This window comes from Colius striatus, chromosome 16 (genome assembly GCF_028858725.1).
Source record: "Colius striatus isolate bColStr4 chromosome 16, bColStr4.1.hap1, whole genome shotgun sequence".
NCBI classification, from domain to species: domain Eukaryota; kingdom Metazoa; phylum Chordata; class Aves; order Coliiformes; family Coliidae; genus Colius; species Colius striatus.
The window spans coordinates 13,725,696-13,867,600 of NC_084774.1; the positions used below are offsets into that span (position 1 = coordinate 13,725,696).

At 42.5% G+C, this 141,905-nt stretch overlaps 7 protein-coding genes across 13 annotated transcripts; 2 read left to right on the plus strand and 5 right to left on the minus strand.

Annotated features, from left to right (window-relative positions):
- Positions 1–3,398: 3,398 nt before the first annotated feature.
- On the minus strand, positions 3,399–15,157 carry TFAP2C (transcription factor AP-2 gamma). Of its 2 annotated transcripts, none has more exons than XM_062009098.1 (7): positions 15,128–15,157; positions 9,823–10,299; positions 9,498–9,549; positions 7,777–7,999; positions 7,025–7,143; positions 5,499–5,640; positions 3,399–3,684 (listed from the first exon to the last, which is right to left on the minus strand). In XM_062009098.1, the coding sequence occupies exons 1-7, from the start codon at positions 15,155–15,157 to the stop codon at positions 3,399–3,401; spliced, it is 1,329 nt and encodes a 442-aa protein (XP_061865082.1). The 2 variants fall into 2 exon arrangements, with proteins under 2 accessions (XP_061865082.1, XP_061865081.1); XM_062009097.1 differs by lacking the exon at positions 15,128–15,157 and adding an exon at positions 11,647–11,694.
- A 23,327-nt stretch (positions 15,158–38,484) lies between these two features.
- RTF2 (replication termination factor 2) lies at positions 38,485–65,120 on the minus strand. Its single transcript, XM_062009175.1, has 9 exons — positions 64,958–65,120; positions 63,531–63,625; positions 63,335–63,428; positions 63,030–63,169; positions 61,652–61,730; positions 44,884–44,997; positions 42,038–42,092; positions 41,866–41,958; positions 38,485–39,348 (listed from the first exon to the last, which is right to left on the minus strand). Exons 1-9 carry the CDS (start codon positions 65,024–65,026, stop codon positions 39,164–39,166), a joined length of 924 nt encoding a protein of 307 aa, XP_061865159.1. The 5' UTR covers positions 65,027–65,120; the 3' UTR covers positions 38,485–39,163.
- Positions 49,082–55,476, plus strand: LOC104550359 (beta-1,3-galactosyl-O-glycosyl-glycoprotein beta-1,6-N-acetylglucosaminyltransferase 7). Of its 2 annotated transcripts, XM_010200080.2 has the most exons (4): positions 49,082–49,417; positions 52,970–54,007; positions 54,454–54,549; positions 55,250–55,476. In XM_010200080.2, exons 2-4 carry the CDS (start codon positions 53,032–53,034, stop codon positions 55,474–55,476), a joined length of 1,299 nt encoding a protein of 432 aa, XP_010198382.1. In that variant the 5' UTR covers positions 49,082–49,417; positions 52,970–53,031. The 2 variants fall into 2 exon arrangements, with proteins under 2 accessions (XP_010198382.1, XP_061865073.1); XM_062009089.1 differs by lacking the exon at positions 55,250–55,476 and having other exon boundaries at positions 54,436–54,626.
- Positions 65,121–66,051: 931 nt separating the features above from the next.
- On the minus strand, positions 66,052–87,802 carry CASS4 (Cas scaffold protein family member 4). 3 transcript variants are annotated; one of them, XM_062009371.1, is made up of 7 exons: positions 87,396–87,802; positions 76,158–76,586; positions 73,343–73,447; positions 72,311–72,457; positions 69,273–70,607; positions 68,407–68,466; positions 66,052–67,708 (listed from the first exon to the last, which is right to left on the minus strand). In XM_062009371.1, the coding sequence occupies exons 1-7, from the start codon at positions 87,438–87,440 to the stop codon at positions 67,295–67,297; spliced, it is 2,535 nt and encodes an 844-aa protein (XP_061865355.1). In that variant the 5' UTR covers positions 87,441–87,802; the 3' UTR covers positions 66,052–67,294. The 3 variants fall into 3 exon arrangements, with proteins under 3 accessions (XP_061865355.1, XP_061865356.1, XP_061865354.1); XM_062009372.1 differs by lacking the exon at positions 87,396–87,802 and adding an exon at positions 83,120–83,180; XM_062009370.1 differs by lacking the exon at positions 87,396–87,802 and having other exon boundaries at positions 76,158–76,670.
- Positions 87,803–89,706: 1,904 nt separating this feature from the next.
- CSTF1 (cleavage stimulation factor subunit 1) lies at positions 89,707–99,125 on the minus strand. 3 transcript variants are annotated; one of them, XM_062009257.1, is made up of 8 exons: positions 98,851–99,125; positions 97,994–98,612; positions 97,279–97,449; positions 96,434–96,629; positions 94,730–95,007; positions 93,794–93,991; positions 92,829–93,219; positions 89,707–91,320 (listed from the first exon to the last, which is right to left on the minus strand). In XM_062009257.1, exons 2-8 carry the CDS (start codon positions 98,111–98,113, stop codon positions 91,061–91,063), a joined length of 1,614 nt encoding a protein of 537 aa, XP_061865241.1. In that variant the 5' UTR covers positions 98,114–98,612; positions 98,851–99,125; the 3' UTR covers positions 89,707–91,060. The 3 variants fall into 3 exon arrangements, with proteins under 3 accessions (XP_061865241.1, XP_061865240.1, XP_061865242.1); XM_062009256.1 differs by having other exon boundaries at positions 98,701–99,125; XM_062009258.1 differs by lacking the exons at positions 97,279–97,449; positions 97,994–98,612; positions 98,851–99,125 and adding an exon at positions 96,831–97,052.
- Positions 99,126–99,387: 262 nt separating this feature from the next.
- On the plus strand, positions 99,388–105,501 carry AURKA (aurora kinase A). The gene is made up of 9 exons (XM_062009259.1): positions 99,388–99,471; positions 99,678–99,760; positions 100,845–101,121; positions 101,696–101,774; positions 102,336–102,527; positions 103,140–103,278; positions 103,660–103,808; positions 104,024–104,198; positions 104,797–105,501. Exons 2-9 carry the CDS (start codon positions 99,707–99,709, stop codon positions 104,980–104,982), a joined length of 1,251 nt encoding a protein of 416 aa, XP_061865243.1. The 5' UTR covers positions 99,388–99,471; positions 99,678–99,706; the 3' UTR covers positions 104,983–105,501.
- A 500-nt stretch (positions 105,502–106,001) lies between these two features.
- FAM210B (family with sequence similarity 210 member B) lies at positions 106,002–113,562 on the minus strand. Its single transcript, XM_062009260.1, has 3 exons — positions 113,351–113,562; positions 110,161–110,333; positions 106,002–108,739 (listed from the first exon to the last, which is right to left on the minus strand). Exons 1-3 carry the CDS (start codon positions 113,510–113,512, stop codon positions 108,523–108,525), a joined length of 552 nt encoding a protein of 183 aa, XP_061865244.1. The 5' UTR covers positions 113,513–113,562; the 3' UTR covers positions 106,002–108,522.
- Positions 113,563–141,905: the final 28,343 nt, after the last annotated feature.

Consider the following 141,905-nt stretch of genomic DNA (forward strand, 5'->3'; position numbering starts at 1 on the left):
AATATTTTGTCTCCCCCTCCACAAGTGATTTTTATACTGAGTGACATGAATTTGACTATTTTGTGGGTATATAATCAAATAACAGTTTTGCAGAGGGGAAATATTTAAAATGGTCCCTTTCAACATCACAATTTTTACTTTTATAGACCAAACCTATTTTTTTTTCTGGGAGAAGGGCAAGAGACAAGATTGAGAAAAGTTATTTGAATATTCCATTTTCAAAGGAAATGTAAAGTGTCTCTTCAGAGAAGTCCTACATTAGAAGTCATTTTAGCCAGCCCAGGAACAGCCTATGTAAATGCAGTAAAAAGCATGACATTTTGAGGATCAGAAAAAAAAGCAAGTATCTTCCTGAGTGTCCACATCACACTGTGCTTTTTAGATTCCCAAAGAAGTTACCAACCTATTACATTTTCCTTAATAATTTTGGATAAAATAGTTCAGGTCAGAGTTCAACTGTTGTCTTCAGTGAATGGAGCAGAAGACTTCATTCTCATTTTGAATTACTGGCACAGTTTATAAGGTAATTGACCCCCAAAATAATGTACCATCTAAGACATACAGTAGAGGAAAAACACTAAGGTAATGGAAACTCAACATTTCTAGTGTTCCAAACATATAAATAGAAACCGAGTCAGTACATTAGACAATTGACTGGCTTTACTTGAGTGCATGCAGGAATAAATGGAAACATCCTTATTTCCTACCCCAAGGGGCAATTAATTCAGAGCCTCGTTTTGTGCATTAATAAAAAGCAAGATTCCATTGCCTAGTAGCTAAAATATCTCCTATATATGCTGAATAGGCAATCCTGCAGCAGAAAAAGAAAAACCCAGAACTCTAGCACTACTTTCTGTAAATGAGCTCTTGCCATACCCAGCATATTTATGTGTGCATATATAATCAATGTTCAGAATGGTGTATTTTGGAAGTTCTATTAGTCATCACATGTCCTGGCTATGCTTGTGTCTACAGCTGGTCCAAGGCATTCATTTCTTAAATGCTACAGTGAGTCTAACAAATGCAAAGACTGGAATTTCACACCTCTTCAGGAGAGAAGGGGACTGGACTGCAACTCAAAAACCACCTTTGTCCCAGCTCACCACTGATTCATCCATTCATTTCCTTGAGCTTCCCTTTCCTTTCTTCTCCCTGCCCTGCACACCTTGAGTAGTTTGGCTTTATCCTTTATAAGAAAAATAAGAACATAAAAAGAACTTACAGTAAAGTATTTAGAAGTTGTACATGTTGCCTCTTCTCCACTTGTGGTAAAACCACACTACTATTATATGAACCAAATTCTCATCCATGAAGTTTGCCCTAGCCACACACCTGACAGATTGTTCAGGTGTTGTAATGCCAAGCACAGGCTAAATCTCAGGTTGGTGTTGCTCATTTTTCAGACAGCACTGGGTGGGAAGGGGGGGAAGTTCCTCTTCAGGAAGGTTTGCTTGTCTATTTTGCATGTGAGGCACTGAAAGCTTCAGATCCTGCCTCACCACTACCTCAGAGTACTTTGGGGAGTTTCTGCAAAATGCTGTAAACTTCCTCAAATCAGTAAAATTGTGCTGAAACCAGATGGGTGACCTATCAAATTTCACAGACCAGGATTTTGCAAATATTTGTCTTCAGTGACAGATTATTCTAGTAAAGTCAGGTTCACTAGAAGACAAAGCTGGTAGGATTGATTTGTTTAGAGGAAGCCTTGCAGTTTATGTTTAAGCTGCCTATTTAAAAAAGCAGCTAGCATGATAATGACATCTTAGGAAGAAAAAAGAGATTCTTGGAGATACGTAACATGTTTAATTCAAACCATTAGTTTTACTGGCAAACAGCTTCATCTTTCTGTTCTGTTAATCCGAACAAAGTGCTGCAATTATGACTCAATACATAATGTCCTCTAGTGCTACTCGCCCCGCGTTCCCCAAGTATAGAAAGAAAACAGAACTGTTTTCAGTTAAGGAAATATGCCATGCTTCTATCCAGAATACTTTTTATTATATGGTTATCATATACATCAGAATTATATTGGGAACATTTACAAATATGTAAAGATAGTTCAGAACCTCCATTATTCACATACACACTCACACACTCATTTTGCATGTCTAGTCAGTTATCGGGTGAATGATGCACAAAATTATTGCTTTGTGAACATACACCTCAGATTAGATTTAATCTTCAGTGGCAAGAATTGAGATATTTAAAAAAAAACAAAACAAAGTCTTAAATACCCTGTATAACATACCTGTGCATAAACCTAAAGATATGTTTAGCTTACCCATTACCTTTGAAATACTTACCAAAATTAAAATTTGAAACCCATTTATAAAAAAAAAAGTATTAAAAAGTTCACCATTATTTACAAATCCGATTAAATTACACATAAATAAATATTTACATTCAACACACTGCTTCCCTTAATACACATAAAGCCTCCCTGGAAATTTTTTTTGGCCTTAATAGGCAAAAAAAAAAAAAAGTTATGTGCCTATTCTTTCAAGTTCCCTCCCCAATTTAAAAACAACACAATATAAATATGTGAAAATAAAGCTGCAATATCCTTGGACACAGAAAGTAAGCTTTCTAAAAGCATTTTCATTTTGAACTACCTCTTGTTAAAAAAAATATCAAGATAATACCCCCTGCAGCCAACATTACTGCACCTTTTAAAAGCCTGAATATTTCCATAAAAATAAGCATGTCACATGCCATCAGATAACTTTTCAGTCTAGCAGGATTTTAGTACTCTCCTATGGTAATCTGAAAGAAAACGAAACAAAACTCCACAGAACAATCCATTTTCAGGTTTATAAAAAAAAATTAGTGTACATAAATCTATATACCATTGTTTAATACTGCTTTATTGTTACTGTTGCATTTAGAGAGAATAAAACCCTGAAATTGAATCAGATAACAAACAGGCTTCCATCTAACATCTGTATCATAAAAACTATACATGAAGCTGGTCACCACTAGATACTTAAGAGATGTGGAAAAGAAATCTAAATATAACTCTTTATCTATTTCCATCCAAACCCCTTTATAGCACCACTTTTACAGCAAAGGATTTCATACACTTGTACCAAGTACTTATCTTCTGGTAACTGCTTCCTCAGATAAGGGATACTGCAGCTTTTAGAATGACTTGTCTCATGGATCCAGAGGGAGTGAAGATCCTGGATGATTTTTTTTTTCCTTTTTTTCCCCTCCTTTCTTTAAAAAAACAAAAACACCAAAAAAAAAAAAAAAAAAAAAGAGCAAAAAAAAAGCCCAAAACACAGAACAAACAAAAAAAACCCCAAAACAGGAACAACCCAAATCTCTACATTTCCCCCCGGCAAGAAGATCCCAGTCTGTGTTTAGGACGAAGAGTTTAAAGTCTGGTTTCTCTCCTTTTACTTCCTGTGCTTATCCATTTTGTCAATGGCTTTGTTGGTTTCTGCAGGGCTCTGGTCCCCAGCGTTCATGTACGTTTTGTCTGCTATTTTTAATGCTTCATTTAGGTAGTTCTGGACGGATGTCATGGCAGCGCAGATGGCAGCACTCCCAAAGCCGTGTGTGATCAGGCTAAAGTGAGTCAAACAGCCCTGGATGCCAGGGTCCAAGATGGGACTAGGTCTCGTGTTTCCAAGAGGAGTTCTGTCCTGAGTGAGGAGGTCTGTGAATTCCTTACAAATCTGTCTGCAAGACACAAAGTGATCACACTTTACACCATACTGGGAATCTATGCAAAAGCAAGTAAATAAATAACAGAGTTTGTCTCAGATATTTGGCAGTTATGTGGGAATTGGGGAGTTTTCAGAAATTCATTACTCTATCAGCAGCAAAGCCTATTTATTAGCACCAGTTTCTACTGAACCTTCTGTTATATTTATGCCACAAACACACACACACACTGCAATACAATCTCTCCACCTCTGGTGCCTGGCTAGCATCATTTGCTCTAGATTTTATGGGGGGAGTGGGAATTCAGGGCTGGTTTCTATGAGAACTTCCACAGCTGCAGTAAAGTAATTTAGAAAGACTAAAGGAGATGAATAGGAGATACAACTTAGTCGTGCATCTTCTATGTATATGCCCTTTTAAGGGAGACCTAGGCCCTTATGCTGCAAACACTAACACATATGCCTGGCAAAACATCAATGGTTAATAGCGCTCAAGCATATGTTGTTTGCTGCTTGTAAACCTGTCCCCTTGACAGGATTTCACGAGGCTGAGCAATCTTAACAGAATCATCACTTTACCAGAACTTCTCAATCACAAAGATCTTTCAAATGATCATTGTTACTGGTGCCAACAACAATACCAATAATGACAATCCGGAAGGGTGGAAGGAGTAGTGCTGAGTAACAAGCAGAGGAGTCAAGCTATAGGAAAGAGGCTATTTCTAAACTTAATAGATTCTTGTAAAAGAAGGTCTCTTTTTTTCAGAGAGGTGGATTAATTCAGCAACAGGAGTGTTTTATATGCCTGATCCCAAACTCAGGGCAACTCTTCTCAGCAGTTTAATCAGGCTTTTTGCAGGTCCTCTGCAGAGCGAGGGTGCTTTCAAAAGCAAGCAATTACATTGACCCCAAACCAGAAAACATCTCAGACCAGACTAGATCGTGAAGATCAGGACTTAAGGCCTTGTTAAGACTTAGCCTGTGAAGGCTAGGACAGGGGAAAGGGGACAGTGAGCACTCCAGCCACTGGTTATAAGCTAACACAGGTATTTCCGACCAGAAAGCTGTTCCATATGTGGTTTATTTACAGGTACAAGTGGCTGCAGAATAGCTTTAACAAAGCTGACTCCTTTGCTATTCCTCCTCTGATTATCAAGGTTTGTAACAGGAATTTAGTTAAGTACAGAGACTTGTCACATCTACCAGAGGCTGGCTTTCACTGAACTACAAAATCTTCCACCATAGTAGTGAAAAGGGACTACACACAGTTCGTGACTCCCAGTAGCCCACACGAGGGAAACTTGTGTGCTGCTGCAGTCAAAAGCAGATACAAGGGCACAGCAGCCAAGCTTCCCTTCCCTTGCATCCAGCACAGACAACAGTAAAGTAACTCTCATTGCACATGCCCCTCTGGGCTGTGGATATGCAGAGGTGAGTGAGCCACCTCCTGCTCCCAGTCCTGACATCAGTTCATAGTGCCAGGCCACACCTGCCCTCCAGGTCCTCAACCCTATCAGACCTAGGGACGCTTTTTTAGAGATACTGCTGTCCTGGTATAGAATTTTTCAGAAGTGAATACTAAAAAAAGAGAACAGAATAGTCCAAACTGCTATAGAGTTAACATACAGAGCTGTTCTTATTGGTTCAGACTAAAATAACTGCTGCCATAGCTGAATTAAAACAAAAACTAAAGAAAAATAACTGCTTCATCTCCCCAATTAAAAGTACACAACAAAACATACCAAACTGTCCCCAGTCACAGATACTCATGGTCAGACAAAAGTATCTTTTAAAAAGAAGGGGGAAAAAAAATCCAAGCCCAAAACTTACTTTGCAGCAAGAAGCATATTCTTCCTGTTTGCCATTTCATTGCGGCCCATGTGTGGTCTAGTTAAATATTCGGCCACTGCTTTGGAAGGAAACTCTGTCTCACACACATAACCAAAGTCACGAGCAAGATGTACAGCTTCACCTGGCAGGGGTAAAAGGGAATACTTATTAGATGTAGCAACGTCTATTTTTTTATAAAATGAGGGAAAGGTATGTAAAGTGCTGTGAATTTTTAAGTCTATTCCTGTTTTGGCAAGCGACACTGCGACACTAGCACTACACCACTCATTCCCACTTTCTAATTAATAGATCAGTGTTTCTTTGTAAGTTTGCATGAAGTCCTGCCTGGCAACGGCTGAAAAAACCCCAGCATTCTCTAGCCTTTACACTGGAAAACCTTCTGTCTCTATCCAGATGAACAGTGCAGCAAAGACTACAGTTCAGTCTAGATTAAATTGACCATTGTCATCTCATAAAAACCTGGCAAATAAGTTCCACTTATATAATAAAGGGTTTATCAGTTTAGTGTATTTTCTATATACTTTCCAATAAACTTTTCCATATAGAAAATAAAATTGTAAGCTGTATAACAAGGCCACAGGTTTTTCATCAAGGCAATTGGATTAGGCTTTAAAATTGAGCTGGCAGATCAGTGCATTACCTGCAATGCACATGTGTGCATGTGCACATACATAAGCTCTCTTAAACCCAACTTCCAAAGAAAGGATTTAAATGCAAGTTGTTTTATTATTTAAGCTGATGTGGAAGTGAAATAGCAGTAAAATACTGTTAGATCAATTACTGCTTCTGTTCTTATTAAACTGTACCATTACCAGGAGCTGCTTTAAACAGAAACAAAATATAACCACACACATACATACACGTACACCCTTCAAGTCAGCTTAACTGATTGAGGGTCCACGTTAACATGTTACAGATTAAAGGGGCTCCAGTTTCCTATCAGGAAGTCAAAAGCTATAAATCTCACTTTATATGCTTGTTTATTAGAAAAGCTTCTGAAGATACCACTGAGGTAGGGCCAGGCATTGGAGTCAGTGGCCCCAGACTTGTAAAGCTTCCCAATAAGGATGCAAACCCATTGAAGTGATGACTTTCACCCCTTTTGCCTGTCCCTGCACACACCCTTAAAAAAATCCAAAACAACCCACCTCCCCTCAAGAGAGGCAGACTGGCCAAACATCTTGGCATGTGGGAGTTACTGCATCCCTGCCACCATCCCTGCGATGCAGTGAAAAGCAGTATTAGCAGCTTTTGGGCAGGTAGGGCTCTGAAGCCAAGGGGCTTAGCAGCTATATTTGAAGGGAGAAGGAAAGAAGAGTCCCTCAAAGGCAACACAGATGTTAGTTGCTGCAATGTCCCCATCATGCTCACTTTAAAATGAACAAAAACCCCTCTCCTACATTCATTGACTTTCTATCCTTTCCATGCTTTGCCTAGAGGATAAAAGCTGTATACGAGGGGGAGGGAGGGGAAAAAAGTTGTTTTTAAGACACATTAAGACTGACCTTCTACCAAAGATGTCAAGAGTGTCACATTTGCAGCTTTCCTTCTACCAGCAGGAAGATTCAAGCCAATTTTATCCAATTTTTCCCTTAATGATCTGCCACCGTTTTTAGATTTTGCTCTGTAATTAAAGAGGAAAAAAAAATGGCCTTATTTATCTTCAGGGAGCACTTTTTAAAGATGAGAAAATCCAGTTACTGACATTCAATAGGGTTCTACTGCAGAGGAGGGAGGGGACAGATAAAAAACAGGCTCTTTTCAAGTGACCTACTTTTAAATGCTCTACTAAAAGCCAGCCAGGACCAAACACAGCAGAGGTCAAAATCAAAATGTTTCAGACTGCATTATCAAAACCAATGCTGTAGAACAATCACTGGCTGAATTAAGCATATGCAAAAGAAGACAGATAAAACGTCTTTGTAATGGTTTATCAAGACCAGGAGATTGAATACAAAAATCATTCTGTGGGCATACTGTTTGTTACAGGAATAAGAAAGCTCCAGGAGCCTTTTGAGACAAAAATCCAACTTTAAACAGAGAACTGCTGTCAGAACTGTTAATTGCACTTCGAGAAGCAGAAGTGCAAAGAAGTTTTATTTCTGAGCTCTATTAGGATTCAGTGTTATTGAGTTCCTTAAACATCAGAAATTTGCTAAAAGACTTTCTTAGCTCATTGTTCTGCTAATCCAGCTGCTCACACATAAGCACAAGAAAAATCACAAAGGGGATGGTTATAAGGGGAGTTGAAGCCTACCTTCTGAGCACTCCTCCTAGCAAAGAGGCATTGAGACACTCCGGGGGCGAGAGCCTTCTCTGCACCTCTGCTACCGTCACTTTGTATTTTGATGTGGAGCTCAGGAGGGAAAGTCTCCCCGGGACCGAACAAAATACTTCATTGGGGTTTATCACCACTCCAATTAATCCATCCTTTTGGCAAGGGAGACTCAGAGCACTATTTTTCGTTAAGGAAATGGGACCTGCGGGAGGAAGAAGGAAAGCAGGTATGTTATTAAAGGGAAAAATAGATAGGAAGGGGCAAGTTAGTTTCCTTTCTACAAAAAAAGGACCAGGAGGCAGGATTTCGTTATGCCTTAAGCCATACTCAGATGCTCAGATCACTGACCCTGTCCACTGCAGCCAAAAACTACTAAGTCCCCAAAACTGCTCCTGACCAGCTGCATTTCGCTACGCTGAATTTCAAGGAGCTGCCACACACAGCTAAGAACACTTTTAAAAGCCACACAAAAACGCATCTCTGAAGCAGCATGCTGCAAGATGGCAAATCAATGCTTCTAAACTACAGACCCCAAATCAGCATCCTTCAGCTACTGCCAAAAACTCTTTCCTAGCCCGTGCAGGGAGAAACGTCCCAGCTCCTGCTGCCGTTCATCTGCCACCTCGAACTGCACATTTAAGGAAGAGCCTTTGGAATTTAATCCCAACAAATTTGTGGCAGACAGTACAATAGAAAGGAGTGCAGCCCAGAGAACTGAAAGTAAAATGCTGCTCAATAATGGCTTCAGCCTTGAGGTGCACAAGGACAACAAAGGCTTTGCGAGGAGCAAGCCACAGATCCAGCTTTTCCATCCCCTCGCTGAATCCACCCAGTTAACCCCCAATGGTGTGCTGCTGGCTCATAGCACCGACCCGAAAGGGTTAAAGAGCCGAGGTCTGCCCCACACCCCGGAGCAAAAAAGGTTTTTCCAGTGGTGCATCTGACAGAGAAATTATTCTCCCATGAGCTAAAGGCAGCAATCAGCCCTCTGACAAACACTTCTGCTTTTCCTCAGTTTGGTATTTGTTTGAAGTCTTCAGAGGAAACTTCCACGGATTTTTTTTAACACACAAATTTGTTTAGAAACAAAATCAGGGTAAAAAACCCTAAATTACTGTAAATTGAGCCAATACTTCTTTCTCCTTCCTTAAAAACTCAGCTACAAAACCACGTCGCTTAAGATAAAGCTAAGCAGGCTTATGCCAGCAAACTCACTCTTCCCGAGTCTTGTAAAGAAGCTGAAAGGAAAAAAAACCCACCAAACCCCAAGAGAAGTGTCTTTGGGTGCTAGCAACGGCACCAAAAAAACCTGAGACCAAGCAAACAAAATAAGCCTACGACATAAAGCAGCCCTGTGTCACTTTGCACACGTGTATTCCGAGGCAGCATGACATTGGGTCCCGGGTCCTGGTTTCGATTAAAGCCCCGCACCAGAGCAGGAACCAGTTCTGTGCCGGGACAGCCAGCAGCTCTGGAGGGGTCTCACAGCCCGGGCAGCTCCCGGGGGGTTGTCCCCACCGCCACCTTCCTTCAGATGGCATCAGAAAAATCCAGCGTTGGAGAGAGTATAATCAAAACTCCTCCGTCCTCCTGATCCAAAACGATCCGTCTTTGAACACATAACGCAGCGTCAGTTCACCGGCGTCATTAAACTTCAGCTACTGACAAGGGAGAGTGAACTGCAGGACCACGGTACTGACCTTTTCTAATGACTGTCTGGTCATGCATTAATAAGTGTTGATCTTCCACATTCTGCAAAGAGAAAGGGGAGAAAAGTTTGCACCTTGGGAAGCTGAGAAGAAACGAGTCGGGGTCTTTTGCGACCTCTCCCCCCCCACCTTCCCGCACATCCCCACTTTGTGGGCTGAAAGGGGAGAGAAAAGGCGCGTTTTGCCTCAAGGATGAGGCTGGGATGGGCGAAAGAGGACAGTGCCCGGTTCTGCATCGCCGAGCTTCCAAGCGTCTCCACCAGCCAGGGAGCGCCAGGGCGGCCCGGGGGGGCTCTTGGGGGTGGGTGTCCCTTACCTGCACCTCCTCCATCTGGTGAGCCATGTCGTGCAGGCCCAGGTTATCGGCCAGCGTGGAGGCATCCAGGCCGTGCCCGTGGGGCAGAAGGAGCTCGGAGCGCCGGTACGTTTCCCTGCGGCCGCCGGCGGAGCCGCTCTCCAGCGCCGAGAGGTGCGGGACGAGGCCGGGGCGGCCGTGCGGGGCGAGGCCGGCCGGGTCCTGGCTCTGCCGGGTGGGCCAAGCGCTCTGCTGCTGGCTGGGGGGCGGCGGCGGCGGCTGATGCAGCGGGTTGATGGAGAAGGGGTCTCCGAGGTGGGAGTAAGGGTCGCTGGACTGGGAGTAAGGCAGCGGCTGGTACGGGGGAGGGAAATAGGGAGGCTGGAAGTCGGAGGCGCCCGAGTGGGAGAGCGGTGGGGCCGGGCTGTACAGGTGCTGGCTGACGGCGGAGAGGTGAGGGAGCCGCGGGTTCCCGTTGCTGCTCCCATCGTGCCGGTCCTGGAAAGCACAGAGGGGTGGGGGAGAGGAGGGCGGCCGTCAGCTGGGGGCTGTCGGGCAGCGCCTGCAGCGCACACCCGGGGGGACGCGCCAGGGGGGCTGCACTTGCTCACAGGGGGAAGAGGAGAGGAGAAAGCCGCCCTGCTCCTGCCAGGGGAGTCTTTCTCTTTTCAGTGCAATTCGCGTAAGAACTCAGCCCCACTTCAGGGAAGACATTACAAACCAGTTCCCACTGCTTGTGGAAGTATCGTTAAAATACGAAAAATCCAACTGAGCGGCGCGGCCCGATTTCTGCCGCGGTGCCAGGGCTGCGAGCAGGCTCCGAGGCTGGCGCCTGCGGACCCGCTGCCCTTGGAAAGCCGCGCCCTGGGCAGAAGAGGCCGGAGGTCCCGGCAGCCCGTCCCTCCCGCGGCCCCGGGAGCCGCCCGACACGGAGCTCTCGCCCGACGGCTGCTGGCGCGACGGGGAAGGACAGCGCGTGTCCCCTCCCGCCGTCCCATCTCCGCTTCTGCCTCGATTTTAGCTCTCAGCAGTCAAATCTTAAAACGTCTACATTGAGCTGATCCGGGGATTTAGCAGCTTCTGTTGCTTCACGGTCATTAAAATAACAGGGCTAGTTAATAAGAGGTGAATAGGGTCTCAATGGAGCGTGAAGCTGGGACTGCAGCTAATCTGTAGGAGCCAAGCAGGCGGACCGCGACCAACGGAGCCGGCGAGGGAACGAGGGGGGACACAGCCGCTTTCAGAGAGAGCGAAACTCGGGTGCAGCTCCCGGAGCGTGCGCCACGCTCCCACCGAGGAGAGGGTCGTGGGGAGGAAGGGCCGCCCGAGCGCTTCCCGGCTCATTCTGGCTGCAGCTCCTACCTGCCGGCCGGCTCCCCGCTCCTCCCGGCCCTCTCCCCCGGAGCGGGGCCGGCGCCCGGCCGGCGGGCAGGGGCTGCGGTACCGCCGGCGGGCTCAGGGCTGTCCGCTCTTGCCCCCGGCCCCGGCGGCCGCTTCTCTCACTCCGCTCCCGTCCGGCGCCGCTCGGCCGGGCGGGTGAGGGACGCGGGGTACGGGATCGGTAATCCCCGCCGGAGCCTTCCCACGTGTTTAAAGTGTTCAAAAAGACTTGGATAATTTAAAAAGTAAAAGAATAAAAAAATCGCGCTGCAAAGTAAAGAAAATAAAAAGAAGGAAAAAAAAGCAACCCGGGGTCTTCGGGAAGGGACAAATCCCGGCCGGCGGGGAGGGAGGAGAGCCAGGCGCCGGCTAGAGGCGAGCGGGGCTCGGGGGGGCGGCGGAGCTCCGCGCTGCCCCACGCCGGAGCCCCCATCCCCACTCCCGACCCCTCCCCGCGCTTCTCACCTCGCAGTCCTCTTCATACTTGACATTATCTGCTAGTTTCCACAACATGGCGTCCAGCGTCCAAACCAGGTGTGTGGTGCCGAAAACAAGACGAGAGCTCAGCCCCCCGCCACGGGCGGTAAATCCACGTCGGCGCTGGGGAAAAGGAGCTGCCCCCCGGACGGAGCTCAGTTGGCGGGCATGAAGGCAGATGACGGACTAAACCTCCGCGCTTATGGTCACTCAGTTTTTTTTCGCCTGCCCAGACGCCCTTAATGGCAATAGGATTACCATAACTCCTCCCCAGGGATGGAGAGGAGCCGCGGCCGCCAGCCACTCAGGAGGGAGCGCGCAGCCTCAAGCCACTCCTTCCGCACTCCGCTCCGCGCCCGCGGAGGGGTGAGGAGGCAGCGCGGAGCAGGACCCCCCCAGCACCCACGGAGCATCAGGGGGCAGGCCTGGCCCGCGGGGAAGGGGTCACGCGTGGACATCCTCCCTGCACCCACACTGCAACGAGGCTGCTCCGTAAAGCGTCCTCTCCACGTGTTGGATCGGGGGAGGGGGGCAGCACTGTTGGGTGTTTCCCCCCACACGCATGGAAGGACTTCGCGCCTCCTCACGTGGATTTTAGCCTCATCGGTGTCCCCACACTCTGCGGGTCCGGCTGCTTCTAGACGAAATAAAATTAGGGGGAAAAAAAAAGACCTCTGTAAAAGCGAGAAACCCCGAGCGCCAGCCTGAGCTCAATTTGCATAATTGTCAAGAGTTTGAATTACTGATAACAACTTGTAAGCTACCAATGTTTAAGGTATAATTTACTTAATTAACCGTCGAGATTATTGAAGCTGTGCTGAATCCCTGGTAGGGAAAGCAGCACTGATTCAGCGTCCCGCGTTCGGGGCTGTGTGAGTTGTGCCACTGGTTCCTCGCATCATTATGATTTATAAATTTTATTTTAACGAAAATCCCGCCTGTCTAATCTTTTCGCAGAAACTTGAGGCTGGAGAAGCAGGTGGGAGGTGAGACAGTCATTTTCGGACGCCGTGAGCACACTTTCATCTCAGCTTAGAAAATACTTCCCTGCCAAATTGCCACCTTTCCGCAGCCATTTGATCTATGCAGTTATGTGTGTCAGACAAAATGAACATCGTTTTCAAAAGCAACGACTTCTCCCAGTGGTTTAAGGTGCATCCGGATCGCTGCTCATTTACATGAGAGGGGCGAGTGTTTGTTTATGGTGGCAGGGACAAAAGCTGACCCGGGATGGTGCTGGCTGCGAAGGTCGCGGGTACCGGTGCCCGGGGACGAGCTGCCCCAGAGCAGCTGGAAAGGCCCAAGACAGACCCGCGGCTCCAGATTTAAACCAGTTGACGATTCCCTCACCTTTTGTTTTTTTCCCCCGAAGGATTAGAGAAGAAAAATAACAAGAATAATATTTCTTTTGAAAATCCAAACCACACACAAAAAAACCTCCGTCCAACTAAATAAACGATCCAAAAATAAACCCGAGGAGGACGGGGGTGCTGGAGGAGCGATGTGCCCGAGCCAGGACGCAGGTGCTGATTTGCAGCAGTTGCATTAAGCCCAGCAGCAGCCGGGACTCCGCATTATCATTTTTGGTGGAGTCTCTATTTATGTTTTTTTAAACGACGGTGTTTTTCTTCCAGGGATGTTTCTTTGAAATGCAGTTGGCGACGATTATTAGCCAGTGTGCTTGCGCTGCTCCTGGCGTCATTAAGACTAGGAATCTAAATAATAAAAGACAGGGGGAGCTTAAAGTTCATTTGTATTAAAGGGACAAGATGGATTGAGAAAGAAACTGGGAAGGGAACCGCCGAGCTTCCCAGGTTTGGGATCAGCTCTTTTTCCTTCCAAAGAGCCCCTATATTGTGGCAATGTTAATAATTTTTACCATTATCTCAAGCCAGATTTTCTTCCTACTCAAAAATGTCACACTGAGAGACGACCATGTTTTCCTCATTCTCGAGAACTATGAAAGGTCTGAACATCTTCCTTTTGTTTCTTTTGCGGCCAAAATCCTGAAGATTAATTCAGTTTCTTATTATCTGCTGTGTATATATAAATAATATTTATAAACAGAAGCGTGGAAGAGAATGAAGGCATACGAAATTATCTAAACAAGGCGACCAAAACAAATACTTTACTTCCTAGAAGACAAGCCCAGAAAGCAGAGAAGAGGCAAAATATGAGGAAGTTTGGGACGGACTTTCTCAGGCACCCACTTGCTCCCGAGTCTGTGCTCGCGGAGGGACGCGCACACGCGTCTGGGCTCGGCGGGGAGCAGAGGGCCAGGCAGCATGAGCAGAGCCGGCTCCCGCGGTCCGGCCCTCGAGCGCTGCCCTGCGCGCCCCGTCCAGCCGCCGCGCAGGTGCCGCCGCCCGCGGGGCCGAGCGAGGCTCCTGCTCCCTGTGCTTCTCCCGAGGGATGCTTTTATGAAATAAACCCTTCGCTATCTGAGCAGCTCAGTGGCTCGGCATTTTTTTTTGGGGGGGGGTGGGGGGGCGGGGAGCCGAAAGGGTATCGAGGGTAACGCCTTTTGGGCCGCTTCCTCTCCGAAACGTGACTTTCTGCAGCCGTCTGCATTCATATGCGCTGCAGAGAAACGGGCCGGGGAGAGAAGGTCGGGGCCACCTGCAGAGGCCACCAGCGACTGCGCCCTCCCACGCCCGGCGACGCTCTCTCTTTCCAGGGATCTCCCGGGCACAGGACGGGCAGAGGCAGCCAGGGCTGCTGCAGGGACACGGTGCCTCCCGCGACACTCCCTTTGAGACACGGGTCAGAGCCGTGCCGGAACGGAGGAGCAGCCAGGGAGGTTCTGACAGGTGGCAGCTTTATTTACTTAAAAAATAAAAAAGAAGTAATAATATAAATTGGTGCTCTTATTTCGGGGACCTCCCCTGTTTCCAAGAAGAAGTGATTTCTTGCTTCCCGGGCGCTTACTTCCTCCGCACACCTCTCTTTTTACGAGGATGCAGTTTCCCATGGGGGACCATAAAGCACCCCCAGGTGTGAATACGCTCTCGGGATGAGAGCCAGAGCCCACTGCTGAGCCTCTGTCACAGGCAGTAGTTTTCCTATTTGGCAGCAATTAAAAGAGAGCGTGGGGATGGTAATTAGTTACATCCTTCTTCCTCTAAAAAAGTATTTAAGCACACACATCTCTGTATCATTAACAAGACTCCAACAACCTGTCCGGGTTGTCGCCTCGGCTCCTGTAGAGCTTTACAAAGGGAGCTGATGCCCCGAGAGACTTTCCGCGTAACTTCCACAGTGGGTCCGCGGGGAGGGGCGGAAAGCGAGGTGTTCCTGCCCTCCTCCCGCAACGGAGCCCACCCGGGGTACTGCAGCCCCGAGGGGCAGGATCCTCCCTGCCCAAAGCCGGGGGAGCAGAGTGGCCCCCCCCGGCCGAGCTGCGAGGGGAGGGACACGGCTTTCGGGGGGGTCCCCCGGGCGGAGCGGGTACGAGTGCAGGGGTACGTACTTGCCAGTCGATCCTCCCCAGCACAGCCATGGGGCGAGCGGCGTCTGCAGCTGCCTCTGTGCCGGGGCCGCGGACACCTGGGCGCGGAGCTGCGCACCTGCGCACCTCGTCCGCATCCCCCACCTCCCTCGCGGCCTGGCCTCCCCCCTCTTCCCAAACTCCGTCCCGGGCTCCCTCCACCCACTCTTCATTCTCTGTGGCTGCCTCGCACGGTCGTTCCCCGCTGCTGGACGGGGCCGCGGCAGAGCCGGGACGTTTTAAGGAGGTTTTTGCCGCCGATCTGCCGTTTCTCCTTTTTCGGCGCCCCGGGGAAGGGGGTTGCGTATGTGTGTGTTTCCCCGTGGCTGCTCGTATTGGGAGCATCCCTGACTCACGGGAGCCTTTTCTTGGCCCTCAGTCCCCGTGGGGAGGGCAGCGGCCGCTCAATGGCCCTGCGCCGTTGGCGCTCCGCGCTGCCTCCGCCTCCCCCGAGCCTCCTGCACCCCCGCGGTTGGCGAGGTCGGACTCAAGCAGGGCTCTGGGGACCCGCGCTGGTGTTACACCGGTATTTGAGGTGCGGCGGGGGACCTGTGAGAGCCGGCTCCAGTCCACGCCCCCTCGCAGGGAAAGCGGAGATGATGGGGAGGGGAGGGGGGATGCGCTGTCCTCACCTGCCCAGTTCCCTGCCTTGGCTTCCAAACCTTGCTTCTGCAGGAGGCGAGAAGAAAGCGTGCCCACACCACGACTAGTTTTTCCCCAACCAATTAATTTGCTTAATAAACACGATTCCAGCTATGTTTTCTTCCTGATCCATCCCGATGGAGCTGGAGGAACAGAGTGCCCTGGCCATAGCGTGTCATGAGCTTGCACAAGAGAGGATGTGTTTAGCAATTCACAAGCAGAAGTGACAGACTTTGACACCAGGCACTTTCGGGCCCTGGGTTAGATGCTGTATGGCATGTGGCAGAGGTTCAGCGGTGATGCAAAGCTGCCTCGGGCTCCTGCAAGGGGTTTCTCTGGCTTTTGTACACGAGTTCTGTTGAGCTGGATGGTTCGCGGCAGGAGATGGATACCTGGGAGGCAGCTCCATCACTCACACGAGCCTGCCTGCAGCCAAATTCCCAGCCTGTCCCCGCTCCTGAGGCAGGGGATGACCACAAATGTGACTGTAGCTGCATGTACAGTCTCCTCATTCATAAAATGAAGGTAATACTCCTGGTGCTGGTGAGAGCTGGATTATCAGGTGGAACCAAGGGAGAAGTGGGAGTTATGGTCCCCAAGACCCTTGCACCTCTGCCCAATAATCCTGAGGTACCTCCTCAGGGCTCTGACATTTTGCCTGCAGTGGTGTGATCACTCCATTCCAGAGAGGTGCTCTGATTTCATTTTTTAATTCCCTCCATTTTATGTCTATTAGGAGCAGCAGTTCCATGAACTGCTGGTAGCCAAAGCGTTGTTACAAAGGGTGTCACTGCTGGACTGTGTGTAACTGAAGTCAGTTTGTTAGTGCGAGAAGCAGACTCCACATAAAATAACAAACAAACAAAAAAACACCCCAAAACAAGTCAAAACACCACAATGCTAAATGTGAAATCAGGATTCATATATTTTAGGCTCTTTATGAAAGCAGAAAGATAAACAGGCTCTTGGCACAGTACATATAATTCAGGCTTTAAAAAATAAAGCCTTGGTGCATGATCCATTCCTGCAGCTAATTGCTTATACTACAATAAGAAAAAAAAAGAAGACCTAGCATCATAGAAAGAAAGAATCCCATAAGCTAAAACAGCAAAAAAGCAAATATTTCAAAGGCATTCAAAGAAGTGAGCTGAAAAAACCCCATTTCTCAGCTCAACTCAGGCTGTAGCTATTACATACCCTTCAATATCAGTCTCCCTTTCCTTTTGCCCTTCTAGAAAAATGAGAGGGCATAGTCACTGAGTTACATTTGCACTGTAAAAATATCTGCCAGGAGATGCTCTCTTTATCTTTTCCTCTGCTTTCAGGGTATATGCAGCCTATATGATGCCTTAAATGATGCACCGTGTTTTAATCAGCTGCTGGGGCACAATGAGGATGGGTTTGGGAAGGTTCCTCCAGAGAAAGAGATGGGTACCAGGTACTAAAGGTCTTTTGCAGCCTTGAGTTCTACAGCCTGTGCATCTTTGGAGGATTCTTCAGGTGTGTTAAGTTATTCATTTTTCCATGCACATACATACACAAGTTAAAAATCCTAATAGATAAATTATCCAAACACTCTCCCACATAAAGGAGTTGAAGAGGTGCAGGCAGGACCTGTACAGTAGGAAAGGAATTTACAGAACAGTCAGATACCTTATTTCTAGTCACCTTTCACTCTTTAGTCCTCTTGAAGGGGTGATGAAATCAGTAAACTGACCTGAATGTCAGGGAAATGGGTCATGTGAGTTAAAGCTGAAGATTTTCCCTGCAGGCAATTTAAATAAGTGAAGAAAACAAACGCAGTTAAGTCTTTTACTTCCATGGTCCAGTTTCTTGAAAACTCCTAATCCATCTAAGCAGACAGCCTGCCCTGGAGTCTTCCATCAAGGCTTGGTTGGGCAAAATCTGAAATATATCATGGGGGAAGCGCTTGGAGGGACAAAAAATGTAGAGACAAATGCAAAAACTCTCCAAATCTTTGGCTTTTCTGTCATTTAGCAGCAAAGAAGAGTACAAGGACAGCCTCTTCCCTTCCCTATCCCCATGAACAGATTACCACAGGTGTTTGCTTAACTCCCACATTGGAACAGAGGCTTTGCTGGCACCACGTTTCCTCCCTTGGGGTGTTTCTCCGTTGCTGATATGCTGGTGAGCTGTAACACTATTACATGGCAAGATGAAGCAGAGCTGGGGGGGAAGAAATTGAACTGCTGGCAAAAATTACATCAGTTAAAACTCTACACCCAGTGCTTTCTGTCATTTATAATCACACTAATAAGGCACATTGAAGGGCTGTCAGCATAATAAAATACCAGGTGCCAGCAAATACCTTCAAATTCTTCCAAACCTGCTCCAAGCTGTGTTCTCAAAGACTTGATTTTGCAGGTGTATCTGCAGAGACAAGACTCCAGGGTGCTGTTGCACAGTTACTGTACAAATACAGATGCAGGGTCAGACTTGGGGTTTTTAATACCTTTATTTTTTCCATGCAAAATGATTTGTGAAAACTTCATGCAGCACTATTGAGGGAAAGGCACAGAGGAGATACTCCAAGGTGTAAGAATTCACACTAGTTACAAACTGCTCATCTATGTTCAGCTAATCATGAAGGTTAGACTGCAGGAGGCAGGTTTGGGATATCCAGATGACTTTTCTTGCACTACAAACCTGCACTCTTCACTATTCAGCAATGAAATTGAGGCAATATGGTCCAGGATGCTTCAGTTAAATCTGAATTTCTCCATCCTTTCAGACATCTTAATTTTTGGGTTTCCAGCTTTTCCTCTGCTACCCCTTCTCCCCTCTACCTGTGCACATGCACCATGCTCCAACATTTCCCGTTGTTAACAGTTTTGCAGAGGAGCAAACACCACTGTGATCAGGCAGCCACGACTTTCCATGCCTGATCCCCAGCTCTCTCTTTGCCTGTGCTACCCTTCTACCTGCTGGAGTCGTGAAAAGTGCCCAGCACATGTCAGTCCAGAGAAGTTTAAGTGCTGTAATAAAGGTACTTGCTGGATTTCCAACCTCTGACATAGCTGTTTCAGGAAAGAGTCCAGAGTTCCTGTCCCATTGGATTTAGGAGCCACAGTTCAGGCAATTGGGCAATACAATTCAAACAGCTTCAAGTCTCCTACTGCTGCCATAACAATTTGTCACTGGTAAGCACTAAATTTCCTCTACTAACACACATATATTAAAAAAAGAGGCTGATGTTAACTTGGTACCTGTGGTTTTATACTGCATACGATGTCTTTTGCCCACACCATTGCAGCCAGACGTGGTACATCATCCTGTCACCAAACACATGTACAAAAACAGTGACCCTAAAGCTTACTACACACTTAAAGTAACTTGGTGGAAAGGTCTGATCCAGGTTAAATTTATGCTGTTGGATGCCTTAGTAGTCCAGAGAGCTGAGACTAATGACTCTGAGAGCACAGCCTTAGACAGCTTAGAGGGGATGTGAGACAAGATGCTCCCTCCCTCTGGGGCTTGGGGTAGTAAAGCTTTGGGGAGCTGTGGGGGAAGGGCCTGTTGGGAAATGAGGGGGAACTTGGATGGAAGGAAAGATGATTTCTATGACTGAGAGTCATATCAGTACAAGATGGGTGGTTGCCTTTGAAAGCCAGCCCTGATGCTGAGAGGAGAGGAATGAGGCCACCACTTCCTTGTGCTGGGCTGCATTAGGAAGCAGCAAAACAATCACAGCAGCAAAACAAAACCAGCTCAGCTGAACAGATGCAAATGCAGTGGCAGACATGGGCTCAATCCAGGTCAGGCTGCACCCATGCAAATGACGGGTTACCCCAGAGCACGCTGTCCACGCTGAGGGTGGGGGATGCTGCTGCAGTGTGTCCCCAGCTCTTGGGCAGTGCTTGCCCTGGGGGCAGCCTGGCAAACTGCCCGTGCAGGCACAGCTCTCTCCCAAGTCCCCTCACTAAAAGCCAAAGGCATCTCTCCTTGGAGACTTTGCCCATACAGCTACACAGCAAAGCTGCAGAGAGAAATCTAACTAGCCCGAGGGGAGATTTGCCAGTACAGCCAGACCGATAAAGCACTCCTCTTGTGTAAACACAGAACACAGCAGCTAAGGTGCTCTTCTGTCAGCATAGCTTATCCCAGCACGGTTTTGCCAAAGGAATCCTCACTTGTGTTTCAGCATGGCTGTAAATCTGTTGTAGCGTGGTGAGGAGCGGCTCAGAGCAACAGCACTGCAAACAGCACCGAGTTCTTCACCACTTCATGTTTGCTCCCAGATTTCCAAGTCCTAGTGGTGTTCTCTGGTAGGGCAGGTATCATCTGCTCTTTTCCCAGCCACCATGGCCAGGAGGCCAGCATCTTCCAGAATCCTCCCTGCCCTGGGAATGCCCCAGCTCCTTGTCCATGCTCAAGGCGCCCGTTGTTACTTACGCCTGTGGCTTATTCCAGCAAAGAAAGCCAAACCTCATTAAGCCTGTGGTGCCTTCTGGAGCCCAAACCTGGCTCAACTCAGTAAAGGTGGCATGTAAATAGTGCAGGTTGCAAGGAATGGGAGGGAGGGCTAGTTCACACTTCAGCTGCCACAGTTGTTGGCCAGGGGTGGCTTCTTGGGAGACTGAGCCCATTCTAGTGACGTGTCTATGTGAAACTTGTAGCACTGACTGGGGAGGAGAAGGGGCTGAGTACTTGCCTTTTTAAAACCTGAGCCCTCTTTTCCCAAAAGCCATGACCTCAGTTTCCCTGGAGAGCATGTTGTGCCCATGAGCCCTGTCAGCAGCAAGGGCTGTGGCTGCAGGCAAGCAGGGGAGCATTTCCATCCCCAGCAGCCTCAGAGCAGCTGAAGGCCCTGCTCCGGCAGCCTCGGCCAGCCCGGCACCGCCTGTGCACGTACACTGTGTGTCTTCCTCTCCCAAAACTTTGGGGACTCCGTACTTCCTTGTTTATAGTGGGGAAGCAGGAAACATGGAAATGTAATGCATATCTACAAGCTACAAACACCTCCAGTGCACCCTGCCCCTGCCCCAAGCTGGCCAGATGTCATCTGGAAGCTCCAGAAGCCCTTGCAGCACCAGAGACACCAATTCCCTACCAGAACAGGCACACTGGTTCTGGCAGAGCAAGGCTGGGCTGGCAGCCTCCCAACTTCCCTGACACATCGAGCCAGTTCAGAGCAGGCACAGAGAAAACTAGTCTCTGCAGACATGCCCAAAGGGTCTTGCTCAACACGGGAAGGCTGTGAAGGCAAAGAGGTTTATGTCAGCTCTGCATCAGGAGGCCACAAACCTAGCACATAGACATGGAAAGTCTCTGGGGAAGGTTGAGGGCTGTATCACCCTGTATGAGCTCTGCAAGGGAGTTGTGGCACATGGCCCCTCACGCACACACCTTGCTGGCAGGACCGGACCATGTCAGAGACCTTTAGGCTCCAGTCTCAGGACAGTCTACTTGAAGCATGCAATTGATGCTCCTTGTAATTTTACCAGAGCTGGTGCCATTGCAAATGCCATTCTTATCTACCTAAGTACAGATCCTCTCTTGAATCGTTAACAGTGTCGTAGTGTAGCAATTTGTTACATAAGCTCATTAACTTTTTGATGCATCCATGTTAATAGGAACATAAATATGGAAATCTTGATTTCAAACCTGTTTCTGAAAGCATTAGCTGGGAAACCAGTCTGAGAAAAAGCAAACATGACCCAGAAATACCCAGGGATATATTCAGGGTTTAGGTATCTCTGCAACATGAGCAGGAATGGGGCCATCAGGACGCCCAAGTTACTCTCCTTGTATCACCCAAGTACCCCCCAAAACCAAATTAAAAAGGCAACATGCATTAAAAATGGGTTGGGCTGTATTTCACTCACATTAATTTTGTGGATCATTTATAGTAATAAATGTTCTTTCAGTTGTATTCATGTTTGGCTTGACCTTATTAATTTGGTGGTGTAACATAGGAGAAGATTTACACACCTCATGGTCCTGCCCTGAAAGGAACAGACCAGTTACTGAGCTCTCTCAGACCAGGCTCATCTGCTCTGGTTCCTCCATGTCAGCTTCACCCAGAGTAGCCATATAGGCTCTCTTCATGACATAAGCACGTGAGGTACCCTTACACTGCTATTGATACATCACTGCTATTGATACATCACAGCACTCAGTGCCTGCAGATGGAACCTAATATTAAATCACAATGGTGTGAAGTTACCTGCTCCATATTAATTCTGTGTAAGGCTGTGCTGCCAGAAGATGCCAAATCCATGCTGAAGGCATCAGGTGAGAGCAATTCTGTGTCCACAGTGAAGCAAATTCCCTCTGTCTATTCAATGCTATTAGATTTTTAAAGGGATGAATAGGCTGAGGTAGTGGTAAGTGTAGGACAAAGCATTGTGGTTGTGGGTGCTACACCATCTGCTCCATCTCAGCAGACATAAACATGTCCTTGCACTCCTGATGTTCATCAGAAGGGTGATGCTGGGTGTTGCAGCAGTGGCTGGATTCACCTGTAGCAAATACAGCCTCGGGGTGCCCTTCTGCTGGCAGCTGCACCAATACAGCTCACCAGTGCCAAACTGGGGGAGAGTTTATCTTTTGGGGGCTTTCAGCAGCAAGATCCAGCTCCTGGCACTTGTTGGATCCATCCATGCATTGCTTCCCTGATGTGAATTTTCTGCTGAGTGATGCCCTTGGAGGACTCCCCTGGAGACCAGACACCCAGCAGTGAGTTCCAGCCTTAAAGCACTCTTTCTCCACAACAGTTTCTGCATTGCTTTTCCGTGTCAGCCACACAGAACCTTAAAATGGACATCCATCTTCCATTGCCTTCCTCATCAGGTAAAGGGGAAGGCTGTTTTTATACATTTAGTGTGCATCTGTCCTGACTACAGACGAGGGACAAAGATTGCTCCTGCTCCCTCTCAGCCCCTGCCAGGCCAAGCACACACCTCTGCTCAGCCCAGCCCAGTGTTGATTAAAGCCAAGGATCCATTGTCTCAGAACAGAATCAGTATAACAGGGAGAAAATGGACTGTTCCGAGCCCTTTTCACCATTCCCAGCTTTCATAAGCCCTTTCTGACACCGTGGCATCGGTTGGAAATACCTGACCTTAAACCCAGCCATTTCTAGCCATTGTAGAAACTTTCTTCTGGGTGTAAGGAGACTGGAGGCCCCAGTCGCTAGCTGGGAGCCGGGCCAGGCATGCACTGCTCTGCATCTCACTGCTCTGCATCTCACTGCTCGCCTTTCTCATGCTAATGCCCCAAGTGCTCTGCAGCCCCCACCCCTCAAATGGCCATCTCGTGTCGTTGGCAGCGATTGTGAAATATTTCGAGTTGTTAATTGGGCAATAATGATCAATGGGAAGGGCATTTCCTGGCTGTTAACCGGAGACTCCTGACCCCGAGGTCAGTATCAGTCACCCAGGAATTATTAAAACTTAGAGAAGAAAAGCACGGCGAGAAGAGTAAAACTCTCACCCTTGAAAGTGGTGAGTGCATCTCCATTGCCCAACGAGCTGGGACCAGTCTGTGCCTTACCTGCACTGGGCTGGGGCTGCAGCTCCCTGTGCTCTTCTGGCCTCTGCCCTTCTCTTCCAGTTGCTTTCATTTCCCAATTAATCTCTGTGGTCATGAAGAAATGGGACATTAAATATTCAAGGATTAGCCTTTTTTTTTCCCTCTTAATACAGCTGAAATGTGAAGACACCATCAGCAATGGAGACACCATCAGCAATAAACTGGGCTCCTGCTGGGCCTGTGTGTACTAATCCCTCCCTACTTCTAAAGGGAAGATTTACACCTACTTCTCTGGTTTAAAACTGGGACCTTTCTCCCATTCAACCCCAGTGCTTGCTCTTCTCTCTCTTACAGGTGGCTGCATTTCAGTACAATGGCTTCTCTGGGTTAATTAAACTAATGTGAATTACTGTATTTCCTAAGGGGTGACCATACGAAATACTCTGTGTGTGTTGCTACAGAGAGTGCAAACCACCTCTGGTTAGAGGGTTGCCAGCAACACATTAACCTCTTCAGCCTGGCTCTGGGCCAGAGCTTGCAAAGGACAAGTAGCAACAAAAATTAACATCCCCATGCCCTACTTACCCACACAGAATTTGGCAACTGAAACATCACTCCACATATACTTGAAGGAAGAGCCACAGGGGAGCAAAGAACCAAACAAGCTGGCATGGGGTGGGAGCTCCTCTCTTTCCTTGCAGATAGGATGCTGTTGCTGCCTGGATGGTGTCCTGGTCACTTGTCTTGGTACCTGTCGTCAGCCATAAGCCAGAGTCTGACACTGTGTCTGGGGGACTCACCTTCCTCCCTCCTAACCTTGCTCTTCTAGGCAAAACTCCTTGTGATTGTACCTTGGTAAACACAGACAATGAGCATGTGTGTAACTGTTAAAGGCAGAACTGCTGTGGCTCTGTGCTCCTGTATGGAGATTCCTCAGGACCCCATGGTTGACCACTCAGACCTTTTCAGACTAGTAGCAGTAGTAAGTGGTCATGCACAGACTATTAAGGACGAGATGGGATGTTTTAAACTCAAACACACAACCCAAAGTAGCTTTTATGGTCAAGATTAGCTTTTGGCTGAGGAAATGGTGGTAAGATAATGATATAGAGGAACTTGTCAGGTTCAGACCTTTGGACACTCAGATGTTGTGGAAAAAAATAAAATTACCTCAAAAGTCAGCCTGAAGTTTGCACTCCTTTGTTTGCTGCCCTATCTGTGGCAGGTCTGCAAATAGACAAGGGTTACTGCACTCTGCTAGAAGCAGGTGGAATAGGACAGCCCAGAAACTCCATCCTCAGTGGCCTTGGTGAGAGGATGACAACCCATGGATGCTGCAGCACTGTCAGCTTTAGCCTATGGCCTTGGCTACAGCATCCCTGAACTTTAGCTGTACTCCCAAACCGAGCTACAATCTTGGACAAAGAAAGATATGAATGCAGGGAACATCAGTGCCATTCCCAAAGCTGGGTAGTGCTGGGTACCACGGCTGCTCCCTGCCCGTTGCACACTCTCCCTGGCACGTTTCTCATCAACCAGGAGCCAAAAATACTACTGAAAAATGAAGCCACTGAAGAAAACTGGTTTGTTTTTTAAAAAAACCCATAGTATTTCCTATTCCTCTGTGCCTGAGGTGTGCTCTGAACAGCCCTGTTTAACGTGCACCGTATCCAAATGATCTGTCAGATCATCTCACCTGGATGCGGGCGCGAGTCAGGGTGTTCCTCTCCTTTCCTGTCCAGCTTTGTCTCCCATTCCCAGAAAAAGCAGGTAAGTCCTGTTATCCTGTCTGGTGAATCCTGATTATTTGCTGTGATTTTTCAAGCCAATCATGATATCTCAGTCCCAGAAGTACTAGAATATGAGTGGCTTTTCTGGAACACTTCTTGGGGATCAAAATTCAATCACCTTTTTTTTTTCCCCAGGTGATATTATTCCCTCGGGTGGGTGTGTTAAACCAGCAACACCAGCAGAGGAATGAAAGGACCTGTTTTACTTTGGCACAAGGATGTTTTCCCATTCTTCATGAGGAGCATAAAGCCCTTGAAATTTATTAGGAATCATACAAAGCAGGATTTATGTGCAGCCTAGATTGATGAGCTATGTTATGCTACCTTTTAAAAAAATCACAAAGCCATCCACACCCAGCACAGATCAGGGGAATAAAGGCTTTTAACAGACAGTTGTTGCTTGTGAATTCTATGAAAAAAATCTTCCATCCTGTGTCCACAAAAGGTTGGTGAGGAATTTACAAACCTCCTAATCCCCCTCTAATCCTTTAAAATGCCGAGCTGTGATTGCACTTGCTGGTTTGTGATTACCTGTCTTCAAGGGCTTGTTTAGATATTTATTAAGAGATACCAATTCACTTTTGTCACATAGCCAAAATTGCTTTGTGTGTTTTCATTATACTTCATGGTTTTCTGGAAAAAAACCCCATCAGGTCTGCTTGGGAAGGCCAACCATTCCCATCCCTTCAGGTCTGCTTGGGAAGGCCAACCGTCCCCATTCTGTCTCATGCCACAGTCACAGCTTTTGGGGGCAACCATGAGCTCCTCTTCATGGAGGAAGACATGTACTTCATGTCTGATGAAGATGCAAGCAGAGAAAAGCTCTCCTTGTTCTCTGCCACAGCTTTTTCTCCTCTGCAAGTGAGGACATCAATGGCTCATCTAATTCTTTAAAATATTTTAGAACCTATGTAGAAAAAGCTCTAGAGGAAGACACAGCATATTATTACTTTGTTTAGTGGTGCCTTTAGCAAGAACTTTATGAAGACTATGGTTGTTTTAAGTTGTGTGTGATATTTCTATGTGCACAGATAACCAGGGCAGAGACGTCTCTTAACTGCTCATATGTGTTTAATTAGAGCTGCATTTTTAATCCTTTTAATTTGTATCTCTTTCTTAATAACCTCAGCTTGGCAAAGGTTGAAAAGGAATAAGTTTCATTTGAATATTGAGTAAAACTTGGTAACAGCAGAGCAGATTGTTTAGCAAAAAAGTTACAGCATGTTCTTTAAGACTCTGGGTAACAGTTTGGCTCCATTAAGCTCCATCACTAGCTAAGCCAGGGTTTTCATCCTTTGAAAATCATTTCAGAGAAGCTTAATAAAAATATATTGGAGCTCAGTCTATCATCCAAGCTTGCTATGGGAAGTTTAACTATATCAATAGGGTGTTATTTGCCTGTAATCTCTAGGCAAGTAAGATCACAGCAACATTGATTAGTCTTTGCAGCACAGTTCTGAAATCTGTGCAATCACATTAGAAATCCATATTTAACTTTTGCCCAAAAGGAGAAAAAGAAATTATGGTAGACTGTAGTAATACCTGCTGATGAAAGGAAAAGTCCTGGGGTTAAAAAACCACAAACCTACAGGAATACTCCAAGGTGAATTAGTGAAGATAGTTTCAATAATCTCCAAATCTTGATCTCAGAGCTAATAGAGGAATGAGTCTATTTCTCAAGCACTTGCTGCTTTGTTCAGATAAATTTCATTTCAGAAAAGAGACCTGTCATTAAATACAGTGTAACTTTAAAAGACAAGCAGATAAAATCAGCAAGTTTTAGCTGTAAATACTACCACAAACCTTACCCAATACACAGGTGGACCTCAGCCTTAGTCAGTACCATGGGAAGACAGACCAGATTCCTCAGCCAGGGAGCTTCTGCTTTAGAGGAAACAAGGCAAAGAGATCATGTGAAAATGCAGCAACTTTCAAAGGGACATTTCTGAGGCACAATCTGTTTCTTAACAGTTTTACCATGCCATCAAAATGCAGCATTTCAGTGTAAAAATGACCACACTGGAGAATTGTCTGTGCCCTTTAGATGACAACTATTCAAACTCCATCTGAAATACACAGATAGGTATTTGCTGGAATCTGGCTGACTACTAAATGGAGGCTAGTTCTCAGCATGTTTCAGTTTGGTGATCTCCAGACACTTTCCAGCAGATGCTAGAGATCATCATATAGTGAATAAAAGTTTTTGTTGTGGGTTTTTTGTTGTTATTATCATGCACAGGTCACTTGGAAATAGCCCACAAACCCCAAAGGCTGCTGTAGCTGGCTGGAAAGCAGCAGTGTAGATTAAACAAAGGCCAAGTGTAAAACCAATAGCTTAATTTGTGCTCTAGCAAATTGCAGCATCCTTATCCTCAGGACAACTATCACACCAACAGCAACAAGGCAAGCTTACAATAACCTAATTTTTCATCTCTGCAGATGGAAGCAGATAGCCCAGTTCATAGACCATCCTCAACCCATGTCACTGCACTGAAGCTGCTCACCACTCCTTCACTTTTGCTATGATTCAATATCAATTCTTGTTCCAAATGCAGAAGGCTCACTATTACTTTCAAGCAGCATTCCTTCCCCTGTGAGTGCTGATGCCTATACTTAAGTGAAGTGTAAAGGCATGTCTCTGCATGAAACTTATTGCAGCTGTTGCATATCTGCATTAAGGGATCTTCAACAGTCCTCATGGAAGCAGTGTGTCTGCACCAATTTGATTCTCTCTGACTACTCCAATTTCGCCTCGGATTGTTGTGGCCACATAGCACTGGGATGTTTTGAAATCAATAATCAGTGCTCTGGTCAAACTTCTTGCTCAATATTGCTTCATGTCTGTGCTGCCTGTGTTTGATGGGATATTTCATGCTGGGTATTATATGATACTTCCCAGAAGGCACCAGAGTTCTCAGACAAAAATATAGTTTTCATCACTCCTTTTATTCATCCCATCACTCAGTTGTTTTCATATGGACCATTTTCTGACACTGTTGAAGAAGAAGGACAATGCTTGTGATCATGAAACGCCACCATCCTAGAAAAGCACACAACACCCGACCAGCAGAGGGTTGCAATGTCTGTGCAGAGGGATACAGGGTTACTGCAAACACCTTGCTTCCCTTTCTGCTAGGAAGAGCTTGCTAATTGAGAGTCTTGCTGTTAAGGAGAACCTTTTGTCAAAGAGATAAGTCCCAGTGAGACACTGTTGTGGTTTAAGCCTTCTTCTTGTCCAGCTTTATATACTGAGCATGAGTTAATTCTATCCCAGTCAAAACCAACACAGACATACTGCTACAATGTGGACAGGGGCTGGGCCAATTAATATACTTAGGAGGTAGCAGGTGATATGATGCCATCTGATGTCCTTGCATTGGGGTGCAAAATAGTATGTGACAGACACAGCACCTTCAAAATTGCACATTTGCATATGCAGGACAGAGTTGTATTTTGCCTTTCTAAGTACAGGTAGTGGTAGCTTATCTGATCCTTCTGGAGTGAAACAGCAAAGGATTTAATTATTCAGGTTGTTAACTCATCTCTGGCACAGTTGTGCTGACAAGTGCATCCCCAAGAGAAGTGTCCACTGACAGCAACAGTCCCTACATCACATGTGCTGTTGCTCCTAAGGACCTGCCTATATCCTCCCTGCTTTTCACCTTTTCCACTGTACTTCCAAAATCTGTATTGCAATTATCTGCCCTTGTTAGTGACACAGATTCTTTGATTACCTATCTGCCTTGAAGTCCTTTTCTAGCAATAATACTTAGACTAGCATTCAAGCCAACATGACCAGCTACACCCGAGTCAGAGCACAATGGCAGCTGCTAGGGAAGAAACACGAGAGGTGACATCCATCCCTCACCCAGCCAATGCTGCTAAACCACTGACTTTTCTTAGTTTTTATTTTTCTTTTTTTAAAAGTATCTCAGTGCTGAGTGCTGGAATCTCTCTCAGACACAAGCCAGCATCTCCTGGTAACAGAAATTCTCCACAAAGTTTGATCTGGAGCTGCCCTGACAGAGTGGTGGCACTGCTGGTGACCACTGCAGAGCACTGAAAGGGATCTGCAAATTCTCCTCACCTCCAAGAGGGACACACATTCCTACTTTACTGCCAAATCACCACAAAGAAGCCCATTTCCAAAGCAGACTGATGACATATACTCAAACACAACAGGGGTCACATCAAGCACTGCTTCCAGTGCAAAGGTCTTTAGTTTGAGTGAACACAAAGCAACCTATGAGGATGCGAATGAAAACTGATCACCACTGACTGCAAGAGGTGTGGGCAGTCTCACTAAAAAGCCATCTGCTTTCAGTGGCAATGGGACTTCCAGCAGGACGGCTGCCCAAGCACGCTGCCCTTCCAGGACTCAGCAGAAGGATGTTTGCTCAGACCTCTAATGCCAACAGAAAACAGAAGCAAATTTCGCCAGACTGAACCATGAGTGGTTGTATCACATGTGCTCAATACAACATAACGTGATAAAAGTGGAGCAAGTGCCTCCCTTCTGCCTAAAATGGTCTGAACTCATCTGCTGATGCCAACACCTGGCAAGAGAGATAGATCATTGTGCCATCTCCTCAAAAAGTCCTTCTCTGCCTTTGATATGTTAATCTTGTATAAGGCAAATTCTGCCATTAGAATCTAGTCCATTCTGGTCTCTCTGCAATCTGCATTATCCAGTTCAAAGTTAAATTAAAAATCCCAACCTGTGTGAATGTTGCAATCACATTATGAAATCTGTAAATCTATTTTTAATGTCTTAATGCTGCTCCAGTTGAATAAAGCAAATACACTGCTGCATTGCATTTGCTTTACACTTTTTTAGCTTCTCATGCACTAGTTAAATATTCACTCTGCAGTGTTTGCATTTCCAGTACTTCAAGACCCTAAAATAGAAGACAAGTTTTTCTTTCCCTCTTTTGTTTTTAAAATTCCAACTAGGAGCAACTTGGCTTGTGGATCAGTCTAAATCAAAAGGGGAGTACCAAACATTGCACAGAGAGCTGCTGAAAACATTTCAATGTAATACAGAGATCAGAAACTAGAATTGAAATCCCAAACAAATTTGCAGTGAGTTTTTTAGGAGGAGAGAGAACCAAATATCTAAACTCAAATGTAAGATGTATTAAATTCTGTGAGTAGCTTGTTTTTAAGAACAAAAATATTTCAACACAGCTGGAATAACTCATACAACGGGCCCAGCTCAACTATCCCAAATCAACATTTTACAGGGCACTACTTTGGGGAGTAGTTTGTGCTTTTCATTCTGATCTGGAACGAAACAAGCTCTGCAGCACTGGAATTTTCTGTGGAACAGACCCTCTATTTTCTGACGAGCTCTCTTTGAAAAATCAGTGTGTTAAACAGCCAAATAAATTCTGCTGTTTTCCCTTGAGGGTCATCCTGTTAAAGGCACTGTCTCTGCTCCTTCTAGAGATGTTTTCCCCCCCTTTTCCCGTCCATTTCTTTATTACTATCTGTGTTTCTCCACTCATAATTATGATGCATTCCCTCATATTAAGTGCATAGAGACCACATATGAAAACAACTCAAAAAGGAGAACAAGAGACACAATAGGTTTATGCTGCCATCGTAGATCCTTCAGGACTGAGTACAGTAAACTTCATTACTCGGATCAGATGCAGCAGCCTTTTCTGCTCCCTGTCCCCGTGTGTAATGCTGTACCATCATCTACTTACTGTTCCACCGAGTTACAGGGAATTCGTGCACGTTTCTGTAGAGGACAGAAGGGAAAGCTTCAGCAATGCTGTTATTATCTATAGCTATTTATTGAGCTTGAAAAATTGAGACGACTTACAGCACAGTTCGGGAGTTTCAGACACTTTGAGCAGCAGAGAAAGCGAACGGGAACGTTTAGAAGGTTAGAAGTGAGGCTTTGGGTTTGCAATGGGCCGGGTTGTGCTGCCGGGACTCTCCCGCAGCCGGGCTGGAGGAGCTGCTCCGTGCCGGGCTGTCCTGCCGGGACTCTGCCGCAGCCCTTGCACCGAGCGGAGCCGGGCTGGAGGAGCTGCTCCGTGCCGGGCTGTGCTTAGGGGCTCTGGTCCCGCAGCCCTTGCAGCGACCGGAGCCGGGCTGGAGGAGCTGCTCCGTGCCGGGCTGTGCTTAGGGGCTCTGGTCCCGCAGCCCTTGCAGCGACCGGAGCCGGGCTGGAGGAGCTGCTCCGTGCCGGGCTGTGCTTAGGGGCTCTGGTCCCGCAGCCCTTGCAGCGACCGGAGCCGGGCTGAAGGAGCTGCTCGGTGCCGGGCTGTGCTTAGGGGCTCTGGTCCCGCAGCCCGGCAGTGACCGGAGCCGGGCTGGAGGAGCTGCTCGGTGCCGGGCTGTGCTTCGGAGCTCTGGTCCCGCAGCCCGGCAGTGACCGGAGCCGGGCTGGAGGAGCTGCTCGGTGCCGGGCTGTGCTTCGGAGCTCTGGTCCCGCAGCCCGGCAGCGAGCGGAGCCGGGTCCCGCTCTGGGCTGTGCCGCTGGTGCCACCGCATGGAGCCGGGCACCAAGTGCAGCTCCCGCTCGGGCCCGGCCTGGCTGTGTCAGTCAAACGGGCAGAAAACCAACCCGAAACAACCTAAAGGCTGAAGGAACAGATACAGGGGAATCCGGCCTGCTGAGGTTTCAAGCTCGGCAACTCGAGCTCGGAGCAGCTGCATTTCACACTGCAGCTCTGCCAGCCGGGGATGCTGCAGAGGCTCCAATGCCTGCGTGCTGCTTTGGGAACTGCAGTCCCAGGAGCGCACCCTCATACACATTTTCAGGTAGCTGCTGTGTGTGACGCTAAATCACCCATTCGGTCAAATTCCACCTCTTTCCTGCGGTTTGTAACCGCGGGAGCTGGGATGGTTCTGCCCATGCCCTGGCGGCAGCTGCGGCAGCCAGTCCGACGGGTACGATTGAGAGTGTTTAATGATTCCTTAAAGAATGGAAACATGCAAACCAAATGAGCTATGAGTAGCTTAAATCTCAATGGGGAAGTAAATAGCTACAGCTTAAGAGATCCAACCAGCCCAGCATGCCCGCTGCTGACCACAATTCAAATGCAAGCAGATTCTGTTTCACTGAATTAAACACGGGGGCTTGTTCAAATATTAGGAAAGCCAAGAAAAAACGTTCTTGGAGAAACAAATCCTGCTGTGCTGGGTCAGCTCCATGGACTAAGTAATCCGGGATTCTGCCCCAGGAGTCACCAACACCAAACGTGTCTGAGAAGGGTACATGATACAGACACCTCAGCTTGCCTCTGAACTGTAGGGATGTTAAGGGAAGGATTAATAATAAATACAGAAGAACTGGGTTATCCTGAGTGGACACCACGAAAGATCAGAGTTCAACTTCATAAGCTTGAACAGAACACAGTCTTAACATCTGAGTTTTCATATTTCTTAATGTAGTTTATTGGTCTCAACCAGATCCCACCAAGGAAGAGGAGAGAGACAGCTTGGAAGGACAGTTGCAGGCTTATATATAATCACATTGGGAATATCGTCTTCTCCCAAGTCACTTGTAACACAAAGCTTGACTGGCAGCTGCTGCTCAAACTGACAAGGGGAAGGTTTGAGGGTGAGCAGAGCACAGGCAGGTATTTCAGCTGGCCTGACCAGTGCTAATAATCACTTCCATTCATAAGCATAAGAGTCAAGTATTCCTACCTCCCCATTGCCATTTAAAAAAGTATCTGACCTAATTATTACTACCCCTGTTGTGTAAATTCAGCACTTTGTCAGTTTGAATAAATGTACATTAGCCTTAACATGAGTTAAACAAGTTTAAACAATGAAGGAAGCTTTGTAAATCTCCCCTGCTTTTTAACTTATTTGACACCACACTAAAGAGCCCATTTAGACTAAAGAGTTCAGCACATTTTGGGACCCATTAAATACCCAGCCTAAGACTAGATATTCCCTTTTTCTTTTTTTAATTTGTCCTACCTAGTTGCTAAAGTCAGCATAATTGAGCAATAAGCTGCTTTGCATTTCTTTAGCTTTGCTGGCAAGTTGAGGAAAGCTACACCCATCCTTCTCAGTGTGGCCCTTGCCATGCTCAGGGGCAAACCCCACTTATCACTGCCAAGGGGATGCTAAGTGATTCCTCAAAATTACTTTTAATTAAAAAAAAGAGGAAACTCATGGCATAAAAATCTGACATTCATGACTGCCTGGAAAACTTACACTGTCAGACTGTTTCTATTTTAGGCAAACTGACACCATGTTTCATTCCAGAGTCAAGTCTGCCTTTGACAGCCCATGGGAAAGCATTCCTTGTCTTCTGTTTGCAAATGACACTGCACCGATATGAACATCTCCCATCCTCCCAACATAATAATTAAGTCTTAAGACATCCTCATACAGTGAGGAAATAACTTACATGGGAGAGAAGAGAGTGAAAGATGGGACATCCATCCGAGATCCCAGAAGGAAGAGGGAAACACTTTCTACCTAGTAACATGAGAAAAAAAGAGACTGAACATCTTGACATTCTCCACTGTGGATATAACTCTGCTCTTTAAAAACTGCCACACAGGGTGTAAAACGAGTAATTCATGCAGTGCCAAGGTACCAGCCTGTCCTGACTCAAATCACCATCAAAATCAGGCCATGGCTGGGTGAGGCAGCTTGTCTCAGCCCCAAAGGGTCATCAGGACTGCCAAACCAGAGCATCTTCACCCTGCTGGTGCCCCGCTCTCCTGATCATCAAACAAAGCACAGTCTGATTCCTGGAGGCAGGAGGAAGGAGGTGGCAAATGAGGAGGAAGAAGGGAAAAACTGTGGAAAAAATAGCAGTGCAGTCTGACAGATGGTTCTGCAAGGGAAAGGGGTTGTTTAACTCCCCTTAACTCCTGACAAAATCTCTTACAGGTGTTGCAAAGAATGCACAAAGGTTGAGTTCTGCTGGATGAGTTACAGAGAGCTGGTGAGGCAACATTTTATAAGAATTTCATTTTAATGTTTAAATGAAATCAGTTCTTCCCCAAAAAAGATCTGTGGTCAATCTGCAAATTGAAATCTGTCACTGACCTATAAGAGATTTTTCAATCCACACAAAGTAAAATGCTTGACAAAACCACAGCTATGAAATTGTTAGCAGTACCTCCACAGTTGGATGGATATTTACGTTAAAAACCTGGCTTATAGACAGAATTCCCATCAATTGCAGATGGATTAGGATTCCATCCTTCTTGCTCATTTTGAAGGCTGGTAAAGTTTAAAACATAGAGGAAAAGCCAGCTCAACTATACTTTCTCGCTGTCAGGAAGGAATTGTATTAGCTCAATCTTACAGAAGGAAATCTGCACTGTCTAGCAGTAATCAGTTCCATATTTGTGAAGCCTTTCAACAAAACACTTTTTGTCTATGATTTGTATTCATCTTAGGACATACTGATTTCAGACCCTCTGTGGATTGTAATGTATCAACAGCCCTTTTATTTTTAAATGCAACTCAGAAACTATTTGGCAGGGTCTCCACAGTTCTGAATCTGGAGAAAAAGATACCAACTGCAACTGGCGTCTGGGCTGCAAAGCAAGCAAGACGGGAAAGACAATTGTGTTCGTTCAGTTTAGCTAAGAATAGGACATTAGTAAGAAATATTTTAATCTAACAAACATCATGTTTTATAGGGAACTTTAAGTTGGGGTTTTTGGGGTGGGGGAGGTGTCAATTTGACAGGCACGTGATGATCTCATGGTGAGGAAGTTGGAGATTGAAGCAGAGAGGTTCCAAGATGCCAACAGAATCTCCCAACCGTCTTGGCAAACTGCACTCCTGTTCCCACTGTATGCCTCACACACTTCATTCCCATCAGAGAGAAGAGAGTTCTACGATTACTTCTAAAAAAACAGCCAAGGGAAAGAAAATGTAACATATCCTTACAGAATGAACTCTGTCCTTTGAAGCTTCCTATTCAGTAATTCCCTATTCACTCTATCAGCAGGATGTCACTAAATTCCGGTCTTTCCAGAAGAGGTGCATGTTCCTCCTCTTCAGCTCTGCCTTCCTGATGGCTCATGGGGTACTGCTGCTTTTTGTCTGAGGATTTTAGCCTAATTTTCTAGAGACTCAGGGCTCCTACACCCACACTTGTACCAGAAACATCATAAAATGTTTAATTTCAGCTGGGATTCACAGAGCTATAAAGTCCTTGAAGACATGCTGTTTATAGACAACCTGCACAAAACAATGTGGCTGGAGAGGCAAGACCCCCAACAGCAATGCCCTTACAGAGGGATCTGCAGAGCTTGGCTACTACCTGCCAGAAGGCTGCTCAGCACATACCTCCAGCCTGGCTGCCAGTGAAGACACACAGGAAGGGGCTGAGGGTCCCGGCAACACGAGGTCAGGACAAGTGCAAGGAATTGAGGTACAAGAAGTTGGGGAGAAAAGGAGGGAAGTCACCTTTTATTTCAGTGTGCAGGAGCCAGGAAACAGCAATCCACTCCAGAGCCACCTTTGTCAGCCCCAGGATGTTAGGTGTGCAAGATTTACGGCGTGCCAGCTTCATGGTCCTCCATGACAACAAAAAGCCCCAGTGCCAGCACTTCTGGTTCTCTTCGCAGGTCAGCACATGGCACAGGCAGCACAGGCTGGTTCCTCAGCTGCAACAGGGCATCATGTGGCATTGTGGGGCATCAGAGCTGCTCCTCAGCATCCAAAGCTACAGATGCTGTCACTGACCACTGGGGACAAAGGGAGAAGGTGGTTTTTGGGTGTCCCATGAAACCGCAGGAAATACCACATCTGATCTGGTGTGACTAGAGGACAAAGCCTCAGCACTGAATGCTGATAGCGGGCTGATCTCTGCCTGGACATGTGAACCCTCAGGATTTCAGTTTTAGAGGTACCAGTATGGAGTGGACTGAATGCTCTGTAAGTGTAAAGAAAGACAGATGGTTCACAGGACCATGAATCAGGTCACAGAGCTCTACAGTCCCTTCTCACTAGTGCGTATCTGGGCCATGTTTCACGACCAGCATCTGACTATTGGGTTATGTGAAGGAAGTTGTTGAATTTCAGTCCAGTTCTCAGTGGGTAGGTTCCACATCACCAGAAAAAAAATATCCCCCTATTATACAACTGACATTAATTGGATCCTTTTTAAGCTCTTTAGAAGAGAGGCCAAGGCTTGAACATCATGGAAACAGAACTAACTGTTCTGTGAACTCCCTAAAACAGACACATGGATGCAGTGCTGTGGGAGACGTAGTGTGGCATCTCCAAAAATATAGGTTTCGGATTCTAAGACTTCTGCAGTCTTCAACTTTCACCAACATTCAAATTCACCTACATTAAAAGAAAATTAAATTGCCCTCCCCCACAAAAAGCAAACCACAACAAAGCAAACATCCTCCAGCAAACTATTCGCTTGAATCCATTAAAACTTGCCAAGTCAACGTTCCAGTCCTGGCTGCCTAACCCAGCCTGCCAACAACAGAAGTGTCAGTTTTTTGCTCCTCTATTTTACATGAACAAAAGTCAATTGTGGTGATGAATTGCATCACATGCCAACAATATATCACATTCCTTTGCAGCTGTTTTTTGTAAAGGGAAGGGAAAGACTTCATCAGTCACTGACAACACTTCTATAAACCATAAACATTTTAAGAACCCCATCCAGCACATCAGAATGGTAAATTACCAAACAAAATCCTGATGAAGTGGCACAGCACAAACTCTCAGTTCCAGATAACAAACCCAAGTGTGTATGACAAATCTGTACATAAACCAAATCATGGTAGTCATGAACTTATTTTAATGGATGAGCAGGTCAGATTGAAAAAAATAAGTCACTATCAAGCCCCAATGAACAGGGAAGCCTGTTACCAAGCCTAGCAGGCTGCACTCTGCCTGACATATTAGCAAGGAAGCAAAACCATGTATTATATTTCCTCATATCCTTTAGCAAAGTAATAGCTAAATCAAAAGCGTTAAGTCAACTCCCTTTAGATTTATAACCGATTTAAACAGAAGAAAAATGCTCTCCTATAAAACACTAATAGGGCTTTAACGTGTATTGTCAAAAACAGAATTAGACTGCAAATAAAAGGCCTACTACAGTGTATCTTTCAGTGCAATAATTTCATTACCTGTAACTAACAAATAATAAAGGGTAATAATGAAGAGGAAAAGAACACAGAAGAGGGAGAACAAAGCTGATTACTAGACATGCATACCAAATGTGGCTGAGTGCTTCCTGGAAGCTCAAGCAAACCTCAAACTGTTTGATGTGATGTATATGTGCACTCATCTTTGGGAAACAAAGATGCTTACCACCATATACATTCTACAACAAGCCAATTTTTAATTATACCTATCAAAATAATAATAAAATCCTAGTCATTTCGTTCAACATGCTGGAGTCCTGGAGACCACCTACACAAATATAAACACAGCACTTCAGCCTCCACTTAACTATTGCCAGTTATAAACAGGGACACTTTTAGAAATAAATTACTAGTATAATTAATCATTTTCACATACAAAGGTAACAAAGTAACATCATAGAGTGGTTTTAAAAGCCTCTTACTTTCTGCATTTCTATTCTGGTTAGTTTGTGCCAAGATTATAAAAGCATATTTTACCTTTAAAAGAGGAGGAGAGGAAGATGAGAAGCTTCCATCTCTCCCTCTGGTCATTTCATGTAGATATGATTGGATTCAAATATTCAGCCATTAAATCATTGCTATGGAACATTAACATTTGAAAAGGATTCCTGTGTTTGGAAAAAAAAGCTGAGAAGAAAAGGGCCAAAGGAAAGCCTGTAACAAGTTATTGTGATCTAATCCTGACAAGACAAGCACTTGTGTATCTGTTCAATTGAACATGAAGTATATGATCATATGAGAAGAGCAAGTTTTATTTAAAACAATGTCACTGGGATAAAAAGCATCAATAAAAGCAAAACTGGGTGACATACTATGTTCAGCATCTATCTGTAACAAGTAATTAACAGTTAAATTTGCTGTTAGGAATTTCATGTCAGAAGACAAACCAATGTGTACTGCTGGTATTGTGAAAGCAGCACATCTCAGTGGCCTGCAAAGTGAAAGAATGGTTCTCCAAAGCTACTTCTAGGCTTGCAGGGATCTCTCCATCAGCCAGCATGGGTTTGATTGGCATGACACTGGTGTCCTATCTGCCTAAAAAGTTAGTTAAGGTCTCCTGTTCCTATTCTGTCACCACCCAATTTTCTCTTACCCTGTGCAAATACTTGTATTTTCATGGAAGCTGCTGAATTCAAACCAGCAAATTGCTCCTCAGAGACTAAATAGAATGTTGATGTTTCAGCAGAAAAGGAAATTCATACTTTTGTTGCACTATATTCTGATCCTTTGACAAAAGAAAGAAAGCTCAGACCTGACACTTTTAACACACATCCCCACAAAGAAAACTCCCAAAACCTTTTTGGGGAAAAAACCAGCCTTATTATTACAGGCTCATCTTTATAGATAACGATATACAAGTGAATACTTTGTTGTTAAAGACAGGTTACAACAATATATACCAAAAGAATGTTGCACAAACATTCTTGTGATAAAGCTTTCATATATTCCATTAAAATTTACTTGAAAATGCATCTGGAGACTTTAAGAACATACACTAGTTCTGCTGAGGGCCCAGTTAGCTAGTACAAAATAAAAGCATTATTGCTTTTGTTACTGTCGAAGTTTCAGAAGCTTGAATTTCTGTACTAATATGTTGAAAACTATCATTACAGATGTGGAGAGGACAGCAGGCAGATCCTTCTACCCTCACTCCTACTGCTGAGGACACTAGTTGGTACGACTAAAGATAACAGCATCCAACTTGGAGAAGAAAATAAAAAACATTTGTGCAAACAATCCATCATTTTAGAAAGAGGTCTGCTGATACAACATGGGTTCTGGTGATCTCTTTCTTATTTAGCAGAAGTTGCAACTAACACAAATTCATTTGTTATTTCCAAGTTTATAAACAACTTACAAACTGAAGAAATCCAGATAACATCGGATTACAACAAAAGTTCTCTATCAGAGTTGTACAGAAAAAGCCTTAGGGGAAGAAAGCAGTAATGAATGTTCCAATCAGGCTCATCATTGTTTCAGAAATAGTATGCTGTGTGAGTAATCCAATTGGAACACTCTTCCTTTGAACGTTTTGCTGAGCTGTGTGATGTAAAAATAGATTTATATGCCTCAGATTTCTCCTCGCTGTCTGCAATGGGTCTCTTCGTAGTAGTAGAAGCAGCCTTATTGACTTTTCCTGGTACAGATGAATTTCCATTCTCTGAGAGAGAAAAGGGAACAGAATGAAGCATGCACAACATCTTACAATTGATAAAAAGCATTTTAAAATAAAGACAGAAAAAAGGTGTTTAAGCAATGTGTACAGAGATGAAGTACAGACCTTTTTTCAGGGCTACCACAAGTATTTACTGTTGAGTACAATGATGAGATATGTTCCTAACAGCAAACACGTTCATAGCATTTAGAATTGATGCTCAATATGCATTTAGAGATCTTGGAGAGACAAGAATTCTTTCCTGCTTGTGTGAACCCCTTGCACTGTAATTCTGTATTGACAATGTTTACTCCTCTAAGTGAAAAATGGCTCCAAACTCTAGTTTTAAGGAACAAACACGAAAGTATTCCACTAGTCTGAAGTATTGTTCAGAAATTAGCTATGGAATGACAAAAGCTAAACTTGTGACATCCCATCCCCAGGGAATCTATCTCCTCCCTTTATTCTTTGCAAAGTCATTTATGACCAATAACAGTGGCCTGCATAATTTTACATTTGGGAGAGAAAAATGCTCATCCCCCTGTTTCTGATCCCATCTCTCCCAGTGTATTACATCTACTGCTACAAAAAAACCCAGCATCCCTCTCTTTCCTAACGACTGTTTAATTAACCTTCTCCAAAGTTGACAGACAGTATTTTAAAAAGCATGTGCCAAACCTCTTGTGCAAAGAAATAAATTCTCAGAAGTCTGCAGAAACTCTACACATTTAGTTTAACGGAGGCGCAATGGCATGTAAATGGCTAGAAGGGAGCCCGTCTGAAAATCCTCTAAACTGATTTCTGCATGTAGCCATAGGAATTCTATGTGCAATCTTCAATCATCAGACCTTTTTTTAGATCTGGAGAATGCTGCTTTTAATGCCACCAATAGCTGTCTGGAAAGAATTACCAAACACTGGGTTTGAAAGAATGAACATGTATGCTGCAAGTCCAGAAACCTCAGGGTGCCATGTTCACAGATTAATTCCTATGCTACTGGCATTCTTCTGTCCATGGGTTTTCCTTTATTTTCCCCTCAACTCTCTTTCTGGTCAATGTAACTGCTGCCAGAGACATAAACCAATGACCTGACATTTCAAAAGGCATATTTTTTCTTTTATGCTCTTGGAAAAGAAAAATACATCAAATGTTACTAGAATTACTAGGTTCCTAAAGATCCAAGAGCAATTATGATCGTCTGGAATGGAGGATTTTTAAAAGCCTATCCTTTATAAAAACAGACAGCAGGGGGCAGAGAAGGCATTTCTGATGGAAATTCTCCCAGCTTCTAACACAGTTTATCTACAGTTCATCACTTAATTCTTCAAAGTGTACTGACTTTTCTGTGGCTGTAGTGTACACAATTGAATACGTCACACAGTAACTCCAGACCGACCTAAAAAATCTACCCATTCTTATAACTCTGTATGAAAACATCAGTACATGTTGGAGACACTGAATAACTTAATACCTATATTACATAAAGAGAGGGCACCATCCATTGGACTAAAGGGCTGCCAAGTTTACTCTGAACTGCGTGACTATTGTAGGTACATCAGTACATCCCGAAGTCATATTCCACTGTTCTCTGTGACACACAACAAATGAACAGCTAAAATCGAGGACTACAAGTTGAATCATTAGCTTGGGATATTTTAACAAACTTTGTTGAACTAAACTGTCATAATGGAATTCTTGACCACTTGTATTTCAGGAAAACAAGTACTAATTCTCCTCACACTGCCTTCTGGTCAATGAAAGAGATGTACTCAAACCTTGACTCCATCACTGTGTGAATGACAATCTCTAATCTCATCCAGTCACACTGGTCTCCACCAACTTAAAGCAATATTGGAATGACATAAACATGCAAATCTGGCTTATTTCACAGGGAAAAAAAAAGCAATGTGGTGAAAAGTGTTTATTACTTTGATTAGTTATCTGCATCATTACAGCACTTGCTAATCACAAGCATGAGTGGAGACTCTTGTTTCAGGTGTATTTTGTGAAAGTGTAACAAGTCAGTCACTACTCTATGGATTATTTATTCAGAGTATGGGATAACAGACAGCAGATGAGGCAAGGGCCAACTGGGTGGAATGAGGAGAAACAGACAAGCAGAAGCCCTCACACACTTTCTGTAGAGTTAGTTTTGTAGATTTTGCAGATGCAAAGCAAATTTCTGTTTTAAGAAACAGTTCCACTGCCTACGGTTTTTATGGGAAAAGGAGATTTGTACACGTTCATGAGGCGGCCTCCTACTGAAGCTTGGAAAAGCAGCCTTTTAGGAGAGGCCTTGAAAAGAGGAGCTTCTTTGATAAAGTGAGCTACAATATTATGGCTCCTTTGAAGTCAGGAGTTGATCTTTACATGAGAAAGATTAAAAATAAAAGGAAGTGAGAGGGTAACTTCTGATACTATGGTACAGAACAGCCAAAGAAGGATCTCTCCTGCAATATTTGTTTTGAAGTAGGACTATTTGTTCACATTATTTTACATTTAGATTAAAGAATAAACACCAACCTGAACTTTTGGTGAAGATAATCTGTCTATTTTCCCCAGCACTGGAACTGACACAATCCTTTCCATTGTTCATCTTTGATGGACCTGGAGAATCTACAAAAAAAAAAGATATGAATCATCAATCTGCTTCATGACTCTGAAGGCTACACAGAATTTGTTGCTGTGCCGTTACCTTGAGCGGTGTCTGGCTGAGAAGCTGAGACTGCTGACTTACTTTTCTTTGATTTCTGAAACAACACAAGCAGAAATCTGGTAACATACTGAAAGGATATACAATTCAACTTGTATTTCACAGACACAAACTTTTCATTTAGTACATTTTTACATCTTACACAGTGGAACTTGTCCTTCCACAATATTGATCCTTGCCTTTGGTATATTTCTATGTGGAAAAATAATAAACTTGGGAACTTAGAAGTTAATTTAAAGAAAACCATGCAGGCCAAAACTAGACTGTCTGGATACAGTATGTTGGATTGTATACTTTGCAGGGTATGTTATCATCATGAAGGTAATATGATACTCTGAACCCACACAGCAAGATAGTAAATGTCAGGATGTTAAACAGGCCACAGTTAACTGTAATCAATAAAGATGTTTTTCAATTTAAAAAAATCAGAATTTTCCTGCATCTCATATCCAGTTAATTTTACTTAGTTAATAAAAAAATCCCTCCTGGGTAACTTTCAATAATTGGGTCCTTTGTTGCAGGACTGCTGGGGAAGAAAAGAGGCAAACAGTTAACCTAAATTTTTTAAAAGCATCTGTGGACCAGATTTTCCAAGTTAATTTATGTTTGCCCAGATTAACAAACATAAAAAACCCAAACAACAGAAACAAGAATCCCATTATTGGCTTTGATAATATAAATGCCAAGTTGAAAAAGAAAGATGGATGAAACCAGTGATTGGTGTTATTGTCACAAAAGATGATTCTATATACATTCTGAATGATGTAGGTCTTTCAAAAAAAGCTACACAAACTCAAAGAAAATAAATATATTGAAATGTGTTAAATAGATACAAATAAAAACTTAAATTTAAATTACATTATTTATTTTATAAAGAAAAATTAAATTAAAAAGATATATTTAAATGTGTTATAAAAATTAGGAGAACACATATTGTCAAGTATATGATTAAAGCTCGAGGGAAAAAAAAAGCCATTTGACATGTTGGTGCAAAGTTTAGCCAGAAGGTGGTGGCAGAGGGTTACTATCCTAAAAGCAAACTTTGCTCTCCCGGGGTCCTTCAGCATACATGAAAATCCTCCACCTTTTTTGTTATGTGTGGGTTTACAAAGGAAAGTTACCTCTGAGGACGAGGTTTGAATAGCAGTGCCAACAAATTCCAAACCAGAAGTTGTCTTCTGGTACTGGAGCTCACAGACTTCCAATTAATATGAACGGTGTCAGTGACAGCTGAGGAGACTGGAGCAGCTGCCAAACCAGCTGGTGCATCATTGTAAAATGTACCATCAGAACTTCAGGATGAAATGCAAAAGGCTGCTGCATTACTGTACCTGCTAGTAATGTAAGCCTTCAGTAAGCAAACAATAAATGCTAGCACATTCTCCTTGGCATACAGAGCCCAAAGAGCAAAGTATGATTTCCCTTTGCCTGCCACCACCAGTCAGCACAATGAGGTAGTACTTCTGTACTGTGCTGAGGCTGAGTACAACAGTAGCTATAGGTGCTTTGTTAAGGTCAACTTTCTAAGGATAATCAAGTGCAAATGACCACTGTTTTTGGGCTGACTACCGATCTATTGAGATCTGCAATATTCTATCAATTGTATCAATTTAAAGATTCTTTCAACATTAAATTACAAGGTATTGTGGGAGGGAAAAAAACCCCTAAAGACATAACATAAAATTTAGAGTATTGCTCTTATGCCAGAAGCTACAGAACAAAGCACAAAGGCTACAAACAGAGAGGAAAGAGAACAGTAGGATTTCTATAGTAACCACTCTTTTGTTGCATTGCTCAGGTCCAATGATGCTGTACTGGTGCAGATGAATAAAGACCTTATGATGAGAAGGAATCATATGCTTGCTGAGAAAGAAACAAGCATTCATTTCAAAACAACCTAGGAAAATATTTGTATGCCAGCTAATTCCACAGCTTTTGGTTTTGTCTGCCTGTATCAGGAGTGAGATGATCAACCTCTAGCTAAAGTCTCAGTTGCTAAAAGTGTCAGGTAATGATTCATGCTCTCCAGATGCAACTAAATCGGTCTGCACTTTGGACTGAGTCAATACTAAAGTTTTTGCTTGCTCTGCTCAGAAAAAAATAGCAATGGTGAAAAAAGTCCTTAATTTGACAGTACAGTACCACTGAACAACTAATACTCCACAGAACAGTATAATACGTTGGAGTATTTAGTAGAACTGCAACACTTTTATTTGCATAAAACCAAAACAACAAGGACAGAAGTACAAAGGCCTCAACAGTGTGTTGGGAATTAGCATCACCAGTAATCATGCGGGACATGAGATCATCTCCAAAAAGTGGCTTTATAAAATCAGACCACAAATCAAACCAAGAATCTATATATCCCAATACTGGTTTTGACAGTGGCCAGTAGAGGATACTTGGAGATCAAAAAGCCTAACAATCTGCTATCACAGTAACCCAGGAACTATCAGACAAAATATAGAGGAAGATTTTGGTCATTACTAGAATTAACTAGAACAAGTCCTTTGTTCTTAGAAAAATCTAAAGTATAGCTGGCACACTGCCCATTTTACCCACAGCATCGAATTCTGTGACTTTTCAGAGCACCATGCACTGCCTGCTAGTCAAAAAGTTTCCATACATATAACTTCAATATGCTACTAGCAAAATATGCACACAATCTTGTTACTTTTAAAAGCAGCACCAAAGTACAATGCAGCTTACTGAGTAAATCCTCCAGTCTGCATAAAGAATAGCAGACAAACCTATAGGATCTCAGAGCAGATTGCATTACAGATAAGAATACTTTCAATTTTGTCCTAAGTAACGTATAAAAAGTTTACCTTCTCCAATTTACTCTTAAGTCTTCTGTCCTCCATTCTTTTCTTCAATACTTCCACATCTTCTTTACTACCATTAATAACAATCACATCTTCCTCTTGGAAGGGAACACCACACTTCAAAAACAAACAAAAGACAAAACTAGTATTTTTTTTCAAGATTTTTGTGCTGCTGAACCTTTGTTAGAATTAATACCGTGTTTAAGGTCTCCAAGGATCTCTCCAACCCTTCCCCTTCCTGCTCTGTCTTTTCCAATAGTTTTTTCTCTTTCAGTTCAGTTGAATACATCTTCTCACTTAAAATATCAAAGGGAAAATTTCTCCATTGATTCATCAGTAAGCAAAATACAACTGATTGGCAGCATCCCTCTTCATGAAAAGAGTAAATACTAATCTTACAAGTGAATTGTGAACTTTTGATAACCACATTTAAAAGCAGCTCACACATCAATCTGCACAGCAGATTCAAGAAGGATTTCAGAAACATGAAACTATTTTCTTGTTCTTCAAAGCCCTGTTCCATGCAACAGGACTATGGAAATCTAAGACTTATTTCACTGTCAGCCCCTTATCAACAAACAACATGGAAACTGAAGATTTATTTCACTTAAAAATAACACTCATAACTATTGTTTTTTCTTTAAAGAAAAGGTCCTATTGTGTATTTTTGGTTCATAGGTTCCTTGTTTACCAGCCTAAAATGTACAGTGACTAGATAAACAGAGTAGTCCTAACCAGAATCTACTCAATTTTCTGAGTCTTGTAGCTAAACCCCAAAACACTCGAGTACTTCCTGCTTACCTCAGTTATGAATGCGTTTCGTTAAGATCTAAGCATGATGCCATTCTGCTCTAGAATTTGTCTTTCAACTTAGTAACACAAGAAACAACAAACAGTAGGAGCAGGTCTTTTACACTGAATAGGAACAACACCTCTATGAGTATAGAACAGACAGCACCAGTGAATTTTTCTTCCCAACAGCTGGACAGTAAAATCTGTTTTGTTTAGTAATTTTTTGGTTTGTTTAAAAAATTATTGTATTTGTTAAATGACTACAGGGATAAAAAGGGTTTGTAAAAGCAGCAATATTCATTAACCAGCCTTGCCATCTCAGTGTCCTTTATCTGATTTATGAAACACTACCAAGTTTCAAAGCACATTTATAAATTAACCTGGATAACGCACGTAATGTGCTTCATGTGATTTCACAGTTGTTTTCTGGTTGAAGACACTGATGTTTCACTGAGTATATTTTCAATCATTTGGTGATGCCAGTACGTTGACTCTAATGTTTTATTTTCTAAGATCTCAATTTCCATTTTTGTTTGTGGTTTGGTGTTTTGTTTGTTTGGATTTTTTTGGTTATTTTTTTAAATCCAGAAGCTTTCTGTTAATCTGCAAGATTAGTTTATAATCCTGTCTCTGTCATTACTCTTCTGTTTTCTAAACAAAGGTTTAGAAAGGTTACTCATGTATTTGCAGTATGAATTTGAGGATATATATGGACGGTACCTTTGACTACAGTCTGCTTAAGTGATGAACACAGTTTAAAAACTGAATCTGAATACAAGTGGTCAGAGAGATTATGAAGGAGAAGCAAGGGTCATAAGAGATGCACATTAAGTAAGTCAGGCAGAATAGTAAGTCACACACAAGAAATGGGTGAGTAGCCCAAATTTTTCCATTGCTTCTCAATAAGCTACTGTTAGAAATACCAGCTTGGTATGATCTCAGACACTCACGAGTGAGAAGTCTAGAAAATCAATTCAGACTTCATACCGAGGCAGGAGCAACTGGCAGCTGTCTTGATTTTGAAGAAGCCTAATACATTCGTTCTAGTGGAGTGTTTTCCAAATACAGTATGAAAGACTGGAACCCTTCTACAGGTTAGCGATTTAATTCCTGCAATAATTTTTTAAAACATAGTCTGTTAAGCATACAAAAGTAAGTGGAAATTTCCCCCAAGTAAAAGTTTATGTCAAAAGATTCTTATTTTAGTAAGTGTTGCATTTTGAAAAAGTATATGGAAAACACAGGTGGAACTGTTTTAAAATGAAAAATAGTTACAACAAATGGGGAAACAAAGACAACGTTTTCTTTCCATTCACTGAAACGGCAATTTTTTTTGCCACAGCAGCAGCCAGGTTGTATTACAGAGACCAGAATCTTCTAAACATCCTTGAAGTACAGCACGCTATAGGAAGAGGGCCAACTCTACCTCTCAGTCTTCACTAACTCCAGAAGCTACAATTAGTTGCTGCACCATACATGTGCATCAAATATTTCTGAACTGTTGTTTGCACTGTTGGATGCAAAGCCGTAATTCTGATCTTTTTGAAAGCTCATTATCCCTTCGTGCAAAGAAGGAAAGATTTTTATAGCACCATTTTTAAATGCTGAGATAAAATGCAGAAGGAAGCTTCAATTTTGCAAAGAGAGAAAAATTCTTCCTTCCAATTAAAGTCATCCGGGGCAGATGTTTTGATGGTACATGCTGCAGTCCCTTGGTGTTTTTGCAGCACTTTGAATAAAAGACATTCCTAATTGAGACTGAAAACTATTCTGAAACAGACCAAAGCATTACAACATTAGCTTGCAAATCTGAATGCAAGATTTGATTTGTAATTGAGGAAGGGGGTGATTTTAACTGAAGGAGATGCTGGACAGGCAGCTCAATTTTTGTCTAAAAGCCCTTTCAGAGTCTGGTTATAAAAATGTGTTCAGAACTGTTTATATCTTTACAATCAACTTTATCAAAACCCAAAGCCAACCTGAAGACTTAGAACAATTAAGGTATTATGAGCTGTAAATGACATACTATCTTAGGCATAAAGAGAATATTTTAAATTTGAACTTATAATAAAAGAAGTAATGAAATTACTTTTTTCAGGTAATGAATACCTTTCAAATTTCAACTCATTTCAATATAGTAGGATAGATTTTCATCTTTCTTAGAGAATAAAACACATGAGTTTTTTTTTAGTGAGAATGAAATCTTAGGATAAGATTATTTTCTGAATCCTAAAGTTCACAGTTTCTTAAGCTTCAGCTATGTAAGACAATGGTTGTACCATGTTTCTTGCTGTAAACTACTTTTGACAGTGATTTTTTTTTGCACATTTAGATATGTTTTTGCACATTTAGATATGTTTTCATATCTAAATGTCTACATCAATGTTACGGTTTAGTGTCTTATGAGAAATCTCACACCTCTTTCCCAAATTACAGACAGTAAGCCAACTCCTGCAGTCGTAGATATGACAACTACTAGGAAATATATAAAGGCATGAATACTTGTCCAAAATAATTCCCATCAGATTATGGAAGATGTACAATCTGACTGTCCCTCTTTCAACAGGGTAGTATGTAGAAAAAGGATTGAACAAACATCCTCTTCAACCAAGGACCATATCGCTGTTCATTTACCAGCCACAGAAGCTCATATATTAGAGGTTATTGTCTTCTCCAAGAGTTAACTAAAAATATGTTTTAAGAGAGATACTCTTCCAGACATTGATTCAGTAGAAGTTCAGTAGTGTAAGACACGATGAACACCATTTTTGATGTTACCATCCTATTCAGACAAGGAGTTGAAGAGCAAATGATAACTTGGGAGGAACAGAAAGTCTCCTACAGAGAATGTGACCTTTCACTCAGAAGTTGTACCACCTACTACAAAAATACTGTCCAAGCAACCCTGTATTTACAGAGCTTCTCTAAAAGTCAATGATCACTTTGTATCTGCCACACCTGCAGCTGTGCTTTAATTCATTTGGAGGTTTTCTATCTATTTCTGACCAACATGCTATTTTTATCTGAACCTGTCAAAATATATCAGCCTTCTTACTCAAGAATCCCAAAGCTTCCTAATTCCAGTAAATTTAAGCTGTTAACTTCACTTACTAAAAACAAGAACCTTTATGAAAGTAGTAATACAGTAAACATTCCAATTCAGAAGGTGATATTTCATTTCTTCTCTTTCAAGTTTCAAGCTACTAGAAATGACCAGAGGCAGTTCTTTGCTACACTTATTTGCTGCAAGTTGGAAAGTTTCAGTAGGCAAAGAGTTAAGACCTGGAGGAGGAGGAGGCGGAGGCGAGGGTTCATTTCCTTTCCAGTTCTCATCATCCAGCATGCTCCGTTAGCAGTGCAGAGGTTAAAGCCTCTGAGGTAAAGCAATACTATTTATAATCATCAGCACTGTACATATTTGAAAGTCTGATTTCAGTCCTTTAAAGGCTGTCTCAGAAAGAGTGGCAGCAAAATTTGGAGAAGCTCAAGTTTTTCTCTCACTATTGTGAAGCAGAGCGCATTTCTGAAGCCAAACAGCATTACCGCAGAATAAATATGCTAAGCATTGCGGGAAGCCGGTGAAGTCTTAAATGAAAACATTCACGTTAATGTTTAACCCCTTTCACTTACACGAGATCTCCACACAAGCGACAGAATGAAGAACGCTGCCTGAATTCTGCTGAAGGACAAGGGACTCTCTATTTATTTTTATTATGCTGCCGTCTCCTGGCTAATTTTGTACAAGGTAAGACTGAATACATTTGACCATAGGACTTTGGGTTTTTGCTTTTCCTTTATTAGAACAAACCATGCTTTATTTTTTTTGTAAAGTGATAAATATTTTCAGTTCAGAAAAGACCATTTCACTAAAAAGAACTCAAATCTGCAATTAGGTTCATGTTTTTCCTCTTTCACTTTGTCATAGACGTACAGTGGGATGGAGGTCGTTACTACTACTGTTGTTTGTATTATAAAAATCAGAATACTTACGAATACTTGTAGTGCTCTGTTGCAAGCAGCTAATTTTTTTACAGCCCTCTAACTTATGGGTTTAATTAGTTTTCATAGTATTTGGCTTAAATTGTTACGGGGTCAAATACCCAAGGAAAAAAGCATAACAGGACAACTAAACAAACAGCAAAGGTAAACATTTAAACCTCCATTAAATATGTCTCAGTAAACACCAATGCAATATTTTAAAGTAAGAATAACTTATAATTTCTAAGGCAGTATTAATTGGGTTTGATGAGGAAATGTTTTACTTGAAGCATGTCACAACACAGAAGCATATATACTCAGACATGCAAAAAGCAAAGCAAAAAGCAGGTAAAAGCACCCATTTTTACATTGAGTTTTTACAAGATTTAATTAGTATTCACTTGTTTATATAAAATGCCTACACTAATGCCTGCAAAAACACCATTCAGACAAAAAGCAGACATGAGATCTGGAAATAAGGAGTTAATGCCTTTTAACCATGTTATTAGAGGATGAAGTATTCCCAAGTAATTTCTTTCACTGAATTATGAGGTCATACAAACTAAGTTTTATCTAAGCTTTGATATTAAGCAAATACAAAGAGTACAGACAAAACAGAATAATTAGGAAGTGCAACAATCAGTCCAAAATCCTATGGGAGTAAGAACCAGTGAATTGTAAAATGATTTGTTCCTATGAAATGGATAGTAAAGTATATAGCTAATGAGGTCTTGAACAGAAATTATATTTCACAGCTTTCTTTTCAGGCATAAATGTAATTCCACTTTTCTCTTGAATTTATCTTCTTAATTGCCACAGAGGAGCTTAGGCTTACAATAACAGTTTTTTGCTAAGTAATATCCATAAAAGCATCCAGAAAGGATATAACATCTTGCTTTGCAAGGGCAGGAGAAAATATGGGAGCAGTCCTCCACAGCAGAGGGGCTAGCAAAGTCCTCTAAGTGGCCAATTTCATACACAATAGGACTAACTAATTCTAGCTGTAAATCTGGTAAAACACTAAGAGAAAACCAATGCTTTCATTCTATAAAATACCCTGAGGCTGAAAGATATCAAACTCTGTTCTTGTAGACAAGGCTTCATCCTTTAGTCATTCACCAGGAAAATGTAAACACTGGGGAAGAAATTGTTTCTTTTTGCCTGAGAATGGGGTGTTTGTGTACTTTTATGCTGCCACATAAAATACAGTTTCTGGATGCCACACAGTTCAAAATGAAAAATCCACAGTAAACACTTAATCTGAAATGTGCCTGGAAGCTATTACTTGAAGGTTAATAAAAATTTAAGTGTATGAAACAAACAAGTTATAGCATAGTTCCCTAGGGAACTATCCTTTGCAACCTGTCTACAAAGATGTATTTAAGGAAGAAACCTGCTGAGCATGCTCAGTCTGTACAGATGTTCGTTATTCTGTGCAGATAAAAAGTTCCATATATTTCTACAGCTGTCCAGTGTCTTTCATGTAATTCTTATGTCCAAAACAAACCTTCCCTGTGACATACCATCCCATCACATGTACTAATTCAGGGCAACCTCCATGCTCTTCCTGCAATTATTCACTCAGATTTAACAGTTTTTCGGACTCCAGGTCCACAAAAACAACCCAAAACCAATGCTTCCCATACACAATCCCTCTCCCCAGCTTCAGTTATTGGGTACGAAATGGCTGTTATGCAAACCTTTTCTCAACTCTGGCAGCCAGCTGATAGCAGGCTAGAGCACTGGTAGATTTCATGTTTACTGCCAAAATCCTGGCTTTCAGCATGCAGTTCCATTTCTCATCCTTTCTGCACAATATTGAAAGGTTGATTTGGATTTGATTCTCTGAAGTTTTTCATTTAATGGATGAAAGACTTCCATCAAGCTTGTTTACCCAATAAATGCTTCTTTAGGAGCTCTTAAAAAAAGTATTCGTCAGGGACCTAATATCCAAATGGCTTTCTTTGGCCCATGCAGACTGAAGGGCACTGATACCAGAACATACAAGGAAAATGGATGAACCCTCCATCTAACATAGCACTCCAGAAGATGGAGCTTTAAGTGGAAAAGAGGCTTTCTTCCAGCATGAAATCCAGTGCATACCAGTGAGGACAATAAGATAAATACACAATTTCCCAACAGCCTACTAAGATTTTAAATTTGTGGTAATGTAGGCTGACCATTCTCTTGGTTCAAATTCTGTATTCTTAATGCTTTTAAAATTCTACGACTCATTTTTACCTCAACTACAACATCTTCCTTATTGACAAGCTTCTAAGACTGATGTTTTCATTAAAGTTTTTTCCACTTTTCTAATGAAAACACATGGGCTTCTAACCACAATAACATTTCTATAAAGAAACTACCTTTACAAAATCTTGCTTAATTTAACTATTAAGCTTAATGACATTTAATTGACCCATCCCTGGTATTTACTCTAGAAAGTTCATTACCAAATGCTTCAAGGATAAAGGACTTCATATAATTGCTGTGGGATTCAGGAGTGCTGCACTCTCATTCTTCTAATCAACAAAGTATACATATGAAAAAAAAAAAAACACACAATGGAAAAACTCCTATGCCAACACTGATGTAAATTACATGGTTATCTCTAAATGCTAATACTGGCAGTAGTGTACTTATCTCAGGATATGCACATAAGCTAAAAATAAGAAGTGAGTGCTGTCGGCATGTTCTGTTTTCCAAAGCACTAATACAAAGATATCAGAGAGGGAAAAAAAATCTCTCAAAGATTTAGAAACATTTGCTGACTTTATAAGGATAAAAACTGGTGTACTTTGTGAATTACATTTTAATATCTTCCTTTTGTTTATTTAATGATTTTCCTGCTGATTTAATTTACTGAATTCTGGCCCTCTGTCAGATTTAAGGTTTCCCAGGCCTTAAGGAAATCTCAGTGGCTGCTGACCCCTTAGCACATGGTGCTCAAACAGCTTCCCTGTTCTAAAGCCAGACCTTGAACAACTTATGGCACTGCACCCACCTACTGGCACATACACTGCCTCAAAGTAGAAGAAACTTGTATCTGATGGCCTGAGTCCTCCCCCCTTGCTCAAGTAATGAAGTGTATAAAGACATTTTGGGTTCTTTGGATAACTCTGTCCTAGCAAGACTGGTTAGTGGCTCTACATGTATCATTTCCAATGGCTGTGTGCACTGCAGCATGAGCATAGGCACACACCGAGTTCCTCCTGATAACTGGAAGGAGTAATCTCAACATTCAGAAAGGTATCACTATGTCATCTACTAAAAAAAGAAAGTAAAAAATATTCTTTCTCTGTCTCCTTTTTCTTTTCAGATTATCTGAACAGTTAATTAAAACTATGATAAGAAGAGAAGACAGTATCTGGAAGATAAAAGATGAACTTACTTGATGCAACAAAATCAGGATTTTTAGTGTGCATTGCTGTCTGTATGTTCATCTACACTTGCATCTACCTAAAAAATGTGCTTTCTGAAGAGCCAAATGAACAAAAATTTAACCCAAATATAGCAGAGTGTGGTTTTTACCCAGATGAACTTTGTTCAGCTCTTTTTGTGGGGAAAGCTGCTGCCCTGAAAATTGGAAACTTCTGTCAGAACACCTACCAACCTAAAACACTCAGTTGCATTCAGACTTCCTGCAACTGCTCCATGGTTTTGAAGAGTCTGCATTTTATCACAAGACCTCTGTCAGATGAAGAAGGGAATTTCTCATTGGCATACATTATCACAATTCACAAGGAGCTGGAAATGTTTGTAAAGCTGCTAAGGGCTATTTATATGCCTCAGAATATTTACTGCATACATGTTGATGAAAAGTCACCAAAAGACTATAAAGCTGCTGTACAAAACATCGTTAATTGCTTTGAAAATATTTTTATTGCCTCCAAAAGAGAAAATGTTGTTTACGCAGGATTTTCAAGATTACAAGCTGATATTAACTGCATGACTGATCTAGTTCATTCCAAAATTCAGTGGAATTATGTTATTAATCTGTGTGGTCAAGATTATCCCATTAAAACGAACAAAGACATTATACAATACATCAAAAGTAAATGGAATGGTAAAAATATGACTCCTGGGGTAGTCCAACCACTTCATATGAAACACAGGACACAGGTTAGCTACAGAGAACGTGTACATTCTGGAATGTCATACGTGTATCCAACAAAGAATATAAAAACTAAACCTCCATATAATTTGACAATATATTTTGGTAGTGCCTATTACATCCTCACAAAAGAATTTGTAAAGTTTACATTGACTGATGCACGTGCAAAAGATTTGCTTGAATGGTCAAGAGACACGTACAGTCCGGATGAACACTACTGGGTCACTCTGAATCGTTTAAATGGTAAGATATGTGCTGTTTTTACTATGAATAACCCCCTGGACCACAGCATTCTAAGGCCTCTTGTGTAAGGCTCCAATGCAGAGCTTAACAACATCACTTAATTGAATTGCACTGCATAAATACAGTAATTTCTTCAGCCTTGATGCTGCCCTTTCAAAAAGTCACATCCCTTGATAGCTGAGAAACAAAGCTTGATTCCAGAAAAATACTACTTACAGTACAGACTGTTAGCTACAAGGTTAGAAAAATGATGATTAAAAAAGAGTAAATTATTTTCCTAAATGAAAGCTCATGCTCTCAGGGAATTAAAAAAACCATTAAACCTGAGAGATGTAAATATCTGTAAATAAATATTTAATGTGGCTACGTTCAAAAAGTCTTCAGCAGTGAAAATTTGCCCCGTACTAACTAGAAACAAACCTTATCAGAACCTTATGTTTTTAAAGATGCTCCAGGGGCTACACCCAATGCAGACTGGGAAGGAAACATCCGAGCCATTAAATGGAAAGATCAAGAAGGAACTGCACACAAAGGCTGCAATGGTATGTGAATTTTGATCATGAACTCCAGTTTGATTCACTCAGTAGCAGTCACTGCAAAGTCCATTTGATGCTTTAAACCAGCCATTCCATGTGCTTCAGTGATCATATTTTGTTTTGAAAGTATCAAATAAAACTGCAAGCCACTCTACTAGATTATTGCATCATATCCAACTTCAATAGGTTCTGATATATTCTTGCAAAGATCATCACAGTATCCATACACTGACAACTGTTCTTTCACCTTCCAATTCCCAAGGCATTAACTTGACCTCTCAGTTTTCAGTGAAGAGTAGGGTTAAATCTCATCAATTTGAACAGTGATAAAAGAAGGAGAATAGTGCTGACCACATGGAAAGCAATAAAAAAAACCCCCAAATTAAAATATGTAACTGTATAATCTTAGCACAGAAGAGTACTGCATGATTAAACAGGTTCCCAAACAGAAGTAGGAGATCAGAACATCAGCATGCTCAGCTACAAGACACAGGAAGAATACATCAGTGAAGCTGCTGAAGGCAACATGCATCCCGTTGTGTAAAATACAAAACCAAACCCTCACCCTTATGTTTAAAATGTAGTGTTACCCTCCAGAGGTATTTCAGTGATGTTCTGTGTAAATCAAAAGGTAATTTGTGTTAGCAGCACAGCAGCTACGTTCAACTTTCTGCTGCTTTCAGATACCTTGCATTTGTCTTTGCAGGTCATTACATCAGAGACATTTGTGTCTATGGACTAGGGGATTTGCAGTGGATTATTGAGTCACCTCATTTGTTTGCCAACAAATTTGAGCCTGCAACGTACCCACTTGTCATGGACTGCCTAGAGAGACGCTATAGGCTCAAAGTCCTGCACCAGGCAGAAGTCTCAATTGAAGATCACTGGCGTTTTCAGGAAGAGAACTACTTCAACATGAAACTGAACATTTGACCTTAACATCTAAACATATGGTCAAAATACTGATAGAAACCAGTAATATCTGTAGCTGTAGACTTCACTCTGTGCATTAGTGCATGAGAGTAAGCACAATACTGTACTACCAGTCTGCCAGTGAAATAAAGAGTTTTTATTGAGTACTGTAAACAAAGAGCAACAACTGCTTGTGGGTTAATTCTTAAAGAAAAATGACATGTCTAAATCTAGAACTTACTGAAGGAGTACGTTCATAATCCTTTAAGTGACTTATTTAACAGGGAAAACACATATTCCTCAAGTCTGTAGCCAAAAAACCAACTAACTGGTATGACAATAATAAAATGGAAGCAAAGACTGAACAAAGTATGAAGAGCACAAGATAAAGTCATGTCTACTGCGTATCTTATGAAATAGATTTTGGATACATGAAGCTCACACTAAATTTCAGAGCTTGTAGACAAGCAAGTGACAAATCAGTTTCAGACAGAGTCCATTTCACTGGTCGATTTGAGGTTTTTGTTGGTTTTTTTCCTCTCTCATGGCCAGCTGCATCTCTAATTTCATTGTGTAGCCTGGCAACATCACTCTTGCAATGCTCAGGCTTTGCTGCTAATGAAAAGGGAGTGTGTGTGCCAGTAACTGTAGTAGGGATCCTCCAGTGCATGTTTACCTTTAAGGCCTTGTTTCTGAATGTCTGCAGGACTTCAGGGCAAGGAGACATGGGAGATTTGAGGCCAGGGAACAAAGGAAAATTGAGTGAAAAGCCATCTTTCAATCCCAGTGTACCTGACTGAGGGAAACAAAACTTCCCCAAACCTTTCAACAGTCCACAGCAGTTGGAGATAACACCTAGCAGCAACCAAGCCAAGCATTTCATTTCCCCAACCCACTGCAGAGCAAATGCAGCACTCTGTCTATGGTAAGGAAGTGGCTTTCAAAACACAACACAGACAAAACAGGGAACAGTAATAAAGAACAAGGATCCATCACTTTTTCAGGCAAGAGTTATACTTTTCAGGACTCTTAAATGAATCCAACCAGAAAGACTGGGAGAATATGAGGAGACAGGATATAGATGATGGTCTTTCATCTAATGAGACAATTCTCCCATGGGATTAAAGGTTTTACAAAACCATGTCTACACCCTGTCTCCAAATGCCTTTAACTAGGTGCTACTGGTGGAAAGAGACTAAGAGAAACCTCATTGTGAGAAGACATTTCAAACTGTTCATCCACCTTTAGAAGTACTTCGGCAAGAATGCAGATGAATAAATTCCCAAGTATTTTGCATGAACTGTGATGGGAACTGATAAAATATATCTTGTTACTTATAAGCTCACTCAATTAGAAACTACATATTACAAACAAATGCCTAGGAGCAATTTAGATGTAAGCTTCAATATGCACCCAAAGTATCTCTTGTTTTTTATAAGAAAATTGACTTACAGATGAAGTGGGTTTTTGGAAAATAAATAAATAAAATAAATCAGCAAGTGACCCAACAATAGAACATGAAGGTTTCTTATTACAAACTTATCCCCAGGTTCCTGGAACTGTACTGCTCATTTTCCCACACCAGTTTATTGGAAACATAATTTCTTTCAAATGAACTTTAACCTAAAGAAAGACCATCTGGTCCCTATTTATTTACACAAACTTAGAAACTCAACCCAAAGGCCTGTAGTCAGTTTCATGTATAATGCAAGACTTTTCTAGTGGCTGAATATTGACAGAGACTGTTTTCATGGAAGGAAATAAAGGAAAACAAACAAGAGCCAAGAAGTATATTCACACTGAGCTTGCTGAGAATCCCTCTGAAAACCATTACTGAAGCTAATGGGTCTCTGGCATGTATTAATCATAGCAATATTCATAATTAATTTCTCTCCAAACCACACTCAGTCCACTGCCAGCATCTATCCACTCCATGTTGTCTGTTAAAACGTGAGTGGCACATTCCTTATCACCATCACTGCAGAAAATCCAGTATCTAGCTTTCATCTTTTATCACCATCACACAGAACAATTGTCTAGTCACATTTGAATTGAAATAACAGGATAAATTCAACAGCAAGGCATGATATAACACAGGCTTGTTTTGCAGAACTGAACCAGTCAAACAGGGAAAAAAAAATCAGCACAAAAAAGCCCTCTTAAAATATAATTTAGGTGTGACTTTATCCATGTCAATCAAAAAATAATAAATAAAATCACTGGAGGATGGAGCTTCTTCCTTTAAAAATTTTCTATTTAAAACAAAATTTTACATCTATAAAACAGCCAGAAAAGCTCTAATTAAACTTTCCCATCCTCAATCATTAAGACACAGTTTTCCACTCAGTGACCATAACCACACTGTATTCTTGAAAGACTTTCTACTTCTAACAAGAGTAAAAAACTAAGTAATAAAACTGTGACAGCTTAGAGCATTTAAAGATACAAAAAGCATTCACTAAGTTCAGTGTGCATTATCATGTCACCAGTAGATCAATCCCAACTTTCAAATCTCAGCAACCAATGTTTGCTAACTTTTGGTGACTGTTGATCTAAGAGAGAGTGTAAAAGCGACCTTGTTCCCTTGTTCAAGGAAATACTGCTCTGTAACATACTGCACACACATTAGCTCTACATTTGAAAAACATATGCATGAGTTCTGTTTCAACAAGTTCTATATCTAAGTTAAACATTTGATTAAGTGTTTTATACGACACCGACTTTAATAGTTAGGTATTACTTCAAGTGTATATTAAGAGTCTGTTGACTCTGAAAACAATTCCAAAATCATTTTTAAAGTGACATAAGAAGTTACATTTTAAAGTGTAATATTGTTCTTAACTTCTAGAGTGACTCCCAGAAAGATTTCTACCACAGATGCAGTAACCACTATCCTGTCTCCAGACTACCTCTAGCATACTGTTACACCAATAGTAACTTCTTAGACAGGAGAGTCAGCATCAAAAATTAGCAATGGTGCCTTTTTCAAGCCCTCAAATGTAAGCTTTAATATGTACTAAATACTGCTAGGCAATTATCTATTCCATCATTTGTAAAAATATAACTTTTGTCAAATAGCAACTTTCAAACAAGCAGCCACCAAAGACTGCCCATGCAAGAATCATGAGGTCAGTTAGAATAGAAATTCCAAAACATTTAATTACTTTGGGCCTCAACAAAATCAACAGCCCAACACAACCGTGTGCTAACTTACAGTCTTCAAGATCTTATCAAATAAAAAATGAGTGAGTGGAAATCATCTTGCTCGTTCTTTCAATTTTAGTAGTCTCTTGGAGAGTTCACCACCACAGGAGGTGAGAACATCCTACTCAAAAGTGTACATTTTTAAGCAACAATTTCCATGTCGTTTATAGTACTTTCTGAACAGCTGCAAGCAGGAAACTGCAGAAAACTGATCTTCAGGGCTTCTGCTACAGAATACACATCACCAAACTCTTATCTGGAAGCAAAATGGTTTCAACTGTTTATCTTCCTGATGACTCTAAGTCCTCTCTTGCACATTTTAGCACAAGACTTAATACTAATAGTTCACATTTTCTCTTCTCCAGGTACAAAACCTCAAAAATATGACTCAGGATATGTTTCTGTGCAAACAGGCATGTTTAATTTGTATCCATAAGTTGCTCTTAGACAAAGCTCTTTTTCAACTCTTTTCAGTTTCAACAATTAGAAGCTTCTAAATTTGTCCCAAGCATTTCACCTAACAAGTTTGCTCTTTCTGCTAAATGAGCAGAGCAAATGTCACAAGCAAAGTCAGAAGGCCTTGAAATGAGGCAGCCCTCTGCTCTTAGCAAAGGAAAGTAATTTCCTACAGTTTCATGAAGCACAACGTTTTGTGATATGCATCTGGTAGTATGTAAATATACATTCCTTATCTAGTTCAGATGATCTAGTTTTAAATAAATGAGCATCAAGGTGAGGATTGTAGAATTATTATTTGGGCTACTGGAGACCTGTATTCTGTGGTGAATGTTTCACTGCATCATTACAGCATCTGTTCGACAAAGTCTTTTGGGAAATGGTTGCTGTTTACACTCTAGCAGGCTATGAAGACTGCTCTGTAGGCTCACAGACAAAATTAATACACAAAAATAGCTTCTTCTGTAAGAGCTTTTTTGAATTTCACAGTAGTGGGGAAAAAAACCTGCCACACAGCTCCTAGACTGACACTTCTGTTTACATCCATTGCTATAAATCTTATTCCCTGGGATGAAGAGAGAACACAGATTCTACTAGTTGAAAAGAGATCGAATACACAGCCTGAACAAGCAAGATTATTCTTTCTGAACTAAACTTATATGACTTCAGAGAGTGACATGATAACAATGCCTGGGCACTCACAGCCATGGCAGCAGCACACAGGGCACATAAGGGGAGAGAGAAGGTGTCAGGGCCAGGAACAAAACAGTGCTGTGGCCCACATGGATCTCGTAGGTTGGATTTTGGTTCAAAAACCCTATTATAATTCTTAAAATACAGCAGTTAGCACCAGTAGAAACATATGTATGCAAACCCACAACATTAAAACATTCCATACCTTTTTTTTTGCTCTTTCAAAAAGAGCATTTATCAGAAGAGGACTCTATTTATTAAAAAAAAAAAAAAAAATCTCTGATCCTAGCATATGTAAGCACACAACATTTTAGCACTCTTTCTTCATTATTTTAGTTCATTTTACTGTCCCATTGCTACATAAAGATAGAATGTGATGGGGGAATGCTGCTTATTAGCACCTTGGATGTAAACAAACTGTTAGCTACCAGCAAGCACAGCAACTAGATCCCCATGACTCTGTTGAGAAGAGTTTGCGTTCCTTTCTTATTCTGAATACAGAATGAGAACATTACCAGTAGATATCAAAAAGTCTACCAAATCACTCTATCACCTTAATCAAAAGAAATGTGGACTAAAACATGTTCTCCTAGCTGGTTACCATTAGGTTTGTGCAACAAAACCCAATAATGAAAAGATAACAGATTATATACATTATTTCCAGAAGCATCCTTCTGAATATTGTGAAGAATTCACACGTATGTGAGAAGAGCTGCACGCAAACATGAGGCCATGCTAAATACTGATCAGTAAAAAAATTTAGAAAACAAAGGGATTAATTCAGTTTTTGTAAGATTATCAGACTGGTCAAACTGTGAACAAAATATCTGGTTCCTACATATAATAGCCAAGTTACACTCATCTATCAACAAAAATATAGATGCAAACAAAAAGCCTCATTAAAAATAAATGAGTACCTGTCAACAGGAAAGCTGAGCCATTAGGACCAAACTGTTGTTCTACAGAAGAATATCAGCACTGAATGCAGCAACATGAAGCTGAATCTAATGAACACTATTCCACATCACTTGCAACAACTTACCAAGAAAGGTTTTCCTTCATAGATCTGGTTCAATACAAATATTTTGTACACTTTATCACTTATCAGGGTGTTTGCTGGAAAACTATCTCAGCCTAAACATGGCAACTATCACCACAAAATCTCACTGATAATAAAAGTAGTCATAAGAAAAAAGGAGAATATTTGCAACTTGTATCATTGCCCTTAACTTCAAATAAACCAATACAATGAGATTAAACCAGCACTGTAAAGTGAAATACAGCCCATATTTTCTACAGTAAGTCATATAATTGCTGAAAATTCTATCAAGAGTTGCTGCCCCCACGAAGATGACAAAACTAAATGTCCTTAAAAAATACAGTCATTTAAACATAACCTGAAAACATAAACACATACTGTGGATAGTGATAAAACACAAAGCACATTCATTCAGGAAAAAACCTCAATCAAACCAAATACCCAAAACCCCAAGCCAAAACCAATCACCCTTTTCTAAAGTGAAATTATAACCAAGTATTTAAAGACTGTAGTTACCACAAAATCAATCTGTCTCTGAGAACAAAAACACCCCTTTTCATAACTACATAGAAATACATTTTTATTAAAAGCTATATAGTTACTTCAGGCCATCATAGGCCAGAACTTTAAAAATTTCCACTTCAATTTGCATATTCAGATAAAAACACACACTTTATGATACTGGATGTCAATGCAATTGTATATACATATATACATATACACACACACTCGGAGAAGCTGTATCTATCTACCTGTGGCAGTCATATGTGATCCCACTGCTACTAAAGCTGAGAAAAAACTCACCTTGTGACAAACTTCTGACTTAATTTCTTTGAGAGCACGTTCAGAGAACACACAGCCACAGTTTCTCAAGAAGCAAAACCTTCAAAGACAAGGTAAGACAAGGCATACAATCATTTTGAAGAAACCTTGTATCTAGAAGACATGTGCAGTGCTGATTTAGCACAACACAGAACCACACTCAGAAACAACACAACAGTAGGACAGTTAACTTCCTCTTTAGAAATTCTTGCAAATGAAGTACTGGCACCTTCAAGTGGGCACTTGGAAATCTGCACAATGTAAGAAATGAATGAAAGACACTGGGTGCATTAAAGCACAATACATAGTTTGTCATTGCATTCTAATATAATTCAGCATAGGTTTGACAATCTCTCAAAGGGATCTTATCAAAACAAAAGCTCTTGAGGTGTTTTTGTACATTTGCTACCAGTCAACACATGTTTCTCTGGAATCATCAACCACCATCTCTTTTACTGCAAAGTTACACTATTTGAATGGTTCTAGTAAAAGAGATGGTGGTTGATGATTCCAGAGAAACATGTGTTACTCTGGAATCAGTTACTCTGAATACAGCTCTCCAGCAAAGCTGTAACGAGCAACTCTATGCACGGTCTTTCTCCCACATCTCTCCTGTCCACATGGAAGATTCTTACCAGAAGCAAGTGAAGCAGTTATACACGTAGTTCATGTGAGCTCCCTTTCCTGAGAGCTATTGTTAATCTTTTCGTCTCTAATCACCCTCAACTGAACTGAAGAATAGTAAGGTGGCTCTGGTAAAAATGGGTTTACTTTTCAGGTTCTTTCTTTAATTCCGAGTGTCTCGCAGCTTATCACTCTCTGGAGGAAGATATACTCTGCAACTATTAAGCGGTGAACCCAGCCTATTCTCACTCATCAGAAAAATAAATTGCTAATTTTCCCAAACTAGAATGTAAAAACCAGATATGATTGCAGGATTAGAACAGACATACAATCCACCTCCATTCTGATCCTAACACAGGGAGACGTAGAATTGCTTGATGTGACACAAATGGAGGTCTCCTCTGACCTCTCTCAACTTGCCCATACCCATCTCCCATGGTTTTGCCCCCAAACAACTTTTGGTGAATTTTTCTCTGCAAGCATTGCCCTTTATTCCTTTATTATACATATAAATTCATTCAGGAAAGGGTTAACTTTTTACCTTTCCTCTTAAATATCAGACAAAAGGACTCTTAAGTCTCCTGAACTCCCCTCTCTGACAGGAGAAGAAATCTTCCCCATCAAGGCTTGAGGAAGTACCTGAGTTGCAACACTATCGATTCAAATGTTTTTGCCTGCTTGTTATTCAATTTAGCACAGTACTGCCTTCAGAAAATAAATCCAGAAACTTACTGACCTATGTCTTCCATTCATTTCCAATCCCACCACAGGGCATATAAAGCGTGCAGACTGGATGTCATCATACTTGTCACCTTTTATACTCTCTTTATCACCACTCCAAGCTGGATTATCTGCAAGGTTTAGTTCTGTTACATTCTGCAAAATAAAAAGGCAAACTTTAAGCTGGTTACTAATGATTTTTTTCACTGTGTTTTACTATTTTAACACTGAGTATACAATGAGAACACAAGTAAAGTGAGGTTTTCTAGCATGTTTTAACCCATGGCACTCTCTAACACTATACACAACCCATTTATTTACCTTAATGCTCTTGATATGTGATGCAGCTTCCATAGGAGTTTTATCAGCTGACTTGTCCAACAGAAATTCAATGACAGCATCTTTATTATACAATCTGTAACATAAAATTTGTATAATCACAGTTGAATCCCATAACATTCTTTTATTTATAAATGAGTACCTCTAAATACAGTGGTCTACATGGGAACACTCCTACCTGCCCAGCTCACAGGCTACAATTGGCCGACATAACTTCTCTTGACTCAGAGCACAGTAGTTCCATCTTGCCACCAATTCAGCATTTTTGTCAACCTGAAGAAAAAAAACTCACAATACTCACAATCTAAAAACAGCTTCTATATTTCACAGAGTCACAGAATCCTAAGGGTTGGAAGGGACCTCAAAGATCATCCAGTCCAACCTCTCTTCCAGAGCAGGGCCACCTAGAGTAGGTCACACAGGAACTCGTCCAGGTGGTCTTTGAACGTCTTTAGAGAAGGAGACTCCATATCCCATCTGGGCAGCTCCTTCCAGTGCTCCCTCATTCTCTCAGTGAATAATTTTTTACTTATGCCTCTTTGGAACCTCTTACATTCCAGCTTGCACCCATTATTTAAACATTAAAGTCAAAGCATTAATCAAATGCCCAGGCATCTTAACCAAACGTACTTTGTGCACTCAAAGCTAATCTGTCAAATAACCTTAGCAATATTTGCGATCCTTTTCAAGGCTCTGCCTTCATCTATTAAACAGGTTTCTGCATCATTGGACTAGGAATCTATCTTCTTAACTCTAACTCAGTTTTCTTATTTTTCTTGCTTCTACTTGTCCCTTTCCCTTGATATTCTACTTTGCTCTTCACATATTCTCCCCTACCCTCTTCTCTCTAGTCTACTTCTGATCCCTGCTTGCGCTGACTACCAGTTCAACTCCCTGTAAGGAACAAGTTAACAAGAAAAGCAAATCTAGTGATTTCCCGATGCTACCAGAACCCCTAGTCTGAAAACACTAATTTTATAACACATTATGCCATAAAAGAAAGGCTGAGGTTCATAGCTACTCTGACAGTCAGGTGTGGGAAGGAAATCTCAGAATCAATTTGTTGAAGTTTTCTGCCACTTGCTTGGAGATTTTTCCCGACTTTTGTCCACCTGTCCACCTTATATCCATCACCCTAAAACACCTCGAGAGCTCAAACAACATTCAGAATGCAAACAGGTGAACTGTTGAAGTGACCAACCATCTGGCCACCTATTAAGCAATCTATGAAAAGTGTTACCAGTAGACACCATATCCCTACGTGAAGGGGCCCACTAAACCCTACCTCTTCAGTGGATAACTTGTACCCAAAAAGCCCCCCCACAAAACAAAGCGATCTTCACTGTAGCCATCACTCGCGCCACAGAGTCGGCCACCCTGAGGCGGCAGCCGCAGAACGGCCTGGCGCCGCGCAGCAGGCCGCTCTCGTCCACACCGCCAGCACCGGGAGCGGTAAGCCCAGCTCGCGGCCCCTCCGGACCGGCAGCACCGATCAGCTCTCCGTGGGGCCCATCCCGCGGGCCCACGCTCAGGGCCCAGCCTCACAAAGCCAGTCTGTCAGCCCCCGCCTGCACTCTCCGCCACCCTCACGCAGCCTGCTCAAACCTTCTCGACTTTCCGGGGCCCCTTGACCAGCTCATGCCGCTTGGGGATGGTACCACCGTCGCATCCCATCTCGCTCCCCTCAGCGCGACGCTTCCCGGTCCACTTCCCGTCGCAGGCGACGCGCTTCCGGGGAGGGAAGTGCTCCGGCGTGTCCGGGGCGCGTCAGAGCGGCTCCATGGCGACCAGCACAGGGGCGGGGCTGTGGCGAAGGGGCGGTGGTGGGGCGGGGCGGGGCGCGGCGGGAAGGGGCGGGGCTCCAGGGAGGGGCGGAGAGCGAGTAGCTCAGGCAGGCGCCGGAGCACCCACAGCGCCCCCTGGCGGGGCCGGGCCTCAGCCCCGCCCGCCCCTCACACGGCCTCGCCCCGTCACCGCTTCACGGGTTTTAGTGAGGAATCTCCCCCCGCGTCATCCGCTTTAGGAGATTTATGGCCAGATGAGGTGTTGTCGAGTTAGTCCCGGCTGGCAGGGGCTGGGCTGCTCTCCTCCTCTACCCTTCCCTCAGGAGAGATCACATCTGGAATATTGTGTCCAGGTCTGGGCCCCTCAGTTGCAGAAGGACAGGGAGCTGCTGGACAGAGTTCAGTGCAGGGCCACAAAGATGATGGAGTGGAGCATCTCCCTTCTGATGAAAGGCTGAGGGAGCTGGGGCTCTTCTGCTTGGAGAAGAGGAGCCCCAGGGATGACCTCATTAATGTTTACAAATACATAAAGGGTGGGTGGCAGGAGGATGGAGCCAGGCTGTTCTCAGTGACGGCCAGTGATAGAACAATGGGCAATGGGTGCAAGCTGGAACACAAGAGGTTCCAAAGACACACAAGGAAAAACTTCTTCAGTGAGAATGAGGGAGCAGTGGAAGGGGCTGCCCAAATGGGTTGTGGAGTCTCCTTAGTCTCCTCTTTAAACATTCACACTCACCTGGACCAGTTCCTCTGTGACTTACTCTAGATGGTCCTGCTCTGGCTGGGGGTTTGGACTGGATGATCTTCGAGGTCCTCTCCGACCCTTAAGATTCTGTGATTCTCACCCTCCCCGCCTGCATCCCACCCTGACCCACGTAGCTGAGGCAGGCTCTAAACGCTCGAGTGCTTCCAGGAGCGAGTTTAATACAAAACATACAAAGCCAATGTGAAATGCAGTTACTGCATTTAACTGTGCAAGCTGTAATATTTACAAATGTTGACATTTAAATAGCGATGTAAACCACTGTGACTGCCACATAAACATAAGAGGAAGATGAAGGAGCTGGGTTTTTTTTCTGCATGTGCACTGGTGCAGTGCAAATTATCTGTAACTACTCACAAAACTTAATTGTCCATTTTCAGGGCAAAGACACAGGTATTGGCAAGAAAAGACAGACTTTGACATTTCAGCTAAAAACTTTAAAATAAATTAATTAGGAAAGAAGACAAATAACACAGGTGTGCAAACAATCTACCTGCGTGGTTACAGAGCCTTCTCCAGCAAATCTGAGGATGAAAGTAATGACCTACACAGATTAACACAGTAATGGCTGGTCTGAGAACCCTTGGGCAGCCTCACCCACGCTGGCGCCCTGGGTGCCCAACAAGAAATAACGTCACCTTTCTGGTTTATGGAAATAGCTTGTCCAAAGCCTATTAGATCCAAAGTACATTTAGTGACTAAAATATTGTTTCAGTTGGAGCAACACTGTGAACAGCTGCAGGCTGTGACAGAGGATGACTGAGATGTGCTCCCTGACACCTGAGTCAGTTTTCCTCTGTATTCAGATACCAGGTAGGATACCATCTGGGCTATGTGTAATACTTGCCACAGTTTGTCTCGTGATACAGTCATCACATTTGTATGTTAAAAACAAAAATTAGCTTTTCAGCTCTTTAAAAAAACCCCACCACTGTAATTACAAATCATGAGTAAAGTCCTCAGGAAACAATGGATAATGGGATTTGATAAGCTACAGAACACTGTGCTGCAAAATTAGAAAAGACTTTGCAGACTCAAATAGAAAAAAGAAGAGAGAAAAATGTATCTGGCCTACATATAAATTAAAAAATAAGAAATCGGCCAGATTATAAAACATTTTTTCTCTAATTCACAGCAAACATTCTTTCCCAGTCACTAAGATGATATATCCAGGCAGGATCTGAGCAATGGAGAAGAAATTACAGTTTTAATTCTACAAGTCCTCTTCTGCTGTTGTATGGATCTTCACCTGCCAGAAGTGCACGAGCACCCAGGGAACTGCCTGGCAGAAGTTCTTAGAAGTGACTTAAAGTTGAGCTGCTTTTGTCTTCCTTGGCTGCCAGATGCCACAGGAGCAACACCAATGGAGACTTTGTAAAAACAGCAAAGTGTTTTTCATTCCATCATTGCTCGAAACTGCTGGGTGTACTTAGACAGCTCCTCAGTTTGATCCTGAAGTTCCCTCACTGCATCTGCATTTGGATATTGCATTGCAGCATTTTTGGTGGCGAGAGCAAGTTTCTTCAAGAGGCTGCAAAACTGGCTGCTGCTGTGGAGAACATCATTGTGAGCTTGTCTTTCCTGAGTTCCCTGGCAGAGAGAATCCACTAATTTTTGTCCCACCATAATGATCAATTTGCTGTGGGATATGAAGACTTCAGGTGGCTGGTTGTTGCTCAGACTATTAGTAAATACGGTGATTGCCTTGTGTAGTGCACTGAAACACAGTTTACAGTGTTCTGTGAGAGCCATTTTCTTTGCAGACTCCTGCGTGCTTTGAACTGCAGGCTTCTTTGCAGATGGCAAAACCTGGGAAAAGGTAAAAAAACACCCAACAAAACAACTCAGCTTTGTGGCACACTCACTGCTTCTTTATTTGCTTCACCTTATAGTCTTCATATGTTTTTTCGCTTACAGGGAGTTTTGTTAGTTAATAGTCTCCAAACACCCAGGAGTCTTAGGAAATCATTTCTCTTCCAATAAAGTACTAGACTTCAAAGCGGTGTTTTCTCTCAATTGCCTTTTCCCCCTAAACAAATTTAACTGAACACAATTTTAATAATGCATAGCACACAAAGTGCTGTAGCTAAACATCAATCCTTGGTACAGTCTGGACTTCATGCTTTCAGACAGCACAAAACATTCAGACTCGATCTTTGATGGTGGTGACTTCATGAGGGCTATGAATTATTAAAAGTGTGTAATAACAAGAGTCAGCCCTTACACCGATGCATGATAAGATCTTTTGAAACACTAACTTTCACAGCCTTATCCCAAATGATACACAAAGGCAAGCAAATAAACAGTCTGACTGTAAGATAGAGGAGTTTGTTACATTTAAAGAAAATAGATGTTTTCCATGGGTTTTCAGCAGTAAGTCTAAGAACCAGTTCTGGGAAAATGAACTATGAGAAAGCAGATCTGTATGTGTGTGTCGAAATGTTTGAATTTTAGCAAGCACAGAAATCAGAGACCTTATAAGTAATAGTTTTCAAAATCAGAAATACCTTTGGTTTTGAATTTGTATTCCTCTTTGCCACTTCTTTATCTGAAATGATTTTCTGGGCCTGTTAGAAAAAAAATGAAAGCAAAGTTTAAATGGTTTACATAAAATATTTAAATAGAAATGTGGTTTTCTGTTATTTCAGGAGGAATCTGCTCCTTGCTATGCAGCCTTCATGTTACAGCCAACGACAGTACATTTGTTAGAAGCAACTGTAGGTTTTCTCCTACTAAAAATTTAGTGTCTGATCTTGCAAGATCTAAGACTGAAACCAATATCAATAAAACAGCATTTCCAAAATTCCAAGCCTGTATTTCTCTGTGAAACCAAGAGAGTTATGTTCTTAGTTGGGATTTCAGTAATTCTAATGAGAATGATTCTATACAAACCTCCAGGGTTATTCTAACAAAGAAAACTGATAATTCACAGTAAGAGTTTAATTTGTTAAACCACAATTTTCGATGGAAGCACGCTCTCCCATACACCTCAAGTTAGAAAGTTAACATTCCATGTATAGGCATGTCAGAGAAACAAACAAAATGTACTGGGAAGAACTCAAAAGAGAAGCAAGAAATTTGCTAACTCTCAGGAAAGAGCTGTCTCTCAAATGAATTTAAATGGGCATTTTTCTAGTGCTGGCTGTCTGCCTGCCTGCCTGGGTAAATTCTCAAATGCCACTTTATTACTTAGAATTACTGATCATTCTACATGTGCCATCTAGCACTAACACAACCCCGAATTCACATGGAGTCTGGAAAATAGGAAGTAGTGCAAAGGGAATTTGGCACTAGTGTGAAGATAAAACAGTGCTGACAGCTTGATATCTGCAAATGATCAAAAATATAGACCATAAACTCTAGTGGCACTAACCTGTAACTGGACATAATCACAGTCCTCCAGGGCATTTTCTTTTGGTTTTTCAGAAGAGACCTGACTTTGGCTGGGTTTGTCAGGAGTATTTCTTTGAAATGAATCTACTTCTATTTTTCTCGGCCCTGTGATTTGTTTTGCCATTTTGTATTCTGGGTTGACTTTTGATTGCTTCATTTCTTGCTCCTTCTCACTCTTTCTGAAGAGAAGCTTTCCATTGGCAATGACGATGGATACAAACCTCTTGATATCATCTGGAATTGTGCGGGCTACCATCACAAAGCGATCGAGATCATCTGGGTTGTTCTGAGGTTTCCTGAGGACCAAAGCCTCTAGTGACCAGTTGCAGTTGTTTAGAGCTTTTCTTGTTTCTGTTAAAATCTCAAATGAGTTCATAAGAATTTCTAGCTGTTTTTTGATCCGGGTCTGAAGGTTGTGGTCAGTGAGGTAAGAGCCGTTTACCTTTACAACCTGAGCAAAGGTCAAGAATTCTCCCAGTGATACTTTTACATGATCGACTGCTCTGTGAATTTCTTCAATACTCTTCTCTAGATGTTCCTGTAATCTCCATTTACTGCTCACAAAGATCATTAGACTTGCAACTGAGCTGGATACACCGTGCTGCAATCTAGTCAGTGTCTCTATGGCTACATCCAGGTCCAATTTAACTTCTTTGGCAGGCTCTTCTGCTGATGATGTAGAAGAGGACTCAGCAGAAGAGCTGGAGGATGTAGAAAGAGTGCTGCTTCTGCTGTCCACACTAGAAACAGATAATCTGTCTTGTTCTAATCTGGCATCTCTTGAGAGCTGTGGAGGAGCGTTGTATGCTTGGTCTCCAGAACTATCACTGCTTTTTTCCCTCTCTTTCTTGAACTGCACTGCAGTGGGCAAACCTTTTGGAATATCATAAACATTTTCTTCAGAGATCTGATTCTCAGCCTTTGGAGCCAGGAGACTTGGTGGTACATCACAGCTACCGTTTTGTGGCAAAAGGAGCAGGTCTCGTGAGGATGGAACAGCATAAAGATGGATATCTGGAAACGTCAGTTTCCGTTGTGTCGGTGGAATATCATATAATTGTGGATCTACAACTTTGGCTTCAGCATTTGTGGTTAGTGCCTTGTACCTGGCTGGTGGTATATCATACAGCACCTGGTTCTCCGAGGAATGGACAGAAGCGTTTTGGTTTAATCCTTTTTTTTCAGGTGATACCGGGATATCATAAATCCATTCTGACTTCCGAGGATTTGGCAAGGTACTGTAATGACCCCAGCACTTTCTCTGAGGTTCACTGTCTGAAATAACAATTTCTCTTTTGGGAGGGACATCATATAACTGCAACAGAGCACAAAGGATTTAGGAACTGTGTTTTTAAACAAGAAATGAGAAAGAAAACTGAATTCTTAGAGCATGTGTTTACATTACTGATGCCACAGAAAGACTGGCCCATCATTTAAATTTTCTTTCTAAAATGCACAAACCATACTTGTGAAGGTTAGAGTATTGTGTGTCCAGGTGACTAAATCCCACAGCACTGTCCCCCAGACTGGGATATCTGCAGGCTCTTCCCTGGCTCCTCTGGGGTGGGAAACTCATAGTTTTCTGGAATGGCTACAAGAGCTGAAATGCCATTACTTAATGCAATTACTTAAACCCTCAGTTTTGCAGAATTAATGAAGTAATACTTTATTAGCCTCTGCATAAGAAAACACTTGATTTTTCACTATTCCCACCCCCATTCCCATGCACATCCTGATAAAAAACCAGACTCTGACTATTCTCAACTGCAATGAGTTTAAATTTTTGCTTGATATAGGCTTGCTGAGATGGATATAGGTCTCACCCAATGCCTTAAAAATGTGTGTGTGTACAGCTGAAGTCTAAGCTGGAAAGTGTGAGTGCAGGAGTGTAAGAAAATCCAGACTGACAGGAATAGGCACTTCAGGTGAGGTCAAGCCTGGGTGCCTTACAAGCATGAAGCACAAGCATGAGGGAGCACAAGGAACTACAGGAGAGTGCAGCAACAAGAAACAACTGAAAGTACTGCGATGTAATTAAACTGGACATGAGAAGGGGGGCCCAGACAAGGGTGTTTCAGAGCAAGCCAGAATTTTCCAAATTGTCTATGAACAAAGAATTCTAAGAAAATTTGATTTTGAAAGCAATGATAAACCATGTCTTTGAAGAGGAATCTGTTCCCAGGCTATTGCAGCTGGCTGGTACAATTGCTGACAGCCACAAAGATGTCAGGAATGCCAGCTTCAGTGAGCAGTTGCTGACACGCCAGCATCTCGGTTCTGGGTAGCATCAGTCCTACTGTCACTGGCTGAGCAGGACTGGCTTCCTCAGCCACAGGGCAGCTGTGAACTTATAGCACTTCTCTTTAAACCCACAGACCCAGGAAGTCTCAGATTTCCTGTGCTGCGCTGGCTGCCCTGAAACCCCGCACCTCAGCCCTGGGGCATGTGTGCTAAGGAGCCCCTCAAAATTTTCTTGGATCCTAAAACTGCTTAAGAAACCTGAAGTATCTGACACTGAACTAATAAAGAGTTTCCACTGAGGTATTTCCTTTGTTGTGAAATTTCAGATTAACCCTTTCTTCAAGGATGGTTCATGTCAAACTGTGGGGAAGAGATGGGAAGCCTGACCTCTCTCCAAGCCCAGTGTGCTCCACTTCCCCAGAAAAGTGCTGCATGGAATGGGGACAGTTAGCTTCTACCTGCCTAAGTATTACACAAACATACATTCAAGAATGTAGGGTATTGGATTCATTTTTCAAACTCTCATAAAGAGAAGTTAAGGCAAGAGATCTTGTTACCTATAGCCTAAAAAGTAAATGCAAATGCAGTGGTGGTCCCAGTTCTGGCAGGTCCCCTGACTGTCCAGGACACAGGCAGTCATTTGTCTCTTTAATATGAAGAACAAAGTCCTGCATTGCAAATGGGCTGGGCTTGCCTCTAAGATCACCTTTAGGGAGTTTCAGCAGATGTACCCAACATCATAGTAATGAGAGATAGTCTCCAACGAGTCTTACTTACATTGCCTGCTGGTGAGTCTTTCTGGACAGCTCCTGCCTTTTCTGGGCCAGAAGGGATGTTGTAAAACTGCTTCTGCTCCTCCTGGAAACACTCGGTGGATCTGACCAGCACAGAGCCCTTTCGTACTGTGGGTGGAGTGGCACTGCCCTGGCCCAAGGGAAAAGAAACAGATTGACTTGAATCCTGTTTAGAGCCTACTAAAGTCTCTGAGGGATACAGGCTTTTGTGTCACATACTGCATAGCTCCAGGTTTGGGCAGTGTGGGTCAAATTCAACCCTGCCAGAGAGCTGCAGGGATCATCCCACTCACACCAAGTGGGTAACACAAGGAAGTTTGCAACTATCTTGATAACAAATGGATTAGATCGGGCTCAACCCTGCTCTGCCAGGTGCTGTCAGGAGTGTGAGGTGCGTGGGGAGGCTCCATGGATGTGCTCCAGTCTCATCCTGGTGACCTGCACAGGCTACAGTGACTTGCAGAGAAAATGTGGTGCCAATTCACTCTGCCTAGGAAGTGTGGTATCAAGAGCAAGTTCATGCAGCAGGATGCTCCAGCAGCAGATGCTATGAGTAAGTTGCCCTGACCCTGAGTGCACCATGTTTACGTGACCTAATGCCCATATTTTGTTGCCCAGGAGATGGGTGATGTGGGTAACAGTTCTTGTGTATGCATTAGTGACTCTTCTATAAACATCTCAAAACCATCACTAGTAAATGACACGAGTCAAAGCACATTTGCTGATGGATAAACCAAGGCAGAGTGGCTGGAACTCCAACACTGAAAATCCATCCATGCCCTGGAACTCAGTAAAACTGAAACCGTTGGTTGGGAACGCGTCAGATTTAAGACACGTTTCTCTAAATGTCTAATTCAAAAGGTAACTGCTTTAGGTTTTGAATGTAGCTAAAAATAGTTGATTTTCTGCCAGAATTTCAAAATAGCAAACAAGGCAATGCTAGGATTTACCTAAAAATCTCTCCTGAGGCCCTCCAGGGTGCCAGCTGCAGGAGCGGGGCTGTGGCAGGACTCACCTGGGTGAGCAAGGCCTCCTGGCGCTGCGTGGATGGGATGTCGTACACATCACTCCTGATGTTTGGGACTGAGGCCCGACATGCTCTTGGGAGGGTGAGCAGGTGCTTGGAGGGGGAGAGAAACCAATAATCAGAAAGCTGCAGTGAGCAGCTGTAAGCTCAGGAGATCTTTGAAAGCTCAATTAGTTGAATAGGGCACTGTTTGAGTAATTACTATTAGGTGATTAAAAACCTTTCAGCTTTTTGCTGTTGGTGATAGACCAGAACTAACCATACAAGCTGGAGTGGTATTTTTTTCCCCCCCTAATTCTCCTTTGCTTGCATTTCTGCTTTATTTCAGATAAAGACTGGCACATATAAATCAAACATAACCTGCCTTCCTAACCAAGAGAGGGAAAAAGTTTGGAGAAAATCTAGCTTCAGTTATCACTTAAATCTTTAGACTACACAAAAGGAGAAGCACTAAAAAAAGAAAGCAGGGGAAGTACTACTTCTCCAGGCTCACAGAGCCATTCAGTCAAGTCACATTTAGTAGCAGTAAGAGCAGCAGAAAGGTACCAGCAGGGATATGTTATTCTGTGGTTATGAAAAACAGACTCATTTGGTAGGAGTAAACTTACCTTGATGTCCTGTTGGGCTCCATAAGCAGAGAAGACCAATATGGAAATGACATTATTTTACAGACTAATTCTCCAAACCATCTCATTTTAAGGGCTATGACCAGATCTATGGGATGATTAGTTTGGATGCCAAAGTATGAACGCTGGGAAAGGACTTTGTAAAAAACAAGCCTCAAATCCATTGAGTTTTGTTTATTTAGCATGGGTTTTGTCTGTCTCACTGCAGTTGGTTTACAAATGGAGTAACGTAAACTACGGACCCACAGACACGTCACTGTGTTACAATGATTTAAAACTGGAGGTAGTGTTCTCCATCATGGGAGTGTTGCAGTGACTAAACTTAGGGGAAATGCAGCAGAGGAATAAGACTCCAGCTTTACAACTGCTTGCTTTGTCTTTGTGAAAGCTCTTAGCTCTCATCTGAAGGAAGGAAATGAGGAGTGAACACAAACCCCCTTAGTGCTCTGCAACACGAACCATCTTGCTTGCAAAAAAGACTTTCCAGAGTAAACAGTGAAAGACAAGTGGTATCAAGAAAGCCATTCTTAGCCAAGGTGGACAAATCTTATTCATTGTACAGCAAAAAGGAAACTTTGCTGAACAGAACATCTTACTGTTCTTTAAAGTACTTTCAGACACAGCGAAGCAAGAAGATGCTCCGTGCATCAGGCAGAAGTGACGACGCTTTCCAACAAGGCAAAAGCACATGGGCTTTGAGGGGTTTTGTTTTGGTTTATTGCTTTCAATCAGCTCCCTCAAAGACTTCCAGGGGCTTTTCTCAGCTGGTCAGAAGACAGCTGAGCACGCCAGGAACTTTGCCAGTTGTCCCACAGCATCTATGTGGGGCAGTGTGGAGCACTGCGGTTCGTCCTGTGCTCACACAGGCTGTTTGCCCTCGAGCCTCCCCAGGCATCTGCCTATGGCTTGTGACCAATACAGCTGGTGCAATGACAGCTGTGACGTGGTGCAAGAGGCTGCTCAGGCAAACCTGAACTTCTAAATAATAAAAGCAGGCTAGGACATGGTTATTTTTGTCTTTCTCTATTAAGGTAAATGAGGCTTAAGTATATAACATGAAGCTCTTCTGTTGGGCCATTCATTCGGATAAAGAATAACAGATGACATTTCAGTCTGATTTGCTGTCACAACATGGAAAATTTGTATCCATCTCACATTCAATTTGCAAATGCCTTCCTTAGGGTTAGGAATGTGGAGAAATCAGATCACAGCAAGTGCAAAAGGGTCTTTTGTAGCTATTACTCATTTTGGGCTTGCAGGAATGGTAACTATATACAAAGGCCAAATGCGCAGCTGCAGTGCTGAAAATTAGGTTTCAGGCACCACTGATGCACTGAGTTTCTCTGTTTTCCAGCCCCTATTTGCTACACAGAAGGAACCAGTGCCTCTGTTTTCATAACTTGTCTTTTGGCACAGTGGCAAGCAAGGGGGCCAACATTCTCAAAACCAAATGATCATTAAATCAGCCTAAAAGGCTATTCGGGGTTGAATTTCTTTCCTTTTCAATTAACATTTATAACATGATTTTCACCCATGGAACAGAGAGACCATCAGAGGAGAAACTTCCATGTCTTGTTATTTTAACTTTGGAGTAGGTTTGTAAACCATTTCTAGATTCTCCTAAACAAATGGTATGTTCTTTACTTCCTACCCTATTTTACAGCTGCCTTAAACTGTCAAAGAGAGAGACTACAGAATACAGTGACTCTCATCTGTTGCCCAGAGCAGCATTTCTCTCATAATGCTATAAACAGTAGGAGGATTGATGGGGGTTTCCTAAACACCATTTATTTGACTGCTGGGGCCAAAAGCCTTCATTATCTTCATGCTCCCAGAGATCATTTTAATAACAACATTTGTTACTTTTATAGCTTCTTCTATTACAGATCACAGAATGGTGGGGGTTGGGAAGAGACCTCTGGAGATCATCCAGTCCAATCCCCTGCTAAAGCAGGTCCACCTACATCAGATCACACAGGAACACGTCCAGGTGGGTTTTGAAGACCTCCAGAGGAGATTCCACACCTTCCCTGGGCAGCCTGTGCCAGGGATCCCTCAGCCTCAAAGCACACTAGCTTTTTCCTTATGTTTAAGTGGAACTTTTTGTGTTCCAGCTTTCGTCCATTACCCCTTGTCCTGTCACTGGAGACAACAGTGGGAGAAGCTGGTGTTCTTACCTGGTGTGTTGAGCTTTGGGTCCTTTCACTGAGCAGCTGTGCAGCCAAGGCTGGCACTTGATATATTCCTTGAGCAGGCAGCGTACCGACTCTAGCTGGAGATTTAACCCACCCCTCCATCTTCTCATAGATAGAGGACACTGTGGGGGGCTTGGGGACGGAGGGAACCTGGTAGATGTTGTGTTGGGCCTCAGGCGACTCAGCAGAGGGCCCGCGGGCGGCAGGAGGCAGCGGGACAGGCTGAGCGGTGGCGAGGAGCTGGAGGCGGTTGGCAGGGGCCAGGCCCTGCCTGCCATGGAGGGAACACTTCCACCAGCCCTCGCTGCCGGCCACACGCAGCTCCAGAACCGTCAGGATGTCTCCTTTGCGGAAGGCCAGCTCATCAGAGCACTCTGCCTTGTTGTCATACAGAGCCTTTGCCAGGGGGTTCTGGGGAGACAAAAGATATCGGTGCCACACTGTTACACCAGCAAAAAGCTTAATGCCTGGTTTGGTGTTTATCTCCATTGTCATTTCAATTTAGTTCAAGGCCACCTGTTTTCACATGAAACAGCATTTCTCAGAGCGTTGGTTGCAGAGTTGAAGAGATAATAATCATGCTGCAATATATTTCTTCACCACCTTTTCCCCCAAGGCTCTTCAAGAGCAATGCTAACATTCATTACTCAGACTTATTACTTATGAACTTCCCTATATAAAAAATAGGTGATTTTCTCATTGGCATTATGGGAATTTTTTATCAGAAGCTGCAGAGAAAATGCAGCAGCCATCCAAAAATAAAACTCATGCTTTCCTGTCTGCCACCCAGTTTATCTGAGAACTTCAATTGCATGTGAAAAAGCCTAATTATTTCTTACCCGAAAAAACCCAACTCAACCCAAAGCCTAATCGAATCGTGCTTATTTTCCTTTAACCTCTTCCATTTCCCAGAGCCCTGGGAAGACAGACCTCTCAGTTAATAAGTCAATGCTAAGGGGGTTAACAAATGCCTAGTGGTAATACCAGTGGCAGAAACTTCAGCAGTAGGCTGCAGTTCTTGTGTAGACCCAGACTCCAGCCAGCTGTGTCCACATCCGCTCCAGTGCAGTGAGCTGGATGCTGTCAATTCAGAGCATCTCAGGCTAGTGATTTATGTCATACACCAGCTCAGGGAAAAGTCTAATTCTGCACATAGTGCCAGCAAATAAATATCCCTGCTGGCTGCTCAGTCCTCAGGGCAGGTCAGTGTGTTTGCAAGCTAACCTGCAGGTAAGCACACCTGAAGCAGTGTGTTTCTATCCCTCACACAGAAATCACCTGTGTCTGAATACTTCCATCTCCAGTCTATCTTGCAGCTTCATCATTGTAATTTTTTTTTAGACAGGAAGCCAAGGAAGAATGGAGCAAGCAACTTTGCAAGATCACAGAAAATCTGTAAGGCAGCCAATATTCACATTTCCCAGCCTCTTCACAGGGCAATCCTACCTGTGCCAGTCGAAGCTCATACATTCCTGGCAATCGTGAACGTGCAGATCACCCCTTTTTATTTTTAGCATATTTATTTTGGTTATTTTCTGACTCATTACAAGATGACAGTTAAAGGAATGAAAAGTAAAGGTAGCAGGTGGTGTTTATTCACCTGAGGCCTTTGTGCAAAGGGCAGAGCCCATTGTGGATGTAGTGGTTTTTAGTCCAAGCTGCCATTTGCTTTCAGCTTTAAAATGAGACTGACTGCTTCCCAGTCAGTGGGACACTGGCTGTGTTTTAGCATTAGTTTCTTATCAGAAAGTGCAAGTAATGTCCAGAGAGATAGTACCCAAATAGGAAACATGATGCCTTGTATTTTTGTCCAGCGCATTTGCTGTAAAACAACAGCTGGCTTGAAGTTGCAGCAGAAGAAAAACCAATTTGTCAGCTCAGCTGATGAAAGTGGCCTGTTGTTAGCAGCATGCACTTCTTCATCAGGGTGGCCACGAACAATGGCCTTATTATGATACATGGGCTTGTCCATCAGCAGCTGCCAGAAATGGACAACAGTGTCATTTACCTTATGTCCTAGCCTGGTTAAAACTGTCGCCTTGCCTTGAACATGGGAGGCTACTTTCTATTTGGACAATGCCAAATGCTCTGAACCACCTGTGTTAAAGTCAGCTCCCAAGGAATCCCACCACAGCACAGCCTGGACTGGGCTTGGGGTTCACACTTTGTAGCAATTGTAAAGAAAAATAAACGAAGACAGCCAACTTCTATTATTCATCAGCAACTCTTCTAGATCTGGCTTAGCATCTGATCTTGGATGCTGTACACATTGAAAGCCAGATCCTCTTCTTCAGACCTGAAGAGGATGGGCAGAGAGACAAACTCCCCCCTTTTGCAAGCAGGCAGCTGGAGTGCAAATGCAGGAAACAGGGCAGAGCCAGGAAGCCTGACCTCAGGAACTGAGCTGTCCAGGGCTTTAGACAGCGAGACTGTCCTTCCTAGTTGTACCAACACAAGCAAAAGGAAAATGTCGTTCACAATATGGTTTTAAAGAAAACTTAAATCACCAATTCAAAACAAGAAACCTCACCAACCTCTGCCCTGAACAGGCTCCTCTGTGTATTCGCAGTGGCCACAGCCTGGCATAATGTAATATACTGAGAAACCAACACAAGCAGCAGCACACCACTGAAGTAAGTATATTTTGCTCTGTATTCTCCTATGCTCCTCTATTTACAGGACTAGTTTCTTGTTTCCTTTCCAAATGCTCTGGCTGCTCACTCACCATCTCAGGACCTGACTGCACCAGAGCTGGTGTGGAAGAAACAGAAGCATTGTTTTTATGCAGTGTTATCACCAAAGGAACACGTGCAATGCTCTCCCTATAAGCTCCATTAGTTTTTAGGAGCCTCAGCTGTGGATTTAACATGTATTAGCCCAGGATGCTGAAACAGATGTTGAAGATCAGCCTAATACTGGCAAAACAAACTAACAAGCTCACAGGCCTTGCCTGACATCAGAGATTGACAGTACAGCCAGCTCAGTTCCAACAAGCCCATCTCCAGTTATATGGAGGGAGGTTATTTGTGCTACAGGCTCTGGCTCATCTATTGTGGGTTTGTCAGAAATGAGGCTCTCGCTGCACTCTCAGCTCTCTCGGACACATGTGAAGGATCACTCTACAGCCCCTTTCTATCATGTAAGGAGCAGCATCTCCAACCTGCCATGAACTATAAACAAGTTCTGCATTCCCAGGATCACAGAGACCTTACAGGATGCTTGGCTGGGAGGAAGCTGTGCTTTGGGGCCACTGAGATCTGCATTTTTTCTTTCTTACCAGAGGAGCGGAAGCTGGCTGTCTAACACCATCATCCACAAAATGCCACCCAGGGCCAGCTCTGCACAGCTCTGTCATTTTGCGTGATCTTTACAATAACCAACATGTACCAAGTACTAAAGCAACACAGCTGAGATCAAAGCGTTTTTCCTCCTTTGACGTTTGTTGCTTCTTCCCTGTCAGCCCATCAGCAATCCTGGGAAAAAGTCTCCTGAGACAAAGAACATCTTAAAAGGCAGTTCACTGCCCCATGAGAAAGCACCTCTGCAGACAGTGCTGTTACTTGTCTCTCACTAAGCAGATTCTAACTCAATGACAGAGCACAGGCCTCTAAAAAGCGTTTGCATCCTCTGCAACCTCTTCCTGAGACATTGTTCTCCTCCATACAGAGTCCATGACCTCATTAGGGCAAAGTAATGTACTCACATATCGAGCCAACCATACTGAATGGATTTGCAGTACAAGACCTCTGGTAACACAGGTCCAGTTAACTTAAGTGTGAAGAAAAGTTCTTGCATAGCTGGAAGCGTGTTTACTTTTATGGGGCTGTAGATCAGATGTTAAGATAACTCTTCCCCACAAATCTGGTGTCCTCATCCAGCAATGCTCCAGCTACAAAACCTAACAGCCCTTGGGAGTCTTCAAAATGAAAGCTGTTAACTCATGTTTATTAATGAGGAAAGGGAGAATTTTAATTAAGAGTCAGTAAAGCTGATAATTGTACAATCCTATAAAATTGCATAATCTCAAAGTGGGAGAGATCACACAGACTGACATCTGTGCTCCATGTACATGATAATTATCTGTGCTAAGGCAAAAACCCTACTATTACCGATGTTTCCTGATCCCTTTCCCATCCCTGTCTCTATCTTCAGCATACAGGACAGTCAACAGAAAAAACCCCACCCTCATAAAATATATGCAAGTGCTGCTAGAAAGATCCCTCACGATTATCAAATGACAATTTAAGCATCTTCCCTGCAAGTCTGCCAAAATAATTATCTGTACCTCCTTTTCTCATTCAGTTCATATTTGGACACTCCAGTTAAGTGCTGTGTACTATTTCCCACGTAACACAGGTACTGTGGGACTTCACAGGATCTCAAGGGGTTTTCTTTAAAGTCTTAAATTTGCTTCTTAACAAATTCTGTTAAAATAATCTAAAAAAAGGAAGAGAGAGTTCTTTAACCACAAGAGTTTCTTTTGTGGATGAAGATAAATGCTTTTCAGCTGCTTTTTGCACATCAAAGAACCTGTAAGCACTTTTACTGCAGGAAAAGGACTTAAAATATTCAAGGGAAAGATGCAACTAAAGGCAGCGGGTTGTGTTTGCTAAACAGTTATATTCATGCATCAGTGACACCCTCTGACATGTTTACAGAACCACTTCCAGTTAATCTCTTCCTCTCCTAACAAAGCTGAAGAAATAAACATTGCACCCTTCCCAGAGAAGACCCTTTTAAATTGAGCTAATTTAAGTTTTGCCCAATTTGGTTAATTGTAGACAGAGTTCACATGGTCAACATCCACTGAAGAAAGAAGAATTTCCCTTAAATTCTCAGATCTTTCATCTACACACATTGTGCCTTCCCTCTAGCCATGGGGCTTCCACATCCCCCTTGATGTGCAGTGTTTTCTCTGACTTCCAAAATGTCTTTCTGTTATATTTTTGTTGTTTGTTTGCATATTTTGGAAAATAATTGTTCTGGTCATACAGAAGTTTCAGATCTTTTTGTACAAGGTTCAACAACGAATGAAGGTCAGGGCTTGCTTTTATTGCCTCTTCAGTGGTTAAATGATTTTTGGAAGGTGGAACTGGGTGCTAATCAGTAGCTTTTCAATTCTGAATAGTCAAATCAGGTTTTGGTAACAAACAATCTGCTTAATTCAGGCAGAAGCAGACAGAAATTGTGCAGCTTCACATTAGCCAATGCTGCAGAGGTGGGAATGACAAGCTGGTTCTGTTAATTTTCCCCAAACTCTTTTTTCCACATAGTTAATAAAATTCCAGCTGTGTTAAAACCAACACAAACACTTCACTGTTTTCAGTGTGATAGGATTTCATTCCCATTCATAGCATTTGCCTATATGTTGTCTCACGCCCAAGTTGAAGGCACAATAAATTGCCATTTCCTAACATTCAGAACCGAGTATGGATGTATTCCTGGGGTTTGGTTCCCAGTGATTATTTCCTAGCTGCACCAAATTAACTTTCCTTTTTCTTTCATAGACTTTTTAGTATCTCATTTGTATTTTACTACAACATTTATTTCCAAAGGTAGGTTTAAAGATACAGAAAGTTCTGAGTGTTCTCCTTTTGCATCCCTGAGCAATAGATGCTTTTTCCTCATTAGAGCAGAGTCCTTGCCGTCCCTCCTCTGCCTCTCCAAAGAAGCGGCAAAAAAATCCCTAGGACAGATTGTCAGCAGCAAATTGCAAATTCCACATTTGCAAGGGCTGCTGTCTGTTGTTCCTCCTGGGTGCAGGAGCAGACAGGACGCTGTCTCTGCCTCCCACAGGACCTGTGGCAGAGTTCCTGCCGATCGCCTGGATGTGGCAGAAGCGACAGCGACTGAAGGGGCAGAGGCTCAGCTGTGGCTGTTCTCTGATTCATCATCAATCAGCAGCAACACCACAACTCCTAAATGCTGCCACTTCCTCCACCTCCCTCTTTGTTATTATCTGCTCCAAAACACTAATTCTTTTTTACGACCACACTTTGGATAAAGTTGCATTTATCTGAAATGTAGTTTTTCCCCTGAGAAAAGAAATGGGTTTTTTTTTCACCTGCCCTGATCAGCAGTGAGCATCACCACTCCCTGCAGCAGCTGGACATTGCCCCTTCCCCTGGCATTAAGGCAGGACCCACAGTGACCTCCAGCCCCTGCCCCAAGCCATGGCTGCCAGTGATCAGCTGTAACATCTTGAATCTCCTTGAAGCTGAATCTCCTTGAAAGATTCGGGGAGTTCCACAGCCACAGCAATCCTGCCTCACACACAAGTGAAGTGGCTTCTTGTGCTGTAAGTCTGGGCAAACACATTCACATCAGACTATACAATGGGTTTGATTCAATCACTCTCCACTTCTCCCAGAACAAGGTAATGTTTCCTGAAAATGAACTCTGTGTTACTCCTTTCCTCTCTGGAGCTGCTCTCTCTGCCACAAGCACTGTAGGATGCGGTCAGTAGGGATCCTGGAGCACACAGACTTTCCCTGGCTCACACAGCTCGTGTTGAAACTACTTGACATTGCTTCATCTGAGTGACTCAAGTTCCCCTTACTCATTTTCTAGTAACCAGTGCCAAACCTGTCATCTTTTTTGAGGTAACATATAGCTCAAGGATTAATCATTTAAGCTCATAATTTCCAAGACATTACAGAAAGCAGGGGGTGTGCAATGGCCAGCCAGGGTCACTTGTGGGCAGCTTAATAGCCATATTCTTCCTAACCATAATGCTGCCCTTGATCAAGCACTTTTTTCCAGCCTAACTTGTATTTCAAACATTAAGACCATGTGCTCTGTTGGTAACATGTGAATAAGATCAACAGCTGCTCTGAAAAGGGACCCTGACAGACACAGATTTCAACTCCCTGCAGTCCCACAACAAAGGAAATAAGTAAAGCCATTAAAGAACTGCAACAGAAATAAAACAATTGAGTACTTACATTGACCTTCATTTTGTTGTCTCCTATTTCCTTGTTACTCCATCACCAGAAGAGGAGGATGAGATCCCACCCAGCCCAGGAGGGGCTAGAAGCCTGATGAGCAGATAACCAGCCTCCCTCTACCTCCCACCACCTTCCTTGGAGTCCCAGAAAAGAGCAGCTACTGGGACCAGAGGGAGCTAATTGTGTAGCAAAATAATCTGCAGAGTGCAACTGGCTGCAGCTGCTGCTGCTAATGAGGGCCAGGTGCAGGACAGAAGGACATCCCTCCCACAGGGACCCCTGGGAAATGCCTGTTCTGCTTTGCAACTGCATCCTAACAGGAGAAGGCAGGGCAGCAGGGCTGACCCAGCAAAGGGAGAGTTGCATTTTGAAGCATTTTTGCACCTTTAGCAGCAGCATTTTACAATTTTGATGTTTTCCTGTTTTTTTGTCCTTCAAAGTGGTTTAAGGGTCTTTGACATTTGCATGTTGAGATTTCTAGAAAACTGATCTCCTTTGTAGCTCTAGAAATCCCTGCAAAACAGTCTCCCTCTTCAGCAGCAGAAACCCTAGGGAGGAAAGCTAATTGTTAACTGCAGCGGAAGGGTTTTGATTAATTAACAAAATCTCTAACATTATTAAACAATAGTTATTAAACATCATGTACAGTTGCCATTTGCTCAGCAACAGCTCTGCCCAGGTTATGCTTGGCAAATGCATGGGTTTTGCAGCTTTGTACTTGTGAATATCTTGGGGTTTGCAAACTTGCCCAGTTTTTGCCTTTTTAGACACGCTGCCTTTTCTCTGGCAAAAGTCTTTTCCTTCCTCTTTCCACATAGCTTCAAGATGAAATTAGACAATCAAGTAGCTGGAAAAGTGATGCATCTTGGATATAAAATGCTGAATTGAAAATGCCTTCTCAACAAAATTTACACCTCTGGGCTGGGACGAGGAGCAGACAAGGAGCTAATACAGTCTTGCAAATGAGAAGGAATCCCTGGCACAAAGCAGCTCGTTTGAATGCTTTCAGGGGGTTGCTTTTGGTTTTTTTCTTCTTTTCTTTTTTACTACTACAATCAGCAGCTTTACTAGTTTGAACACTCCCCCTAGAATCATAGAATCATTTCAGCTGGAAGAGACCTTTAAGATGACTGAGTCCAGCCTTTGTCCCAGCCCTAGCACCCACTAGACCATTTCCCTCAGTGCAACATTCCCCTGTCTCTGAAACCCCTCCAGGGACTGTGACTCCAGCATCTCCCTGGGCAGCCTGCTCCAATGCCTGACAACCCTTTCAGGAAAGAAATTCCTCCTCAGATCCAGCCTGAACCTCCCCGGCACAACTTGAGGCCGTTTCCTCTATTCTATTGTTTGTTACTAGGGAGAACAGACCAACTCCAGCCTCGCTACAACTTCCTTCATGCAGAGAACAGCCATTCGCTTACTACCCTGCAATTTTTCAGGTACTACCAGCAGTTGCACTTCAACTAACAAAGCCACAACTTGTGACCACAAAGCTACTTTCAACTACAATTAAAAGTTGCCTGAGTGAATCCCAGAGAGGATCCCTGCCCTGCCAAGGCAGGACACCATCCACAGGCCCTGAGTGACCCAGGCTAGGGCAGAGACCCCCAGGTGACTGTGGCCATGGGTGCAGGGGCAGGGACAGAGGCACAGAGGAGTGGAGGAAAAGGGGCAACAATCACAGAACAGCAGCAGCACTCAGAGAGCTTTTCCCCTGACCTCCTGTGCCACCATCAATCACCTTCTTGAAGGAACTTGGGCAGACTGAGTGTACCTAGCACAAAAATAAGGCAAGATGGGACCAGGAATGGGAGGAAAGGTGTTTACTGAAGTTCTCGCTTAATTGCTTATGGTTTATTCTTTCTCAGTCACCTGAATTGGTGATTAGAAGTTTGTATTAGCTGGCAATAAATTACATGAGGTGAAAAATCCCTGGGTCAAGACTGTTTTGCCCATGACAGAACTAAAGTTTTATGTCAAAGATTTCCCCAGGAAAGCTGGGCATTGAGTCAACTTCCACCACACTGCATCTCGTTTGATGTTCTTATTGTCTGAAGCCCAGAAAAATAGAGACTTCACCCTTCTCTCCATTATTTCACCTTGACTATTTAAATAACTCCTTGTTCAATATATTAGCTTTGGCAAACCTTTTTTTGAACCATGTATGTGCTCCCAGGTGTTTGAGAGGAAGACAGGGGGTGTCAGCAGCACCCTCGAGCCACGAGGCTGTAGCTGCCCCATCTCCAGGTCCAGTGGAGCTCCCAGAAACAAATCTCTCGTTGTTCTCCACACTCTTGTTTGTGGACAAGATGGAAATTTGTGAACTAGGCATTTTGGAAGGAGAAACAAACTTCAGATCAACTTAATGTGTGTTTAAAAAACCACTCCTACTTTCCCTTTGGCAACAGCCCAGCAAATGTTGTCAAACAGTACGAGAACGATTTCCCAAGTGCAGCCCGTCATGATAACTGTGTTTTCAATTGCAACAAGAGGTGCAACGTTTCCTGTGCAGGCTGTGTTGTAGGTGTAAAAGCAACAAGGAAGAAGTAACATCATTTCCCTGGCTGCCATCATAACCTGAATTCATTTTCAGGAACAGTTTTCCTCGTGAAGGTGGAATAGCTGTGACATGGTGATAATTGCAAAGCGCTACCTGTGACAGTAGAGCTACTGGTGGTTGGCACATGGTGCTTCCTGAAGTCCAGGTAGTACAAAAAACACATCCTTGTTATTTTTACATGATAACATTCAAATATTATAATAAACAGTACCGCCAGGGTAGTATAAACAGCTCATAGATTATATAGGTGAAATAAAATGGACTTTTTCAGTTGTTAGCTGAATTTGATGTGCCATGTCTAAGGTCTCACAGCAGAACAGGAAATCACATTGCTACTGCTACCTGTATTTAATCATTGGCAATCCATTTAAGAAAAACAAAAATATCATACCCAGAAATAAAAAACTCTTCTCTGTGTGGAAATGGAAAAAATATCCTACATCAACTTCTGATGACTTAACATGAAAAATGGGCCTCTTATCTTTATATGACTCCATGGAAAATTCTGAGTGCAAAAACCAATGACTCATCCAGCTAGTAGTAAGCTTCCCCCCGCCCCTATTTCATATCAAATATCCAGGAGGCAGTTTATTCACAGTAAACACTGAGATCATAATTCAGGATGAAAATGATAATTCCATCACGCTGCTTATTGGACTTGCAGACAAGACAATCAAGGCACTGACTTGGAATCAGGATTTCAGTATTCTCTAACCCTTACAGCTGCAGCAGGGTAGTTTGTCTAGGTCTGTATCAACAATTATAGTAGGTGCAATGTGAATACACAAATAAATGGAAAAACCTTATAAATTAGTGCCAGTCTTTCAAAAGGAACAAATATAATACTTCAAAAGTTCTTCTGTTCTTTGTGTAACGTAGGGAAATTATCTGTCATGCAACAGCTCACCTGGACTGTCACTGTAAGTCTCTGACAACATAACCCTGTCTCTGGTGTTCCTGCAGGATAGCAGTAAGACAGGAAGAATTCTGTGTTTATGATTTCATAAATGTTTATTCACAAGTATTTGCTTTATTTGCAGGAATCCTGCTTTATTCAGAGTCCTCTCCAAGAAGACATTTCATAGAATCATAGAATGGTAGGAGTTGGAAGGGACCTTTAGAGATCACCTGGTCAAACCTCCCTGCAGAAGCAGGGTCACCTAGATCAGGTCACATAGGAACATGTCCAGGTGGGTGTAGAAAACCTCCGAGGAGACTCCACACCCTCCTTGAGCAGCTTGTGCCAGGGCTCCCTCACCCTCACAATGAAATAGTTTTTCCCTATGTTTAAATGGAACTTTTTGTGTTCCAGCTTAATCCCATCACCCTTTGTCCTGTTGCTAGATACCATTGAAAAAACGGGATGTCCCAACCTCCTGACACCCACCCTTTAGATACTTGTAAATATTAATGAGATCCCCCCTCAGTCTCCTCCAGACTCAACAGCCCCAGTTCCCGCAGCCTTTCTTCACATGGAAGATGCTCCAGTCCCCTGATCATCTTTGTAGCCCTGCGCTGGACGTTTCTTCCAGTTAATGGTTTTGTCACCACAAAGGAGACATTAGGTACATGAGCATAGTGAAGAGCCTCCTATCCCCCTAGAGATGCAAACACCAAACATTGCCAACATCACCATGCATCGTGCTGAACTCAAACATCAAACCCTGCTCTAGGACCCCTTTTTGTATTCTGTACTCAACCCCCCAGACATACCTTCGCAGTTCTGTTGATTCTTGTGGTTTGATCCATTGTTGCCATTCCCCCTCAGTGTCCCTTTGAGCAACAGACAATTCTGGCAGGATGCAGAGTCTCGAGCTTTGCAGAGTCACTGTTTGTTAGGAACTCCGTCTCCAGACAGCACATCTGACAGCTCTGCCCCAAAAAGCATTTAGAAAACTGTAGAAAAGATTCTCATGAAAGATAAATTCTGTGACAACAGAAAAGATTCAAAAGAAGAGAATGCAAAACAGAAAAATCCCATTTGCTCTGAAAGTGAGACAAAAAGTCTGTCTGCAAGTGGAATTTTCCTTGATCTCTCCGTCACCAACTTGTCGCAATTAACCGCAGTCAGAAGTGTCACCCTGCTGCTTTCTTGCATGTTCCTCTATTTCCTCTTTCAGAAATGAACACAACAACACTGCTACACCAACGGGCTGAACAGCGCTGGACAGAAATGAGACTGCTCCAATCGTACCAATTCAGGATTTCACAGCCAGTGTTTCTTGTGCCTTCCAAAGCCATCTCAACTTTGTTATAAAGGGGTTTTGCCAAATCCTGATGCCTCACCAGCCATTCCTGGGAGCGAATGCTGTGTAAACACAACTCCTGGCTGCACCAAGGCTTAAACACAGACACAAGGGTTCGTCTCCTGTCCTGCAATATTCTACTTGGCGATTAGAGCAGCTGGGCTACAGCATGCTTGAAGGCAGAACTTCCTAACGTCAACTGCAATAATCTTCGCTACTTTTCCTTTATTGCACTTGTTTTTCCTGGGATTCAGTCTCATGGGGCAGCTGTGGTGGAATGACAGCCTCTGTGTTCAGGAAATGAGAAGTATTGATCCCAGACCTCCCTCTTCAGTGAAGTTTGACATCTGTCTCAATAGGTGACAAACAAGGCCAATTCAAGTGGTCTTTTAGGGGAGACTTTCCCCAGAGCCTTGTGCCAGCCACTGACTGCCAAGTCACCTGCCAAGGAATGCTGAGGGCTGAAAGATACTGAACTGCAATTATGCTGTCTCCAAAGTTTCTTTGCTTCCACGTGGGCCTAAGCTGGGGCAGCACCCTGCCACATTCTCAAGATGGCTTCTCCCAAGGAGAGGTAAGAGTAGGTTACATGGCAGACAGAGCCTGTGGACCTTTAGACAGGTGATGGAGATGATCAGTCCCAAGTATGATGGCTCTTCTGTGAGCAGAGCAGCTCTTGGGGATGTGGCCATCACCAGGTACAGACTGCAGAACTTGGGAAGGACTCATGGCTACACCAGCATTTGAATGGAGCAAATACAGCTGTTACGTGTGAGGCTTCTCTGGCTGTAGCAGTAAGCATGATCACATGAAGGTGTACTTAAGACTGTCCAGACTTGCACAGTGAAAGGATGTATTCCACACTTGCTAGCTCCCAGTGCTGTACAGCAGCCTTGCCCCCTCCCATCCTTGTCCCTAATCAACCACCTTCTACCAGAGTACCCCTGGGAGGGTGCAGCACTAAACTCTCACTTTGGGGCCACGTTACCTCCTTAAATAGGACATTGAGCTCCTTCCAGACCTTATTTCTTAGACAGAAACCCCCTCAAACTTCCAGCCTCAAAGCAAGACCATATACAACATGAAAACAAAGCAAGTGCCAATGCCAGGATGTTTTTGCCTCAAGCAAGTTAGACTCTATTTCTACATTGCAAGTGAAAAGACCACAGAATTAAGGAAGCTGGAGGTGAAAGCCAGCATGCTGCTCACTTACCAACCCCAGCACTGGTTTAACACACAAACCACCAAAAGAACCCAACCACCAGTGGCAGATGTGTTACTTACAGACAACACCTTTAACAGAACTGAAAGAAATGTGGCACCCCCAAAAACCTTGCTACAGCCACCAGCTCAGCAAGCTGCCTCTGAACAGCTGAGGGGTACCAGCACTGAGCGTGCCTTAGTAACTGTGGGTCAGGACTTCCCTTTTCCCTCCCAGCCAGCTCTGGTTCTCCTTGTGTCTCCACCAAAAACAAAGTTACCAGAACTGCTATCTCCAGCTGCAAATGTTTTTCAGAAACTCAAAGTGAAGCAGAGGAAGAGCAAAGAGGATTGCTAAAGCCCAAGAAATGTTCTGCACAGTAGTAACCTTTGAAAGAAAATTAGGTTTCATTCTCTCCCTCTTTTAAAAACACATCCCACCTTCTATGATGTAAATCTATAGTTTTATCTGATGCAACACAACAAATGAATTCATCAAGCTTCAACATTTCCCACAGACACAGCCTTCCAAATTGATTTCCCCTTTGTTATATAAAAAAGAAAACTAATACACTTCCTTCTTTATATATTAAATAACTTTTTAAAAAGGTAATCTTTATTTAAATACAAACACCACCTGTCCCCTCATCAGCCCTTGACAAGACACTTCATCAGCAGTAATGGGAAGTTAATCCAGCAGCAAGAATAACTTTACATTTGAAAATCTCCACAAAAGCAAGTGCTGAACTTCTGACTACAGGAAGCCTCCCAAATGTGACACCCACGAGCACTGTACACAGATGCCTGAACAATCACATTTAAAACTTTGCACAGGCAACTATCTGTAGAAAGCAGTGAATTTTCAAACATACAGAAGGTTTAAGCACAGTTTTGTAATGATCTGTACTTCTGGTGAACAGGATGAGGTCTGGCAAACTTGGACTATTGGAGATAAGAGGGAGAGGAAACGGAATTGCGTTCTTTTTAATAATTGAGGAAGAAAACAGTAATTCAAGTGCTGCATCACAGACATGGACTGAAATTTTCTCAATAAAAAGAAGCAAAGTGGCATTTCTGAGGCACAGATACAAAAAATAACGTGCAAACGAGCTTCTGTCTTTGAGAGGGTACTGCAGGGCTCTGGCAAAATAACTCATTTTCATGTACTGCAGCACTGTCACGTTTTACACTTGCAGAGTGGATAGTCCTTAAAAATACAACGAATTTACTTGCAGCTCCTACTTGCCAAGATGAAATTCAAAAGAAGACGAGATTTCAAGTCCAAGCTTTAATAGCAGAACTAGAACACCATTTCTGGAATTCATCTAGACAATTTAAAAGCCTGTTTCAAAGTCTTATGGCACAAAACTGGCTCAGAAATGAAAGTCCACTTGGCCAATTAATAAAAAAAAATTCAACCAACCCTCCCCAAGACAAAAAGATACAAAACAGAGCTTTACAAAGAATGAATCGAACTGAAGGCAGCTTAAGGCTTCATTAAAATATTTGCCAAGTTCTGCTGTTACTTGTGTAATCCATTCTTTAGGCTTCAGTAGGATTGCACAGATAAAAAGCAGAGCAAAACTGGCTCATACTGCCCAGTTTGAGCAAGATACAGTCACATTATCTTCTGCAGGATTTAGAGGAACAGATTAATCCTTCCTGCAAGGATCATTTTCTTCTTCTCACCCCCCCACCCCACTCCTTGAGTACAATTAGAGATGACTTACAAAAACGAATGCCACACACAAGCTAATAAAAACATTAGCGTGGGGCAAAACTGAAGTGTCAGCACTTGGGTATTCTTCTGCCACGTTTGACAGAACTAAAAATCAGACACAGCACGGCTTTCATCTAGGCATCTGTTGGCAGTACAATCAATACAAGATAATATATTGTATCTGGACCACCCCCCATTTTATAAAGCTGTCCTTAGTCTGTTGTTGACCTTCTGTACCAAAAGCGAGCCCTGTAGTCGTCACTGCAGGTCATGAAGCCTGGGTTGGTGGGAGAGTGCACGATGCAGCGCACGATGCTGTTGTGCCCAAGGGAAAGGAGGTTTCTCCGCTCAGCAGTTCTTGAATCCCAGCAGCAGAGGCTTATGGTCCTTTCATCTGGAAGCAGCACGTAATCCTCTGTGTGGTTGAAGACAGCTTGTGTCCTGTGTACTTGTCGGCCACTCAAACCAGCACCTAAATATATGCAGTAAAACATTGACCCAAACGGTATCAGTTTTAGGAAGTTTCCAAAGACCTAAGAATATAATCTCCTGGAACTACCAATTTCTGGAGTCTACAAAGGAGCCTCATCTTCCTAGTCTACCACTTCCATATCTAACGGGTGAATCAATAATGAATGTTCTTTGGTAGTTATGGACACGGTATATTCCAACATTTCTTACAGGATGGAAAGATTCACCACTCCAGCTGTGTCAGACAAGTCCAACCACTCAGCAAGAGTGCAACCACTGAACTTTAAGAGCACTTTTGCCTTAGATTTTTTTGTATGAGGCTTCAGCTGTAACTGAGGAGAAAGACCCCAGATAGCAGAACACAGAGACTCTCACTGACAACCATTGTTTTGAATGTACCTATCATATGGCACCTTGTATGACCTACTTTGGCCATACCTTCCCTCCACACCCTTGGAATAAAATCTGCCTTTCAGATACAGGCATTTTCTTTGCAAGGCACACACCTGCATCCTGATACTTTGCACAAGTTTATCGAGGTGGTGCTGCTCTCTGCTGGTGGAGAGCAAAAATACAGCTGTGTGTACAAAAAAGGACCACACACAGCCCAAAAGCCAATATCCAAACTTTTCAACATCCTCTCCTCTTTTATGCTACGACTTCTAATGTTTAAGTACATTACTGCTTGATCCAAAAGCTTCCCCTGTCACATGGCTGCTATCACATGCAAAGCTTCTACATCCTTCACCATTTCGTAAGTCCTGGTGAGATCAAAGCATGGCACTGTCAGCATGCTCCTGAGTGTGACTACTGTGCACACCACTGCACCCTTGAAAAAAAGGAAAAGAAACAAAGCAGCTATAGCTCTTTTCCAGCATACTACCATGTTTTACTAGAGTAAGAGAATTGAGCTACTGCACAAGAGTCTAATGGTTGAAACAACTGCCCCAAAGTAGGTTCAGTCCCCCATCTGGGAGGGGTATTTGTGCTGGAAAGTGGCCTCCCTCCAGCCAGAAGTGGATTAGCTGTTAGTTTTGACCCTTACAGTTACCTGTGCCACATGTCTGGCAATAAACAGAAAGGTCATGAAAATTAAAATGATCCCCAGCAAGAAAAGCAATGATGCTGCTTTGTTTTAATGGCCACTGTTTCTAAAACACTCTAAACAAAAACTAGAGAACAAACCCCTCTGCACAAATGCACTAGTGCTCTTTTTTACTTTCCCTTCACTTAGTGTGAAGTCCCCTCCAAAGCAATGGAGTTAACGATGTCAGAAAAGCCTCCAAAATCTAGTCAGACTAAATATGTTTCATTTCCACTGACTGACATACAACAATCACAGCTTCTCTTCTAAAATTAGTCTACATTCAGCATTTTCAAAAATTTGGAGCAATTTCTCCTCAAAGTAAGTCTCCCTATAAGAATTTCTGTTCTTCTGCAAATGTCACCACCCCTGCCATGGGTCAGGAACTGAAAAAGAAGGCACCTGGAAGGTCACCTGCCACATACCTGTGTATTTGACCAATGTTCGACCAGTGGATATCTCCCATAGTTTAGCTACAGAGTCTTTTCCACTTGACAAGATATACTTTGAATTTTTGGAAAAAATAGCAGAACAGACTTCAGCTCCATCATGTGCCTTCTCAAAAGTAGTGATACAGCGATTGGAAACACCATCCCACAGTTTGATGCAGCCATCCTTACTTCCTGTCACATACATGTTTGCACTGGCGTTGTAGTTTACCGAACAGATAGCATCAGTGTGCTGATCTTGAGGATTGCAAGACACAAAACACTGGAAAGTATTGATATCATACAGTCGTAATGTAGGGTGCTGGGTACCAACAAGTATGAAATCTCCAGAAGGGTGAAAAGATATTGAGCGCAACATCTCTGCTTCCTGTTTGATCAAAAATACATAATTGGTGTAAGAAAGAAAAAAAAATCCAACTACCTGAAATGGAAGTGTCAATTCTGGTGGCACCAAAGTGCCAAAAACTAGTTAAATTATCACACAGCACGATGTGTTCTGGTTTTGCAGAACAGAAAATGCTTGCTATGGGATTAAAATGACAGGCTCCCTTTCAATGCCTCCCAGTTTCTGTCCTATAGCAGCTGGCAGTGCCCGCTCACTTTTGGGACAGGAGGCTTTGTCAGTCACACAGCCCAGAACCCACCACCACATCCCAAACTCTCCTCCAAAGCAAAGATAATATAACATAACTGACTTTGGATTTACCCATATTACATTTGGTCTAGATTAAGAAAGAGCAAACAAGCAGTGGATTTTGAGACCACAGGTATCTATTATGCACAAACTCTTAGCACTCAATTACCATAATGTCTGCAAATTCCTGTAGCTGCAGACTCCTACACACCTCATGACCTATCAACTCAGACACTCTTCAGCTCACTAATACCTCAGTACTTAGACATTCAAGCTTTGTTTGCTCTGAACTGGTATTGTATCTAACCTGTATATATTTGAAGGCTCTTTTGGCAGAAGGTTTTGAATAATCAAACAATTTAAGTGTGTAGTCCCTTGAACCAGATGCTAGGATCTGTTCTGTTGGATGAAAAGCTAAACACGTAACTTCATCCACATGATCATACAGAGTCCGAATAACTGGGTGGTTTTCCATGTTTTGCTGTGCTGTCTCATTCATCATGACCTACAAAGAACATTCAACAAGTTAGAGAGTTAGAAAGCAGAACATGCACTTGATAGGAAGAGTAGGTTTTATGCTTGCCAGAGTGGCCAAACAACAGCTACCTTTCTGACACATGAGCAGGCACATAATCTTTATTCTTTGAAGGCTCACTATATACTGTTATCAGGTAAAACTCCTGCATCTTTATGAAGGTCAAGTGATCATCTCAAGGACAAACCAGTTTCAGTTGCAGAGAGCTGGTTCATTAAAGTCCAAATCAAAGCACTGTATTGCTGTAATAAGTAAGGGAACCTGTGCCAACTCAGGATACTGATGAGAATTTAGTGTAACACCCCCCCCCAACTCTTTAAACTATGACCTGATAACTGCTTTGAAAAAAAAACCCCAACAAATAAACAAGTATTCTGTGAACCAGCTCTGAAACACACAGCCACCGGAGGCTGCAGGGGCCACGAGTGTAAATGGGCTCAAACCCAAAGTGTGTTCATACAACACAGTAATTGTCAGCAACTATTAGAAGCCATTTGTGTCTCAATTCTGTAGGCTGCTGCCAGAAGTGACACAGGTATACTTGCCCTATTTCTTCTTCCTTTTCTTCAAGGGTACTTTATGAGCCGCTGTTGGGAGTAGGAAATGTGGCGAGACAGATATTTAGCCAGTCACAAGGCAGAGACATGGCATGAAACAGACAGCATCTCGAGAACACACAAAGTGGGCACGACTCAAGGCATAGTTTACCTCAATGGGCATAGCACTTTTGGCCAACATTCTCTCTGTGTCAAGAATTTTTATTGAGGCATCAGCAGATCCTGTAGCTATTAACTGTCCGTCTCTGCTGTACGTAGCTACACGACACGGTCCTTTATGAGACGTGACATAACAAGTCTCATATTCAGAAGCCTCTGGAGACATGGTCTGTACATCTGCATCAAATTCCAAGTCAATTCCTGTGCCTGGAGCTACTGTATCTGACCGTCCAATTGCATACTGAACAGCACTGTCATCGTTCTCCATTCCTGAAAAGAGAGAAGTTGACGCACTTAAACCAGGTTAACCTTCTCCTTCAACCTTCTCCTTATGGCTGTGGCCAGATCTATTCTCTACACTTTTGTAACAGCTGCGAGTCCGGCTTTAAGAGAGGCAGCCCCTGTTGAACAAAGCTAAGCTATCAGAGCAGGTTTAGTTTTACAGCAGTACTTCTTGTGAGAAACAAGAGGTACTTTGGCCACAATGGAGCAGAACACAGCTCTTCAAATGAACCGTGGCAGTACAACCAACAACTGCTGCAGAATGTACTGACAAATGCACTGACAACCAGTGACTGAAGCCATCACCAGGCCTCAGGTCAGCTTCTGAGGGACAAACAAGCCCCATCACTGTTGAATGAGATTTAAAGCTAAAAAGTGAAGCATTTACTGATTCTTTTCCTTTTTATTTTATTGCACTGAAGGAAAAACATCCTACTCCACAATTACCTCAGCACTGCAAAAGAAAACTTCTGCTCCTCTTCACACCCACTCTATGTATTTTTTTACCGAAACTAAAGTTTCAGGATGCATCTACACAACAAGGACAGTTCAGCACTGGAAGCGGTAACTGGGCAGACAAGACTTTTCAGCCCTGTGCTCAACTGTGATGACTGACTAATCAGGCAAGTTTTTGTCGCTTTCATCTACGAATTGCAAGTCTAGCAGTCTCATTTCAATCAGACACAAGGGTTCACATACCTATACTCTTGGAACTCAACTAGTTGAGGCAGCAGAACCAGTTCAGTTACAATACAGAGAAGACATGATGTTATGGCTTCCAGTAACTTAGTCAGCTTTTTTCAACAGCAGCTCAGGTATTTTGACTACATATTGTGGCAGAGATGTACTTCCAGAAAGAAAGATATGCAGAGAAAGAACAGGCAATACCTCTGCTGAGACCCTGGACTGTGAAGCTTATTTTCTTGAGACAGATATATAATGGGTAGCAAAGACTGGCAATGGAAGGGCTACTCTCTTCCCTACACTATCAGGTATATAAAGAAAATATTTCTGACGTTAGCAGAAAAGCATTTGAGTTCCTTTTCTGTGAAGTTCATGGGAGTGTGTTTTTAGAAGGCTGCCAGCCACCCAGGACCCTGAGCAGGTATTCTTACATGTTACAGAAGTTCAAGCAAACAGCTTTTGACAACACTCAGTGATGTGTTCCGCTTTTAATGCATAATGTAGGAAGAAAGACAGAGCTAAAACACCCTTCAAAAAAAAGTGATGGAGGCAAAGGCTGTACCTAAATATACAAAGTGTTGCTAGACATATCACTATACTAGAGAAATTACTATTACTAGGTATAACCTTTGCATAGATGTCTTTTCAGTTACACCAACTTCTTAATTCACATGGACGTAAGCTAAGGGTTTAAACTGGACTTTTATGTTGTCTTTTTATTCCAGCTTACCTAACTTAATTAGGTGCAGTAGTTGTTCAGACGGTGCACAGACTGATTGTGGTTTTATCTCATTTATCAAGCCATTGGCAATATTTATGTATCCATCATATAGCAGCTGACTAATTATCAGTTTATAAAGTTGCTGACGGTCTTTCAAACTGACTTTTGTTCTATACATTGTAAGCAAGGAATGCCTCGGAGGGGCCTGAAATAAAGAAGAAAAGTCACATACGAGAGAGTTGAATGAAACAACCATAAGCTTTAAATAAAGCACATCCTGCTGCACTTCAGAGCAGGCACTAAACACTGCCAAATTTGAGGTAAGAAACAGAAATGAAAGATGCACACACAAAAAAAGCAGGGAAAAACCTGTTGCACGTGTTTGCCGTGGAAATGAAAATCTCACCAATAAACAGAACAGCCTGCACGAAGGAGCAACGGAGAGGGCAGCAACGATGCGGCATTAGTTAGCAAAACCATCCCATCGGCATCTCCCAGCGCGGGCGGCACCGGCGCGGCCACGGGCACGGAGCGTGCGGGGAAGGGCAGCGGCCGCACACGCTCCCGCCAGCCCGGCCACCGCATCCTTCCCGCGCCCCGCCCGCCCGGCCACCCGCCCGCACGCCGCGAGGTCGAAGCCCGGCTGCGGAGCCCGGCCCCGGGCAGGGAGGGGGCGTGGGACCGAATGAGGGCGGGGAAGTGCTCTGCCGGCGCACGGCGGGCACAGCAAGCGGGCTCCCACGCCGCGGCTGGAGGTGCGCGGGCGGCTTCGTGCAGGGGCTGCGGAGGGCGAGCCCCGCGCCGGGCAGCGGGGCCGGACGCGAGGGGCGGCGCGGAGCGGCCCCGGTACCTACCGACCCTTCCTTCTGCCTCCCTCGCTCTCCCCCTAAGATGGCGACCGGAGCCCGGAGCGCATCGATCGGCGGCGGCGGCAGGGGAGGAGGCGGCGGCGGCGGCCGGGACCGAAGAATGCTCCTCCGCGAAGGCTGCTGCATCGAGCGCCCGCAAATCGATTGGAGGCGACTCTTGGAGAGAGAGAATTGCGGCATCACATGACCGCGGGGCGCCGGCCGCGCGCGCGCGCCGCTGCGTCACGTGACGGGTGACGCGCCCCGCCACAGCCCGGGAGCGGCGCGAGAAGGGCGGGGGGAGGGGACGGGCGGCACCGCGACCCCCGCGGCCTCTTCCCCTTCCGGGGAGGTCGGGGCCTGCGCCGGGGCCCGCAGAGCCGCGCTCAGGGCCCCGCCGGCCGAGCGGCCCGGCAAGCTGCGGGGAGTGGCTCTTAAACGGAAGGTGGCTGATGGCGGGAGGTTGGGGGGAGCCCTTTGTGTCCCAGCCGCAAAAGCTCCGAAACGCTGCTTCCGCTGAGACACCCGGGATCCCCAAAACACGGGACGTGAACGGGCTGTGAAATAACAAGTCGCCGGCGCCGCAAGCCGCCCCAGCGATGTCAAACAGTCGGCAGCACGGTCACAAGCACGTCACGCTGCCGGAGTTGTTGCACAGCCTCTCAGCGGGCTGAGAGCCTGTCCCGAGGCACACCACCCCCCTCCCAAAAGTCCTACTCACGTCAGCCTCAAGAAACGGCAGTCGAAGTGGACGCGGATCAAGGAGGGGGGATGCCATGCTACCCATGCCCCGTGGCAGCTGACGTCTATCACATGCCGCAGCGACGCGACGACCTGACATCTTCTTTTTACCTATCCTGTATCACTTGTAAACACCAACACACACACACGGGTGGCCTTTGCACTTGTTTTCAGCACCGCAGGGACAGTTAAAAGTTGCCTTCAATCACGGTTCTTCAAAGGCCTGAAGTACTGAACTGAGTTTTGGCTGCCGCTCGTCACTTGGCGGCCGAGATCCCCCTCACAGGCGTGAGCAGGACCACTCAGGCAGCCGGCAAGTGAGACAGCAGAGCAGCTTCACACTGCTCTTACGCTGCTACTCACAAACTGCACTCACTGATCGTCTGCTGCCGCTCAGAGTCTCCTCAACAACCGGTGCGGCTTTGGAAGCTGCCACGGGCTGCGGGTCACCACCGGTGTGACACGGGAGGTCCGCGGGCTGCTGACGGTACCTCAGGCCGGGTGTCCTCTGGTGCGCTGCGCTGTGCTGAGGCGAGTGTCCCCTTCGCACTTGTCCTCAAGAGCTGACGGCACGTGGAGTGCTGCCCTGGGCCACACGTCTGGGAGAACGCGAGGCAGAGGCCTGCTTCACCCGTCCGCCCGTCCTCTCGCTCCTCGGGGCTCCGAGCTGCCAGCCGGGGCACCTACCTCGCCAGCCGGACACAATGGCCACCGGCCCCACTCGTGCTCAGCTCCACGCGAGGTGGCAGCACCGCCTCTCCCTCGGCCCGGGTCGGCGAGTGCGTGTGTAGAGGAGGAGAGGGAAGAGGCTGGTGCCTTGCAGGATGCGGGACTAACCTGACGCCCTTCCCCCCGCCGCCGGCCGCACGCTCCGACGCCTCGGTGCCCGTGAGGAAGGGACGGTAGTTGTAGCGTTGCCACAGGTGGGTGGTCTGGACGTACGCGATTTGCGTAACAGAAGACCCGGCCAGGCAGAGACTTTGCGGAGAAAAGTGTGTAAGCGGAGCGCCGATCCACGCACTTGGAGTACGGAAGGAGCCAGCGGCGGAGCGACGGTACGTAAAGTACGCATGTAGCGCAAACACCGCCCTCGGGGCGGGCGCGCCGGGCCTGCCCAGGATACGCAGCAGGCTGCCGCTGCGCATGCGCCCCAGGGGCTCGCGGCGGCCGGGCTCGGCCTCGCAACGAGCGGAGCGCGCGGGGAGCCAATCGGCGTGCGGGCCGATTGAAAAGCGACCAATCGGAGGTCGGGAACGGCGGAAGACGGGCCAATGGCGAGCGGCGGGAGTTTAAAGGGTATTTAAGAGAGGGCGGTTTGAATTCAAACAGGCGCAGCGGCCGGAGGGAGCAGAGCTCGGGGGTGAGCGGGTGACAGGGCTCCGCGGCGCGGGGAGAGGGACAGCGGCACGTCTCGGCAGGGACAGGCCTGTCTCGGACGGCGGAGGCTGGAAGGGCAGGGTATGTTGCTATTATGTGCACGTACTTGAGGCCTGCAAGGGCAGGTCTGTGAGGTGGTGCGGCGGGACGCCAGGCTAGGCCATTCCGGGCCCTGGCTTGGGACCTTCTGGTGCTGAGGGGGGTGCGCGGGGACATTTTGGAGAAGAGATCTAAGGGGAAGTGTTTTCTGAGAAACTGACCCCGACTCGTTAACATCTCGTCTGTAGGTTGTTACATGTAGCTCTTTTTGGGCGCTATGGACAAGAATATGAAAGAGAACCGTTCTGGGTACCCCGGTCGGGTGACGAAGGTAAATGGCTTCCTAGGTTGGTGGGCGTCTTTTCTCCTCATCGCCCAAGAGCTCCGCGTTTCAAACTGTCTGTGATAAATATTAACTGCAATAAAAGGCAAGCAGGGAGGAAAAAAAGTCTCAAAACGGTGTTTTCCATGTGCAGGAAGCAATTGCTAGTTGTGTCTTTCAGTAGCTTCCTCTTGGGAAGAACAGTGCTCAGGAGTTACTTTATTTTTGGTTCTTTATTTAAGTATTTGAGTTAAGAAGTCCTCATCATAGTTTTAGTATAAGATCCTTTAAAGAAAGAGTAAATGTGTGTAGTCAACTTATTTCAGATATGGCTTCCCCGAGTAAGCACTGTGTTACTGTCACTAGTACTTGGAATCACCCTGACTGTGTTTTTTTCTATATAGAAACATACTATTTTAACTGTTTTAACTTTAACCCAAATAGTTCCTGGTAAGGTCTTGGAATAACGTAGGAAAACTTTCTTTTTAATTGAGTGGTCAATATGTTATTTGAGTGAACTAAACCAGGAGACTAAGTAATATCTAGGGGTAGAAAGAAGTACAAGTTGTTGCATAGGTATCCTTAGATGGTAAAAAGTATGAGGAACTAATCATCAGCATTTGAATTTGAGCATAGAAGTGTCCTAGAACAACTAAGAATTTCTTAAATATAACCCTAAACTACCTTCCCTTTCTGGGAATAAAAGATTAAAAGCAGATAGCCAAACCTTCCTAAGTAATCTTGTTCTGTTCCACTGAACTGCCATTGCAGCGCAAGGAGGTATATTAAGAGGGACAGCATTAAAAGAAGCAATAACTCAAGGCAGCGTATATTTTTGTAGTGAGGATCTGCAGTCAGTACTTCTGGCTGACTGTTTTTCAGATGTGTGTAGAAAATTGCTAGTTTTAAGGACAGTGTTGTAGAAAACTAGTTTTTTCTCATGTTAAGACTGTTTTAATTCATAAAGCAGAAGATCAAACTAGCCTAACATCTGTTAAAGTGCTTTGTGGGTTTTTTCTTGCTCTACTGATGGGGCCATAAATGTTATAGTATACTACTATACAATTTATATATAATCTCTATTTTTTTGAAGGTTTCTAATCCCATTGGAGAGGGCCCAAAACGTGTCCCTGTGTCTCAGCGTTCTGCCCAGAGCCGGTTACCCAACAGCGGAGTTCAAGCACAACGTGTTCTGTGTCCTTCAAACCTTCCCCAGCGAGTTCCCGTGCAATCACAAAAATCTGTACTGTCAAACCAAAAACTGTCTAATAACCAGACAATACAGCAGCCCCGACCAAAGCCTGTGGTGACTGCTAGGCCTCAAGTTTTAAGCAAGAACACTGAAAAACCTCAACAGGCTCCAGTACCTGGTAATTCTGAAGATGATATACATGTCTTTATGTAGTTGTGACACTTGGGATACTTCTGTTCCATGAAACAGAGTACAGTGCAGAAAACCTAAAGCTGAAATTGATGTGGGACAGACCTGTACTGAAGTACTTGGTTGTGCCCCAAACCAGAAAAGCAGCCCATGCTTCAGCTTAGCTGTTGGTGCACTCTTCTTGCTGCCTGGATTGCCCATTTAAGCTAATGAATGTTAAAAAATGTCCAGATGCTCACTAGTCAGCTGATGTAATTGGCACTCATACGTCACAGCTTTTCCAGTATTCACATATATCTCTTAAACACAAGTATGCTGTATTTTTGGGGGGAAGTTTGATTTTTTTTTTTTTAAGAAAGCTCTTAAAATTACATTTTGATAGCACTGAAAACTGCTATGCAGCTTTGCCACTAGTAAGTTCCGCTAGGTTGTTTAAAGTGCCATTGAATGTAGCTTATGAACAGTTTCAGATACTGAACAGAGCATAGATTTGCTCCCATGTAAATTTTTGTATTGTGTTTGTGGGCCCGGTTCATAAAGCTGATCTCCTTCTCTATACATAGCAAAAAATTCTGAAGCAGAAAGCACCTCTAAACAGAAAAGTGAAGAGACTGCTAAAAAGAAAAATGAAGAGACTAAAAAGTAAGTTTTATACCTTAATTTTTCTGAGACCTGTTGGATTAGGCTTATTTTTAACTTCTAGGAATTAATGCTGCAACTAATTTAGTGGCCCAACATGTCTCAGAGACCACACATGAAACCCTTGGGAAGCTTGCTTTGACTTGATAATTCTTGGGAGCAAGGATTTCTTGTAATCTAAAGAAAAATTTGGCCAAGTACTTGAAAACAACAGGTTTTCTCCCTAAGTGCAAAAGACTGGAGTCGAAGGGTGAGGCTAGATTTGTAGTATGGCTACCTTAAACAGTTCTGACATGCACTTGTAATGTGTCTGTATTAAGTGTATTAAAATGAGTTGGCTTTGTAGTAATGTACTTGATGTTAGTATCTCTGTGGATAAACTTTAGGGAGGAAGAGACAAGCTTTCAGACCTTTCTTTTGAAGAGTCTCAATGCATATTTTATTGTCTTGCTGGTCCCTTAAAGACTAAAAATTAAGGTCACTAAGTGTCTTACATATTTTAAGCCTAGGAGACAAAGCTCACCAGAGTGTCTAGTTTTTGTAACTTTGCCTTTCCTTTTGCAGAAGGCAATGGTCTCTTGATGATTTTGAAATTGGTCGTCCTCTGGGGAAAGGAAAATTTGGAAATGTGTACCTGGCACGTGAAAAGCGGAGTAAATTTATTCTTGCCCTGAAAGTGCTCTTTAAAACACAGCTTGAGGAAGCTGGTGTAGAACATCAACTACGAAGAGAAGTTGAAATACAGTCTCATCTTAGGTAAAGTTTAATGACCAGTTATGCTCTTTGCTTCACTTTTGTTCAAATAAACAAAGTAACCTTGTTTATGATAACACACTCTGCTGAAGAAAAGATATTTCTTTTCAAACACATGACACCTTGAAATTGCTAGTTAGGATTATTTCCTTTGTACACCAAGAACACAAACCCTCTTGTCTGCTGCTTGGATTTATGTGGCTAACTGCAATTTCTCAAGTCTGAGCATGTTTCTGGTGTTTTGCTTTCTTGCCCATGCCCAGCTTGCTGAAGAGTATTAGTTTTCATGAAGTTTTTAATCTTAAATTCCAAACCCCATAGGAATTGGCAACTGAATGGTAATCTACTATTCCAGCTGCTGTAGAAAGGTACAGTCAAGAAGATATTAATTAGCTAAACTCTCGGCTAGCTGCTTGCTAGTAGGGAGTCTAAACTACTGCTTTGGTAAATACCATCCATCTGCTAGGAAGCTTTCTTAATGGGTATGTTTTGAGCTGAAAGAACACTTAGATGTTGAAGTTCTGTTGCCCCTTGAAATGGGGGAGGTGGGAAAGGGAAATTAAACTTATTTGGACAAATACTGTGTTCAGAATAATTATTTGAATCTTTGTGCAGGCACCCCAACATTCTCAGATTGTATGGCTACTTCCATGATGGTACAAGAGTCTACCTTATTCTAGAGTATGCACCTCGTGGAGAAGTCTACAAAGAGCTTCAGAAGCTTACCAAGTTTGATGAGCAAAGAACTGCTACTGTAGGTCACTCTAGCTGCTTATACATTGCTTGCTCTCATATCTGGAATATCTGTAGCATAAAGCTAGCTCTTTATCTAAAGGTTCTGTATTCTGTTGTGTGAAACTGATTCCTTCGATGCTGGTTTGCCTGGTCACTTGTAACAAGGAATAAGTTGGGAAGACAAATTGCTGCACAGAACTAATATAACTATGGTCAGCATTACTTTAATACTGCAAGTGCTTGGTCACTTCAGGCAGAACCTGTATTGCCAGATTTTAAGCCTTAAAGAAGAATTGCTCTAACTTTACTAATTATACCTAGAAAAGGTTACAATGTAGCCAGATAAACTAAGGTTACAATGTCTTTTAAGGAAAAAGATTTGTTCTCTTTCTAAATACAGTACATCACAGAACTAGCAGATGCCCTCTCATACTGTCATTCGAAGAGTGTGATTCACCGAGATATCAAGCCAGAAAACTTGCTGCTTGGCTCAAATGGAGAATTGAAGATTGCTGACTTTGGATGGTCTGTGCATGCTCCATCTTCCAGGTTAGAATGCAATGTATATCTTATGTAGTCAAAAGCTACTGTAGTGAGAAAGTTAGCAGAATGGAGGTCAATATGAACTTCTTAAAATACTAGGGGGAAAAATCCTTTAAGGATGGGGCCACTGCAGCAAAAGTCTTAAGAGTCAAGGCTTCTACCTGCCTCTTGATATTATAGCTGCCATGAGCAGTAAATGACTAACTCGGGCTTTTCTTCAGGAGAACAACTCTCTGTGGGACGCTTGACTACCTGCCTCCTGAAATGATTGAGGGAAGAACACATGATGAAAAAGTAGATATCTGGAGCCTGGGAGTTCTGTGCTATGAATTCCTTGTAGGGAAGCCACCTTTTGAAGCAGAAACATACCAGGAAACCTACAGAGCCATTTCCAGGGTATGTGCCACACTTACTTGGACTAGTTGAATTGCAATGCCTTTCAGTTCTTTTGCCTTATTGAGGCAATTGATTCTAACCTTTTGATTCTAACTAGAAATGTAGCAAACGATATACATAAAACTATACTCTTTAAGCTGTCTTCTGTAGAATGACTTGAGACCTTAAAATACTTTGCCTTACTTCCTTTTTTGTACCCTGTTTCTATCTGCATCTTAACTTCTGCCTCATTCATAAAGCAACTAATCTGCTCCACATCATTATACAATGAACATTTTAACATTCAAGGTGTTACTAAATACATAAACTTTAACTTTTCTTGTTGCATACCCTAGAGAGGTTCCAAGAAACCAATCTTGTTTGAAATCCATGGGAAAATACGTTAGCTTAACTTCTACAAGCAGCCAGAACTTTGTTTTCATCAGGATGATGATAAAATTACTTAATCTCTTCTCAATAGGCAGAAGGTGCACAGCCCACAAGCCTGACACAGCTTTCCTTTCTAGGTGTACCTTAGCTAGTAGAGCCCTTTGTCTCTCTATTTGGGTTATTGCTGAAGAACTTTTCCATCATCTTTACTTTCCTTTCTTTTCCTTAGGTGGAATTCAAGTTTCCTCCATTTGTAACAGAAGGTGCCAGGGATTTAATTTCAAAGCTTCTGAAGCACAACCCATTTCAGCGGCTGCCCCTGAAGGATGTACTTCTTCATCCCTGGATTACAGCAAACTCTACAAAGATACCCAACAGCAGGAAGAGTGATGTTTCTGCTGCATCCAGAACATAGGTGTCTTAGCAGGCGTTAACCTCATGGTATCAATGAGAGGAGTCTTGTACTGTGACTACTGTAATGCTTACAATAAGAAAAGCAGGTCTTGGAATCCAATGGCAATTGGAATGAAAATCTTAAACTCTAATTGCAAAGTAAATTTAATTGACTTTTAGCTGGAGGTTGTGGAATATTTTATATACTTGAAATCCAGTTACATGTGGGCCAGGTTTGTTTGATGTAAGTATTATGCTGTTCAAGGCTCTTGTGATGTGGTCTGTATTGGTAATGGTTCATTGGTCCAGCAACAAGAGGAAGTTGTCATTCTAGCTTATTGAACAGTGCAATATATCCCAGAGATACCTGCCTCCTAACTTATTGGGCTGCTAAGGGTATCATAACTGTGGTGTAATCTGAAACTGAGGCAGGTGAATGCGTTTCTCTAAGTGTCCTAAAAATTATGTGTGCATTAGTTTTTGTCTATATTTTGTCTTAAATGTGAGCACTCAATTCTTAAAATAAAGACTTGTTACATACTGCCACCAGTGTGATAAGGTTCCTTATGGCAGGATCACTTCCACTCCTTGTCTCTAACCACTTGTTTTTGGTATCAGTACAGCCTGACTCCTTCTCTATGATCACAAAGTAAGTTTACTTCCCAGCACTGTCAAAAAAAGCTGATATAAAGTCCTTGTTCCAAGTGCTGGTACCACCTGGTAGGTAGGGTCACTTACTGTTCTACACTCACCCCAGGATTACAAGGTAAGTACCAAATGTGTTGCTACTTTGTAGGCTTTCTACACCCATTAAAATCTAGGCTTGCTGCTGCTTTTTTTTTTTAAATGCAGTTTTTCAGAAGCAACATAGTCTGAAAGCACTTCTAAAACATCTGGAAAATACCATTATCAAATGGGTTATGTAACAGGAACTGAAGATCTAGTGTTATAAGACATTCCCTAAACTGTAGCTGAGGTCAGGCTGCTTGCCACCAAAATGTACAAATAAACCTTTTCCCCAGTAAAACACTTCAAGCAAACTAAGAGAAAGCAGTTTATTGTATTTCCATCATAAGACTTTAAGGTCATCTTCACTATTTTACAAGCCATTTAAAAAATGATCCTTTTACAAGCAAGGATTCTAGAGTTCAAAATATTCTCAAATTAATTTAAAATATTCTTTGCAAAAAAACTTCATCTAAAATTGCCAGTAGTTCATTCAACCATGTTTATCTGAAAAGGTAAGCTGAATTCTGGTCATAACTTAAATGAACTTGTTTCTTTACTGCAAGACAATTTCTAGTTAGTGCTGGTGATTTAACTGTTTAGGTGCATTTGCTTTAGTGATTCCTGCTTTACAGAAAGATTTGAAAAAAAAGATTGACTTGTACTTTTCTGTTAATTTAGAACAGCCCTTCCTTAAGGAACAAGGTATTTGAAACTTACACTCTAATTAGAGCTGGCTCAGACAGCAGCAAGCTGAAGCTGGTATAGTGGACAAGCTGCCAGCTTCAGTAGCTATGAAAGGAAAAATCCAGGTTGTGTTTGTTTTTGAACAAGCAGCTACTCTGTGAACTTGACAGCCCTTCCTCCTTCCACACAGGGGTAAGTGAAGCAGCAGAGCATGCCTTGCTGGTAGTGACCCAGCTGACACCTCCTCTGTAAGCAGGACAGAGTGCAAGGCTGACTCTCAGCATGCCCTAAGGTTGGTATTTTGAGCAGTGTTTTAACTATGTAAAGCATCTTTACCTAAGCCATGTATGGGCTATGTATTGTACATCCTCTAATGTGTACCTGCTCCCTGCTGCAACCACTTCTAGCTTAAAACACTAAACTCTCAGCTGGGCTGAAAATCCCCTGAGCCCAAGCCCCTGTCTTCAAGTGGCAGTCTCTGGTATCAGTTTGCTTCCCCAAGTCAGAGAAAATAAACTACCTCTCTTGGAGAGAATCTTTGTTATCAACAAAACAGTAATACAGAGGTACAAAGATATGTGTGGCTAAGTTATCTTCCTAAAACACAACCTGTGCTTGCTCACTCATGAACCTGAGGCTCCTCCATGCACCTCACCAGCCTATGGGCTGGCCTTTCTGAACGGAAAAGGAATTACGGTGCAATTTCATGTTACAGGTGAAGAGAGTTATGAGAAAAGAAATTACTTGCTCATCCTTCCTCCCTCAGCTACCTCTCATACTAACTAAATGATTACTTCTGAAATCAATTTCAGAAAAGTAGGCTGCTTAGAAGGGTAACTTCCTGCTGTTCTACTTTAATCAGATTCCTGTATGAAAAGGTCTGTATCAGAGCCACCTTGGCATAATGGTAAGCACAAAGAGACAATATAAAAAAACCAGACCTGGAAGAAGGAGCACATCCAAAAGACTGCTAGATCTGGCTCAAGCTCTCTCACAGAAGTCTTAAGTCTGAAATTCAGGTTGACCACAGCACGTTATAACTGACTCTCTAGTTTTGGGATCCAGTGTTTAGGTTAACTGAAGCATTATGTGACTATATGCATGTGCAACTACATTCTAGTAGGAATAGTGTCCAAATAAGGAAATTAAAAACACCTGTAACTGGTACATTCAGCATGGTCACACAAAAGCACAGGAATGGTTCTTGAGAAGCTATGAATTGTAGTGTCTGGACTTCAGGTGCAGATTTGAGTTTCATCCACAGGAGCAGAAAACTGCTAGGGTTAGTTTTCAGATTAAAAACCATGTCTCTAGTACATTAAAAAACCCATAGATACCTTGCCTCTGACTTGCTGATCTTTGGAATATGTTTACACAGGAGGTAATGTTGGTTACACTGATTTCAGTAGACTCAGGACTCCTTATGAGTCTATAAGCATAAAAAAATTAAAAGTCAAGGACTTCAGTAAGGCCAGTTCCTAGCCTAGAAATAAAGCACATTTTCAAACAATACAAGCTTGGAAACATGGAAGCACCACATAGGAGCTGTAGCTTCAGCACAGTGCATTGCCTCTTGTAAAACATTTATCATTGCAATAATTAAGTGTCCAGGTACTTCCACTTCAGCCTGTGTTGTACTGCAGGATGGGTCATACTAAATGCCTTTTATAACAAAAAAAATCCACCCACCTACCAGCTTAGATTCCAATATATACACTTAACAAAAGAACTATTCTTAGAGTGGGATACTGTTATTATTGAGGATCTCACCATTTCCTATCTATGCAGTAATAAACTAATGCTGTCAATCTATTTGGGCAAGATGAAAATTAAGGTCCCAAAAGCTAGATTATAAAGACCCAGAACTGTGTGTTTTAAAGACACTACTCATTATCAAGCATTTATGTTACCTCTTTCAGTAGAGAACAGACACCATTTTAATGTGATTTTCTAGAGAAGAGGTGGCAATAGGGAGAAAAGATAAGGACAGCACTTTTCACAGCTTAACATTTACCTGAAAGAACAGGTAAGAAATGCAAGAGGAGGTCAGCATTAACATGAATCCAAAGAAATCTTTCAAATAAATTTAGCATTATGAAAAGCTACATGGGTACAGAGCATTTAAAAAATAAAAACCAGTCAGAAATCATCATGGATTTGGGGCAGGAGGTTTGAAGAAACCAATCTTCCGGCAGTAGCGGACAATAAATGGCACAGAAACTATTGTGATGCTGATTCGAACTGGAGCAAACAATTTGTGAATAGCATATGCCAGCACAAAGGTGCTTGTACCAGCAGCCATTTTAGATTGCAACGATGATTCACTGAAACCAAGTTTGAAGAGAACTGCAGTCATATCCACACCACTGGGGAAAAAGAAAACAAGATTTCTTTAGTTTATCTTAAGGTTGCACACTAAAAAATAAGAAGTGCTGTTATTTTATAGAAATGTAACACAGCACACTTCCAACTCTAGAATTTATGTTCAAATTAGATGTTGGTAAATAATAGAAACAAGGAATTATTTCAGCAGGAACAGCTTCAGTTACATCTGTAGCAACAACAGATGCAGTATTTTCAGATGCACTTTTTCCCCTTAAATTGACAAGCTCCTTGTGAAGTCAAACATGGACTTACTTTTACAACTGTATAGCTGCAGCATGTGCATGGAGAATACTCAGAGCCATGCTCAACCTTGGGAGATAAAATAATCTATTGCTCTACTTTTGATTTGAAAAAAAAAAAAGAGATTTGTGTGTTTGTGAATGACTCTTCCTGAAATTTACAATGAAGCCTATTCTATGTCTTGATGAAATGTATCACATATACATTAACCCAAGTAAGGTACCTGTTAGAGTGTTCTAACAGAGGAGTACAATGCTGTTAAAATTACGAGGATCTTATTTAAAATCTAGCAAGTGAAGGAAGAATTATGGATCTCAAATAAGTAGTAGCCACCTAATCCACCATTTTAATTCTCTACAGACAACAGCTTTTATCAAATTTGGAATAGTTTTACAAAAGAAGTTGCTAGTGTAACTTCCTCCCCCTTCATTGCTATTACAATATCTTGTGACTGGCAGATAAATCGTACCTGAAGGAAAAAATTTTCATGGTCACCCTGTGCCACAATGTAGGAAAAAAGAGAAAACAGGCATCCACATATTCCCTCTGAAGTCAGGAGTAATTGGCAGAGTATCTTTGAGAAACAGCGCTTTCCTGTCTCCTCAGTTGAAATACTTCATGCTCAACAGGCATATTTATAACTGATATACTCCCACCAGAAGCCATATACACAATATCCCACCTGACTCTTCACTGTCATTTAGTATTTTCTTTTTTAATCTAATCCTGTTTTAGTGGCTGTTGCCTTCTGCAGCTGAACTGCAGAAACTGACTTCAACACCCGGAAAAATAACTTTATCTCTAAGCTCCAGTACTTTTGTATGGCTCTATCTCTACAGACCATACTACTGTTTGAGAACAAAAGATATCTCTACTAAGCAAAAATAAATTCCCTCTTCTGGTTAGTTTGCTGCAGTCTGTGCTGTTTTCACCTGCCCACTATGAATCCTGAACCTATGCAAAAAGACCATGTAATGTCTATCTTCTCTCATGCCTGATGATCCATTTCTGGATTCATTTGTACTCCAAATTCAGGAGATTACTGTGTATAGATCAAGCAGGCATACAGTACATGTCTCCTTCCAGAAATAAGGATGATGGAAAGATATTTTTCTTGGTTAAACCTTTACCTAGAGGCTACAGACAACTTTACAAACCTCACCTTGACACAGCCAGGTAGAAGATTCCTAGAGATACTAATGAAATTCCAACATGGAATGAAACCCCTATGGCACCATATTCTTTAAAAACTTGCTTCAGCTGCTGGGATTTGTTTGGCTTCTTGTCCTCCCCACTGGGATCCGTGGCTGACTTTTCAGGGAATCCACCTGCATCCTAAAGAGAAGCCAAAAGTATTTATTAGCATTAAGCATAATATCATATTCCAGACAGCTAACAATGAAAGAAGTGGCTTGCATAAAATGCTGTTCAGAATGCTTTGGGAAGACAGCAGCACACTTTTGCTCTTTCACATCAGGACAGCAGATGCCTGTGGCAGAGCCAGAGCTGCTTGAGAGATGAGACTAAAGTGCTAAAGAGCTTTGCTTCCACCCACTGCTCAGCTTCATACAGCGAATTTCTCTCACAGCTCTTTGTTCAAGGGCTAAGCAGCTAATGACACTGGAAGCCAACATGATACCACATTGATGCTGACTTTCTAACATTTAACTTCCTATAAATCACACTCTGTACATCGACTGAAAAAAAAAAAGGAAGAACCAGGGAACTGCTACTGTTGATAGGAATGAGTAATATTGTTGCCATGGTGTAGACCATATGCTATACAGACATGCCAGTGCTAGAATAAAAAGCCTAACTTCACTGGAAATGTTTGTCACAGTAAAATTTACTGTCATCTTTTTATCTAGGTAAATTTAAAACACAGAACTTCATACTAAAATATAGTCCAAACCGATCTAACAATGGTAATGGAGGCAAAGAAAAGCATATAGACAGCCCTTGGATACCTCCCTAAACTTGCCATAGAACAAATACCAACTGGACAAGGAAAGTATTTCCACAAAGACCCCAGGACTTTAATTATTAGTGACTGGTTGTCAGAAAAAATTAGAAAAGTCTTTTGTTTTCAGCTGAATTCAGCAGCAGCTGTGAAATAGGACAGCTGGACTAAAGGCCACTGCTGCCTGCAGGACAGGTAGAGCTACTGAGTGCCTGGCACCATTTTGTCCAGGCAGATCAGTTTTGAGGCTCATAAACGGGAAGAAAAATAATTTTGATTAATCCTTGGATTTGAGAGATTATAAACTAGGATACAAGGCAAAACACATGGTGTTTTGTATGACGAACTGGCTTTAATCTGTCATTTTAATTAACCATACAACACTTCCCCCCCCCCCCCCCCCCCCGAGTTTGCTACTGTTTTTCTCTTCTTTAATAATAATTTGAATTAGTTTGTGTTTAATTTTTACAGGAATTCATCCTTCTTCATAAATATGTATTTAGGAACTTGTGTAACTCAAATAATTATCATTCTTGTATATTTAAAATTTTCAAACATAATGATGTTGGATTTTTTGACCATGAACCAAAGCAATATTTGAATAGAAACTGAAACTTGATTATGAAAAAACATGTCTATCAGAAAAAGAAATCCTTTCTTGTTTAAATCAAGCATTTTGAATGCTAGAAGAGAAATGAGGAGAAAAAAAAAGTCGTATATTTATTTATTTTTAAACCAGCTGATAAAGCAAAAGAATCGATTCACAGATCATCTAATCACTTTCAGACACTGGAAGTAATTATATTCCAAACATGTCTGTAGTACATGGCTGCTACTTCACCATGTTTCAGAACTTATTCTCAGTTTTATTATGCGAAAGTGTGGGTGGAGGTGGAGAGGAGGGAAGAAAGCTGTTTTAACTCCCAGTCTGTAAAATCTAAATGCCAAGTTACTGAATGGAACCAGCTGAACAAACTGAACAAAATAATCTCACAACACTTTCTGCCAAAAGCTGTCCTAACAATGCAATTGATACCACATACTTAAGTGAAGAATACTCATTTATTCAACAGTGTGTTTTTCTTAGAAGCCAAGCATGGTTTGAATTATATTTTCAGACGTAATAGCTTAGATATTTAATAGCTTATGAATTTTTCATCCAAAGAAAGATGATTATTATCTGCTTGGAGTCAAACATGAAGATTTTCTTCAGATAGCTGCCATGAAAACAGGAGCAGATATCTCCAGAGCTAAGCCTCAGAGGAACTTTGGGTCTTATAGCCACACTTCCAAGCGTGAAGGGCTAAAAACTAGTTTGTTCTCATTATCCACGTATGTTTCAGTTCACTCATCCTCTCAGGCTTACATGCCAGGCAATTTCTGAACGGTAACAAAACAAGATGTTAAAGAAGTATCACTTCAGCAGATATTATTTGGACTACCCAAACGGATCCCGTTCTGAAAAAATGTGCAATTTAGCAGATCAAGCTGCCTATTTTCCATATCATTTTGCTACATTTTTTCTGCTAGAAAGCCAAGTTTATTCACATCATTTAGGTAGACATTCAGCTTCTGGATAAACTGCGGCATGAAAACCAATCTGAAACATCATGTTATGCTTCATAACAAGGCTACAGAAATTAACCTGAAAATTAAGCTGTAGAAATTGAAATGTAAATGAGGCATTGCATGGAAAGCTCACATTCAGTGTCTTGGCACAAGCAGCTGTAAAGCAGGTCCCTGTCTCCTACAGAAATCCAGCATGAACATGATTTATTAATCTACTGCAGTGTAAAAACCAGTTATGTGCAGGGCCTTCATTTGCTTCTCTCCCCGAGCCGACTGAAATTTAAAAATTAAACAATGAATGGTACGAATGCATTAAATTTTTTCCTCCTCATCTCCTAGGAAAAAAACAGTGAAAATGAACTGAAGTTGGAAAGCACCGTGAACCACAAGATGAACTGGGTGCAGGTTTGCATTTTATCTATTAGATTAAGGCACAAAGTCGGGCCCAACCCCCGCCACTCTCAGGGGTTGAAACCCACGCTACTTTCAGAAAACTCCTTCAGCCACCACCACCAGGAGCACCCGGACTTCTCCGTGAATTACGGAGACCCCCTTTTTTTAATCCACGACTCACTGGAAAGGCTCAGACTCTGCAGCTGCCAGGGGAAACACACACATAACTCCCACACCCGTCCCGGGGAGCGGTGTGGTGGTGTGGGGCAGCTGAACCGCTCAGCTTAAAGACAATCCCAAAAGCACTTCCAGGCCAGGAAGACTCGTGCTTTAATCAAACCTACGCGTCGGTCCTCACCCAGACATCTCCCTCCCACAGCGCGGTACCTCACGGGGGGCTCCCAAACACCGCTCCCCACCTCTCACCTACCTTGACAGAGCTGCCGGCGGCAGATCGCAGCGTTACCAGGGGTAACGGCGGGCTGAGGCGAGCCCAGGCGAGGCGGGGAACGGCGGCAAGCGGGAGCCGGCACGGGGGGCTGCGCGGGACCGCCGGCGGCCGCAGCGGGCCCAGGCGCACCAGGCGGTACATAGCAACGGCGCAGCCCCAACTCTGAGCGCCGAGCGGGGCGGGAGAACAGACCTGACAAGCCGAACATCCGCCCCACCCGGCGGCGGGCGCCCTCCTCCTTAAAGGGGCAGCGTCTCCTAAGGAGACGCTGCCCCTTTAAGGAGGAGGGCGCCCGCTGCCGGCCGGGCTGGTGTTGCAGGTGTCTGCCCGCTGAGGGGGCGCGAGCGTTGCGCGCTTTTTGCTGTGAGGGGAAAAAGGTCTCTGAGGGGAAAGAAGTCTGTGAGGGCGGTGTGTTACCGCTTGTGACATCTGTATCACACCATACAGAAGCGACTTCCTAATAATAACTAATGTGTGTAACTAACTATCGCTGGTATAGGCTCAAATCTCAGATGCCTATGTCTGGCCCGGCCATGCCGTTGTGTTGAGTTTTCTGTTCGTCTCCCAGACTGAATGAATGTTGGTTGGTTTGAGGGTAAGAATGGAAGGAAGGAATAGACACTCAGCTTGTACTTCGCAAGTACAAGCCTGGAGACAGCCAGAGAAGACAAGCAAACTGGGGTCTTCACAAGCTGTTTTGGATAAACCTTATCTGACTATGCTTTTTGTGACTTGCTAGCAGGAAGCAAGCTGGTATGACAGTAATATCAGTGTATATACAGCTTCAGAGTCAGAAATAGATGCACTTGTTAGAGAGGTTGACAAGTGGAAAACTGGGTGCTTTAGGTAAAGCAGCAAATACCATCCTACCAAGACATATCAACTGGTTAAAACCCCTCCAGCACCCTTCTTGGAGGGAGCTGTAGGAGTACACAGTAGCTTTCTGGTATAGCAGCTTTCTGGTAGAGCCTTCCAGGTATCTGGCTAAGGGGAGAGAATTGCCTTTTGGGTACCCACAGTGGTGTTCAGGGCTGGAGGGGAGGTGATGCTCAGCATTTTTCAGAGTGCTCCTGAAGTCTGCCTGTATGTTAAAGTGAAGAGATGCTTAAAGTGTCACTGCTGCTGCAGTTCTGGTGCATGGGCTCACAATACAGGCAGTTTATTTAATTACTTACTTTATCTTGAAGAATTCTCATAACTTGCCAAGACAGAGCTTTTCCATTCCCAAAGGGTCTGCAAGCACAGAGTTTTACCAGCCCCAAAGGGTTCACAAACACAGAGCTGTTGTTTCCAAATGGTTCATAGCATCTCTGAGACCAGAAGAAACCTTCCAACAAACACTGAAAAGGTCTTGCATATATGGCCTTGTTTCTATATTAAAACTACACAGGAAAAGTAGGAATTAAAAATACCATTGAAGTACAAGATCACTGTGGGAGAACTGTAGATTGGTGGGGAGAATATTCTTGGGAGGTGAATCCCAGTGCCGATGGGAGCTCTGTTTCAACACTAAAGCTTTGGTTAATGGAAAACACCTATCCACATTGGGTAATATACAGTATCAGCATATAACCATGGAGATTTCCAGACCTTTTGTGGTGTTTCAACTGTTAGATGTTAATGGTATAGAACATGTTTTAATACCTACAAGTTGACCTACTGTCCTGCACAATGCCAAGGCTTCTCAGTTATCTGCAGTTGCTGCAGTTTTCTGAAATGATGGCTTCTTGCCATCCCAGACGAGGCTACTCACTGCAGGGGAAGGGGTACATACTACATGACTATGTTAATGTACTGAAACAATGCATCTAAATGCTAAGCTCCATCAAGAAAACACTTCTCTTTTCTTAGTTGCTAAGCATTTCCTCTTCAGGCATATTGTTTTTGTAGTGATGCAAGCATACAGGGCTGAGCACAATAGGGGAACTGTGTCAGATAAATAGGAGGTTTTCCCTCCGGAAGAGTGTGCAGTTTAGGAGCACAAGCTGGAACTGTAAAGGACAACACTGAATGATACAATGCTGAAGCAGCATGGTGAGTGGCTCTTGTTAAGTGCAACACATCACAGGACAGATGGGTTCGAAGGAGTATTTCGGAGGAAGAGAGAGCGAGCTTTGCATATGTTAAAATAGAGCCTCTTCTGGGCATAATAAACAGCACTACAAGTTCTGGGGTTTTACACTTGCTTTAGTTCATGCTTCTTAAATCTAGTCTCTCTCTGAATGCCTTGTAGAAGAATAGTTTCTTGGAACACAGTTTCACATATTTATTACTGTTCTGCAGCAATTTGCTAATGTGACTATACATCAGCAGCACCTGAGTAGACAGATGGTATTAACATGGCAATGCTGGAATCATAGCACACTACATTCTTGTCATTTTTTTTGCTGAATTCTAAAAAAATCCCAGGAGTTAATTCTGGTCTTGTTAAAGAGAATGTCAGTCAAGTTCCACTGGCATGGGCCACCACTGGGCTCTGCACTGGACAAGTCCTTGTATTTGTCTGGCAGATCCATTAATGCCATTACATGACAGAGAGCACAGAGCTGCTCTCCTGTGGCATATGTGTTATGCTGCTGCTGGATGTCTAGAAATCCTGGGCCAGTACAGAAAAGAGCAGGAGGTCAGTTAATGAGGCATAAAAGCATTAGGGTTATCAGTTTTATAGGTACAGTCTGGCTGTCTGCTGTCTTCAAAGTGCTAGTGGGAGATTTTGCTTAGAAGTAGGAAGGAAAAATACGATAAACATCACTGAAAAACAAGCAAGCACTTGCAAACTTGAGCAAAGAGACTGATCCTCACCTCACACAGCCTCCTTTCAGGTAGATGTAGAGAGTGAGAAGGTCTCCTCTCAGCCTTCTCTTCTCTAGACTCTTATCCAAGTTCCCTTGGCCACTCCTTATCAGACTTGTGCTCCAGACCTTTCCCCAGCTTTGCTGCCCAACTCTGGACACACTCCAGCACCTCATTGTCCCTCTTTTAGAGAGACCCAAAACTGAGCACAGTATTCGAAATGTGGCCTCCTCAGTGCCAAGTACAGAGGGATAATCACTGCCCTGGTCCTGCTGGTCATACTATTTCTGATGCAAGCCAGGACGCCATTGGCCTTCTTGGCCATCTGGGCACACTGCTGGCTCGTTCAGTTACTGTCAATCAACCTCCAGCTCCTTTTCTGCAGGACAGCTTTCCAGACACTTTGCCCCAAACTTGTAGTATGGCCTGAGGTGGTTGTGACTCAAGTATAGGACCTGGCACTGAACCTTGTTGGACCTCATACAGCCTCAGCCCATTGATCCAATCTGTCTAGATCCCTCTGTAGAGCCTTCTTACCTTCAAGCAGATCAACATTCCCACCCAACTTGGTGTTGTCTGTGAACTGCATGAGGGTGCACTTGATCCCCTAGACCAGATCATTGATAAAGATATTAAACAAAACTGGCCCCAACGCTGAGCCCCAGGGAACACCACTAGTGACTGTCTGTCCAACTGGATTTAGCTTCATTCACCATAACTCTTTGAGCCTCTGTGAGTCAGTTTTTTATCCAGCAAAGAGTATGCCTGTCAAAGCCCCAAGCAGCCAGTTTCTCCAGGAGAATGCTGTGGGAAACAGTGACGAAGGCTTTACTAAAGTTGAGGTAAACAACATCCACGGCCTTTCCCTCATCCACTGAGTCACCTTGCTATACAGGGAGATCAAGTTAGTCAAGCAGGACCTGCCCTTCATAAACCTGTGGCTGGATTTGATCACTTGCTTATCCCATACATGCACTTGATCTACTGCATTTGTGTCCTGTCTGAACCATAGCTTCATCTCTCATCCTGTTGCTATGTATGTTTTCTATTATTTTCCTTTTGTAATTTTCTAACAGCTAGATAGTGCTGTTCTGATGTTGTGTTGTTTGTGTTAGTATTGCATAATTACTGCTTATCTTCAGTAAGAGTAAAGCTGAGAATTAAGATGAGAAATTGCCTAAGAGACAGTAAGTAAAATGTCACCAGAAGATGCGTTTGGATTCCTGAGAGGCAAAGACTTTTCTGTAATGACCATTCTTGTATAATTTATCAGAAATGTTTGTCATACTTTTATCAGAACATTTGTAGTAAAGTAGTGTTGGGGATACCATTTATCAAGATATCTATTATAAACCCATTACATCACACTTTCCCTTACATAGTTTAACTTTTTGAAGTAAAAATCTTTCTTGGTTCTACAGTGCTGTAGGAACAGTGACAGAAGGCCAATGACATCCTGGGATGCATCAAGAAGAGTGTGGCCAGCAGGTCAAGGGAGGTTCTTCTCCCTCTCTACTCGGCCCTGGTGAGGCCTCATCTGGAGTCCTGTGTCCAGTTCTGGACTCCTCAGCTCAAGAGGGACAGGGAAGTGCTGGAGAGAGTCCAGCGCAGGGCCACCAAGATGATCAGGGGACCGGAGCATCTTTCATACGAGGAAAGGCTGAAGGAACTGGGGCTGTTTTAATCTGGAGATGAGGAGGCTGAGGGGAGATCTTATTAACATTTATAAATATCTAAAGGGTGGATATCAGGAGGTTGGGACATCCTTTTTTTCAATTGTAGCTGGCAACAGGACAAGGGGTGATGGGATGAAGCTGGAACACAAAAAGTTCCACTTAAATATAAGAAAAACTTATTTCACAGTGAGGGTGAGGGAGCCCTGGCACAGGCTGCCCAGAGGGGTTGTGGAGGCTCCTTCCTTGGAGGTCTTCAAGACCCACCTGGACGAGTTCCTATGTGATCTGATCTAGGTGACCCTGCTTCTGCAGGGGGGGATTGGAATAGATGATCTCTAAAGGTCCCTTCCAACCCCTACCATTCTATGATTCTATGATTCTATGAACTGAAGAAAGCTATAACATGCCATTTCTGTAACTAGAACTCTACATTGCAGAATTGTTCCCTCTGTGGTTTGCCAGGATTGAAAGCTGAGTACTGCCACTGGTGCTTGTGGGGCCCTGCAATGAGCTAGTTCAGGAATTGAGTTCATTTATAAGGATAAATATGATTAGCAATTCAGTAGCAACTTAACTTTTAATAATGTTGTTGCCAAACTACAATGATGTTTTGATGATGAAGAAATCTTAGAAGTCTTTTATCTTTTACAAATTGCATGAGAAAAAATTCATTACCCATTTTTCAAATAATGTCATCTACAAATACTCAGGGATTGTGAATGTGATCATTCCAAAATATAATCCTTTCTAATTGACAAGTAGCAATTGATTCCTGTGTGAGAGTGGGAGGCAATTGCTTATGCATGATGGAAGCTGTGTAATTTAGTATTATTAAAAATGTAGTAATGCCATATACATAGATATAATAAGAGAAGTTGTGAACTGTTCATGAACCATGTTCAGAAAAGTAGCCAAGATAATTTTTTTTATATTATAGTAAATTAAGAGCATGGCATGTGAACTACTTTTGAGTAGCCTAGTACTTAGTACATTGGCTTTTTGACACCATGTTCCAAAGGTGTTTGACTTACGAAGATGAGATAATGTGGGTAGTCAATAAGATGAACATGAATTAAAATTATATCAGGAAAGGAAGGGAAAGAAATTTTATTTCCTTGAAATTGAAATTTGTGTCTGTGCAAAGTGTAACACAATACCTGTTTGTTATTTGAGGCATCCATATGCAGTTCATAAACATATTTAGGAGGAAATTTCTGTGTTATTAATGCTCAAGTACATACAGTTATCTTTCAGGGACATCTTCCTTCTCCAGCAAAACCAGAGGAAAATCATTAAAACTTGGTATCAAGTATTCAAATGGGAGAAGACTGCACTGCTAGGATAGCTAAATCCAAAGGAAGCCAGTCCAGATATTTTTTTCTGTTAGGGTAAGATAAATCTCCAAGTAGGACAACTAAGGAGGAATAATTTGCTGGAGGAGGAATAATTTACCTGAAAATCCTTAAAGAATGTGGTTGTTGTGGTCCTGTTTCATGTCAGTAACCTGGAGATGTGTGGGAATTTCCATTGCAGAGCTCTGGTTTTCTGAGCAAGGGGATCCATGGCTTCAACCCAAAACCTTCTAAAAGATAATCTGGCAGTTTATGTGCTGACTTGTGAGAGCCTCTGCACAAAGATGAATTTCCCCCTGCTAAGCAGATCTTGCTCTTTAACTTCCTAGTTTTGTTGAGCAAAAAGAGGTGCAAAATAAAAAGAGGAGAAAATAGAAGTGAAAACATTGGCATTGCTTGTATTTTTGTGAGCTGCTGCTGATTCCATGTACTCTTAGCAAGCAGTGAGTGAGCAGACTGGAGCTGTTGATCAGTGAGGGTCCCTCTTTCTCTATGGAGAAAGCATAGTTCTTTCAGGATCTTTGTGCCTCAGTTGAGACATCAAGTCAGCAGCGTTAATTCTGTGCTCCACAAGAGTCCTCTGCAGCAATCTTCTGATGATGTGTTTTCATTTGGATGGTGTGATGTATAGCCATTTGGATGTGCGAGTGAAAATCACATCCCATGTCTCCTGCTGTGGATTGATAGTTTCAGCAAAGCAAGGTTACTTTTTAACTGAACAGGTAAGGTACAGAGAGTGGCAGCAGAAGCAGCTTCCTTGGCCCCCACTGATGTGTTTCACCCTAACATGGAGGGTAACTCAATCTCCATGTCAAAACTTCTCCTGGCCTTTTTGCCCTATCTGTGTAATAACGCTGCAGAGGACACACACAACTTCACAGAAGTCACTGACCATTCTCACTTTTCAGTAGCTATTAACCTGAGTTACCTCTGAATCAGCATTAATTGCTTTGCCCACTGCTTGTTCCTTGAGACATCACATACCCATTCATAGTTTAGAAGACAGGCTTTAACATTTAACTCAAGTCATCTTTTTCGGTATCCAGCAAAGTTTCTGTTCCTTATGCCTGTGAAGAAGTTATCATCTCCTACCCTTCGATTGATATTTATTTTGCAGTGAAGTGCAAAAAACGAATTCGAGTAGCTGGGGTTTGTCATTTGGATAAAATTTGAGATAGATATTTAATTTATCATTGAGTGCAACCCACTCTGAGGAGAGGTGTCTGCTTTAGACCTGTACCTCTGGAAAAGAGCTATCAAACTTTTAAAACTGGTGAAGTCAGCTAGCACAGCAGAGGTGCAGTGTCTTGTGCTGATGAATATAACATAGAGAGACATGCAAAATGATGCTGCTTTGTGAAATCTTTTAAATGTCTACTACTATTAAAATGGGTAAAGTGGTATTTTGTGAAGGGAAAAATTATGGGGAAAAATTAGGAAGCTGAATGTTTAAACTACTTTGCCTCCTGAAACTGTTTTACACCTCTTCTGGTTGCCACGGACTTTCAAATCTGCAGAGACTCCTTTAGATTTGTTTTTTGATTTATCTCACTACTGTACTGATCAAAGTTTAGCTCACGAAAACTTAGGAAAAAATGGGTAAGAGACGTGTTTTGTGTTCGTTTTCCTAAATGTTCAGCAATTTCAAATTGTTTACACAAATAAAAAGCCAGTTGTCCTCTTCCCCTTCTGTCTTAAAAGCTATGTAAATAGTTGATAACATTCTGTTTAGTGGCCCATGACTCAGATTCTCCAGTGCAAATTTTACTGACATTTGCTCCTTACCAATATTGCTATAAAGCAAATTGTCAGCCTATTTAGATGAAACAAGTAAGAGTCAAGGCCAGATTCACTCTTTTTTTTTCCTCTCACTACATAATGCCATAATAAGATTCTGGCCAAACAACTCTGTGCAATGCAATATTCAATCTGCAGTGTACTCAGAAAAGGCTGATGTGAATTACTAAACATAGTCATTAGCCCTTATTTGTATGAAGTTACTGGAAATTGTTCCCACATCTTTCATCCAGTTATGTGCACAGGGACACATCCTTTCAAAGAGAGTGATGCACCCGCTTTGTACTCTAATACACGCAATTGAGTTTACCTTGAAGCTTTTGAGTATACACCTTTAGTTTGCTGAAGAGATTCTGATGTGACTGGCCATAGGAAAAAACCTTTAAAGGCACAGGTGAAAGGGCTGAGATGGTCCTTAACTCCTGCTGGCTCTATTCAACCAAGCAACAGGAGAGCTTTTTGCATAAGGGAGGTTTCTGTTCTTGCATCAGAAGAGTGGCATCAATAAGTTTAGTGAGACCAGAAGAGGAGCAGGTGCAGGAAAGTTTGCCTTCACTTGGTGTCTTTTTCTGCTCTCTTTTTCAGTAAGAATTTGAGAAACACCCAAGATTGTAAATACTCTGTAAAACCTTAAATAATGATATTACTTTCATTGATATGAACATTCAATAGATGTGAGCAGCTTATAATATAAGCCTGTGGCTAGGAAGTATTGCAGGTTACAAATCACAGTTACGAGCAGCCTTTTGGTCTGCTGACCTTTCTAACAATCCCTAACAACAGAGATTACTCTTTTAAAGCATATAACCTATCACTTCTAAAAGACTTATGCCATACATTCAAATATGATTTGGTAAAGTGGGATGGCTGTCAATAGAATCATTCACCATTGGGTTGTCAACTTTTAGATCTCACAAAAGAAGGGGCCTTTTCTTGGGCTCTGGGTATGTGACCACCCTGTTAGTAGCTGTGTTACTAGTGTCATGTTACTGTACCTGGTTCTGGCCTTACATTGTGATAGTGCTTATTATATGATCTCAGTAGGAGAAAAGAGCCTGTTCTTTGTCTCTGGGCATGTGATCCCCCTGTGACTTGTCATATTCTTCATGTGACACCAGTTAGCTGGCACAAACAAAAGTCCATCACTAGTCAACAAATGTGGACACAGATGTTCTATCTGTATGAGTGAAGCCTTTTAACATCTGGCAGCTGTTGCTTGAGAACAGGCATTGTAGGGACTTGTTTGGGACCAGAGTCCAATGTATAAAGACTTTCTTTGGCAAATTAGCTGCAATAGCAGGAAGGCAGAATGGAGTGATGTTGCTTGTTCCCTGATAGATATTTCTTCTCTGCCTTATGAAGTTTAGTCAATGGATGGCACTGCTGACTTTTCACAGCTGGGCTAGTTTTGAGAGCTGGCTTGTGTAATGCGTTTATGACTCATTGTTCAGTTTAAACCATGTCTGAACACTCACAATTGCACAGTGGTTACTTCAATAGTAGTATTGGATTCAACGTCTCTGGAACAAAGAGGGAGTAGAAGTTGTGGGACAAGGAGGAGCTCTATTAGGCAAAAGTAACAGAGTCCCCAGCCAGTCCTCATTCATCACTCCCTAGTTCTGCTTAGGAAGGTTTGCTGCACCACATCCCATGTGGGTGCAGAAAACAGACTGGGATTTTAAAATCTGGTGGGTTTTTTTTTATTGAGAGGGTCTACTACACACTTCACTGGTAGGGGCTCAACCTGCTTGGTCTCTGAGATAACCAGAAATCATGTAAGTGCTAATGAGCTCTGCTAAGAACTGTATTATTTCAATTCTCTGCTAGTATGACATCTAATAAAACTTGGAGCTACTGCCATTTATGAACATATCTGCTGGGAATATGGACAGATATGGACTTAAGTTGCTGAATATTTTTTTTAATGTTGCTGAAAGTTCTTTAGTTGTTCTTCAGATGTGCATCCAAGTAGCAAACCATGCTTTAAAGAACCACTGACAAAATCTGCTAAAGTAACAAGTCTGGAGGAAGGAGGGCTCAGAGGTATGCTCAGCTCTAGGATTATCCATTATCTATTATTTCTTATTAATAATGAATAAATCCTTCTTTATGGTTATCCTATGAGACAGTACGTGAGAACTGACTTATTATTCATGGATTTAGCAAGTTTATCTGTTTATTATAAACTGCTCACTTGAACTTACTGAGGAAAATTCGCAATTACATTGTTGTAAACTCAGTTTGTCAAATGAGAGCGAAGAACAAGAAGATACAGCAATGTGAATTTAAATGGAAATCCAAAGGAAGAGCTGAAAAATTAGAAACAGTAAGGAATTGGATGTTGTAGAAAGATCATGAAGCATTCAAAGAAAATAAGAAACAAAAAAAAAATGAAAGGTGAAGAGTTAGAAGAAAAGTTGTCTATGAACAAATCCTCTGTTCCAGAAGCCTGGATGAGTTTTAAAACTTAACCTGACAAAACTCTAAGGAAATTCAGCCTGATAACATTTGTTGTTTAGCTGGATGCAGTTAAGTGAAATGAATGCTGTTGTAATAGTATACAACTGACATAAATCAAAGAATGGTCTGGGCTTCACTTACCACTCTGTTTTAGCAGCAGAGTCAGTCCTATGGATATCCCAAGTAGTTTCCATAGTACATCATCCTCCCCGTACTAATAGGTCACTTGCCTTCTAGAAATACTTAAATAAAATAGAAATTGGTAGACCACTTTGCTTCTAATTGAGGGTCTGATGTATTGGAAACCTTGAAAATCTGAAGGCTTTGCTAATAATCTGAAACAATCAGCATTCTGTGGTGTTACCCACCTGGTTCTTAGTTGTTTGTGAAGTGACAAATTTTCAGTTTTGCTGGCCTGAAAAGAAGGTATTTCTCACCTTTAGGATTACAAAACCTAATTTTACCTGTTATTAGGAAAGCCTTCTGCTGCCTCTGACTGAAGGAAAAGTAGTTGTACTGGAGAAAAAGAGCAAACAATAGACATTGCCTGCTAAAAACTTCACCAGATTTAGCATTTCTGTTTTGCACTGACTCATTAAGTAAATAAACACCGATGTTTATCTATGGCTGGTAAAGGTCCATATGAATTCAGCTTTTTGATGCAGCCTTTGGGATTTGGAGTTGTTCCTGGCTAATGCTTGAACCCACAAACATTAGGCAAGTGGTTGTATGCAGTTTCCATGGGAATAGTATTAAAAGCTATTTTAAGGAGTGAAAGAAAAATGAACACATCTTTTGTAGATTTTTCTTCCAAAATAATTGATTCTAAAAGCTAGTGTGAAGCAGTTCACACACTGACACGATGGGATACAGTGCTGTTTAATTCTGCTTTTATCAGGGGTGAAGTATTTATAAGTACTTGTGGCAGGTGAACTGTGCAGACAGAAGTTATAGTTTTGTTCTGTCTTCACTTTGTGTGCAGAGGAACTGTACTGATGAGCACTGCAGTCTTTCCTAAGCCAGTATTTAGTATTGGTATTTAATTCTCAGTGAAAGGAAGGAGCTCAGGCTCAGATTATTTTCTTGATCTCAGATTTTTTTTTTTTGGTTATCAAAATGAAGTCAGGAATTTCAGAGAAAAAGTAAAGATAAACTGTAAGGTCTTTTTTGACAAAAGTTGAGAAGATAACACTGAAGTAACAAAACTGGGCATTCAGCACTCACAGATACCCTAAAATAATAAACCATCTCACAATCTGACAGTGAACAAAAGGGGAAAAAGCTGCCTGGGCAGTCCTTCTGAGTAACTCTGCTCTTACAGTGGGTAACTGTAGGATGCAAGGAATGAAAAGAAGGATGGGAACAGGGAGCAGAATCCATTTAAGAAGCAGAATCTCATTACAGGCTGCCAGGGAACAGTGGCTAACAGAAAATGTAAATTATTAATTCCATAAGATCTGAAAAGTTCCTTGGCAGTGTCATTTTAATTGGGTCACTACTGCTTCAGTTCAATATAGTCAGCAGTGCTGGATATGATGAAACTAATAGAAACTAGGAATGTTAATTATGAACCAGGTCAGCTGTCTTTTATTATTAGTGACAGCATCATCCAGCTGTGATACCTGAATAGACTTTCTCATGTGACATTGGCAAACACTAATTTTTAGGAGCTGATAGACCCCAGATCAATAACTCACATAAATATATTTTCTGAGCCACCTACAAGCAACTTTACACATGGAAGACTGGAAAGAAACACTCTTGAGTTTATGATCCCCCATTCTCTTTACAGCTATTCTCTTGGAATAGGATGTTCTCCCCAGATGCCAGAGGGTGCAGATTTAGGACTGCCTCTGCAGAGGTGCAGTTTTGGCTGTGCCTAGCTTCCATCTACCCAGCCACATAGGCAGCATCTTCTGCATGCTCAGTTGAACTGTTCTTTATTGTGTACAACCATCAGGCTGCAACTCAGCTAGGGAAAATTCATTCTTCAGAAAGCTTCCCTTTTACAATAGAACAAATACAAAAATGTGACCTTGGAAGCACAGGCTAACGTTTGCCTCAATATGGGCTGCCAAACAGGGCACATAGGGCCTGGCCTTGTGGCAAATGTACTTCAAGAGATGCTTAAAAAGCCTTGGGACTTTTCAGATCTTTATTTAGAGGAATGAGGAGAAAATCAGTTCACAGAATCTACTTCAGTGGACAATGCCAATGAAATTGAAATTCTGTGCAGTACATTCATGGATGGAAATAGATTTTTTTTTTTAAATTCTGTGAAATATTAGCTAGAAAAATGATTTCCATCCAAATTAACAATAGGAGCTCTTGCATAAGCCACTGGGGTTTAAAAAATGCTTAAAAACAATTTCCTGACATCTGAATGGAACTGACTGAAGATAAAATTTGAAATTATTTCCTCTGGAACCTACATTAAGTTGAATTTGTTCGATATCTATTTAACTGGTACTAATATCTGAATTGTGTTTCTGAGCAGGGACTTTTAGGAACTGGGTTGCATGGTTTTATTTTTTGTAGTTCAAAGTGCTCCAAATGAAGGAAGGAACCTTTGTTATTAGGAAAAACAAGATGATTGAAACCTCCCACCTTTCCAGCTTGTTATTTTCTGCTTTAGGCTACCAGGAGCTAACTTTATATTTTGCTTCTGCAGTTGGGGCATTTCTATATTAGTAGAGTGCAAGAATGTCCAGCAAGGAAGATATTCAGCTTTCTGGAGATTTGTTGAATATATGGAACACTGCCAAATATTTTTCTCTCTTAAGCAAGTAGTTCTAGATTTAATAAATGTTACAGAATTTTTTAATGTTACCATTCCCATATCTGCCTTAATATGAAAAGACCTGAAGGTTGCACATTTCCATGCTCAAAAGCTAAGGTTGTTGGTAAATAGAAAACAAAACTACATGAACAGCCTGTTCTAAATACTGGGGATTTTTGTGTGACTATGGGAAAGTCTTATTAACAGATTTGTCTTCTTTTGATTTCAAAAGGATTCATATTTATTCTTTACTTTCTTTTCTAAACCATAATGTAAGACTACTGTGTGGTTTCAAGATGTTTCATTGTACCCCAGAAGAATTAAGTGGCTTTTTGCACATTTCTTAAAGTGTGTAAGGTAAGAAAAATTACCCTTTCCCTCCCCTCCCCTCCCCTTTTATCTTTAGATAGAAGTGTTGTATTTAATGCAATTTTTAGCTTTCCCATCCTATTAGAAATCAGACAAGCACCCACTCATTTATAATGGAATAAGAAAGGCGAAGAAGTGGTTTATATATTGATGTTCTGTGCTGTTAAAATATCTTGAGGGATGAAACAAGTTGAGTGTCTGATCCTGCAGCTATCTTCATGGGAAAGCTCATATTGAGTCCTAGCTTTTCCATAAAGAAATCATAGTCTTAATAAATCAACTCTTTGTCTTACAGAGCTGACATTAATGGATGAAAAGTTTTGTATCTCACTTAATGTGTCTGGATGAGAATGTAGCCTGGAAAGTGCTCTTAAAACTGCTACTTCCTAGCTTTGCATACTGCTGAAGGTACCTCTTGTCATCTTAGTTATTTTTGTATGTATAAAGGAATACATTGATGAGAAACGTAATAAGCTTTTGGAAGAAGGAGTGATTACTTTAATATAATACTTTTTCCGGGGAACTTGACATCTCTCTTGTACATGTTCTGGATCTCAAGTGAAATATTACTGAATTCTCCCTTGTATCACTTGTTTCTTTGCCTATTGTGTTTAATTTTCATCTTGCACTGATGAAAACTTGCACTAGCTCTCTCAGGGTGGTGACCACAGTACCAAACTAACATAAACAAGGGATTCTTCTCATTTCACATATCTGCTGCATTTTAATTTAAACAGACATAATAGAACACACATGTGGGGTATAACTGTTGAATGATGACTCCCTTCCTCCTCCACATCCATTTTTTGTACCTTCCTCCATTTTCTGTGCTGCTTGTACTTTCGTGCCCTGTGGTGACAAAACTGACCTCGACAGGTTGCTAATTCTGGAAAAGTGCTTAAAAATCACTCACTTGACTAACTAAAGAGAAATTCATGTCAGTGATTCCTTGATTACCATCCCATCTGCAAAGAACAACAGACTCTAAATGTTTGGGTACACTGAGGTTTGGTACCCTAGATGTGGCGGGGAAGAATCAGAAGAGATTTTGAAGAGGGATCCTTCCCGTGAAGAAAGACTAGTCCATGACCATGGAGAGGGGAGACAGGAAAGAATTTCACTAACTGGAAATGATACTTGTTTTTTTTTTGAATCAAGGGGTGAAATGACCCAAAGAGATGACAGGAAAAAAAATAGTCTCTGTATTTCTTCCACCCACCCTGACCTCACCAATAAGACTTTTTTTCATGTACTTTTCTTGTTCCAAAGTATCTGTGATTTAGAAAAAGCAAACAACCCACAACAAAACAGCATAAAAAAGTTCTCAATTAACTCCCACTATAAAACACCTGCTTTCTTGATGTTAAGCCTATCTAAGGCTGAAGTTAACTGTGCAACTGAAAACCTGGGGGACAGCTATATGAGCCTGGGAATCTGTAGGGCTGAATTGCAGAAGCATTCAGACTGGAAGCTGCTTAGGAGATTGCACCTCGGGGACCACAAAACTCCGCCCAGGCCACACCAAGGTAATTTCTTACAGCCAGGGGTTATACAGAGATAAATGAGTCAGTAAGTGACAAGAATGGGTGAAGAAAATGAAAACACAGCTGCTAATGATTCAGTGCTGCAGTCAGTATGTGCACAGAACATCAGGCATCGTGTCATTTCAGTCAAACAAATAACTCAGCAGTCCTCTAGTGATATGACGTATTATAATACAACTGCGTAGCTTGTTTGACAGCAAGACTAAATTAATACCTTAATGAAGAGATCTGCGAGAAACACTAGTCTTTAATGTTATGTTTCCCTCGATTAATCTGGAACGTAGCCAGATAAACAACTTGTGATGGTAACGGTGTAATTATTCTCCGTTAAATCTCGAAGCTTAGAAAGAAAAAGCTCGGTTTTCCCATGCTGCAGCCAGACACAGGCGTCACTCTCTTCTGTTCCACCAGGTGGAGAAGCTCACCAGTGCGACTGAGAGGAAAGGGGAAGAGGTGCTAAGCAAACTGCAAAACAACACTGCTCCTAACCAAGAAACCCTTTGTTTTGTTTTGAGCCCGAACCTACCTTTTCTAAAAAAATAGAGGAAGATGACTTTCACATCCATAGCAAGCACCATTGCACAGCTTTCTCTCAAAGTAACATTCCCTATTACTGACATTTAATATCCTTTCCAGCCTATAATTCTGAAAACACCTTTCAAAGATGGGTAAAATCTTTAACCTTCTTCTATAGACAGAGAAGCAAATAACAGCTAAGCTGTTTTCTTGATATACACTATCAGTGAATCACCTGATTTTGAGTTACAGTTGATGAGACCAGATATACCAGCATAGGAAAACTGCCAAAATAAATCATAATCCTGTGTGGATTTACAGTGAATGAAAACATGTATTGTGAACAGCTCTCAAACAGAGATGACTAATTTGATCTTCAGTGAGGTGACAGTACACTATTTGCTTTTGCTGTTTGAATTGTGGGCAGAAATTGTACCTACTGAAAGTATTTTGAAAATTTACCAAGTTGTTTGATAAACCAGGTGGGGGCTGGAGGCTGACTGAAATGAAGGGATAAAGACTTGGTTTTGTTGCTGAGATTGGGTGTTGAGCAGGACAGCTCTACAGAAGATCCAATCCCAAAGTCATTCTGCATGTATAAATGTGGGATTCTGGACTGACAATGTTGGCAGGAGCAGACTGGCATGAGGTATTGGTTATGTTAACTCTCCAACTGCAAATGCAGGATCAGTTATACCAGGATATGAAGCTGCCTGAGTGCCAGGAGGCATAGCTGTCCTAGCCCAGGGTAGGACAAACCCAACATGAAGCTAGAGAGAGTGCCGTGCCAGATCTGTACACAGAGCATCTTTGTAAACTATCCACTTGCTGTATGGCAGGGCAGTGCTCTTCACAGGGAGTGCACAGGTTTATGAATCAAAGTTGTCTTCCAGGTTTCACTGCCTTGAGAGAAATGCTTGACCTCAGTTATCTCAGTTTACTTAGCTGTAGGATAGATTTTATTGTAACCATTTTGAATAGTCCAGATGGATAGTTTAAGGATTAAGTGATACATTAAGCAACCAGTGATCTGTAAGAATTCCTTATTTCAAAGCATAATTCTGCCTTTTGATATAGGTTGGCTCAAACATCGAAAGCCTGGCTCTGTGAAACTGAACCTTAACCCTACATCTAGACTTTCTGAATGTCCTGTTTACCAAAGATTCTTCTTGTCTGCATCTTGCCTCCTGTACAAATCTCAAGAACTGAGCACATGATATTTGTATGTTGTATCAAGATAAACTCTGTACTTTCAGTCTATTATAATGTTTGATCTTTCTGACCCCAAATCAAAGCTATTTGCTGAAGTATTACCATGGTGATGCACAACACAGAGTATTGTCATTGCCAGTACTTTTAGAGCTTTATTGAAATGCTTTTGAGCTGAAGAAAAGAGATGTATATGAAATAATAGTACATTATGTTGGAGATTGACTTACAATGGGTTGCTAGATAAAATATTTAATAGAATCTCTAAAATTATATCAAGTTACCAGAAAATTAAAAATACCTAAGTATGTAGAGCCTCAAACATAGTCATTAGTGTGTGAGTACAACTAAGTCTCTCGTTCCAAAGCAATGAAGGAAAAATTGTTTGCTAGGAAATTGAGTAATCGTTTTTGGAAATTGGCAGCTATCTAGTTTCTAGGTAAAGCTTCAGTATTACCTGTTCCTAAGAAACTTCTTTGGATTCACAGAGTGCTTACTATTGTGAAGCTAATGGATATGTTTTTGATGAATACATTTTTCCATTTGAATTGTGAGAGCAGTAACCTTTATTCATCCACGGACAAGATCATTTCAATTCTAGGCTTAGTTCAGCAAAATTGCTTGAATCAGAACACAGCATGTATATTGGTTTAATTATTTTTGAGGTTTTCTTTTTTTCCCCATTGCAATGAATTTTATGCAGTGGTTAGATTGTGAAGTTTATTTTATGTGTATGGTAAATTCATCTTTGGTCTGATTAATTGATATCTATCTCCTTTATTCTCCCTTGCTCTTAAAAAATATGCAGGACTTCTTTTATTGCTTTTTAGAACAACCTTTGTAAACATAATATTCTGTAGATCTAATCTCATTTTGCTTGAAAACCAGCAATGTGTGTTTGATGTGAAGTGCTGACCCTATTTAAGATTCAGCATGAATCTTAAACTATTAACAGGTAGTTCAGACTCCACTCTATGCAAATAAGAGCCAAACTTGATTCTTTTTCCTGAGTTAGGCAGGTGTCCTGAAGCTCTGTTGCTGAGATGTGCAAGAGTTGACAAAAATCACTCAGATCTGTGTATCTGTTCTAATTTAGGCTGGTAAATGTGCAGTCAATGCTATATATTTTATGTTGTGTATCATCGTCCTGCTTTCAGATGGGACAGAGTTAATTTTCTTCCTGGCAGATGGTACAGGACTATGTTTTGGATTTGGTATGAGAATAATGTTGATAACACACTGATGTTCTAGTTGTTGCTCAGTAGTCCTTATCTGTCAAGGATTTTCCAGTTTTCCATGTTCTGCCAGCGAGGAGGCGCCCAAGAAGCTGGGAGAGAGAGTACGGCCATGAGAGCTGATTTGGACAAGCTGAAAGCCTATTCCATGCCATGGGATGTCATACCCCATGCAGGAACTGGGGAGGATTGCTGCTCAGGAACTGTCTGTCCTTGTTCAGTGTGGGGGTGAGCAATTGTATTGTGCATCACTTGTCTTTCCTGGGTTTTATCTCTCTTTTTTAATAAAAAAATACGACTTTTCCCAGAGGTTGCACCATTCTCAAGACACCCCTGGCTCTTCTTGGTTGAATGCAAGCTGTGCACTAGCGCTATGTTCCCATCCCTTTGCAGTCTGAATGCTGAGTAATTTAATTAAGGATGCTCTATGGGGAAAAGAGAAGGCTGCAGTAGCTAGGGAATAGCATACAGAAGCGGAACATCATCTGCAGCTAAATGATCAATTGTATTGCAGAGGAATAGCAGGTACTGAGACAATTTGGAAAACAGGCAGTTCATACAAACTCACACGAATCCCATGTTATGCCCAGAATCAGGACACAGCACGTTCTTTTATGAGCTACTGCAGCACACAGTGTGTTGTATCTTTGTGTATTGCTTTGTTTTTTCTCACTGGGTCATGACATTTAATGAAATTACTTTTTTTCTCCTCATTAGTAACGTAGAATATTCAAACAGTGTCTAGCATTGCTATTAGATGCTTTGCTGATAACTTTTGTTCTCTTAGCAGAACTGGTTAACCTCAGGAAGACAAAAAGCACAGTCTGATTATTTCTATGTAAGTTTAGAAACTGCAGGGCTCCTGTAGAAGAATCTACAGCCCTATTTAGGGACTTAATTTTCCGACATGTTGTACAAGGAGCTTTGCTGTCTTGCTAGCAGTGGCCAGCATCCTGGGTACAGACCCATCTTGAAGGAAACCTCAGGTAGATGTGCCCAGATGTGTACATATGTTCTACCTTGGCATGTATTAACCTCCTTTCTTCTTAAGACTTTCATCTCAGTGTGTGGTATCGGATAGTGGGTCAGAAGATCAGCAAGTTTCCATTTTATTACTTCACTTCTCTTGTAAAACTTCATAATTCCCCGAGGCTTTTAGAGGGTGAAAGAGTCTTGTAACTTGACCCTGTTCTCAAATAGACAGAAAATTGAAGGTCCACATTCTTCTCTCCACACTGCTGTGGCAGTATCAGGGCAACTGTAATTGCATTGATGCTAGTAGAAAGAAACCTACTTCAGAATTTCCCCATTGCAATAGGAATTTTGAGACTGTTGTAATGTTTAAATGATTTGAAAAGTGAAATGTTACATGTTGTTTTAGCAGCTGGCTTAAAAAAATGTAAACCCAAACTCATTTAATGTTAATTGCACTGAACTACAAACTGGAATTAATTGCAAAGCTTTTAGCCATGTTGGTTGTTCATACATTCCTTACTTCCCTGCCCAGGAGTCCCAAATTACATATAATGGGAAAAAATGGAAGCATTAGATAGTTATTGCAAGTGGCTGAGATTGCAGTCTGTCATAACATCTATGTCACCTGCACAGGAAACAGAAAATTTTGTTGTCTGGGATGTTTCTATTAATCTCAAAGACATTGGGAAGGCCTAGCACTTGAATTTTATATGGAAAGTCCTTTACCTTTAGATGCTGAAAAACAGAAAGAGGAGATTTTCTTAGAATATGTCATAAAGCTGTTCTTAAGGGTTGTAGATGAAATGGTAAAAAGCCTGAGCAAAGTAACAGAAATTCCTCAGTCTTGGTGTCTGACATTTTAAGTACCATGTCTTGATAGAGTGAAGTGATACACTATAGTGCTACTTTATGGTGAGGGGGCCTGTTACTGCAAGAGAACAAGGACAAGAACTCCTCCAAGTTCCTTCTCTAACTCCTCAGAGGAGGGGATTCACATAAGTAACAAGGCCATAGAGCTATTTCTTTTTCCCTTTGTTGTTCAGGCCTCTGCAAATGCTGGAGGCTGAAAAAGTTCCAGAGAAATAGGAAGCACTAACAACCTCTCATTTTCTTTGGTAAAGAATGACATATATAGTGCCTAGATGCAGTTTGCAGAACAGGTCCAGACATATTCCAAAGCTCCATCAAAGTGAAGCTCTGGCAAAGTGTGAATGAGGTCAGCCAGAGCTGGTCAGGCTGGAATGTCTTCAATACTTTTTACTTGCATCTGGCACTGCATTTACCCACCTGATTTTCTTGTTGTGGAGGTCAATGATTGTACTGTGCAACAGAACTAAATGGCTGCAAATATTTACCCATCTTTTGCTTTTTCATTATTATTGAATTAGTGCTTCACTTGAAGCTGCCATGAAGAGTCATGATTTCATCATTAAGAAAACCAATGTATACAAATGACTTTTCTTTGGTTGTTTATATTTCCTACGTGCTGATAATGAACTGTGTAATCTGGCACAAGCCAGACACTACAAACCAATTTTTTTTGGGACTGCAGCAAACCAGAAATGTTCGCTACTGAGTTATATTCAAAGATGATAAAAGCATCCTCAGCACCTGTCAGTGAGCAGAACAGTCCCTGTTGGAGGTCTGTTCTTGACTGACTACATCAGCATAACCGGAATGAATGTATTTATGGTGCTCAGCAGGTATCTGAAAACAAATTTTCTTTGAAAACACTGTGTGTAAGAAACTATGAATTAGGGTATTGTTTATTAAAATTTATGTTAAGTTCAATGTAAAGGTTAAGCGACAAAAGAAAGGAAAGTACTTATGCGAACAGCTGCAGGACATCACTCATGTGAGATAAGATAACTGCAATTGCCTTCACATACCAGACACCATTTGTGTAAACAGGAGAGATACTGCTCAAGGATGACTACAAGATGTTCTAAGGGACTGACGAAGATAAAATAAACAACTCTAAGTGAGAACAAAGAAGGAAAACTTCTTACTCAGTAACCACCGAAAAACAGAAGAAAAAAAACCGACCCCTCACAGCAACTGAAGCATGCGCAGAGCAGTTTTCCTACTTCACAGCCACGGATGTAAAATGTATAAAAAGGACTGTTTAAACTAATCAGTACGGCAGTTGGCGGAGCGCAGACTCCCCTGTCGTCCAGCGCTGTCTTTGCTCTTATTCTACTTGCTACAATTAATAAAATTATAATTGGCTTATGATCCATTGTGGTCTCAATTTATGACAATCTTGGTGCCGTGACTCGGATAAGGAACGGTGAGCTTCAGTCCTCCGGGGAGGCGCCCCGCGGCAATCCGCGGCCCCGCGACTGACAGCCTACCTCAACCTTACCGACGAACCTAAATTCTAGAATACTGAGCAAAGGGAAACCGGTAAAATCCCATAAAAATTCTGTGCACGGGAGTCCGGACGAAGACGCAGGGACGCGTGAGTATATTGCGAAAATTGGTTCGCGGGTTATCCGTTCGGGCGGGATTGGGTATCCTGGATTATAACAAATGAGAGGTTCGATATACTGAACCAAGCGAGTGTGGACCCTTAAGTACTGCGTTTCCCATCTCCCGCGAGGGACTGGGCCAGGAACAAGGGGAGCAAGTGAGAGTGTGTTTGTGGATAATCCAGAAGATGGGGGCGAAGGGCAGCAAGCCTTCGACACCCATGGGAAGGGTACCTGCTGTACCTAAGAATACCCCTCTGGCATATATCTTAGACAATTGGAGATATTTCCCTGAAACCCTAGGGAAAGATAAGCAGAAAATAATAGAATACTGTACTAAGATATGGGGAGGGAAGAAGATTTCTGAAAATGTCTTTTGGCTAGTCTGCGGGCCAGAAGAAGATTGGATAAGACAACAATTAAATTTCTGGGTTAATAATAAAAAACCCCTTAACCCGGAAGAAAGTCAGTATGCGGAAGTGTGGCTAAAAAGACCGGGAACTAGACTTTACCCGCTGGGTGAAATAAAAGCTAAACAAAAGAAAAAGAAGGAAGAGTTAGACGAAACCCTTCTAACCCCCCCTTACATTTCCCCTCCTGCTCCCACAGCCTCTCCAGAGGTCCCCAGAGCACCCACTCCCCCACCGGAGTTGGAACGAAAGTCTCCCCCTCCTCCTTTTGGGATCAAACCTTTATACTTGGGATGAAATGCAATCTATCCTTGGTCAATTATTTACTACCGAGGAAAGAGACATGATTAGACGAGCAGGAATGAGATTGTGGGATGCTCAACATGCCCAGGGACCTAAAGCAAATATTAAAATGGCCACTCCAAAGACCTAATTGGGATAATCATGATCCAGTGCATAGAACTCATATGCAGGACCTGAAAACTATAGTAATTCAGGGAATTAGAAAAGCAGTACCCCGTGGCCAGAATATCAATAAAGCATTTAATGAAATGCAAAAGAAAAATGAGAGCCCTACTGAGTGGTTAGAACGACTGAGGAAAGCCCTTCAGCTGTATTCTGGGGTAAATCCAGACGACCCTCTAGGGCAAGCACTCCTCAAAACTCAGTTTGTAGCAAAATCATGGGGGGATATCAGAAAGAAGATTGAAAAGTTAGAAGACTGGCAAGTGAGAGGGTTGGATGAATTATTGAGGGAAGCCCGGAAAGTCTATGTAAGGCGAGAGGAGGAGAGCAGCAAGCGGCAAGTGAAAATGATGGTAGCAGCGGTCAGAGAGGATCGTAAAGGACGAACTGATGAACATAAATCTGCTGGAGTGAAACAAAGGAATGTAGTAGTAAAGAAGGAACAGAGGTGTTGTTTTTACTGTGGAAAAAAGGGACATGTAAAGAAGAATTGTAGAGAAAGGATCAGGGATGAGGAAATTTTGAAAGCGGAATAGGGGAGTCAGGGGCTCTATATTTTAGGGGACCGGAGTCATCATGAGCCCTTGATAAAATTAAAAATAGGTCCCCATAAACAAGAGTTCACCTTTTTGGTAGACACTGGAGCTGAAAAATCGACTATTAAACAAATACCTGAGGGATGTAAAATTTCCCCCGAAAAAGTACAAGTGATTGGGGCAAAAGGAGAACCATTTAAAGTAAACAAAATCAAAAATGTATTATTTGAAACTGAAAATAAATTCGGAATGGGTGAACTCTTGCTCGTCCCTGAAGCAGAATTTAATCTGCTAGGATGAGATTTAATTGTTGAATTGCAATCAGAAATTAAAGTAAAGAATCAAGAGCTAGTGTCTGCTTATCCTTTGACCGTGGAGGATAAAAAACAAATTAACCCCGATGTCTGGTACTCTCCGGACACAATTAGCAGACTGGAAATTCCACCGATTAAAGTCCAAATTTCTGAACCCCACATACCTGTGAGGGTAAAACAATATCCCATATCTCTAGAAGGACGGAGAGGATTAAAACCAGAAATTGATCGGTTATTAGCACAAGGAATCTTAGAGCCTTGTATGTCACCCTTTAACACCCCCATTCTTCCTGTAAAGAAACCGAATGGGAAATATCGGCTCGTACATGATTTAAGGGAAATAAACAAAAGAGCTATCACCCGGTTCCCTGTAGTAGCAAATCCATACACATTGCTAAGCAAGTTAGAACCTCATAACTCCTGGTATAGTGTGATTGATTTAAAGGATGCCTTTTGGGCCTGTCCACTGGCAGAAGAATGCTGTGATTATTTTGCCTTTGAATGGCAAGACATAGAAACAGGCCGTAAACAGCAATTAAGATGTACCGTGCTCCCTTACGGGTTCACTGAGTCCCCTAATTTGTTTGGACAGGCCCTGGAAGAGCTCTTAAAAGAATACCAGGTACAAACGGGAAATTTGCTGTTACAATATGTAGATGATCTGCTTATAGCAGGGAATAATAAGGAAGATGTAAGAAAAGAAAGCATTCGATTCCTAAACTTTCTTGCACAAAAGGGAACTAAGCCAAACACCGGTTTTAAACCTACCAGATTTAAAGCGGCCATTCCATTTATTTGTTAACACACATGAAGGAACAGCATTCGGAGTATTAACTCAGGAATGGGCCGGACAAAAGAAACCGGTGGCATACCTATCAAAGCTGTTAGACCCTGTGAGCAGGGGTTGGCCGAGCTGCTTACAAATCATTGTTGCTGCTGCCTTATTACTTGAGGAAACAAATCGCATTACCTTTAATGGAGAAGTTGTCTTATATGCTCCACATAACATCAGAGGAGTGTTGCAATAAAAAGCAGAAAAATGGCTTACAGATAGCCGATTATTAAAGTATGAGGGAATACTTATAGAATCCCCTAAACTATCTTTAAAAACTATTGGGGCAGTTAATCCCGCTGAATTTTTGTACCCAGGAGAAGATAATGAACTGTTACACAATTGTTTTCAAACAATTGAACAGCAGACACATATTAGGCCAGACTTAGAAGAAGAACTATAATATGGAGAAGTATTATTTATAGATGGGTCATCACGAATAGTGGAAGGTAAACGATTGTCCGGATATGCCATCGTTAAGTTGGAAAAAGGAGAGTTTAAGATAATAGAATCAGGCCCCGCTTGTGCCCCTACCCTGCTCCTCTTCCCCCTGGAAGAAGTGTTTTTGGAGGGGGCAGCTGGATCATAGCTGTTGGCAGCAGTGGCGGTATCTGGAGCTGTACGGCCGGGTCACGGTGCAGAGCCCCTGGGTGCTGCCCTGAGGATTGTTTTGGCTGCCGTGGGGATGCCCAGGCACAGCCCTGCCTGCCTCCCCTGGCTGCCAGCCTGGGGCTGTGCAAGGTTTCCCGCCCCCCCCCCCGAGCTGGTCCTGCTCGCCCTGGCATGAGGATAGGACTTGCTGTTGCTGCTGCCCATTCTCCCCCCCACCCCCAGCAATGCCGTCCCAGCCGCACTGCAGCGGGGAACACAGAGCGCTGGGAAATGTGAAAAGGAGGAAAAAGACGGAACTATATATACAGACGCTATGCGTTCGGAGTAGTACACACTTTTGGGAAAATATGGGATGAAAGAGGATTTGTTAACTCGCAGGGAAAAGAATTGATACACCCGGAATTGATTCAGCGAGTTCTGGGGGCATTAAAAATGCCGAATAAAATAGCAGTTGTACATATAAAGGGACACCAGCGAGGTACAAGTTATCAAGTCAGGGGAAATAATGCCGCCGATACAGAAGCAAAACAAGTGGCAGGCAATTATAATACGATTTTGACTATGCACACAGCAGCCTGCGAGACCTGTCAAAAGGTTAATCGAAATAACATGAGACAAAAACCCCTTGGAGGACGTTCCCCAGCATACAGACCCTTCTCACACATACAAGTGGATTTTACTGAACTACCTAGGGTTGGACTTTACAAATATTTATTAGTAATGGTGGATCATTTAACACATTAATGTTTTAATTTGAGATTGTGTGATTAATGACTATGTTTCGCAATTAGCAGAACACCGTAACAAGCTTTGGGAGCAGGGACTGATTGTGCAACGACCCCTGTTGGACTTAAAAAAATTCATAATGTCAAACCTGGAGATTGGATATTGATTAAAGTGTGGAAGGAAGAAACTCTAAGACCCAGCTGGGAGGGATCTTATCTTGTTTTGCTTACAACAGAAACGGCTGTCCGGACTGCTGAGCGTGGATGGACTCATGCCAATCGCATTAAAGGCCCAATAACGAGACCCCACTGGAAAGTAATCAGTACTCCAAGTGACACCAAGATAACCCTGAAAAGATAACGTAATGATAGAGACTTTATTTGATTATTTTGCTGTGTTACCTTTTGGTATAAAGTGTATTGTCATTTATATTTACAATAATTATTTCTTTGTTTATCTATTATATGGAAGCGTACAAAGTGTGCTGAAGGGAATTGCTAAACTCATACAACCACACCATATTGAATATAGAAAATATACTGATGTAAATAATATATATATATATATATATATATATATACTCTAGATATAAGAATTAGGTGTAATGATTTAAATTGCAATTGGTATCCATTTGCTTGTTTTAGGTGCAAGGTATGCCAGGATAAATGGTGAATGTGGATACCCTCCAATAGGAGTTTGCACACAGTGTTGGGAAACCACTCCAACGAACCAATCCCCTTTGTAGTTGAAATCCTGACTATAAAGAAAAGTGCTAACTGTGTCTTGCTTTGTCCCATTAAAGCCTGTGTAAATAGGTAAAAGGCCCTGAAACAGCTGTCTCCTGAAGAATTCCCTTGCTGCCGAGAAGATGGTACACCCCGTGGCTCGAAGCAACCGAGTCGACGGGCGAGGCAGAGGAGGAACAAACTGTGGAGAAAAGAACCAAAACAATGGGACGCAAAAGCAACCATGGTCGAACTTCCCTAGGACTGGTAAAATTATACTTAAATTGGTAAAATTGACAAATACCGTTTTTCCTGGTATACTGGTGGTTTTGCTATTGATACTAACTCAAGCAAATGGGAACCCCCATGAGCCAATGCTCTGGAAATTATATAACTTACAGGAAAATAAGCTTATACAAAATCGAAGCAGTTCAGAAGGAAGTTGGAATTTTACTGTACATTTATTTTCACTGATACCCTTCGAAGCACAAGGGTGCTTCGGAAACACATGTCCCAACAGGAGTAAAGCTCAAGCACAATGCAAGGCATGGTACATATGTCCAGCCTCAAACCCTGGGAAAAAGTTATTGTAATTACCCGGGACATTATTATTGTGGTTATTGGGGTTGTGAGACAATAGCTTCAGATTGGAAAACAACAGGAGATAGATATATAGACATCACTTGGGGACCTCCTGGATGTAAGAAACCACAACACAGATATGACAAATGGGCTATCCCGACACCAGGAACTAAATGGGTTAGTTCAGACATCGGAATAACACCATGTCTAAACTTCGGAAAAGGTTAAATCAACGTAAAAAGGATCGTGAGGTGGGCAGATCATGGTATAAAAATTGGTTTAACGTTTCACCCTGGCTAATCACTTTATTGTTTGCCTTAGCAGGACCGCTTATTATGTTGATTCTGGGACTTATATTTGAACCATGCATATTACGCTATATTTTACATTTTATTAAGGAGCGGTTTGACATAGCTAAACTACTCATTCTAACTACGGAGAGCTGAGACAGATTATAAAAGTATACCTACTAATGAAGATGAAGATAACGAAGACTGTTGTGAATGCGATATGCCGCGTGAAAACTATGATTATAATTGTAAGGTATTGTAATTGTAAGGTATTATCTTGTGAGTGTTATGATACATGTTGGGATTGTGGAAAAAGTTTGCCTGCAGTGTCGAAAATGAAAATAGCGTCTAATAAACAATAATAGGATAAAAGAAAAAAAGGGGGGATTGTAAGAAACTATGAATTAGGGTATTGTTTATTAAAATTTATGTTAAGTTCAATGTAAAGGTTAAGCGACAAAAGAAAGGAAAGTACTTATGCGAACAGCTGCAGGACATCACTCATGTGAGATAAGATAACTGCAATTGCCTTCACATACCAGACACCATTTGTGTAAACAGGAGAGATACTGCTCAAGGATGACTACAAGATGTTCTAAGGGACTGACGAAGATAAAATAAACAACTCTAAGTGAGAACAAAGAAGGAAAACTTCTTACTCAGTAACCACCGAAAAACAGAAGAAAAAAAACCGACCCCTCACAGCAACTGAAGCATGCGCAGAGCAGTTTTCCTACTTCACAGCCACGGATGTAAAATGTATAAAAAGGACTGTTTAAACTAATCAGTACGGCAGTTGGCGGAGCGCAGACTCCCCTGTCGTCCAGCGCTGTCTTTGCTCTTATTCTACTTGCTACAATTAATAAAATTATAATTGGCTTATGATCCATTGTGGTCTCAATTTATGACACTGTGTTAATACTATGTCCTTCAATAACCTCCTACTGCTGAACCCTGTTGGGAGAAAGATCTTTGCCACTGGTAGTAGAGGTGTCAAAATCAAACAAACACTTCAGGATTTGCTTCAGTAGATCCTAGAAAATAAGGGAACCAACTCTTTATGGTTCTTTCAATTTTTGGCCTCTTATGACTGTTCTATTCTGTAGTTCTGTTCTTATCTTTGTAGTTTAGACATATCTTCATAAATCATGGATTTATCCCCTGAGGGAGAAGGAAACAGAGAAGAAAGGGAAGTCTACTACAAGAGAGGGTATATGCTTTTCATGCTCACTTCTGATCTGTGGCCTGCAACTGTTCCTACCTATATTATAACTGTATCCAGTCCTGATATGAAGCTGCTGGTCTTCGATCTGAGCTGCATCATGGCATGACATGAGCTTTGGCCTGAGCTGTGTCTTTGACTTGAGCTGCACCATCAACAATAGACCAGGAAAAGTCATTCTTTCCAAACAGGAAATAACTCACTGAAACTACGGCTGTCAGAGTCGAATTCATGATATCAAAGACAAACAAAAAGCCTTGCAAAGGGGCAGTAAACTGATTAATTCTTTGGTTTCTGAAGAGGCTAGAGAGGTCTGTTGCTTTTTGCCTCTCCACTCAATGCAACAGGAACTCTCCAGCAGCTCCTTTTGAAGTAAGCTATCTTGAACCTTTATGGAAATCTAATGATCAAATCAGTTTCACTCGTTAGTCTACCAAATGATGGCATTAGGAAAGCTGCAAAATACCAAACTAACCAACCAACACCACAAAACCCCACAAGAACTCATCTCCCCCTCCAAGCCTCTGAATGCACTGTGGCTCTTGCCTTTGTTTTGCAATGGGAGTTGGAACAAGATATTGAGGAAAACAGGTCTCTTAGAAGAAATTCAGCATGAAATATTCACCTTCTATGACACAAGCCTT

What these genes read in the sequence shown, in the direction of transcription:
- CASS4 (XM_062009370.1), bottom strand. Translation starts at nt 76,670, where the DNA reads ATGACAATGGAGATAAACACCAAACCAGGCATTAAGCTTTTTGCTGGT. An exon ending in CCCAAAGCTCAACACACCAG is followed by an intron (nt 73,448 to 76,157) that starts GTAAGAACACCA and finishes TCCCCCTCCAAG; the next exon opens with CACCTGCTCACCCTCCCAAG. An exon ending in AAGACTCACCAGCAGGCAAT is followed by an intron (nt 70,608 to 72,310) that starts GTAAGTAAGACT and finishes GCTCTGTTGCAG; the next exon opens with TTATATGATGTCCCTCCCAA.
- TFAP2C (XM_062009097.1), bottom strand. Translation starts at nt 11,694, where the DNA reads ATGTTGTGGAAACTAGCAGATAATGTCAAGTATGAAGAGGACTGCGAG. An exon ending in ACCAGATGGAGGAGGTGCAG is followed by an intron (nt 9,550 to 9,822) that starts GTAAGGGACACC and finishes TTCTCTTTGCAG; the next exon opens with AATGTGGAAGATCAACACTT. An exon ending in AATATGCTTCTTGCTGCAAA is followed by an intron (nt 3,685 to 5,498) that starts GTAAGTTTTGGG and finishes TGTGTCTTGCAG; the next exon opens with ACAGATTTGTAAGGAATTCA.
- CSTF1 (XM_062009257.1), bottom strand. Translation starts at nt 98,113, where the DNA reads ATGTCAGGTCGTCGCGTCGCTGCGGCATGTGATAGACGTCAGCTGCCA. An exon ending in GGAGGCAGAAGGAAGGGTCG is followed by an intron (nt 96,630 to 97,278) that starts GTAGGTACCGGG and finishes TCTTTATTTCAG; the next exon opens with GCCCCTCCGAGGCATTCCTT. An exon ending in AACATTGGTCAAATACACAG is followed by an intron (nt 91,321 to 92,828) that starts GTATGTGGCAGG and finishes GCATATATTTAG; the next exon opens with GTGCTGGTTTGAGTGGCCGA.
- AURKA (XM_062009259.1), top strand. Translation starts at nt 99,707, where the DNA reads ATGGACAAGAATATGAAAGAGAACCGTTCTGGGTACCCCGGTCGGGTG. An exon ending in GAAATACAGTCTCATCTTAG is followed by an intron (nt 102,528 to 103,139) that starts GTAAAGTTTAAT and finishes ATCTTTGTGCAG; the next exon opens with GCACCCCAACATTCTCAGAT. An exon ending in GTGCATGCTCCATCTTCCAG is followed by an intron (nt 103,809 to 104,023) that starts GTTAGAATGCAA and finishes GCTTTTCTTCAG; the next exon opens with GAGAACAACTCTCTGTGGGA.
- RTF2 (XM_062009175.1), bottom strand. Translation starts at nt 65,026, where the DNA reads ATGGGATGCGACGGTGGTACCATCCCCAAGCGGCATGAGCTGGTCAAG. An exon ending in GTAGCCTGTGAGCTGGGCAG is followed by an intron (nt 63,429 to 63,530) that starts GTAGGAGTGTTC and finishes TTTATGTTACAG; the next exon opens with ATTGTATAATAAAGATGCTG. An exon ending in CACATATCAAGAGCATTAAG is followed by an intron (nt 63,170 to 63,334) that starts GTAAATAAATGG and finishes TTTATTTTGCAG; the next exon opens with AATGTAACAGAACTAAACCT.
- FAM210B (XM_062009260.1), bottom strand. Translation starts at nt 113,512, where the DNA reads ATGTACCGCCTGGTGCGCCTGGGCCCGCTGCGGCCGCCGGCGGTCCCG. An exon ending in CCGCCGGCAGCTCTGTCAAG is followed by an intron (nt 110,334 to 113,350) that starts GTAGGTGAGAGG and finishes GCTTCTCTTTAG; the next exon opens with GATGCAGGTGGATTCCCTGA. An exon ending in TTCTACCTGGCTGTGTCAAG is followed by an intron (nt 108,740 to 110,160) that starts GTGAGGTTTGTA and finishes CTTTTTCCCCAG; the next exon opens with TGGTGTGGATATGACTGCAG.
- LOC104550359 (XM_010200080.2), top strand. Translation starts at nt 53,032, where the DNA reads ATGAACTTACTTGATGCAACAAAATCAGGATTTTTAGTGTGCATTGCT. An exon ending in CACTCTGAATCGTTTAAATG is followed by an intron (nt 54,008 to 54,453) that starts GTAAGATATGTG and finishes ATGTTTTTAAAG; the next exon opens with ATGCTCCAGGGGCTACACCC. An exon ending in TGCACACAAAGGCTGCAATG is followed by an intron (nt 54,550 to 55,249) that starts GTATGTGAATTT and finishes TTGTCTTTGCAG; the next exon opens with GTCATTACATCAGAGACATT.